At 33.0% G+C, this 144179-nt stretch overlaps 14 protein-coding genes and 1 pseudogene across 17 annotated transcripts; 8 read left to right on the top strand and 7 right to left on the bottom strand.

Moving 5' to 3' along the window:
- The first annotated feature begins 1185 nt into the window (after positions 1–1185).
- On the top strand, positions 1186–2518 carry LOC11424333 (eukaryotic initiation factor 4A-6-like; annotated as a pseudogene).
- Positions 2519–8806: 6288 nt separating this feature from the next.
- LOC11425528 (eukaryotic initiation factor 4A-6) lies at positions 8807–9618 on the top strand. The gene is made up of 2 exons (XM_003627116.2): positions 8807–8831; positions 9025–9618. The coding sequence occupies exons 1-2, from the start codon at positions 8807–8809 to the stop codon at positions 9528–9530; spliced, it is 531 nt and encodes a 176-aa protein (XP_003627164.1). The 3' UTR covers positions 9531–9618.
- Positions 9619–11381: 1763 nt separating this feature from the next.
- On the bottom strand, positions 11382–13532 carry LOC11429450 (putative FBD-associated F-box protein At5g53635). The gene is made up of 2 exons (XM_024772828.1): positions 12285–13532; positions 11382–11576 (listed from the first exon to the last, which is right to left on the bottom strand). The coding sequence occupies exons 1-2, from the start codon at positions 13530–13532 to the stop codon at positions 11382–11384; spliced, it is 1443 nt and encodes a 480-aa protein (XP_024628596.1).
- Positions 13533–16255: 2723 nt separating this feature from the next.
- On the top strand, positions 16256–16786 carry LOC11429449 (eukaryotic initiation factor 4A-6; the record flags this gene model as incomplete). Its single annotated transcript, XM_024772827.2, has 1 exon — positions 16256–16786. A coding segment is annotated over one exon (531 nt), but the record flags the coding sequence as incomplete, so codon positions are not given.
- Positions 16787–20293: 3507 nt separating this feature from the next.
- On the top strand, positions 20294–20608 carry LOC11429448 (uncharacterized). The gene has a single exon (XM_003627113.3). The coding sequence runs from the start codon at positions 20294–20296 to the stop codon at positions 20606–20608; it is 315 nt and encodes a 104-aa protein (XP_003627161.1).
- A 3539-nt stretch (positions 20609–24147) lies between these two features.
- LOC11430421 (casein kinase 1-like protein 2) lies at positions 24148–29455 on the bottom strand. The gene is made up of 14 exons (XM_003627111.4): positions 29224–29455; positions 29101–29141; positions 28364–28433; positions 28105–28253; positions 27928–28023; positions 27761–27828; positions 26813–26874; positions 26662–26725; positions 26496–26580; positions 26272–26398; positions 26056–26138; positions 25897–25960; positions 25563–25708; positions 24148–24933 (listed from the first exon to the last, which is right to left on the bottom strand). The coding sequence occupies exons 1-14, from the start codon at positions 29297–29299 to the stop codon at positions 24640–24642; spliced, it is 1425 nt and encodes a 474-aa protein (XP_003627159.1). The 5' UTR covers positions 29300–29455; the 3' UTR covers positions 24148–24639.
- Positions 29456–31818: 2363 nt separating this feature from the next.
- On the bottom strand, positions 31819–38603 carry LOC11419906 (probable phospholipid-transporting ATPase 4). 3 transcript variants are annotated; one of them, XM_039828764.1, is made up of 11 exons: positions 38448–38603; positions 35814–37768; positions 35561–35671; positions 35000–35276; positions 34797–34885; positions 34581–34665; positions 34277–34507; positions 33878–34003; positions 33206–33304; positions 32829–33020; positions 31819–32746 (listed from the first exon to the last, which is right to left on the bottom strand). In XM_039828764.1, exons 2-11 carry the CDS (start codon positions 37634–37636, stop codon positions 32078–32080), a joined length of 3702 nt encoding a protein of 1233 aa, XP_039684698.1. In that variant the 5' UTR covers positions 37637–37768; positions 38448–38603; the 3' UTR covers positions 31819–32077. The 3 variants fall into 3 exon arrangements, with proteins under 3 accessions (XP_039684698.1, XP_003627157.3, XP_039684699.1); XM_003627109.4 differs by having other exon boundaries at positions 34277–34486; XM_039828765.1 differs by lacking the exon at positions 38448–38603 and adding an exon at positions 37860–38006.
- Positions 38604–44601: 5998 nt separating this feature from the next.
- Positions 44602–52818, top strand: LOC11424331 (disease resistance-like protein DSC1). Its single transcript, XM_003627108.4, has 7 exons — positions 44602–44739; positions 45554–46277; positions 46856–47897; positions 48002–48310; positions 48385–49855; positions 50255–50403; positions 51655–52818. The coding sequence occupies exons 2-7, from the start codon at positions 45814–45816 to the stop codon at positions 52639–52641; spliced, it is 4422 nt and encodes a 1473-aa protein (XP_003627156.1). The 5' UTR covers positions 44602–44739; positions 45554–45813; the 3' UTR covers positions 52642–52818.
- Positions 52819–53761: 943 nt separating this feature from the next.
- Positions 53762–57718, top strand: LOC11434506 (disease resistance protein RUN1). Its single transcript, XM_024771729.1, has 5 exons — positions 53762–54736; positions 55085–56165; positions 56247–56549; positions 56731–57476; positions 57633–57718. Exons 1-3 carry the CDS (start codon positions 54264–54266, stop codon positions 56442–56444), a joined length of 1752 nt encoding a protein of 583 aa, XP_024627497.1. The 5' UTR covers positions 53762–54263; the 3' UTR covers positions 56445–56549; positions 56731–57476; positions 57633–57718.
- Positions 57719–62439: 4721 nt separating this feature from the next.
- Positions 62440–69927, top strand: LOC11425527 (disease resistance-like protein DSC1). The gene is made up of 7 exons (XM_003627106.4): positions 62440–63510; positions 63875–64955; positions 65038–65340; positions 65527–67090; positions 67503–67717; positions 68754–68840; positions 68939–69927. Exons 1-7 carry the CDS (start codon positions 63038–63040, stop codon positions 69848–69850), a joined length of 4635 nt encoding a protein of 1544 aa, XP_003627154.1. The 5' UTR covers positions 62440–63037; the 3' UTR covers positions 69851–69927.
- Positions 69928–73609: 3682 nt separating this feature from the next.
- LOC11421243 (polyubiquitin) lies at positions 73610–76078 on the bottom strand. 2 transcript variants are annotated; one of them, XM_024772395.2, is made up of 3 exons: positions 75929–76078; positions 74165–75429; positions 73610–73936 (listed from the first exon to the last, which is right to left on the bottom strand). In XM_024772395.2, exons 2-3 carry the CDS (start codon positions 75427–75429, stop codon positions 73828–73830), a joined length of 1374 nt encoding a protein of 457 aa, XP_024628163.1. In that variant the 5' UTR covers positions 75929–76078; the 3' UTR covers positions 73610–73827. The 2 variants fall into 2 exon arrangements, with proteins under 2 accessions (XP_024628163.1, XP_003627151.1); XM_003627103.4 differs by having other exon boundaries at positions 73615–75429.
- A 20717-nt stretch (positions 76079–96795) lies between these two features.
- On the top strand, positions 96796–107940 carry LOC11418911 (disease resistance-like protein DSC1). The gene is made up of 7 exons (XM_003627101.4): positions 96796–97666; positions 101828–102908; positions 102990–103292; positions 103512–105075; positions 105509–105732; positions 106705–106791; positions 106890–107940. Exons 1-7 carry the CDS (start codon positions 97194–97196, stop codon positions 107799–107801), a joined length of 4644 nt encoding a protein of 1547 aa, XP_003627149.2. The 5' UTR covers positions 96796–97193; the 3' UTR covers positions 107802–107940.
- A 2724-nt stretch (positions 107941–110664) lies between these two features.
- Positions 110665–114423, bottom strand: LOC11419905 (nucleolar GTP-binding protein 1). The gene is made up of 3 exons (XM_003627099.4): positions 114267–114423; positions 111948–113991; positions 110665–110955 (listed from the first exon to the last, which is right to left on the bottom strand). Exon 2 carries the CDS (start codon positions 113972–113974, stop codon positions 111953–111955), a length of 2022 nt encoding a protein of 673 aa, XP_003627147.3. The 5' UTR covers positions 113975–113991; positions 114267–114423; the 3' UTR covers positions 110665–110955; positions 111948–111952.
- Positions 114424–116268: 1845 nt separating this feature from the next.
- On the bottom strand, positions 116269–120402 carry LOC11434505 (disease resistance protein RUN1). Its single transcript, XM_003627097.4, has 4 exons — positions 119822–120402; positions 118346–119414; positions 117935–118243; positions 116269–117821 (listed from the first exon to the last, which is right to left on the bottom strand). The coding sequence occupies exons 1-4, from the start codon at positions 120310–120312 to the stop codon at positions 116364–116366; spliced, it is 3327 nt and encodes a 1108-aa protein (XP_003627145.1). The 5' UTR covers positions 120313–120402; the 3' UTR covers positions 116269–116363.
- Positions 120403–125194: 4792 nt separating this feature from the next.
- On the bottom strand, positions 125195–126142 carry LOC11428616 (putative F-box protein At1g70960). The gene has a single exon (XM_024772825.1). It carries the CDS (start codon positions 126140–126142, stop codon positions 125195–125197), a length of 948 nt encoding a protein of 315 aa, XP_024628593.1.
- Positions 126143–144179: the final 18037 nt, after the last annotated feature.

Here is a 144179-nt window from a genome sequence, read left to right as displayed (position 1 = left end):
TTGGTCAAAAACAATGGAGAGAGAAAAAAGAAGAGAGAGAATAAGAAGATAATGTGAGTATGAGAGAGAAAGTTGTACAAAAATGATTGTACAAATATCATTTCTCAACATAATTAACCCTTAATTTAACATAATAATGTAAAATTGGAATCACCAATTTTTTAATTTAATATGACGTGACATCCATGTGTGAACTAAGTTCAATGCTACATCATCTAAAATTGCGTCAAATTAAAGAATTAGAATAATAAATGGATTTAGAAATCAGGGACTAAAATCCTGAAATTAATTAAAAGGGAATCAAAATTATATAATTAAACCAAATAAAAAAGCTCTCCGCCTATTAAAACAGCTAGCTTAAGAAGCACGTCAGAAGCCCTATATATCTTTCTCCCTTCAAGTTTATCTTAATCAAAACCCATCACTCACAAAACCTCTCTAAAATTAATCAGTTACGCATCTTCTACACTCTGAAAACACACTCTTTACTTCAAATCTTTCTTCGCCGCTGTCGTTCATCGCCACTGTCGTCTTTTGTTTGTATAGTTTTATCCATGCCGTCGTCGACTCATTCTCAAGGTATGAATATCCATAACTTCATTAGCTTTATCGGTGGATATTTTCTTTGCATATGCTTTATATTTCTATCCTTGTGCTTTATATTTTTATCGTTAGGTTTTCTTGAAACTTTTTCTTCTATTTTCACACGGTATAGGAGGGTTACTTAATTAGTATGCAGTTTAACTATTACTATATAATACGAGAGGTTACTTACCAACAATTGGATTGATGCAAGTGGTAAAGGATTTGGGCCTCTCAAGCGATGGTGAGGGGTTCTTCGATTCTTGATCTTCCGTATGAAAAAAAGGGTTCGACTCTTGATCTTTCGTATGAAAAAAAAAAAGAGGGTTTATTTGTAATAACTTATATGTTTCAGGATAAAATACTGTATATATCTCCCTTCAATGTTTTTCTATTTGAAATATATATTTGTGTTTCAAAATTATTTACTGTCTTGAAGAGAACAAAATAATTGCACCAATATATGATTGAAAATCCAATATATTTTCTGAACTTTGTATTGTTTTGAATATGAGATTATGTATGTTTAAAACAATGTATGTTACTCTAGCTACAGTTTTCACAAAATCATGTGTGTGATGTTTTTTATTCTGTTGTGAAGAATTTGGGAGGCCCTCTTCAATTCAGAAAATGGTAATTCCTCCTTTCTGCAAAGGCCACGATGTGATTCTACAGGATCCATCTGGAACCGGGATGTCAGCAACATTCTGTATTGGAATTCTGAAGATGCTTGATTATGAATTGGCTCATTGCCAGGCTTTGGTTTTGGCCCCAACCAACGAGCTAGCTTTACAGATTAAGCAGGTTATGCAAGATCTTGGTCAATTCCATGGTGTAAGGATTCATGCTTGTGTCGGCGGGATAAGTGCTCCTGTGGAGGATCTTCAGCGCTTTATGCAAGTTGGTTATAGTGTGTATGACATGGATGGCGAGGGCTTTTTCCGAGAAGGTGTTCACATTATTGGTCGTTATGGATGAGGTTGATGAAATGCTTTCATGTGATTTCGAGGAAAAGGTTTGTTCGATATACTTGATTTCCATTTGTTTTTACTTTACAAATTATATTGTTTATAAACACATCTTATCAGTTTGAACTTTGAAGCATGGATTTCCTTTTTTGCTAATAAAATTTTTAAAAAAAGGAGAGCTTTACTTTCTGAATTTAATGCAATGGTGTCTAGTTCATGTTCTATCTTGCATAACTTTATGAAATTTTGTTTTGTGTTGCAGATCGATAAAATCTTCCAGCTATTGCCCTACAAAATTCAGGTTGGAGTAATCTCTTCTACAATGCCACCTGAAGCCCTTGAGATTACTAGGAAGTTCATGAAAAAGCCTGTGACAATTCAGGCAAAGCGTGATGAGCTGACCACCCTTGAGGGTATCAAGCAGTTTTATGTCAACGTTGACGAGGAAAAGTGGAAACTAGAGACATTATATGACATCTATACGACTAAATTCATCACTCATTGCATTGTTTTTGTGAATACCGAGCGCAAAGTGGACTGGCTCATGGACAAAATGCGAAGCAGATATTATACAGTGTTGACCATTCATGATGACATGGACCAGAACACTAGGGATATCATCGTACGTAATTTCCAGTCTGGTTCTCCTCAGATTCTCATTACCACCGACCCCTTGGTCTACGGTTTAGATGTGCAGGAAGTGTCTCTGGTCATAAACTATGATCTCCCAACTCTACCTGAAAACTATCTCCACCGTATATGCCACAAAGGGCGATTTGGAAGAAAAGGCGTTGCTATAAATTTTGTGACATTAGATGATTTTAGAATGTTGTCTGATATCCAGAAACTCTCCAATGTGATTATAGAGGAGCTGCCATCAAATTTTGCTGATTTGCTCTCATGAGTTGATTTTTGTTCATATGTTAAGTCTACAGGGATTTTTCTTATTGGAAAGTACTCATGAGAAATCTAACAGATCTGATTTGATGTTATTTGGATTGGGATTCTCTCAAATTTGTTTAATTAAGAAGTTATTTAACACTGTTATATTACAAGTGCTATCTTTTGATCTTTTGAATTTTTTTTCTACTTATTTTGTACAATACTATAATCACTTTGATTTCTAACTCTGAGATCATATATCGCACCTATATGAATCTAGACTTGAACCAGTAATTTAAAAAATTTGATTTCATTTTAAGGATTTTATTGATGTACATTGTCACTCAATCGTGACTGATGCATCTTAAAAATATTTGATTTTAATCGTATATACTTTAATAGTCATACAAACGATGGTTTATGATTAATTGACGGTTTACAAAGTTCGACACTGATAGTGCGTCAAAATTATTGTTATGGAAAGAAATTATGACTGGATTAATGAGTTTTAAGAATATGAGTGTTCTGTTTTTAGGAAATCCAAAATTAGGTACTAAAGTTATCTTTTTAACTATAAGTTTAAAAAGATCATACTAGAATCCAATTCCAACTCTACCAAAAAAAAAGAATTCAATTCCAACATGTTTGATGCCTAAAGATATAAAACATAGAATATCTATTCTTTACCTTTTGCTTCAAGTTTCAACACCTCTTTTGCTTCTTGTTTTGCTTTTCCTTTGACCAAGTTTTTTCTCTAAAATTGGTCATGTGAAAACTGCTAAGTGCTAGCTAAACCATTGAAGGATGGCTGAGATGCAACTACTATGTGACAAAGCAGTTGATATTAACTGTCGAATATAAACCAATAGTCGAGATCGGTTAAAGTTAATTTATATTGAACGTGTAATTTAAACCGTCTGATCTTAAATCTTAATGAGATTTAAAATGTGTAAAACTGTGTGGAAAAATTACTGCACCGATTCGGATCCTTTAAGAAAGACACATGCTGAATGAAATTAATTAGGATTGCTTTAGTGAGACTCTGACACTAATATTGATAACTACCAATAACAAATGTTAATATGATCTCTCATAAACTCTCCCTAATTAACTACTAACATTTTTTTATGAAAAATTAAGAGGTAAAGTATTAACTAATGATGTATGTAACCTATTTTTTATTTTTTTGGGTTGCAATTGTAACCTGCTCTGGAATACTTTTTTAATAAACTTGGTTGATACAATAATTCCATTTTGTGTGGTAAGTGATGACCATATAGATTATATATAAGTTTTTTTTATTAAAGAAGATTATATAGAAGTTATTGTTTTATCTTTTTCTTTCCATCTAATTTATGTTGTTTTCACATTGATTTAAAAGTTTCTTTTACATTTGTAAAGATTCGACTCTTCTAAAGTGAGTAACTTATTTTTAAATGTAAATTTTAAGTGTAAAGTAAGTAATATAAATTTGTTACAACAAGAACCATTCATTTTTGAGGTCATTGATTTTAAAGGATCCTAATCCGGGAGAAAAGTCCAAGTCTAGGTGCTTACCTCTTGTTTTATTGGGATCATTTTCATCTTCTAGATTTTATTCCAAACACACAAACATGTGGTGAGCCTTTGGGATACTATTCAATAATAAATTGAGCCATCAAAATCCATTTTTGACACTTCCACGTGTGAATGCCACTCAACCCATAACACCGCATGCAACTTATCTGAGTTGAGCAAAATTGAAAGTTTCTCTACCTATACATACTTACTCCACCAAAACACTTTCAACTGTCTCCTATTCAATCATATACTGCTATATTAATTTATACAATAAAGTTAGTATTCATAATTACAAAACAATATATATCAATACAATACAACAAGAAACAATAAAAACAAAACCATTAACCATTACCCATCATCAACCATATACACTTCTCTTATATCTTTCACCATTCTTTAACTTCTCACCGTAGAACTATCATCATGGAATTCAGATCCAAATCATGCAAGGATCAAAGTTTGCAGAGTGGTGGAAAAGTAGCTCCAACTAGCATGCAAGATCTGAGAAGTTATAGTACAAATTATGCAAGTAATTCATCTGCTTTTGATCAAAACAAGGTAGAAAAAAGGAAAAGCAAATTTGGCAAAGCATCAAAAAGTTGGAGCTTCAATGATCCAGAGTTGCAGAGAAAGAAAAGAGTAGCTGGATATAAAGTATATGATGTTGAAGGAAAAATGAAAGGGTCTTTTAAGAAGAGTTTAAGATGGATCAAGAACACATGCAGCCAATTATGGTGATGATTCATTGGTATATAATAACTTATAGTTTTCTGTTGTAATTTACTTATTTTAATTTGGATTCTAAATCTATCTAAATTAAATTCTCTATACTTAGAAAAAGTTGAATTTCATTTTTGTATGGAACTTAGTTGATACTTTATAGATGCATCCCCTGCCTAGTTCATCAAATTTTAGGAAGGCATTATTTATGCATCAAATATTTGCTAGTTCCTGAATTTCCTAATCATCAATCAAATTTAAAAAGTATTAATATTATTGAAAATATAATTAGATTTATGCTATTTTCCATTATTTTTCTATTTTTAATTATCTTCTGTTAATATATTTTTTTTCATTAACTGTAGTTGAAGATATTGAAGTAAACGGAAAAAAGGGGAGAGATTGTGTTTAATGAAATTATGGAACCTCCTCCCATAACATTCTTTAATGTTGATTGTTGAACCAACTCTTTGGACTTATTTTAAATGCAAAACATCAATAAAAGATGTTTGTGATGAGATGTTTGCCTCATTTCTGCACAAAAATTTAAATGATACACGTACCATCATTTGGTGATAATTTTCTTTCATATTTACATTATATTTTTATTTTCTCTCTCTATTGCTTTGGTTATAACCTATCTTTTAATTTTTTTTTAAGAAATTAAACTAATGTACCGAAATTGAAACCAAAATAATCGAACTTGAGATATGAGATGAACACGTGCCAAAGTCTCAAGGCAATGCCGCCATATCATTCCAAATGTGTTCAAAATTTACATATAGTAATAGTAATATACTTAATTTATGTCCATAAATAAACCTAACATACGTAGGGAAATGCTAAATAATGCCCTTGGGACATTGGTTAAAAGAACAAAAATAAAAATATCTTGTTGGGAAGTGATGAAAAATGCTGAATTCAACTTTTTAAAAGTTGAAAAATTTTCCTCTGCTTTAAAAAATTGCTCTAAGAGCACCGGTTATCATAATCCTATATTTAAAAAGAGAATCATTATTTGGAGATAAAATGCTCTCTGTGCTTTACTGCTACTTGTTCAATTTCTTACGGTAGATTTGATTTTACTGATAATTTTTTTTTTTTACGTTGGATCTATCTGGTTAGTAAAGCAAAAAAGATGGTTTGTGACATTATTATGTGAAAATTTTACCCTACACCCCAACAATTATACCCTCACCCCAACATTTTGCTTGTTTCACATGTTGTTTTGTGGTTTGGATGTTCTTCTTGGAATAGTTAAACTATGGTTGCGATGTCGATTCCAAATTGTTCCTTCTCAAATCGCTCCAAAGCGTAAGTGTCGATGATGATTCCTCTAGCACCGATCATAAATCTCTCCCGGAGACACCATCACGGGACAATGGGAAGTATCTTGCATTTGCCGGCGACCGTGGAGATAGCCGCAACAATATTCCTAAATTTGCATTTCTCGTGCAATTCGGCATTGCATCAAATTCTATATCTGATCCACCGGTATATCCTATAATTTTTCTTCTTGTTAGATTCTCAAATTTTCCTCGATTTGGTTCTGCTTCTTGTTAGAGGAATTGTATCTGATTTTGATTAGGATTTTTGTTTTGTTGCGATGTGATTGAATCATTGACTGTTTTCAATTTTTGTGTTGAGTTAGATAATTAAAGATTCATTCATCGGAATTTAAAGATAAATAAAATTAGAATCTCAAGAAGAAAAAGAAAAGGAACAACAAAATAGAATTTTTTTTAATTCAACAACTTTCGTACTATATATTTAAATATTTAATTAAGAAAAATCCGTTATATTCCATCAAAATAGGAAGTATTCCATTAAAATAGGAACAACTTAAATCTTTAATTATGATATGTTCCAAATAATTTATAGCAAACTACGATACATTAAAAGTCACAAATATCTATACTTATATATTAAAAAATTATATAAAATATCATTTTAATTTACACCACGAAAATTTCACTGAAATATCGTTGATAATCTACACGTGTTATCGTAATAAAAAGAGCGGAAAGACGGATACGGTCATTTCCCTAGTATATATACGGTCAAATATCACTTTCGGTCCTTTTAGTTTTACAAAATTCCCAAGTTATTTCTTTAAGTTTCAATAGTTTCAATTAGGTCCTTTTAATTTGACAGACTTCCCAAGTTAGTACTTTAAGTTTCAAATAGGTCATTTTAATTGAAAAACTATTTCATCTTTACCCATGATGTCAATCTCGGTTTAACTGATGCTGATGTTATCGTTAAGTTGTTGACTTAGATCAAAACGCTGTCTTTTAAATGTTTCAGGGTGTCAAAATGCTACGTTTAATGGTCACAAACGATCATTTGGTTTGCTAGATAGGCAACTATTTACAACAACAAATGCCTTTCTAGCACTATTAAATGACATTTATAATGCTAGAATGATCATTTGTGACCATTAAACGTAACATTTTGATACCCTAGAGCTTTTAAAATGCAACGTTTTGATCCAAGTCAACAACTTAATAGCTACATCAGCATCAATTAATTATTAACTGACAGCAGAGGTAAAGGTGAAATAGTTTATCAACTAAAATAGTCTATTTGAAACTTTTGAAATTTAAAGGATTAACTTTCGGAATTCTGTCAAACTAAAATGATCTATTTAATTTGAAACTTAAAGAACTAACTTGAGAATTTTGTCAATTATATCCTTACATATAAAGGGAATATCTGGTTTTCGGGTGGTTTTTTTACTTTCAATTATATTCTTACATAAATTTTCTTTCAATATTTCAATATTGTTGTTGGTGTCATTAAAAAAGATAAAAATTGTCCTTGTGAGTTTAGCTCAGTTGGTATGGACGATGCATAATATATGTAAGGTCCGGGATTCAAACCCCGGCCACCACAAAAAAAAAAAAAAAAAAGAATTTATTTTATATTTGTTATATTGTTGATGTTATTGAAAAAGATAAGTATTATATTTTTTATTAAGAAAAAGATAAGTATTGTTTGTTACAATATGAAGGTGCAACATATCTATATCTATAATTTTAATCAAAATCAAAATTTTATAAAAATTATTGTTCGTAATTTATATTAGTGCAATAAAAATAGTGGATAGACGGACACAAAATACCCGTTTGAACGCTTGTACTATATACAAATGGTTTATAATATCTTTTTCATTATTCTTACCGGCGAAAAGACGGACACTCACGTGCCCATCTTTCCGTTTCTTTTATTGCGCCAACGCTATACATTATCAACGATATTTTATAAAATTTTGTGCGTAAATTTCAAGCGATATTTTATATAAATTTTTTGACATAGATAAACAATTTTTTTTTATCTTTTTTAATAATACCAACAGTATAATATTATTATATGAAAATTTGTTTAAGGGTATATTTGAAATAACAAAAAAGCCAGCCGAAATATTTCGTAAACCCCCTATTTTCTTTATATATATATATATATATATATATATATATATATATATATATATATATATATATATATATATATTCTTTATATATATATATATATATATATATATGTGTGTGTGACTTTCAAATGTAACAAACTCAACAAAATATATTTATATTTTTTAATGATAACAATAATATAACAAATGTAACAAAATTTGTTTTTATCTTTTTTAATAATACAACACAATATATTATATAAAAATTTATTTAAGGGTATATTTGAAATAAAAAAAAGCAGCTGAAATATTCCCGAAACCCCTATATATTAAACTATCTTAACTACAATTTTATCTTTGGTACTATATATTTAAATATTTAATCAAGAAAAATCGGTTATATTCCATCAAAATAGGAAGTATTCCATTAAAATAGGAACAACTTAAATCTTTAATTATGATATGTTCCAAATAATTTATAACAAACTACGATATAGTTGAATATTTAAATTAGAATTAATCTTTTTTAGAATAAATCTTTTTGAATAAAAATATCGCTGCACCAAAAGCCCATTTATTCCAATATTAGAAACCCTTAGCATTCTCATTTTCATTCATCGCTCTCTCCCTCCCTCGAAATTCTTACGATCGTACTTTGTTTGTTTAGCTTTAAATTTTAATGTCGTTGTCGACTCGTTCTCAAGGTATGCATATCCGATATCCATAACTTTATTAGCTTTATCGGTTGATATTTTACTTGCATACTTTCTATTTTTATCGTTATGCTTTCTTGTAACTTTTTCTTATCTGTTTTCACACGGTATGTGACGATACTTTTTTGAAGGATGTAACTCTTATACCATAATGTATGATGTTTTTTTTATTCTGTTTCTGAAGGTTTTGGGAGGCCCTCTTCAATCAAGCAGTTTTATGTGGATGTTGACAAGGAAGAGTGGAAGCTAGAGACACTATGCGACATCTTTGAGCTGACCCTTAAAGCTTATAAATCCATCACTCATTGTATCGTCTTTGTGAATACTATCGACAAAGTGGACTGGCTCACGGACAAGATGCGAAGCAGAGATCATTATGTCATTCATGGTGACAGGGACCAGAACACTATGGATACCATTGAACGTGAGTTTCTTTTCGAGTCTGGCTCTCCTCAAGTTCTCATTACCACCGACCCCCTCGTTTGTGGTACAGATTTGCATAAAGCGTCTCTGGTCGTAAACTATGATCTCCCAACTGTGCCTGAAAACTATCTTAACCATATAGGCCGGAGTGGGAAATTTGCTATAAACTTCATGATAGAGGATGAGGCTAATATGCTCATAGATATTCAGAAATTCTACAACATGGTTATAGAGGAGCTGCCATGTAATTTTGAAGATTTACTCTGATGAGTTAGTTTTTGTTCTTATGTAAAGTTATTGGGACAAGTACTATCTTTTGATATTTTGGAATAAAAATATATTCCTTTCCATTTTATATTTTACTCATTAGGGTGGTCCTTGTGTGCTAACTGCAAGGTTACCTTGTTCATTCCTATTATTACGTTCAGTTGATAGTAGTACCATGACGATCAATCTTTATTCTAGTTGAATCATTCTCTTGTTTACTCAATGCTATCTTCTTTTTAGGAATTCTTTCATACTCAAAGAACGGATCCTAACACATTTTAAGCATAAAAGAGACGTGTTTAACATAAAAGGAAAACATCGATGACAAGTTTTTTACCTTCTGTCAAACAGTACAGTCACAATATAATATGTTGTTTCACTGCAGGAAGCACAATTTGAAGTTGAAGGAACGTTGGATCATAGAATATGTTGTTTCACTGCAGTAAAGCAAAGGCCACTTTCATTTGCCAACTTCAACCAAAGATCAACATTCTTTGACATGAAACGACTGAGCTCAGCATTATACACAATAAGCCTAAATACTTTGATAGCCAATCCATTATCATAGAATTTCAACAACCTTCTCTTCACATAACCAGAAGTCCAGAATATATATTTTCGTTGTTAATAAATAAAACTAAAATAAAATTTAGGATTGGAAACAACCTCAGGAAGACACATATATCCTCAATGTTGATGAGAGCTCTCTAATGAATCCCGAGGTGTTTAAATTTGGTGGTCTTATTCGAGATACTATGAAAGGCTTTATTCAAACATCCTGCATGACCTTAGCATGTGTTGGAAAGAAGGTTTGAGTAAAATAATCTGTTACATTGATTCGAAGCATACACTTCCGTAGTTTCAAAGTGTTGATGTAACTGTATTGCCAAAGATTGGAGTCTTCAACTGCATCATATGTTGAGTGAAAGGAACATGTGTGCTGATTTTATTTTTTCTGCCAAACTTGGTGCTAGATCCAGGAACGAGTTAAATGTTATAGCTGATCCCCCAAACGAGCTTTGTCTGCTTCTCATGAGAGACGGGATTTTCTACCAGCATAGCCTGCTTTGTTTTCCTCTTTTCTCATGTAACCATTTTTTTTAAGAAATAAAAATAGAATAGAAATATATATTTTGTTTCCATTTCAAACTTAGTGTTCATTTCAATTGGTTATTTTGTTTTATACCATTTAGTTATGATCTTTATATTGTGTCGCAGCTTAGTTGCAATCTGTTGGATTTGAGATTCGAAAAATACCTTAGATTTTTTTTACCACCAAATAGATTCGTAGCTTAGGGTTGAGTTCATGTGAAAAGTTTATAGCAGATTCACTTAGAAAGGAAATGAATTGAGCTGTAGCCATAGAACTGAAATCAGCACAATATAGGAAGAGCAAACTCATCGGTTAAAGATACAAATCAATGAAGGAAGAAACTAAAAATATTTCAGTAGACAGCTTGAAAACATTGCAAGGTAGCAATGCCCATTGATACAAAGATCATGCAGCTTTTGTAGAAAAAATCAACTTGAAGGGATCACTGCATGGAGAAGTTGGAAATGAGTTATATCCAAAAATGTTATGGTGAAATGGAAATCAGCAGAAGGTCCTTGCTTGGAAGATGCGAAATGCGAATCACAATAACTAGTTATCAATCATTGGAAGATAATAAATAACTACAAATAAGTAAAGCCAATAATAAAGAACAAACTATAAGAGCTACTAACTCTACGATACCGCTCAGAATTTTCCATAGTGTTATATCATAACAAATGTGTCATCATGCATTTAAGAGGTAATATCAAACTTCAAAGTAAAAACATGTCTATGAGTTTATGACAGCGTCAGCAACATTAAAATTCTAACATAAAGCTAATTTTTCCTCCATTTGGCAACAATTCTAGCATGGTCTTGAAATCAATATTCTTATCATTCTTCAATGAGCTTATGACTTTCACATTCTTCAAGCCATGCCACCAACACTTAGTATCACTAGAACTGCAAAAGCAGTCATCCCCTTTTCTTTCCATTAGCTTCTCGTATAAAAACTGCATATTTAGATGATTAACAAATAGAGTTAGAAGCTCCACAAAACAATCATATTTTATATTTTATATATTGATAAAAAGTAAAATCTTTTAAGCATAAATGCATGTCTGACATAAAAGGAATTGGATCTAACCCAAATTGAGGATAACATTGTATTATAAACATCTTATTAGATTACCAAATTTCAGTAGGCACAATATTTGACAGATTTGTCTCAGTAATTATTGTTACAGAAGTTTGGCCTTTAAGTAGCAGGGTACTTTTAGTGAAGAGTTGATATGCTGTGATTAGATATTTCTCTAGTGAGAAAGGAGAGTGCTCCTTTGGGGTGGCCTTGTAGAGTTACCTTGTCCATTCCTATAATTACATTCAGTTGATAGTACCATGACAATATTCAAAGAATTCTTCTACATAATTCAGATATAGGAGATAATTACATACCTCAGTGAATGCTTTACTGCAAAAATAAGGATGCGGGTTCAAAGATATAAATGCAGGGCAGCAACTTGAAAGTAAGATATTTACAATAGATGAAAAAAAAGTTTCATTTTTTGGAACAGAGCGAAGGTGCAAGTGTTTGATGCTTGGTGGAGGGGATGACACTTGAAATACCATCGGGTGTAGTATATCCTACATAATCCAAACACAAATACAATGAGTAGTTATGAAGATTGAACTAACGATTTAAGTAGCTAATTAATACTCACCACAAATGGTTTACGGATGTATACGGATAGAGATGACAAAACATTTTGAGGTTTGATGTTTTGCACAAATTCCCTCAAGTTACAAAGATGATGATGATCAATGGGAATATCCATATCAACCTTTAGTTGACTAGAACTTGTTAGGAAAGATATAATAGGCTCTGAATCACCATCACTGCAATATACACACGATAATAGATTTGGAGCATCAATATTAACCTCCTTCAAGTTAGAACAATCAGATAACTCCAACACCTTAAGTTGAACACTTGAAATATTAATCCTCTCGGCCATTGTACAATCATCCAATTTCAAACTCTCAAGGAAACGAAATTTTCTAAACAGTTCAAGAAACCATTTGTCGGTGATAATACCACTGTCCAGACACAAGTCTAAATATTTCAAATTTTGGCATCTATCAAAATCAATCTTAAATGGTGCGTCAAAATAACCAGGACAATAACGTAATTTCTCGAGAGACGGGGAATCAATATAAACCTCTTGTATTCCTTGAACATCAACCGTCTTCAACTTAAGTAGACCATCCATACTCAAAGACTTGATGACCCCAGAGGTGTGAGATTCAAGTAGATGATTTGTTGCGCCATTAGGGCTCAACATTGAACAATCCCTCAAAGTTATATGTTCAATTAAAGGACAACAAGAAATGAGATGTTCAATTGCATGTTCGTCTCTGGAAAGGACATGCTTCAATGACAATATTCTTAATGAGAAAAATTTAATTGAACGATTCATGAATGCTGTATCAACTCTTATTCCCCCCATTACACCCTCTGGTAGGACATAGTATTCATGGTTGGGACCATTAGGCAAACAAAGTTGTAGTACTTCAACACCACTTTCACTTGCCAACTTCAACCAAAGATCAAGCTCAACATTGTAACCTCGAAGCTCAACATTGTTCACAACAAGCTTAAATTTGTTGATAGCCAATCCATTATCATAGAACCTCAACAAAGTTATCTTCACATAATCAATGAAATTTTCTATCTTCCTCACAAAATCATCCATTAATTCGGGAAACAACATCCTCCCTATATCAGATGGGGGAAACAACCCTGTGATTTTAGCATCAGAAAAAGACAATATAGGAAAAGTATGCCATGTCTCTAACCAAGATTTGGACAAAACACTTGTCCTAGCAGCATCTTTTTCTGGTAATCTCGACAGGATACTATGAAGAATGACTTTCGGTAGATTCGACAATCGATCTTCATCGTGCTCCATATTTTTTGTTCTGCAAGCAGCAATAAAATAAGAGAAATAATGCGAATGGATATGGTTAGGGTTTAGGGTTTAACGATTTGGCTTAAGTTACTAATTAAGATTTAGAGAGAGAAAGAGTTACCTAAGAGAGGTTAACGTTTTAGTGGTTGAGCAAGGATCGTCGTCGGTTGGAGTCTTCAGAGACAACAATTTGATTTTTTATTTTTTTTTAGTGTGGATGATTTATTTTTATAAATAATAAAAATAATAAAAATATTTCTTTTGGTATATGTCTTTTCGTTGTTAATAAAGAAAAGGTTCCTTAGTCCACAAGTCCTAGCTCAACGGGCAAAAATGCCAAAATTATTAGGCCAAACATCATGATCGGAGTTCGAACCCCAATACCTCCACTTGAGTGTATGAGTTTATAATGTTTGTTGTCATTTCGTTTATCTACAAAAAAAAAAAAAAGTTCCTTAAAAAAAAAAAAGGTTTAATTGCAGTTTTGACTTCCCACCCTAAACGGCATCCTTTAAATATCACAAACTTGTGATTTTAATATAAAAGGTTGAATTTATCAAAAAAATATATATAAAAGGTTGAGTGTTGTTTATGGTAGGTAACCTTATTAGATCTCCTGCTATAGGAGACCTTTTTTTTTTTTTTTGAAAGCTTCATGACCTGCTTTTTTGCAGGTTTGGTACATCAGTTACCTATTGTAGAAGGTAAAAATGGTATAAATAATTCTTGTAATAATTTCATTTACATTTTAATGGTATGAATATTAGAGGGTCATTATAGGAAAACAACAACAACAAGCTTAACATAATTTAACATACTCAAACTTATCATCACTTAAAGAGCACAAAAATTGATATTAAAATTCACTAAAAGTCATAATTCACCAATAATCACCTATACCTATAATTGAAAATATGACGGTTTTAGCTTATTGTGAGAAAGTCTAACCACTCTTACCTCAAGCTTCAAATATCCTAGCTATGGATTCAGTTTAGCTCCTCTAACTTAAGTTTGTGATCTTTTTTCTCTTTCTACCTCTTAATGTTTGTGAAATGAATAATAAATGGCTTTAACATAATTTCTTATAAGAGTTATCTACTTCTCATAAGACAATCAAAATCTTTTTTTTCTCTTTTACTTTTAAATTTTTTTCTTAATATGTGAGAAATGAAGAAAAGTTCACTTATAATGAGACGGAGGAAGTAAAAAAAAAGAAGGTAAAACTGATCATTATATTGGCATAACACTTATTCCACCGAATTCACCATTCATTCTTTTAGAAACTGAATGTTAAAGCTAAGACCAAATCGAAAGTTCATCTACACCGTCAGTGTTTAGAAATGCCATTCAGGAATTCACAATCGTTGCAACCAAACTCATTACTCACTATGACGAAGTTAACATCAATATTAAAGGTACACAACTCACTTTTTTGATGAAATCATGATTATATGTTATGATTTTATCAAAGTGTTACCGACATAAATTAATCCTAGGAATAACTTACCCGTGAATAAAGTAGTGGAAAGTTTATTCCTGGGTATTTTGAAAAAAAAGTGTTTGGTTAGTATTCTAAATGCCTGGAAATTTTTTCAAAAAAAGTTCGCAAAAATTGCTAATTAATTTATGAATCCCTGAAACAAACGCCCCCTATATATATAATTTTAATCAAAATTAAAATTTTAAATAAAAACACCATTTATATAATTTAAAATTTTTAGCGTAATAAAAAAGTAGAAAAATAGTTACGTTAGTGTCCATCTTTCCGCTCGTATACATAAAGTGAATACCATATTTTGGGGTGGTTTTTTTTTTTACTTTCAATTATATCCTTAAATAAATTTGCCTATAATATTGCAATATTGTTGTTGGTGTCATTAAAAAATATAAAAATTTAAGTATTATGTTTTATTAAGAAAAAGATAGATATTGTTTGTTACAATATGAAAGTGCAACATATCTATATCTATATTTTTAATCTAAATCAAAATTTTATAAAAATTATTGTTCATAGTTTATACATATTAGCGCAATAAAAATAGTGGATAGACGAACACGGAGAACCCATATGAATGCTTGTACTATATATAAAGGGTTTATTATTATTTTACCCTTCATTTAAACTATTCTAACTACAATTTTATCTTTTGTATTATATATTATTTTATTTTTTTTGAGGAAATCTTTTGTATTACATATTTAAATATTTAATAAAGAAAAATCAGTTATATTCCATCTTAAAGTATTCCACTAAAATAGGAACAACTTCAATCTTTTAATTATGATAAGTTCATAATAATTTATAACAAACTACGATTTATTTGTAGATGGAATATATATAGATAAAAGTCCAATATTAGAAACCCTTATACCATTCTCATTCTTATTCATCGCTCTCACACAGAATAACGCTCACAACCACAGTCTTTTGTTTGTTTAGTTTTATCCATGTTGTCGTCGACTCATTCTCAAGGTATGCATATTTTATTTGAATGCTTTAAGTTTTTATCGTTATGCTTTCTTGTAACTTTTTCTTCGGTTTTCACACGGTATGTGACGATACTTAGTTAGTATGTTGCAAGTTTAACTCTTATACCATATATATTTGTGTTTCAAAATTATTTACTGATTTGAAGAGACATAATCATGTGTGTTATGTTTTTTTAAAAAACAATATATGCTACTCTTGCTACACAGTTTTCACAAAATCATATGTATGATGTTTTTTTTATTCTGTTTCCGAAGGTTTTGGGAGGCCCTCTTCAATCAAGCAGTTTTATGTGGATGTTGACAAGGAAGAGTGGAAGCTAGAGACACTATGTGACATATTTGAGCTGACCCTTAAAGCTAAATCCATCACTCATTGTATCGTCTTTGTGAATACCATGGACAAAGTGGACTGGCTCATGGACGAGTTGCGAAGCAGAGATCATAAAGTGTTTGTCATCCTCAAGTTTTTTTCCCAGGACATTAGGGATATAGTTACGCGCGAGTTTTTTTCCCAGTCTAGCTCTCCTCAAGTTCTCATTACCACCGACCCCCAGCTTTGTGGTGCAGATGTGCATAAAGCGTCTCTGATCGTAAACTATGATCTCCCAACTGTGCCTGAAAACTATCTTCACCGTATAGGCCGGAGTGAGAAATTTGCTATAAACTTCATGACAGAGGATGAGACTAGTATGATCATAGATATTCAGAAATTCTACAATATGGTTATAGAGGAGCTGCCATGCAATTTTGAAGATTTGCTCTGATGAGTTAAATTTTGTTCTTCTGTAAAGTTATTGGGGATTTTACTTTTGGACAAGTAATATCTTTGATATTTTGTAAAAACATATATTCTTCATTTATATATTACTCATTACAAATCTAACATATCTGATTTGATGTTACTTGAATTTTATCAAATTTGTTTGATTAGGAAGTTATTTAACACTGTTATGTTTACAAGTTCTATCTTTTGAAAAAAATATTCCTTATCTCCTTCCTATTTCTTTTGTTCAATACTATAATCATATACGTCACTGATATGAGTCTAGACCCAAATCCACAACTGGGAATAATGTGGGACTAATTGTACTTTATAGTATGGATTCATAACGCGTTTTAAGAAAACTATAAGTGCTATGTTCTTGGGAAATTCAAAATTAGATATATGCAAATTAGAATTAACTTTTTCACTATGATCAGTTTAAAAATATACTGATACAAAATTCAATTCAAGCATGTTTGATGTATAAAGATATAAAACACATGTAATATCTGTGTGCCATATACTTGTTTACTTTTTGCTTCAAATTTCAACTTTATGTGAGGTAGTGCTATTTTTCTCTTTTTGAACATGTTTTCCCTAAAATTGATCATGTGAAAACTGCCAAGTCCTAGCTAAACCATTGAAAGATGGATGAGATGCAACTAATATGTGACGCACTAATTAATACAGACTATCCGATATAAATAAATAGTTGAGATCGGTTAAAATCAGTTCAGTTTAACCGTTCGAATCACGGTTCGGATCGGTTTTAGTTTTGAAAAAGTTCTAATATTCAATTTGGATTGGTTTTTTACATTTTTTCAACAACAAATAATAACAATTGGGTTTGAAATAGTTGATTTAAATTTTTTAAAAGTTAGTTATGGATTCGGAACCATGGAACCGATGTTAAAAGTTAGCTAATTCATATTGGGAAGTTAGTTAGTTACTTTGTTAGTTAGAGAAGATGGTTGTAAAGTTGTTATATGAGTTAACTTGTATCTCAAGTAATTAACATGCATCTCAAGTAATGTAGTCTATAAATAGTCTAGTTCTTATACGTGTTTGTATGTATTAACACAAGTTTATTTTCTTCTAAACTTTGTTCTATTCGTCTCTTTAAAAAAAAAAAAAAATAGTAATAATAAGTAATAACTTGGTTTTTTGTGGTATTTCAGTGGTATTTTTAATTCAAATTTGCTAGCAACACAATTTGTAGTAAAATAATGGTAGCAAAATCTATATTTTCTTGTAGTGCGAATCATTATTACAGTTTCCTTAGGTTTTTTCGTTCAGACCATTTTTTGAAGAATTTCCATGTTGTGTGGTAAGTGGTGACTATATAAATTATATATAAGTTTTTTTTTTAGGGAAAATTATATATAAGACTACGGCCATGAAGTAGCCGACATCATAAGGTAAGGCTTTATTATTTAAGTTGTTGACCTCATTGCGAATGTTGAGGTTGAGAACAACGGTATCATAGTTGAGAATGTCAATGCAAGATAGTGTCGTGTTTTTATTGATTATTCATATTCATTCCTATGTTTCTTAATGTACAGCAATGCTTCTTGCACCACAAACTGTGTTGCTCCCTTTGTGAAGATCCTGGATGAAGAATTCGCTAAGCAAAAGTTCTAATACTCATCATATTGATAGCTAGTATTGTAACAACAACATTTGATTCCTAGCTTAAAGCCACTTAATTATCGTTGGTCTATATTTCCATGAATTGTTAAGGAAACCATGACAACCATACATTCCTACACAAGAGACCACGTATATTATCAAACATCGTATATTTGTTGGAATTGAAAACTTGTTTTACTTATGTGTGGTCCATTATTTATTTTTAAGCTTTGTTGTTGACTTGGATTATGATAATCTCATTTGGTGAATATGAACTATGGGGAAAACACATACCGTCGGGGGTTAATGCTAAGGGTGAACGCTTCGTGGCTTGCAATGAGTGTATCTTTCAACTTAATTTGTAGAAACTCTTATTGAGTGAGTGTTGTTCTTGTTGAACAAGAGTTTAACAAGATCATTGTTGTTCTGTTCAGCTCAACAGAGGTGTTTGATTTGATCATGTTTTTCCTTTTCAACTGGTTTGATCACTATTTGGGTAGCTTGTATGTTATGTTGTGTGGTTATTGTGATTCTAGCGTTTTTTTTTTGTGCTTAGGGTCTGGTAGGATTGGTTTTACTTTCATGGAATATAACAATGTGGGATCTTTCCTCTGTTCAAAAAGTAGCAACACTTAAATCAATATGATTTTGTTGCTTGCTTCATCTTTAGTAAAGGTAAATTCTGCTCCATCTTTATATCTCAATTTTTTAGTGATTGTTGGATTTGGTTCAATCATTTATACCTCAAATTTACTTTTATTTTGTTTTTGTTCCCATATTCCTTCTAAATACTTGCAGCTAGAAGACTTTTGTTGTTTCGAGAGAAGCTATGAAAGATGGTGTACTCATTTCTTTTTTTTGAAATTTTTGGTAGAAAAAGTGATTATTACTGGGTTTAGTTAGGATATCTTATTTCATTGTAATGTCATCCAAAAAAAATTATCTAAATGTTGATTGATCAAAATGTAGTATTTTGATTTGCTTGGATTGAGTACAAAAATACCAATAGATAATCCACTTTTTTCTAATCTACTTCAATTAGTAACATTTTTTTTGTAGATTCACAATTTTTTAGGCAAGACAATTTTGCGACACTTTTTTATAACTTCTCAAAATTTAAAATGTAACATTTTTTTAGTGTTACTGGTGATTCAAAAAGTGTTACAATAATGTAACATTTTGCGACACTTTTTTGAATGTTACATATAATATTATAAAGTGTAACTAAAACTCTTTAGTAACACGCGCTTTACCTAACAATTTTACAAATGTTACTAAATTTAATCAGTAACGTTTTGCAGATCCATTGAATTAATTTTTTTCGTGGCTAGGATTTGAACAGACCTTGCATATATTATGCTTTGTCCCTACCAAGTGAGCTAAGCTCGCGAGGACATTGAATTTAAGATACTTGTACTGATACTTACTAGATGACATTTGTTAAAACAAATGATATTTCCACATAATTTTGGAATAATTTTCTATTTCATATTTTTATTGTGTTTAACTAAAAGAGTGATGTATAAATTCCTGCTTGGTATAAAAACAACATTACTCAATTTCAGCCATCAGTATCCATTTTTGACACCTCATGCAACTTATCTTAGTTGAGCAAAATTGAAAGTTTCTCTACCAATACTTACTCCATTATACAAAAACGACAAAATCTAACATTAACATCACCACTTTCAACTGTCTCCTATTCAATCAAATACTATTTATTATTTATACTAAAAAATTAGTAAATATAATTAAAAAACATACCGATAAAATACAACAAGAAAAAATAAAAGCAAAACCATTAACCATCAACCATATATCCTTCACCATTCTTTAATTTCTAACTTTAGAACACATCCTTAGTTTGAGAATTATTATCATGGAATTCAGATCCAAATCATGCAAGGATCAAAGTTTGCAGAGTGGTGGAAAAGTAGCTCCAACTAGCATGCAAGATCTGAGAAGTTATAGTACAAATTATGCAAGTAATTCATCTGCTTTTGATCAAAACAAGGTAGAAAAAAGGAAAAGCAAATTTGGCAAAGCATCAAAAAGTTGGAGCTTCAATGATCCAGAGTTGCAGAGAAAGAAAAGAGTAGCTGGATATAAAGTATATGATGTTGAAGGAAAAATGAAAGGGTCTTTTAAGAAGAGTTTAAGATGGATCAAGAACACATGCAGCCAATTATGGTGATGATTCATTGGTATATAATAACTTATAGTTTTCTGTTGTAATTTACTTATTTTAATTTGGATTCTAAATCTATCTAAATTAAATTCTCTATACTTAGAAAAAGTTGAATTTCATTTTTGTATATGGAACTTAGTTGATACTTTATAGATGCATCCCCTGCCTAGTTCATCAAATTTTAGGAAGGCATTGTTTATGCATAAATATTTGCTAGTTCCTGAATTTCCCAATCGTCGATTCAAACATAAAAGTCAATATTGCAGGATTTGTCCGTTAACTTAATTTTAAGTAAAACTTTGGCCCTTTATCATTTTTTTTTTGCTCAATTTAGTCATTTAAGTTATAAAATGACAATATATTATGCACCACGTGCACAATCCAATGAATTTACGTATGGACACGAAGCTGAATTGAAAAGAAAAAAAAAAAAAAAGAGAGGTGTGTAAGCTAACGAGCCACATGCCTAATTTTCGTATTAGGAACATGATAACGAATTCAAGTATCAACAGTTTAATGATTTTTCTCATGAAATGTTGATGTTATAAGGTAGCTTATTTAAACTACTTCAACCTTTTTTATTTTCTTTGCTAGTTCCTCCAATGAGAAGAAGAAATATTAAGGAACGGTTTATCAATCTATAAAACTCGCTTAAATACTTCCATTTGGTGATGCTTTAAAGGTGATATTTTCCCTTAAAATAAAAAGTGATAGTCAATATTTTTCAGAGTATGTTCTGCTCTGCTGCTATATTTTATTCAATTTATTCGGTAGATATTTTTTGGGTCAAGTAGCCTAGCAGTTAGATTCAGACACTATAAATATGGAGAGCTGAAAAATCCAAGGTTCGAATACTGACCTTGTGTATCAGTCTGCAACGGAGCTATCAATTGAGTTACACTTACAAGACTATGTAAATTTGTTTTTCGTACTAGTAGTAATAATAATAATAATATTAATTTCTTATGACAATATTATAATAAAAATTACATTAAAATAAACATTATCAAAAATGACATTATTATAAAGGAAATGCTAACGAGTGTCTCCATAACACTCTTTAAAATTCTCTAAAGGTAAACTTTTATAAAAGTTTGTGTGCTTAATGTTTTGAAAATTGTAGTATTTAACTTTTTTAAATAATACTTTTATTAATTTAAAATGATCAAAGAATGTCTAGGAGACACAGCAAGACCCTTGCTATAATATAAACATAAAGTTCAGGCTAAAAAAAAATTGGCACTGATGAATCAATTGTTTAAGCCCAAATTTTTTGAATCATTGAGTTAACCAATTAGATTAGTTGTTTTATGTCATACTCTTGTTTCAAAAATTGTTTACTCGATGCATCATGTACAAACGGATTCTTTTTACGTATTTTCCATGTGCATTCTTTTTCGCTTCTGCAATTTAGATTAGGAAAAGCATTAAATTTACCTTGCCATTTATAATGAGACAAACTAGCGGTGCAATTAACACTCGTAATGTATATTGTATATTCACCATAATAAAATGTAAAAGATGCTTTTGGATTTGGTTTTACTTCTTGCATAGCATATGAATATGTGGTGGTGCATGTATAACTAAGGATTGTAATCTTAGTTATACATGTTCACATTATTATGTATGACTCTTAAATAGATAAAAATGGAAGTCGTTATAATAGGTTGAAAAAGAAAACTTCTAAAATGGACTTTAATTTTATCAAACGTTGAACAACTTTAAGGAACTGAAGTTTCATAACATGCAAGTTTGAAAACTTAACCATGAGTTTGACAAAAATCGCACGAAAGAAGATATATTCAATGGAAATCTTTTTATACTCAATAAAATTCTAAATGGAATATGGCTATGTAAGATTAGTTCAATTGGTATAGACGTTGCATCATAAATGCATATTAGAGGTGAATTTCTATCTACTAACTTAGGTTCATCGAAGAAGGGTGATTTATGATCAAATTTGTCATAAAATCACCTCTACAAGTTATTTTTCTTTCTTTTTTGGTTAAATTATACTATATGTCCTTTAAGTTTGAGGTTTGTAACAAATTGGTTCTTTAAGTTATTTTTGTCACACATAAGTTCTTTAAGTTTGAGATTTGTAACAGATTGGTACTTTAAGTTATTGTGGTCACACATAAGTCCTTTAAGTTTTAAACGTTTTCAATTTAGTCCTTCTGTCACATCATCATTTTGGTTAATAGAAGTACTAAATTGAAAACATTTACAACTTAAAAAGACTTATGTGTGACAAAAATTACTTAAATGACCAATCAGTTACAAACCTCAAACTTAAAGGACTTATCTGTTACAAAAATAACTTAAAGGACCAATTTGTTTCAAACCTCAAACTTAAAGGACCCTTAATGTAATTTAACCTTCTTTTTTTTAAGTTAATAAGTGATTTTCACGTATTATCATTCTTATTTTGTTTGTTTATGTGACTTCGTCGTCTTTGTACGACTTTGTTTGTTTTAATTTCTCATCTTTATGCGATGTTTATTTCATTCAGGTTGAAAGATTAGTCTTGAGCAAGTGCAGATTCAATCAATGATTTTGGCGTCTTCAACGTTGCAGATCCGAAAACATGAGTATTTTGTATACTTGAATATAGTCATATTTGTAGATATATGTACTCTGTCACTTTATGCTATTAACATAGATGATATAATTTGTTCGCAGATTCATCCTTTTTATTTTTAGTAACTTCGAATTTGTATTGTGTTGATTATTCTACTATTAATTTAAATGAATGAATGAATAACGTTCATTTTTGTAAAAAAAAAAAAAAATTACTAAAAATTTATACAGTAAATTAAATAGTTATTGTAAGTTGTATGTTGACTCATAAATAAATTAAGAAATCAAATTCAAATGAAGAAGGGAATACTTGTAAACTTAAAACAAAACAATGTAATCTCTCTGATATATCTAGATTTTTTACTAAAAAAAAAATACATTGGATGCAAGCATTAGATCTAGATATTTTATTTTTATTTTTTATTTTATTTAATTTTTGTTAAAAGAAAATTGGATTTTGATGGTTCTTTCTTTTCTAAATAGGGGCTTGCTCTGGTTTTGGCAAGCTAGTTTCCAAACCTAACAAAATCCTGTTTGGAAACCACTCCATACATTTCATTGGAAACCACTTCAAACATTTCAAAATAAGTGTCTTTTTAGTACCAAAAAAAAAAACTCAAATCATTCTATTTTATTAATGTAATAATTATTATTTTTCGCTGATAAAATGTAATAGTTACTTTGTTCAGGCTTATAATTCTTTTGACATTGTTTAAAACATTTGTCAAGCTTAAACATTCACATAGCCAATATTTTTCATTTTCTTAAAGGTGGCTCTTAAACACAAATGCATACAATTAATGGTACAAACTTACACCAGATGTTTTGTCTTTCCTTGTGGTATTTCTTTTAGTGCTGCCATTTCAACAAATCACAAATACAACAGGGAATATTTAGTCATGATTTATTGACAGTAGCTATTTTGTAGTGATAATAATTAATCCCCGTTGCTCACTCCATTCCAGTCTCACATGAAAGCTTGATCATTGGAGTGTGTTCGTAAAATACCAAAATTACAGTAGAGAAATGCGGTGGACTAGCGCTACATATTGAGCTTTTAAAGCTCACAATACACAATACAGCTCACATTCGCATATTGCTACTATAAATTATGCTTTATAGTCTATAATCCCCCTGTATAGTTCACAATGATATGCTTTATATCATCCCTGAGGCTAAAAATATCAAAGAAAACAAATGATAGTAAAGGTTACGAAAAATATTCATCGGTATAACAAACTGTATGAACAGAAGCCTTTTACGAGGCTAGTTTTGTTAGGAAACCACCAAAACATATTTTCTTTATTGTATACTTATAGGTATAGTTCCCAATTTGCTTGCAGCTTTTTCTCAGCAAAATGCACAGACAACACTCCACTCCACTCCGCACTTTGTGAAAATGAGTATAAACCTTTCAGAATTTACAAGGAAGAAAGGTGAACTGAGAGTAGCAGCTGCTAATACTGTGCCCTCTCATCGTTTAAATGCAGACTCTCAATACCTCTAAGCGTTGAATCCAAATTATTTATGTTTGATGTGTTTCTTCCAGATGATACTCGGTTGTGCTCCGATGCCATGATATGTGAACTTCTCTGAGCACCAGAGCTTTTACGGACTGCTCCTAGACTTGAATCCAGCGTGAGAGGACGAGAGGAGGGCTCCGTCTCACTGCCAACAGCTGCATCACGGCTGCTTAACATAGCACCTCGCCTTGCAGATCCGCTTGACCGAAAGAAATTTGAACTTGATAACTGCTTAAATTATGCAGAAAAACAAAACAAACATTGATGAGTAATATGAAAACTAATTGCCATATAAACAGATAACCTTGTATAAACTTAACCAGCAGGGTATATTATATATGATAACTATAATACACACGGCATTTCTAATTATTTTCTTTGCCAATATTAACTTGCACAGTACGACAATATCCACACCATTTAACTCAATAGTATGGGTCCGTGGAAGTGAAGCCCGGAGAATGGGTATGTAAGATGTTAGCAATATGCAGAGTTTTGAGAAATATTTACAATTACAATACCTGCTTATCTTATGCCTCAGCTGTGTGTATAAACACAAGTGCTAAAGCCAATATTTTAAAACCAAGTCATGAACAAAAGAAACGGAATGCACCAAGACAAAACTTTAATTTTTTCCTTGGATAAAAGGTAAACAGTCTTCATATACTTTCTTTTTGTAAAGCAATCCAATATTTCAAATAAATATTCATTTCTTGAATCATATATGATTTTGGACAGGAATTATTGTCACTTTAAAAATTCTAGAAATTAATGCACAAAGCAACCATCATCTTTGACTTCTGCAAGAAATATAATGATTTCACATGCAAAAAACAGCCCATACATAAAACACGCACCATAGCATCTTTAGATCCGGTTAAGTCATTTGTAAGTGGGGCTTTTTCTCTAGATAAGATTCCATCATTAGCAATAGGTCCAGAGGTTCTCCTTCGAGTGGGATCAGACGAAGACCACCCAATATTCCTACCATCTTTTCCACCACCTACAAAGAGGCACCACATTAAAAAATGCACTGGTAACAAATGAAAATCATTCAAGGATGAGTCAGATGACAAAATACGTGAAGGATGTCACAGAATAACTAACAAGTTATTAAATGATATGAAACTGCACTATAACAATCTGTCTTTAAACATCTCAATCAAAGAGAAGTTAAAACAACAAGGATACCTGACTGTCCATCAGCATTTGCAGAAGCTAGCGGCAGACCAGAACTCGGTCCAGCAGCAAGACCCTGTAATTGTCATATTATCACTTCCACTAAAAATTAAATAACTTAATCTCAACAATCAACCAGCTAACGTAATGAGACAGCACACCATCACTTACAATACCACGGGAAGGAGGAGTGGCGATTTGAGACTGCTGATATTTCAAGATAGTCCAATCGAAGACGTAATCAAACTGGAATCCTGGAGCAACAAGGCAAGAACAAAGAAAAAATGACATTAAAACACATCCCATCTAGAACCTAAACTATGGTTTTCAAGGACTATAGTGCATCATTCCAAAAATAAAATATAAATAGGAAAACAAGGCCCAAACCTTCACGGATGAATAGGTCACGCAAAAGTCTTTTCAGATAAGCATAATCTGGCTTATCATCAAACCTCAGTGACCGGCAATAATGGAAGTATGAAGCAAATTCTGAGGGATAGCCACGACAGAGAGACTAGCAAAGAAGCAACCCACAATCAACAATGATTTTAAAAGACATAATGGACATACATTATATGAAATAAGTTACTGTTTTATCACTCCAATCATACCTCAATAGATGTAGAAACTTTCTTCTCACTGATTCTCTCATACTTCTGCTTTTTAGTACCTGCTTTTAATCCCTGCCAAGGTAGACTGCAGAAATACCAAATAAGAAAGAGTATCCAATTAAAAGATATGTCAAATGCCAAATAATAAAGGTGATAGACTAATTACCTTCCTCTTAAAAAATACATAAGAACATATCCAAGCGACTCTAAATCATCCCTACGGCTTTGCTCTATTAAAGCAAAAAACTCACATTTTCAGGTAAAAATCAATGGCTATTAAGAAAGGGAACTGATCAAATGAGATTATGAGAACATACCAATTCCAAGATGAGTATTCATACTGGCATATCTAGCAGTTCCCGTCAGATTCTTATTCTCTCTGCAAGGGATTACAAGTAAGACAAACTCACAGAAAACACAATAGAGTATATTTCCTTGACCACTTACAGCAACATAAGTTATGTGCTAACTTGATCTTTAAATAAATAATCGTAAAGACTAGGTAAAGTGATATTACAGACCCCAGAGAGAGGGAGAGAGTCGGGATCCAATGAAACCAAGTTTAATTGGCATAAATTCACCTTTTAATAACTTTTTATTCACGAGTTTTATTGATCTAGTCATTGAGTTAAAAATTCTCATAAAGTAAACATTTTAACATTTAAAATGTAAGTAAACATTTATTATTTGATTGCATACCTATTATATGGATGTCCAAATCAACTAAAAAATTGTGAAATTAACTAATTCAATGCTTGAATCCTTTAATATTGTTTTGGTAATCACATATCATTTTTTTAGTTTATGTTTGTAAGTATGGCATCAATGGATCTTAGTTCAAACAAGGCTAACAAAACTATCATCAAGGACAAATAACTTAACGAGCTGGTGTAACAAGTCATGCAAGGATTATAGAAACATAAACAACTCAAAGTGAAGAAAATAGAATCAATGCCAGGAATGTAAAACCAGGAAAGTTCCCTGCGCAAAGCTCAAAATTAGTTTTGCAACTTTCAATGATATTAATTTTTCTACTTTTTCTATTACGAGAAAACTCTCCTCCTACTAAATAGTAGTAATCAGCTATCCACATAAATAATTCATGATAGCATAACATCCAGATTCCAGATATAGGATTTTCCATGATAATAGATTTTACAAAATAAGAAAGCATGATAGGGAATATATCGATGGTGAATAGTTTGAAGTTGAACTGTGCAACCATGCTGAATAAAATCAGAAAACTATTGATGCCACAAAAGTACCTGTAGGGAATATGCTGATGTGCACTGTCTCTGAATTTCTTAGCAAGACCAAAGTCAATGATGTACACCTACATAAGAGGCAAATATGAAATTGATACATAACAAGCGTTGGAGATGATCATAAATTTTAAGAAAGCAGCTGAAAAACACAAGAATTAAACAAGTACTTGATTTGCACGCCTCCCTAAACCCATGAGGAAATTGTCTGGCTTTATGTCCCGATGTAAAAATGACTTGGTATGAACAAATTCAACTCGATTTATCTGAAAAAAGATGCAGTTTGAGACATTATAAGAAAACTGGTAAATGTCAATTACAAGCTTATGCAATACAGGAAAACCCACCATTTGATCAGCAAGCATAAGAACAGTTTTGAGAGACAATTTCCTATTACAGAAATTGAATAAATCCTCAAGACTAGGGCCAAGTAAATCCATCACAAGGATGTTGTACTCTCCTTCGACACCGGACCATTTCACATTCGGTATTCCAGCTTCCAAAGAAAAGAAACCAACAAAAAATGTTTAAGCCAAGTGAGTAATATGAAGTCTATAGTAAGCAAAGAGTTCCAAAATACACAAATTCACTAAGTTGGGAGCTTACTTCCTCCTTGCAGTATTTTATACAGCTTTGCTTCATACAACAATTGAGGGTGCTTGGTTTTGACATTTTCCTGAATCAAACAAAACAAAAATAAATTAGTAAACTACTCAACTACACAAGTGTCATTCAATAATTTCAATTTTGCAGCAAAGAGATGCACAAAACTTTGCAAATTGCTCACTACTTACAACTAAATTGCTCGATAATTATAATATCAATTCGTAAATTCAAAAGACTCAATTGCTCAATATTTCCAAATACGAGTTCGTAAATTTTAATTACTTGATACTCATAATTTCAAATACCAAACCAGTAATCTACATCACCTAATCGATCATTACTTTATTTTAATCCATTAATCATTAACTTAACTGATTAACCAAGTCTGATTATGGTGATTACCTGACTAACCTAATCAATCATCTAATTCCCTAATTCCCTGCCTCTGTCATTGATACTTCAGTTACAAGGCGAAAATAAACCAACAAGTTCAGTATCGAAAACTAAAACACAAACGAAATTCAATATCCCATATTGCCTATACAACTCTTTTTTTCAAATTCATTATTTTAATTCAACATCACTAAAAACATGCAAATTCAACTAATTTCTATAACCCCTTCTCATCAAACTTCAATAACAACAAAAGTATTCGGATTTCACAATCACCAATAATTCAAAAGAAAAAGAAAAAAGAACTCTTTGTTCAATTTCTTTTTCAAAATTCAGGTACTTACAAGCTTAATCGCAACTTCTTCATTTGTTTGAATATTGGTACCTGCAACAAAAACACAAATTAAAAACCCTAAAATTCACAACAAAAAATCACAAAAATGCAACAAATTGGAATGAAAACGAACCTAAATAGATCTCTCCAAAAGATCCGCTACCAATTTTTCTCCCAAGACGGAACTTATTCCCAATTCGAGGTTCCATTAAACCCTATTGAAAATCAGAATTGAAAAAGAAGAGCTACGAGTTGAAGTGCGTCATCGTAGAAGAAGAAAAGGGTATATCTGGGAAATGATGAAAAAGGAAAGGACAAAATAGGAATTAAGAAAAAAGAAAATGAGAGAGAGAAATTATTGTGAGTGATGAATCGTTCGTTGTCACGCGCTCACGCTTTCTTCATCAACCTTACCTAACGCTTGTTTTTTGGATTTTGATTATTATTAATTAATTAATTAAGGACAAAGTTCATTAAATCTTATCTCATAAAGACTTGTCACTCATTAGAGTCATGCCTGCTTTAGTCCAAGTAGTCGACATTGTATTCACACCAAAACTTAAATATGAAGTGCGTCTTTGTTTGTGCGGTGTGAGAATTAATTTTGATAGAACTGATTATGTAGAGTCGATTTTAGTTAAATGTAATTTAAAAATGCTTTGTATTTAGATATATTTATATAAAAATGAGTTTAATCATAGATATGTGTGTTAAAGTCATTTCTAAAATCAAAAGCTACAAATCATAGTTTTGAGTAAAGCATGTGTATTATTCATGATATCATTCTTTAAGGTTCCACTTTTCTTTCCATCAACAACTGAAGGGTAACATCCGACAAATTTATTAACGGATCATTTATTTGACTCCATCGAGATTTTAATTGACTAGGCTCCTGATACGGGTATAAGATAACATATTAAATATGTATTTATATGTAATATAAATTATAATTATGTGTATAATATGTCAATATTTTTTTTTGAGCAAATGTCAATATTATTATATTATAGTGTTAATTATTAATTATATTTATAGGTAGTTATTGGTAGTAGTTTTATGAAGTTATTAGTTGTTATAGGAAGTTAGTTATTTATTGGTGTGTTATATTAAGATTGTAATGTGTAAATAAATAATGAAGTAAATTAATAAACAAAAGTTCTAGTCTTCCTCCCTTTCTTAGGAGAGATGTCCCTTCTCGAATTGGGATAATATTGTTACTGTTAATTTTTATATTCTATTAGCTTCTTCTCTTGCAATTGGCCATGATATTGGTTATAATTAGCAGGGATCCTTAACCAAAATTTGTCTGCTTTTTTATCATTTTCCACAATAGGATCTTTTTTATCATTTTCCACAATATTCATGATATCATTCACTAAGAAGTATATCCTCATCTCATGTGAATAGCTCGCGAGGCATTTTGGGAGCAGAACATCTTTTTTCTCCAAGCGTAATATTTTCAAGACCAACTTGAGTTGAAAATTGTGAAACCATGACATTCTGACATAGGCTCAATTGGTGTTTCAGGTTCATAATGAGTAAACTCTCCACTTTGTGTATCAATTTTAGGTCGATAAAATATGTTGGGGGTTAGTTGGTGACAACATGAAAATGGTTGGATTTGTCGCCAATGACAAAAATTGTTGGTAATTATATTGATTGGGATCTATTGGAGATATAAACATTGAATAATGAAGACCAAAAAGATGAAATTATGAAGTTAAAATTATGAGGGTAAATTTGAGTGTAAAATTAAGAGTATATAATATGAAATTGTGAATTTTGTAAATGATCACAATTTATAGATAAAAGAATTTCAATAATAAAAAAAAATGATAAAATAAATTAACTTATGTTTCACACTGGTGGTATGGCAGAATTGCTTGGTCAAATTAATAACACCGGTAACAGGTCATATAAAAAAACAGTAACAAGGATAACATAACTCTTTGAATTTGGTTGCTTCAGAAGGCAACGGGTATTACTACAGTTGACGGACCCCAATAACAAAGCATACAAAGTTGCTCAAATTTTGTAACTCCATGCTGGTGGACTGCAAGAAAAAATGACCGTTGAAGTTGCTCTTAATAATTACAAACTATTTGAAGGAGTGGGGTCAAGTGCCTCCATTTAACATAGTGTGGATCCATGGCCTGAGGTGAGTGTAATTTTACCAAAATACATTATGAACTCCTTAATTCAGTTAGCCCAACAAAGTCTGATTTTAGAAGTTTGCATGAAGCAAAGTCTCTAACACCTTTTTATTCTACAATATAAAAGTCATATGATTTATGGTAATTATATGCTCAGAAGTACTTTTGATACTTTCCACCAATATAAATTGCATTTTATTCCATCATACGTGCATTTGAGAAACGTCTCCCAAAACAAAAATCACAATGAAGCAACCTGGTTTTTATTTTAGGGAACATTGAAGCAAACTGATATTGATCAAACTTAATTTTGTAAAATGAATTTTAATCGGACATAACTTGCAAACTTCAATCCAAATCACAAACTATGGTGCATGGACACCAGACACAACAATGACAAGTCAACACCCTTAATAATTTGAAAAAATGACATAATTCAATGTATATGTGTTGGTGTCATGTTGGTATCCAACACCAACACATATACGACACCGAGGCACGCCTAATCCAAGAAGTCTTTGTGCTTCAAATACCACAAATCCACAATCCACGTTTATTTTCTAAAAAAAAAAAAATTAATAAAAAGTAGCTGTTTCATTTCTTCAATGTCACTTGGACCATAACCCTTTTTGGCATGAGAAACACACACTGACACTCTTCTATATAAATATAAATATGTTACATACAATAGCTTACATTTTTTTTGTGGTGAAGGAGACATAAATTCACCCCGTTTTCATTATAACACAATATAAGCATCAAAGAATTTAAAAGGGGCAAAATTGTGAACAAAAATTAACCCGCATAGCCTAAAAAAATACTCAAAAATGTCAATTATGTACGTACTGGGGACAAAATATTCAAGAAAGATTGTTTTTTATGCAGCTTTCCCTTCAATTGTCTGATCTTTGCTTCCACTCTTGCAGTGAACCCAATCTTGGTTTCTTGTCTTGCTTTAGAACTCTCCCTCACCCACATGGATTGATCCTCAATATCTTTCTTGTAGTGCTTGATTTCTTGGATAATGTGGTGATCCATTGGACTAAAACATCTTTGAAATGATATGTGGACAAGATAAGGAAGAATGCATGCAACTGTAGCTAATAATGTTGTTGCCCAATAAATAGGCGCAGGTCCGAGAGCCTCAATCAGTAAATGGTAGGCACTGTGAGAAAGGTTGGGAGAAAGTGCGCCATACATCATGAGAAAGAGGTACCAAGTAACTATGCTACCCCATATAAACAGATGTTGAATCCATGTAAAATGGCTCATTGTCAGTGAAATTTGACAGTTGACTGCCCAGATTATGCAAGTGAACATTGTGGTTCCAAGAGAAGCCAAGTCAGATGTCTGACCATCAACACGGAATGCTTGCTCATAGAATATGAGGACGGTGCCGAAGAAGATGACGACAGAGGAATATAGACCATTGGCCATCCATCCTAATATTCTATACCAATCAAAGAACAGATTTTTGGGTCCTTGTTGGTAAAGTGCTGGAAACTGCAAAACACGACAACTTATTAATAGGTTGGATTTTTCACACTGGGACGTAATATGTTGATGACATTGCAAGAGAACAAACCTGTAAACAAACTTCCGATGAAACATCTTGTTCAAATACACCAAGTGAAATGACGGGTAATGATGTCAAACAAACGTTGAACAATATCATGTACCAGTCGTCATAAACCGATTGGCCGGAGAAGCCTGTATAGGCCTCAAAGTAAAAGATGGTGAGGCCAAATGCTATATTCTTGTAAAAGAAATAACAAATCTGCAAGGTAGAAGATACCAGTTAAGAAGAGGAATGAAGGAATCAATTCATAATAAAACAGATACAACATGCTAGAAATATTAAGTGCTTCTCTATCCATGCAAAGGATACACAACACACAAGGCATTGAATGCAAGGCATCCAGTTTGTGAGAATGACGATCAAGACAATTATTAATCAATTACCATCTGTGCAATTCTCTTATAACACCAGTGTCCATGGACCACCAGAAGCCGCTCCAAAAATCGAAATTGGGCAATCGAGAAGTCGCTAGCCATCACTGCCTGAAAGGAAATTACATGCTTGAGACCACAGCTTAAAAGGACAACTAAGGAATACATCACAATTACGTAACGTCAGAAAATTTGCACATCATTTTCCACACTACAATAAAATTTAGCAATTCAATCTGACCAAAATTCAGATATAACTAGTTTCAGGCAATAATAACAAAAAGAATTAAGAAAATACCAAAATGCTAACTTTCTAAATAAGTTTCATTTTGTTAAGCAAGTTCGATTTTTTCCCTCGTTTTATAGAATAAATTAGTCAGCATATTATTGATAATGCAAAGAGGAAGTTCATTTTCCTCTTGCATCAGTTCAGAAGCTCTAATCACAAGACAACTATGAGAAAATCTAGTGCACGGTCCAGCTTGAAAGCAAGTCCAAACATGAAAAAAGATACATGACAGGTTTTCTTTCTCTAATCACGGTGTTATTTTTTAAAATAAGAAGACTATATAAGACTAAAATTTTATTCCAACTTGCAAAATTAAAGGCTAGAATTAACTTGTCATAAGCAGTGATATTTGTGAGACAGTTTTTCTTAAAGAGACAGTCATGTATGCCACTGACCTGCATACCTTCAACCCCGCTGATTCCAACACCAATATCTGCTTCTTGTATCATGCCAACATCATTTGCACCATCACCTATTGCAAGAGTGGTCTTCCCAGTTCCTTGTTTTACCAACCTTACGACCTGGCGCCAGAAGATTAAGAAATCAGGACATTGTAAAATGCATATATAACTTTATATATCAGAGTTGACATAGAGATAGAGTTGGATAAATGCAATCTACGTAAGTGTGGCAATGAGTGGCATACAAGCTGATTTTTAATGGACCTAAGTTTTCCTATTTTACTAAGGTGGATCCACGTGAGCAATCATGCATACATATAACTCCAATAATTAACTACTCATACAGTATGAGTCCACAAAATCACAACAGAAAACGGAAAAAAAATCTCCCACCAGTGCCTTTTGCTTGGGAGACACACGACAGCAGATGACAGATGCACAATCAACTGCTAGTCCCAAAAATTGGAGCTTTACATCATCTTCTAAAGCATATGTCAGAGTTTTCCCATCAATAATTAATGCAAATGCTGCATGAGGATCCTTCTCCAGCTTTATCATTTGTGTAGCATTGGTAATTTGATTTAATATGTTGTCCTTAATGGCCTGCGGAGTTAAGCAAAAGAACTAGGCCCAACATCAGATAAAACACAAGCCCGTAAAGTAAACTCTGATACGCTTTCTCAATGAAAAAGAGTACCTGTTTGGTATCATTGGATACTGAGTCTGAATTTGTAGTTATACAGATCTGCTTCATGCCCTGTCGAAGCAAACTACAGGAAAAGCTGCACCACAGAAAATACAATTTCATTTCAGCATACTTTGTTACGGAAGCACTTTTCTGTAAGTTCAACCTTATATGTTTAGAACATAAATAAAATAGTATACGAGGCTAGATAGTTTGTGGTTGACAGACCCAATGTTGATTGCAGTTTCCATCTTATCCCCCGTCAATACCCAAATCTTGAGACCAGCTTGAGCAAGTTTATCAATGCACTGGGGAACCTGAGGAGAATAAAGCGTTGAATTTGGTTGAAGATTTGAAGTAGGAAAAACAACAACGACGGCAATACGTGTGTGTGTGTGTGTGTGTTGATTAGAAAGAATAACAAATCCTACCCCTTTCTGCAGTTTGTCTTCTATAGCAGTAGCCCCAACAAGAATCAACTCTTTTTCCATAATATCTGAGACCCGCTCAAGCATTGCCTCTCTGTCAGCCCCAACGGCTGCTTTGGCTTTCTGAAACTCATTGTTCCAATCCGAGTACTCTTTTTCTTCAAGCCTTCTATAGGACAGAGCTAGTGTCCTTAAACCTGTTTCTCCATAATCATTTAAATGCTTGGTAGTAGCCTCCAAATACGCTTTTCCGTTCTTGGACAAACGATCAAATATGATACTGAAAAACCGAGCAAGAAAAGAATGGATGTCAAATTCTAAGAGAGATATTGAAAGCCTCTTTATGAGAGTAATACATGTGTGTTTTTGCAAGCTTCTTCTATGGAAGCAGGGGATTGTTGTGATTGTGTTGTAAATTTGCTGAACGTTGTGAAGCTCAAGTTTAATTTCAATTTCATTTATTCTAATGTATTATTTGAGAAGGTCCTATTGATGATCGACATTATACGCTCAGCAGTAAAAAATGAGTACCATAGGCAAGAACAATAGAATTTGTAAGCTAACCTGTCAGCCCCTTTGCACAGAAGAAAAATTTGGCCCTCCTCATCACGGACAATCACTGACATACGCTTTCTTTTACTTGTGAAATCTAGTAGATTCAAGAGTTTGTACTCCCTGAATGATTCACGCAAAAGTATATATAAAGAAATATAAATAGACATGAATAGAGACAAAACATATCTTGTAATGCCTGGGGTTGGGAGTGCAAACAAATCAAAAGAAATAGATGAGCATAAGAGTTTTCCTAAACTCATACCTTTCAACCACTTGCCCTGAAGCAGATATTCTTTCACGTGTGAAAATACTTGACTGGGTCCTCCTACAAAACTCAAAGCCAAATTCTCTTGCAGCTACGAGAAAAGACCCTTCATCTGGAGACTCGGCTTCATATGTAAAACCACCTGTCTCCTCATTCAGCTCAGGAATGGCAGTATGGCAAACTGCTAGTATTCGGAAAAATAATAAAATGTCATCGACATTGGGCTCTTGCAACCAATTACAATTCATGAGACGGTCGTCTTCAAAACCAAACCCCTTTATGGCATGCTTTTGATCCTCATCACCTTTGGAAGTAACAACAGTCTCTAGTTCAATTTCATCAACTTTATCAATGTTTTCCCATGAAACCTGAGCTTTCCTATGACGTAGGGGGAAATTGGAGAGATCTGAATCCCCGTCCTCGAGATCAGAAGCTATCTGCTTTGCAGCAGCAAGTTCAACTTCACTTGAAGACGCACCATATTGAGTACCCGCAATAGAGCACTTCAAAAAGTCCATCTGATTGCATGTTAAAGTTCCAGTTTTATCAGAGAGGATTGTATCCACCTGACCCAACTCTTCATTCAAATTTGAAGTCCGTGCGTCAGCTGGAGTTCCGGTTTCTTCATCATACATTAGAATGTCTTGGTTAATGAAGGTTGCCTGTAAAACCTTCACAACCTCGATGGAAACATAAAGTGAGATGGGTATCAAATATCCATAGAGAATGAGAGCAGTAATCAAATGACTCATCCCAGCCATTCCAAGTGTCTTGGGATCATACTGGCGGTCGATTACGTCAGGGCGTATGTACCACCAATTTGGGGTTCCGTACTTGGTCATGACAATAAATGCTATGGTACTAATGACAGATATAAATATAAGGACAGTGAAGAGAGTGTATATGATATAATCCATCTTCTTTTCTATTGTGCTCCTTTTTGAAGGGGATCTTGTGGAATTCTGCATGACTTTGCTGTCGTGACCAGTGAAAATGACCACTCCATAGATGTATTCGGTGTTCCTGAGCTTAGAATCTCGGAGGAGAATTTGACCAGGATCAAGAGGATAAACCTGGCGCTCATACTCAAAATTTCCAACAAAAGTGTAAAGACTGGGGTTCGGGTCTTCACATCTTATTGTTCCAGTGAAATCCTTAAAAGCTAAATCACTATCTAGGGCCAAGGTAGACTCCAAAGATCTTTTAACCTTCAAGTTGGTCTCACCATCTAAATTCATCGTCTCCACATAGCATATCCCATCATCATAACTTGATGATAGGAGAAGCAAATCAGCTGGAAAAAACTTGTCCTTTTCTACTTTTACTACATCCCCAACCATAATATTCTGCCACGATCTATGACCAAAAACACCATCACCTTTATGGTGATTAACTTTTCGACGATTAACTTTAACATCCTGAACGAACCTGCGGGAATCTTCCAATGCTTCCTTCGCCATACTAAGCCCGACAACAAATGCTAAAGGAGCAATCATACTCAATGCACTAAAAGGTGACATTGGAGTATACGAGAGACACGCAGCCAAAAGAAAGTATATATTAGCAACCCTACGAAACTGTTCAAAAATTGCCTTGGGCAAAAATGTAAGAACGTTGTATTTGGTTGTGGAAATATCATTCTTGCAATAAAAGAAAGGTCTCTTCTCATGGATCTGAGGCTGGTTGCAGTGCACGGTTCGCGAGTACCCCGGACCTTGAAGTGGATGAGGCCCTTCCTCAGTAGTAGCAGAGGCTCGAAGACAACCAAATGTGTAAAAATTGCTCCTTCGGAGCCTCGCCCTGATCCTTCCCTTTGCCATTTAGCCGCAATTCAGCTCAAAGTAGAATTCTATTCAACCAACACATACCCACCAAGAACAAAACCCAAAAAACAGCTAGTGGAAGGGAGCACCATCAAACTGCCCCTTGTCCCCGATTTGTTCTTCTAAAACCTAACAACACATGCAAATTAACAAAATGATCAGTTTCATCCTATGAAGCACTAAGACATACATGGCAACCAAATATGACCACGTCACTAACATGGGTGGTAATTGACGAAAATGACATAATTGAATGTAATCGCATGTGTCAGTGTTGGACATATGTCATACACTGGACATGCCTTTGACCGGAAGTGTCAGCGCTAGGTTTCATCACATAAACACCGCCATAATATTTGATGCATAATACTAAATCTGCACAATATACCAACTTTTCATATAATTTAAACCCAGTAAATTCAATTCATCCTTGGATACTGAATAAAAAAAAGGAGGGGTACCCACCCTTATTCAAACCAACATTCAAATTTCAAATTCCTAAAACACCCTAACATCATAAAATTCCAAAAACAGAATTAAAAAATAACCTTAAACATAAAACAATAAAAATCATAATCATAATCAAACTCAAATCTATAAGCTAAATAGATAATGCAAATTCACAATGCATCAAACACAATAATTTGTTAAAATTCAAAACAGCTCAAATAATTAAGAAACATATTTCCCTTGATTTTTTTTTAAAATCCCTTAAAAAAAATTAACCAGCTAAAATTATGAAGAAAAAAAAATAACAATGCAATGCACCAAATTGAAAACAAAACAGAAAGAAGAAAGGAAAACGAACCAAACGGGAGGGACAATGTTGAAGTTGAGGAATGAATGTAGCAATGTTGAGAGAGAAGAGTGTAACGTTGCAGATCAAGGAAGAAGAAAACAAAATGCAGAGAGAGAGAGAGAGAAAGAGAGAGAAAATTAGTTAAATTAATTAATGTTGAAAACGAAAATTGAAAGAAACTTTTTTCCTTTTTTTGTTGTTTTGTCTTTTGTTCTTTGAATTTTCGAAACATCGCAGTTATTTTCGGTATTATTTAGTGTTAGCTTTTTTTTTTGTCATTTGTTTAAGTTTTGTAATAAATGACCTGGCAAAGTGAGAATATGGAGCCCACGTTGTCCTACGTGGCGCTCTCTCTCAAGTCTGAGACAGGTAGGCAGCTTTGATAGTGTTTGTTAAATTCATATATTTTACACAAAATTATCAAAAGTGTAACTAAGTTAAATTTGACATAAGGTATTCTATCTAACTAAATTTGTGGTCTTAAGAGACTCGATGTATTAATCTCTATATATACATGATTAAAAAAAAACTATATATACACTTCTACCATGATATAAAAAAAAACATGTTTTTGAACTAAGTGGCAATCACGTCCAACAATAAAACAAGGTGACAACTTGTGTACCCATCTCGCTATGGTGGGTATTTGTACCCATGACCTTTTAAGTCGGTTAAAATGTTAACTGACGTCATAAGATTTTTTTATTTTTATTTTTATTTTTTTAATTTATTTATTTATTTATTTAGGAACGAGGTTTGCTCTGATACCAGAGTTTTAGCAGAGTGCGGAAGACTTTTTCTATAGACAAATTTAAATTCTTTTGTTTAGTTTTGAGTTGTAGAGATAACTTGAGCTTTGTAATTTATTTATCTCTTTTTGTTCTGAGATTTCAAAATCTCTTTTGGGTGGTGTTACTCTAAGGCTCAAATTCCTGATCAATGGTTTTTATGTTTCTTCGAATAGATATTTCTCAGCTTCTATCAAGGAAAAGCTATTTCTTGCTAAATTTCTATATATACGTGACTTTAGGGTAACTAAAGGTTTAAATAATTCATCAATATGAATTGTATTTTTTCCTATAAATTCTATGGTGTAAATTCTATGCTATGGTGTGAATTACTCAAAGCATAATTAATTTTATAACAGATTGTAAAAGGATGATTACCCTTTTTTATAAAATTCGAGTTTACCAACTTATAATGAAAAACTATAGATTTATCTAGATGTTTATCTTTTAGGGATATCTTATTTGTAAATTTATATCAAATTTTATTTTTCCATATTTTAAATTACATTTTACTTGTGCAATTTTTGCTTGTCTTTTGTCTAAAATCGTAGAGTCTTCTAGCGCTATTTCTAGAGGTGAATCAATACCTTTCATAAAGGTACTTTTGATTAAAATTTGAATAGTTGATATATGAATATAACCAATTTTGCTTTTTTCTTTTTCAGAAAATGTTTCAATTCTTTTTTCAATTTGAGTTTTATGTATGGTAGATATGACTATATTTCCTTGAGTGTTTTCAATTGAAATTGCTTCTTCTCCTATCATTATTCCAAATTTCAAAATATTTTTTCTTGAGAAAAATTCTTTGAATTTATTAAACTTTCTTTTGAAATTTTCTTCAGCTGTTAAAGATAAATCTGCTTCTTCTATCTTATTATCTATTATGTCATCAACATAATAACTAGACGTTCCTTCAAAGTATGAAACCTCAGTCATATTCTATAATGTTTATTATGTAAATACTATGATACTGAAAAGTAAATTTTGAATTTAATAAAGATATATTCATACCTGATTTGATCTTCTTTGAGATTTTGTTGATATTTTTGGTTTCGTTGTAGCTAGATATAATCTTCGAATGATTATATTTTGTAAGGGTGAGACTAACTTTCTCTAATTCTACGTTGTATAATTCTGAAATTGAATTTTGCATGTTGTAGGTTGTAGTTATGAGAATTTGAGAATTAGGTTTTGAAGTTGTAATTGGTTGTTAATAGAGTAGAAAATCCGTTGAATTTGGTAGAAGTGATGTTCAGATCATGAGTTATTTTTAGTGCAATGTTTTATATGGTTTTGAGTGCCTTAACATGTATAGAAATGGTTAGAAAAGTTTTTGGATCAAATTTGGGCATAAGGAAGTTAAAATTGGAAAAACAGGGTATTATTATATCTAACTACAACGAAACCAAAAATATCAACAAAATCTCAAAGAAAATCAAATCAGGTATGAATATATCTTTATTAAATTCAAAATTTACTTTTCAGTATCATAGTATTGACATAATAAACAACATAGAATATGATCGAGGTTTCATACTTTGAAGGAACATCTAGTTATTATGCTGATGACATAATAGATAATAAGATAGAAGAATCAGATTTATCTTTAACTGCTGAAGAAAATTTCAAAAGAAAGTTTAATAAATTCAAAGAATTTTTCTCAAGAAAAAGTATTTTGAAATTTGGAATAATGATAGAAGAAGAAGAAATTTCAATTGAAAATACTCAAGGAAATATATTCATATCTACCATACAAAAAACTCAAATTGAAAAAAGAATTGAAACATTTTCTGAAAAACAAAAAAGAAAAAGTGGTTATATTCATATATCAATTATTCAAATTTTAATCAAAAGTATCTTTATGAAATGTATTGATTCACCTCTAGAAATAGCCCTAGAAGACTCTAGGATTTTAGACAAAAGACAAGCAACAATTGCACACGTAAAGTGTAATTTAAAATATGGAAAAATAAAATTTGATATAAATTTACAAATGGGATTATCCCAAAAAGATAAAGATCTAGATAGATCTATAGTTTTTCATTATAAGTTGGAAAACTCGAATTTTATGAAAAAGGGTAATCATCCTTTTACAATATGTTATAGAATTAATTATTCTTTGAGTAATTCACACCATAGCATAGAATTTATAGGAAAAAATACAATTCATATTGATGAATTATTTACACCTTTAGTTACCCTAAAGTCACCTATATTTAGAAATTTAGCAAGAAATAGTTTTTCCTTGATAGAAGCTGAGAAATATATATTTGAAGAAACAGAAAAACCATCGATCATGGATTAAAGCCTTAGAGTAACACCACCCAAAAGAGATTTTGAAATCTCAGAACAAAAAGAGATAAATAAATTACAAAGCTCAAGTTGTCTCTACAACTCGAAAAACTAAACAAAAGATTTTAAATTTTTCTATAGAAAAAGTCTTCTGCATTCTGCTAAAACTCTGGTATCAAAGAAAATCTCGTTTCTAAAAAAAAATTAAAAAAAAAAAAATCTTATGACGTCAGTTAACATTTTAACCGACTTAAAATGTCATGGGTACAAATACCCACCATAGTGAGATGGGTAACAAAGAATTTCCCATTTTACAAATATATCCTTTAAATCATGTAGTATTTTGATAATCATACTTCATACATGTAAATATATCCTTTATATATGATTGGAACATCATTGGATGTAATGGTATGGCCTAAAAGGTTCGACCCAATCATCTCATAAACTATTTAGCAGGGAAGTCCGCATCAAGATCATTAGAATGACCCGGTACGATTTCTACTTCGACGTCATCGCATGAAACTACCTCATCTCCATGTACGGATTCTAGAAAGCATTGATGTGCTTTATGTTTTTAGCACCAACGAACTATGAATTAAGCACCCAACTATGCATAACATCAAGAAACAGAGGTGTTCGCGGTACGGCTTGGTTCGGTTTTGAGCATAAAAGTAATCCAAACTGCGAGATAAAAAAACATGCGGTTTAGTTTGGTTAAGTTGATTTTTAAAAAGTCATCCAAAATCAAACCAAACCAAAGCAATGCGGTTTGGATTGGTTCGGTATGTGCGCTTTATCGCAAGATAAAAAAATATTACATTAACTCTAATATTGCCAACTTGTTTCAAAATAAACATAGGACATTTCGTTTTGTTGTTTATATGATAAAATATTAGGTAAAACTTATATCAAAAATAGGTAAAATTAAGAAGAAACATAAGCATGCAACAATGGAAAAATCGAATCAAAAGAGATTATTCTTGGGTTATGTAATTGGGCTAGTACATGTTTCAGTAATATTCATTATTCTTGCGGTTTGGTTTGGTTTGGTTTGGTTGCTAAGATGCAAACCAAAAACCGAACGAAACCGCACGATTCAGTGCAAAAGTCATCCGAATTCATCCGAACCAAATGCAGTTTTTTGCGGTTTCGATTTGGATTGATTTGATTTGAGGTTTTTCTATTAGGTTGGTTCGGTTTTGAACACCCCTATCAAAAAACACGTTCATAATAGATATGCACCGTCACATATCTCAAATTCAGTTTCTATAACAAACTGAACATATTCAATACAAATTCAAGAGTAAAGATAACAAAACTAAGACCACATCACCACAAAGCAACACTTGAAATAAAGGGTCTTCCCTCATATATGATCATCACTCATTTTAGTTTTATAAATTTGTGAATATACAAACATGTCTTTTAACTAATTGTCTTGAAGGCAAGTGCGGGTAACTAGTTAGAAGAAAGATTGTTAATAATCATCAACCATAATGATTATTAGTAATATTAGAGTGAATGAAAAGATTTTTGTAAGATTGTGTTTTTCTTTGAGTTTTTGTATGATTGTCTTGTGGTCATCACTAGGGTGAGGACTACTTTTCTATTTTGATATACCGTATTTCAGGTCCTTGTAATGCTTTGTTGGTGAAATAGATGAGTTTTTGACCTCTGTCGCTCTCTCTAATCAAGGCTCATTGATTGCTTTTGCCGAAATTGATAGATATATGAACATTATCTCTCCCTTTTTGGATCATTAGAGAATTGGTATTTGAGATAGGGCATGTTTAAGTCGGGCTAGAGTCGCTTCAAATTCGCATTCTTCAGACCATTCAGATGCAGATTCCTTCCTCAACAACCTGTAGAAAGGAGGGGCATATTAGACGTCTTCCAACATTTAGATTGATTTCTTTGGAGTAGGTATCTCAATGAAAGCTCTGCATTTATCCGAATTTGCTTCAATCCCTCTTTCGATTAAGTAAAATCCGAGGAACTTATTCGTGTGGATTCCAAACATTACATTTTTTTTTCCTGGTTGAGACACATATTATATTTTTTGATTTGTTAGAAATTTCCTTGAGATGGATGGTATGATCTACATTTTCTTTAGGTTTACAATAATGTATCCATTTAGATTTTAGGCATATTCTCAGTTTCGTATTTAAAGACTTTCTTCATCATTTTTTTTGCCCCTCTATTTTTGAATCTAAAACGCATTACGTTGTATAATCAATGCACATGTACCATTCATTATTTGATTTCTTAACGAGTACGACATTTAACAATAAAGTAGTGTACTTTAGGTGTCTTTTATCTTACTTTATTTGAAAAATACTAAACAACCTAAATTTTAAATTTTAATCTCCTTTTTCTCCATTCAAAAGTCAATATGTTGTCTCCTTCACATGGCTTTATTTTACTTAAAGGGTGGTTGCAGTAAAAAACAATATTTTTGCATTAAAAATTAGGCTTAATTGCACTTTTCTTCCCTATAGTTTGCCAATTGTGCGATTTTGCATCCCATAGTTTTAAACGAGCGATTTTGCCCCCTATAGTTTTCCCCCTTTCTGATTTTATGATCCCCATGACATTTAGTGCTGAAATGTCTGTTTTTTTATCAATTAATGTGTGCCACATGTGTAATTCCATTTTTTTAAAAATAAAAAAAAAATGGTATTTTTCAGATTTTGAGAGAAGGAGGCACGTGATATTTCTTCTTAAAATCTGAAAAATCATGTGCTCCTTCTCTCAAAATCTGAAAAATACTATTTTTTATTTTTTTTAAAATGGAATTACACACGTGGCACACATTAATTGATAAAAAAACCAGCACTAAATGTCATGGGGACCATAAAATCAGAAATGGGGAAAACTATAGGGGGCAAAATCGCTCGTTTAAAACTATAGGGTGCAAAATCGCACAATTGGAAGACCATATGGGAGAAAAGTGCAATTAAGCCTAAAAATTAATTCAATTTTTTATTATAAAGTTTTCATTGACTTTGATTAATGTTATGATAAATTTTAAGCGACGACCCTAAGTCTTCGCGTCGAAATTGAAGTATAATAATGCATTAATATAGAGGGTATTTTTGTAAATCTTTTTCACATAAAAACACCGCAAACGCTTTCGTTTCCCTCGCTCTGCATTCGCGCCATTGTCGTTTCTCTTGCTCAGCTCTGCAATCATCATTCTCATGGAAGCTCACAGAGAGGTTAATCTCTCTCTCTCTCTCTCTCTCTCTCTAATTGCATGAAATTCGTTGCTTCTCTTCTCTTGCTCTGCTACTTGTTGATTTTCTCGCACTAGTTGCTCGGGTTCTTAATTGGTATGCTTGCTTCATTGATACAAGTTAGGAATCAATTATTGCTACACTTTTCTTATATATTCAGGAATTAAATACAAAAAATAGAGAATGTTTTTTTGTGTGTTAAGCATCCGATTCGTAGAGTTTGACCAAAAGATAAGTCAACAGGTTCTCCTGAAAAATTTGTAGCACATTAAACATCTAAAATGAACAGTATTTGAAAATATTGAAGTGTAATTTTTAAGAAGCATGATGGGAAGTTGCAAATTAATTAATTGTATGTATTAAAGAATTAAATTACTTTATTATCCTTTAATTTAAACTAGTTTGAAAAGAAATACTCCATCCGGTCACTATTATAAGCAAAACTTTACTTTTTAGATACATTAAATAATTAATGTATTTAATCTATGATAAAGACTAGATACATTAACTATTTAATGTATCTAAAAAGTGGAGTTTTGCTTATAATAATGACCGGAGGGAGTACTTGAGTTTTTAGTTAAAGTGTTAGTTGTTAACTTACACCTTATTAAAGTTTGGAAGTGGAAGAGTATTTTTGAGGATATTCTCAATTCTTGTTGTGGAATTTTGTTGATATTTGTATTTGTTACATGTACTAGTTTTGGTGTGTTTTTGTAATTTTGTTTTTGGGGTGTTTGTAGTTGACTATGTTTTTATTTTTCTATATTTTAATACATTATTATACTTAAATTTGTAGAAATCAATTTGTGCATGACACAGAATGATTCAATGGTGACTTATTGATCCAATGGTAGATATCGATTTGTGCAAGATGCAAAACATGTCTCACTTGTACACCATAGAATGGACTTATTATAAAAAGTTGAGTTGTTATTAAAGAATTAAGGGTAATGGAGGAAGATGAAGGAACACATAATAGTCACATTTTCAACCCAAACAACTTTCAATAGAGAAAAGCAGCGTCTAAGCAAGGGTATATAGCTATATAGCATATATATGTCATATTCTAGCAAGAAGCACGATGTGTTTCTTAGCTTTAGAGGCGAGGACACTCGCTACGGTATCACTAGCCATCTTCACGCTGCTCTGATTCATAAATCAATCAAAACATACGTGGATAGCCTGCTTGAAAGAGGAGAAGATATTTGGCCAACTCTTGCCAAAGCAATTGAGGAATCACATGTTTCCATCGTTGTTTTCTCTGAAAATTTTGCTACCTCAACATGGTGTTTGGAAGAACTGGTCAAAGTACTGGAATGCAGAAAAGTCAAAGGTCAAGTTGTTATACCTGTTTTCTATAAAACAGATCCATCTGACATAAGAAATCAGACTGGCAGTTATGAGAATGCATTCGCAAAACATGAGCGAGATCTTGGGACCAATGATCTTAAAGTGCTTAACTGGAAAGTTGCCTTGGCTGAAGCAGCCACTATATCTGGATGGCACACTCAAACCCACAAGTAAGCAGTGTTTTATGATTTTGTTTCAGATATTTATGAATCAAGGTTTTAACAACGGTCAAGGTCGTGGTAGCGTTATGTATTTTGTGATTTCGGCTGTTAAGGATGCTGCATTACATATTGCGGTCGTTGTGGTGTGAGTTAATCACAACAATGCACAAATCTTATCAAAAGTATTTGTGCTATCCTATAATGTTTAATGACTCAATTTCTTATTGTTTCTTCGTAAGTTCATAATTGTCATTCCTTTCATAATTGTTTCTTCTAAAAACATTAAAACCTAGATTTATTAGTGGTTAATTTGGTTTTTAGAAGAAACAAATTCATCAATAAGTTATGAAAAGAATTTAAATTACGAAATAGGGTAGAAACAATGGGAAATTAAGTTTTTCCGCGGCGTGACGACATTTTGTTGGGGCTGTTTCCATGATTTTTGTTCACTTTGGTAAAACAGGAAAAAACCGTAAGGAGCACTGCAGAAATCAACCGTTTGTTAGAATCTTGTTTATGATGATTAGTTTAATTATTTTTTTCTTTCTTTCTGTGGTTTATTCTTTTATTTATTTATGTTATGCTAGGGAAGAATCTATCCTCATCGACAAAATTGTGAATGATGTATTGCAAAAGCTACAACTGAGGTACCCTAATGAACTAGAAGGTGTAGTGAGAAACGAAAAAAACTGTGAACAGGTTGAATCATTGGTGGAACGTTTTCCAAGACTTGGAATTTGGGGTATGGGTGGAATGGGAAAAACAATCATTGCTAAAGTCTTGTTTGCCAAGCTGTTTGCCCAATATGATCATGTCTGCTTTGCTAATGCAAAAGAATATTCACTTAGTAAGCTTTTCTCTGAGCTACTAAAGGAAGAAATTTCCCCATCTAATGTAGGATCTGCATTTCATATGAGGAGGCTGAGAAGTAGAAAAGTTTTGATTGTACTTGATAATATGGACAGCTTAGATCAGTTTGAATATTTGTGCAGAGATTACGGCGAGCTAAATAAAGATAGTAGACTCATTATAACAACGAGAGACAGACAGTTGCTGAGTGGAAGAGTTGATTGGATATATGAGGTCAAGCAGTGGGAATATCCAAAATCTCTAGAGCTTTTTTGCCTAGAAGCCTTTGAGCCAAGTAATCCCCGAGAGAAGTATGAGCATCTTTTGCAAAGGGCAATCACTTATGCAGGGGGCGTTCCGCTTGCCCTTAAACTTTTGGCTTTACATCTTCGTACAAGAGATATTGCATTTTGGGAAAGTTCTTTTAAGAAACTCGATGATCATCGTGATGACAAATTGCACAAAGTTTTAAAAGTGAGTTACGATGAACTAGATGCACTAGAGAAGAAGATATTTCTAGACATTGCATTCTTCTTCATAGGAGAAAAGAAAGAGTCTGTCACAAAGATACTAGATGCTTGTGGTTTCGAACCAAATAGCGGAATAGTAGTCCTCAAAGACAAGGCTTTGATAACTATCTCAAATAACCAAACAATACAAATGCATGACTTACTGCAAAAAATGGGTTCGGACATAATATGTAATGATTGTGGCGAGGACCCGGCAGCACATACCCGACTGAGTGGGAGTAAAGCTCGTGCAGTTATTGAAGAAAACAAGGTAAGGGAATGAAAAACATACACTTTTCAACATAGCTAAATTTCTAATACAAATTAGTTAATGTAGCTAATTGATTGGATACATTTACTTTCTTCTCTTGTCAGGGGAGTAGCTCAATTGAAGGCATAACATTGGATTTGTCACAAAATAATGATTTGCCTTTAAGTGCCGACACATTCACCAAGATGAAAGCCTTAAGAATTCTTAAATTCCATGCACCCTCTAACCTGCAGAGATGTACTAACACATACCTCAACCTTCCCAAATTTCTTGAGCCATTTTCAAATAAACTGAGGTATTTTGAGTGGAATGGATACCCTTTTGAATCTCTTCCACAACATTTTTATGCCAAGTTTCTTGTTGAGATCCGTATGCCGCACAGCAATGTTAAACAACTGTGGCAGGGGACGAAGGTAATACATACACGTGTAATCACATGTTTTGTTTTTAGAGTTTGCATCTTAATACGTTGTTTTGAAATTCACAGGAACTGGGTAAATTAGAGGGAATTGACCTTAGTGAATGCAAGCAATTTGAAAAGCTTCCGAATTTTTCTAAGGCGTCAAGTCTGAAATGGGTTAATCTTTCTGGTTGTGAGAGTCTGGTTGATCTTCATCCATCTGTTTTATGCGCAGATACACTTGTTACTTTGATACTGGATAGGTGTACAAAGGTTAGGAGGGTTAGAGGTGAAAAACATTTAAATTTTTTGGAGAAGATCAGTGTGGATGGGTGCAAAAGTCTGGAGGAATTTGCAGTGTCCTCGGATTTAATTGAAAACTTGGATTTAAGCAGTACAGGAATCAAAACACTGGACCTATCAATTGGACGTCTTCAAAAACTCAAACAACTTAATCTAGAGAGTTTAAGACTCAACCGTATTCCGAAGGAGTTATCTAGTGTGAGATCTATTAGGGAATTGAAGATTTCTGGCAGTAGACTAATAGTTGAGAAAAAACAGCTACATGAGTTGTTTGATGGCTTACAATCCCTACAAATACTACATATGAAGGATTTTATAAACCAGTTTGAACTCCCCAACAACGTCCACGTTGCATCAAAGTTAATGGAATTAAACCTTGATGGAAGCAACATGAAAATGTTGCCTCAAAGCATTAAGAAACTTGAAGAACTGGAAATTTTGTCTTTGGTGAATTGCAGGAAGCTTGAGTGCATACCAGAGCTTCCACCTCTAATCACACTGTTAAATGCAGTTAACTGCACATCGCTGGTTTCAGTGTCAAATCTAAAAAAATTAGCAACAAAGATGATCGGAAAAACCAAACATATTTCATTCAGCAACAGCTTGAATTTGGACGGACATTCACTTGGACTTATAATGGAAAGTCTCAATTTAACAATGATGAGTGCTGTGTTTCATAATGTGTCTGTAAGAAGACTCCGTGTGGCCGTCCGCAGCTACAACTATAACAGTGTTGATGCTTGTCAACTAGGAACAAGTATCCCGAGGCTATTCCAATGTCTAACAGCTTCTGACTCTTCCATTACCATTACATTGCTTCCTGATCGTTCCAACTTGCTGGGATTCATATACTCAGTGGTTCTTTCTCCAGCAGGTGGAAATGGAATGAAGGGTGGAGGAGCTAGGATAAAGTGTCAATGCAACTTGGGAGAAGAAGGTATAAAAGCTACCTGGCTAAATACTGATGTCACAGAACTGAACTCGGATCATGTTTATGTGTGGTATGATCCATTCCATTGTGACAGTATTCTCAAATTTTATCAACCCGAGATTTGTTTCGAGTTCTATGTTACAAACGATACTGGCCGGGAAGTTGATGGTTCAGTTGGTATTAAAGAGTGTGGGGTACGACTAGTAAGTGTTCAAGAATTGGAGAGTGTTTTGCCGGAATTGGATTCACAAAAGAAAGAAGAGTTGAAGAAGGCGGTGGAATTAGAATCAGGACGTAGGATAACCTTGAAGCCAATTGTTCAAGGTTTGCAACTTCATTTTTGACAATACATTCTCTTCTTAATTACTCTCTTTCCCTAGTCTCATCATATATGCTATGCTATTCTTATTCATAGTTTCCTACTACTTCATTAAATTGAAATTGAGTCCTTTTTTTATCTCATTATCATTAACTAATCACTAGCTAGGTAGTTCTTATTATTTTGTAAATTGAACACCGGGTCTTTTGGCCAAATTTTCACTTTCATTGTTTTTAATCACAGAATTAGACTCAGAGCTGGTTGAACCAGTGATAAATTATAAGTAGGAGAAATCAACTGATTCTAATCCCAACACTTCACCTTCTCTTTTGCTTTTTTTTTTTTTTTTTTTTTACGGAATTTATGTTTTCACCTACTTATAATTTTCGTTGCTTATGTCACAGAACAAAGATCAGCAATGGTTAAACTAGAATCAGTTGAACTTGAAAGTCACTTCTTTAATGTGGAAAAGAGCATCAGATCTTCTAACAACGAAACCAATACCAATGCTGGAACCAGTCATGAGGAGAATATTACAAATTCCGCAAAAGTCGTAAGTCTCTACTTTTATTTGGACAAACTTTGTCATTTTTATAGGAAAAAGTGTCAAAATATGCAAAAATATAACATCACATTTTGTAATTATATCATATCATTTTCAGCTGTCATTTTTGTCAATATAATTATTAGATTGTGCGGGTCAAAAGGAGACGAATCAATGGAATCAGAATGCAAAGTAAAAGTAAATAATAATCAATAAACTTGGTAAAGGAATCATGAGGATTTGGACGGAGGGTTTTGGTGAGGAGGGCAAGCTTTTCATTTTTAAAATACGGACCTATAAAATATTTTTAAAAGAAATTAATGCGATTGAAGTACTATATGATCATTTATCATGTTTTTAATTTTTAAAAATATCAAATTAATTTCAAAATATATAGACTTAGCCCTCCAAAACCCTGAAAAACCTCCTCCCAAACAGACCCTAAGACTCAGACTAGGAATTTAAGGCATCTACGATAATGAGAGTAAATTATTCTTTATAAATGCTCCATCAATTGTTATCCACCTTCCTCTTTTGAGTTCATAAGATTGCTGTAATAATGAAATAGTTTTGTAATACTGCATCATTCAATATTACCCTATGTCTAGGTCTAAGATTTCCTAGGTGTATTTTAATGATATCTCCATATTAGTCCTCATTTTTTCCATTATTCACCCAATTCCTAAGACACTGCAGGCATTAAGAATGAAATTATTTCATAATAACCAACAATATACAAGGCATTTCTCAAAAAGAAAGTTGAAGAGTTACCTCCTATCATTAGACAAAGGTTTTTTCTAAGTTTCCTTTAAGAATTGTGGGTAATTTACCAAACATCGCATGAAAATTAGCCACAGTCGTAAATTTGCAAGTGGAGTAAAAATTAGCTTGTGGGTACTGTTTGCAAATTCTTCAAAGACGGCCTTACTTTACACAAATAAAAAAGGAATCTGGTCTCCTATCTCTTATGAACATTATAACAAAACTAGAACACAAATATAGACAAGCTATCATGATGAATCCTAACAAATAAAAGTACATGTTACTATTCTTGATAGAAATCATAGATGAGAGTAAAGTAAAGATAAGTATATAGAAAATGAGAACAACTAACTAGTCTAACTAATTAGTCCAACTAACCAGTATGACTGTATGACTAACATTGTATCTAATAAAACATAATACAGTTATAATTTAATTCCTATAGTACACCCACTCCTCTTGCCTTGAGCCCTTGACTAATGCTTTTTCATTGTGCAGTTCGAAAGCAAAGGAAATGAAGGAAGACCAACTGAATCTGAAGCTGGATTGTATCTGCCGGTAATGTCAGCGTTTGAAGGCAACACTTCTGATAACAAGTCAAGTGAAAACAACTATGATGGGAAAGACAATTTTGATGAGACCAAGCAATCAGAAGGAAAACCAAATATACAAGGACAGGTTATTGTTCCCGACACCACTGATCCAATAAGTAAAGAAAATTCACCAATGGATCTAAGAAACTTTGAAGATGAATCAGATGAGGACCCTTTTGCTGAACTTGAGAGCATCCTGCTGGGAAGTCCAGAGTCTCCGCCAAAAGTAACCTGTTCCACAAGTGATGATGTTGCTGTAAAAGAAGCTTTGCACAACCTTGAATGCCTATTTGAAAATTCACTAGAGTCCATTCTCTATGACGTAGAGCTACAACAACAATTACACACGTCATTGGAATGCATAAAACTAGCAACCAATGAAAAAGTTTCTCCAAACGTTGTGAAGCTTGTCCAGAAAATGACATCCTTTATTCAGAACCTTTCCAAAAACTTTGTCATGACTAAAAATGTGGTTGAGGATCACATTAATGCTTTGCGAAAAAGAGAAAAGCTTGTGCAGCTAATGAGAGATGGTAAGAAACAGAAGAAATCAATGATGAAAGAAAAGAGTCAGTTTGAGGATGAAGCCAAGCGTCTCGTGGAAGAGGGTGAAAAGGTGGAGGAAAAAATTAGAATACTTGTTGAGCAAAAGAACAGTATTGAGTTGGAAAAAATCAAGTTAAAGGAAAGCATGGAAAGACACGAAGATGAAAAGAAGAAATTGGAAGATGAGGCTAAAAATAAGATTACTGAAAGCAAAGAGCTAATGTCGAGTATTAAGAAGTCTAAAACTTCGTATGATGCTGCCCTGTCAAAGCAGCAGAAGATGAAAGATAAATGGGAAGGTTTCAGAGTAGATTTTGCAGACAACTATGGAAGTAGCAGTAGCTGAGAAGTATTGATGTTGGATTCAAATGTGTGTGGTGAGTCCCACTCCCACAACGGCTATGAATGAACTAAATGTTATTGGCTAGACTAAATGGATACCTCTTGTGTCAACAAAATCAAACAAGCCTTCACAATTTATGGATTATTATTTACTATAATGGATACCTCTTCTATCATATAATTTTTTGGCTCAATTAGACTTTTGCTCCCCTTATTTTCCTAATCGTGTGCGACTTTGGCCTATTTATTTATTTTTAAACAATTTTAGTCCCCATTTCCAATTTCGTAGTACATCACACGGTTTTTTCTTCAATTTGAGCATCCATGACGTGTTTGGATATCAAAAAAATTTAGAAATTAAAAAGATAAAAAAACTGGGTGAGCATGTGACCTGATGACTTCCCCTTCAATTATTATCGTTACATGTTCTTTTATTGTGTCCTATTGACCACATCTCTTAGATTTGACTGTACCTAAAATCCTCTTCAATCTTGTAGGATTTGTTGGTTCTTTCAGAACAGTGTTTACTCCTCTTAGTAATAGAAGGTCTATCGAGTATCGGGAACCAAATTTTCATTGTCAAATTTCTCTTTCTTCTCGTCCTAAAACTCAAATTTTTATTTGTACTTGATATATACATATTTGAGTTGCATCAATATTCACAAGTAATTGTCCTTTTTTTTTTTTTTTTCCTCTATTGGCATGACCCTGAAAGTGGGAATTAAACCGATATAGTTGCAGTATTATAAACAAAAATCAACGTTTTAGATTCATTCAATAAATGATGTATTTAGTCTATATTATTGACCAAATACATCATTTATTCGATGAACCTAAAAAGTTGATTTTTGTTTTAGAAAGGTTTTGGTGGGGGACCAACACATATATTTTTCCCCTTCTCTACCGGTTTTTATCTTCCTTCTCTTTGTCTAGGAAAGGGAACTACTATTAAAGAATAGTAGTAGCAGAACAACTACCATGCATCTTTTACCAATAGTCTTGAGTCTTGACAAGTTGGGAGTGGAGGGGTTCTTGGGGTGTGTTAACCTATAATAATTTAATTTATTGTAGTTTAAACAAAGGAGAGTGATATTATTTTACTACTATTCTTTAAATTGGGTGGTGGATAATGCTCCATATCTTTAATATATCTATGATGGACGCAGTCCACACTACAGCAGAAGCATTGACTTAAGAGTGGAAAAGGGGTAATCTTGAAAAGCAAGAAAACAAAACCAGTTTCTTTTGTTGATTTTTCTTTGCACATGTACGAAAATTTAATAAATCTGTAGTACCCACATGTTTGTGTTTCTCGTCTCTCGTTACCCGAGTGGTCCCTGCTTTATTTTATGGTCAACAATCTTGAACTCTTTTTTTAGTGTTAACTAGTATGCCGGAAAGCAATGTAGAGATTAATACTTCGTGTTAGGTAGGATCACAATAGGCGACAAAACCCTCTCTCAAGAGGTTTGACACAGTTGCATATAAAGTCTTTTATCATCTGTATAAACCCCTTCACTATGGTATCTTCCCTTCCCTTTGTTTAGAGCAAAGAGAGAACATAAAAAAAAAAAAAAAAAAACAAAAAGTGGTTAAAGTAGTGATAGCTAATTGAGTATCTGAGATATGCGTATCTCTCACAAAAAGTACGATGTATTCATTAGCTTTAGGGGAGAGGATACACGTACAAACTTCACTGCCCAGCTTCATCAAGCTCTTAGCGATAGAAGTATCGAATCATACATTGATTACAATCTTGTTAAAGGTGATGAGGTTGGACCTGCTCTTACCAAAGCAATTGATGACTCACATATGTCTCTTGTAGTTTTCTCAAAAGACTATGCAACTTCAAAGTGGTGCTTGGATGAACTCGTCCACATACTTCAATGCAGAAAACTTAATGGACATGTAGTTATACCTGTGTTCTATAACATAGATCCATCACATGTACGTCATCAGAAGGAGAGTTACCAGATGGCATTTGCAAGATTTGAGAGAGAACTTGCCCACAGTAAATCTCATGTAGACAAAGTGTCTGAGTGGAAAGCTGCTCTCAATTTGGCTGCCAATATATCTGGATGGGACTCTCGCAAATATCGGTAAGTATTCCATTTAATTCCTCTAAACTCATATTAATTCTTATGTTTACATATACTCCTAAGTAACTTTTGAAACTGTACATAGTTATATTGTATGCTGACTTTGTGATGAACAAATGATATATGATGATTCTGGATGTTGATGATATAATAGATATAGATAAACAGTTGTCTTGCTACATGTCAAGGGCTAGTCTCCTTGTTCAGGTCCAGTCGAATCATAATCAGTTCACCAACACAATGATCTGGTAGATGGGTTGATCCTGTTATAGAATTTTAGGAACTTACCAAATTTGAAATTTTCTTGTAAGTTTAATTTGTTTATTCTTTCTTTCTTTATTTTTCTAGAGATGATACTCAAGTCATTGGCAATATTGTGGAAGATGTTTTGCAGAAGTTGGCCCTCATGTACCCTAATGAACTGAAAGATATTGTTAAAGTTGATGAGAACAGTGAACATATTGAATTATTATTGAAAACAATACCAAGAATTGGAATTTGGGGCATGAGTGGAATAGGAAAGACAACCATAGCAAAACAGATGTTTTCCAAGAACTTTGCCCATTATGACAATGTATGCTTCTTGGAAAAGATAAGCGAAGACTCGGAAAAGTTTGGACCAATATATGTTTGTAATCAGCTTCTTCGTGAGCTACTGAAGCGAGAAATTACAGCGTCTGATGTTCACGGACTTCACACATTCATCACGAGGAGGCTCTTTCGCAAAAAAGTTTTCATTGTTCTTGATGATGTTAATAATACGACACAGTTAGATGATTTGTGTCGCGTACTTGGTGACCTTGGACCTAACAGTAGACTCATTATAACAACGCGAGACAGGCATACACTTGGTGGAAAAGTTGATGAGATATATGAGGTCAAAACATGGAAGCTTAGAGACTCTCTAAAGCTTTTTAGCTTAAGAGCCTTCAAGCAAGACCATCCTTTAAAAGGTTACGAGCGTGTCTCTGAAAGGGCAGTTGAATGTGCAGGAGGTGTTCCATTAGCTTTAGAAGTTTTGGGTTCACATTTTCATTCCAGAAAACAAGAATTCTGGGAATCCGAGTTAAATTTGTATGAGAACAAAGGAGAAGCCTTCCCCGATATTCAAAAAGTGCTAAGAACAAGTTATAATGGATTATCATGGCGACAGAAGGAAATGTTTCTAGACATTGCATTCTTTTTCAAAGGTGAAAACAAAGATATCGTCACAAGGATACTAGATGCCTTTGGTTTCAATGCAACTAGTGGGATAGAAATCCTCGAAGATAAAACTCTTATAACCATCTCAAACAACGACAGAATACAAATGCACGACTTACTACAAAAGATGGCCTTTGATATAGTAAGAGAAGAATATAATGACCGAGGAAAGCGTAGCCGACTGAGGGATGCTAAAGACATTTGCGATGTACTTGGAAATAACAAGGTATGGAGTGTTAACATTTTCTAAGTAAAAAATTACTGTTGATTTGTTGTGGCAATGTAGTGATTTCTTTCAATTTATCAGGGGAGTGATGCAATTGAAGGAATAATATTTGATTTGTCTCAAAAAGTAGATATACATGTTCAAGCTGACGCATTCAAATTGATGCATAAATTAAGATTCCTTAAATTCCACATCCCCAAGGGTAAGAAGAAATTGGGCACTGTGCATCTTCCTGAAAATATTATGCCATTTTTTGACAAATTGAAATACCTTGAGTGAAATGGGTATCCCCTGAAGTCTCTTCCAGAGCCTTTTCATGCTGAGCAGCTGATTCAGATTTGTTTGCCGCACAGCAACATTGAACATCTTTGGTACGGGATGCAGGTGCGTGTTTGTGTACTTAAACTAATTCATTTGAATTATGGGATTCTTTCTTCGTTTTTTATGCAAATGAAAATTAGAAAAATGGTTTAATAATGTGAGTCCCATGCAGTTGTGTTTTTTTCCCTTGCATGGTGTGAAAATGAATTCTTAACCTTTGATGTGTCCTTTTGAATTGGTACAGGAACTTGTGAATCTAGAGGCAATCGACCTAAGTGAATGCAAACAGTTACGCCACCTCCCTGATTTGTCTGGGGCGTTGAAACTCAAACAGTTACGCCTTTCCGGTTGTGAAGAATTATGTGAACTTCGACCTTCTGCTTTTTCTAAGGACACACTTCATACTTTGCTACTGGATAGGTGCATAAAACTGGAAAGTCTTATGGGTGAGAAGCATTTAACATCTCTAAAATACTTCAGTGTCAAAGGCTGCAAGAATCTGAAGGAATTTTCATTGTCTTCAGATTCAATAAAAGGGTTGGATTTAAGCAAAACCGGAATAGAAATATTGCACCCATCAATCGGTGACATGAACAACCTTAGGTTGTTGAATCTAGAAGATTTAAATCTAACAAATCTACCGATTGAATTGTCTCACTTGAGATCACTTACTGAACTCCGGGTTTCTACGTGCAGTGTAGTAACTAAATCAATGTTAGAAACCCTTTTTGATGGTCTGGGATCATTAACATTACTACACTTGAAAGTCAGAAAGTCAGATTGTTTTAGGCACTGGGAATTTAGACAAGGACTTGGAATTAGAGTTGTACCAAGAAATTCAATTTGAGAGATCAGTTGAAGGCTGTGATGAGGGAGAATGCATTGACATTGAATCAAATGAAATAGGTGATGACAAGGAAGGCACTGGCATACAGAACCAAGAATTGGACTTGAATGAAAACTGTCACCGTTCATATGACTGTTTAATTGGTATGAAACTTTTTAAATTCTTTCACAGATGTTGTATGTTATATTTCTTTTGTTGTTTTTTTTACAATTCAAAACTTCAATATTACATCTATTTGTTTTTCTTCAATTAGATATTCATTTTTTTTTCTATCAAACTCAGCATTTCTTTTTTTCTAGTCTCTAAAGATACTCAGGTACATGAAAATCCTCAAGAGAAAGAAAATTTGGATGATGATGATGATGATAATTCAAAACAAATGGTGAAATCTAAGATTCTTTATGAGAATTGTACAATGTCTGGAGAGGAAACCGAAACTTCTTCACACAAACAAGAACAATTTGAGAAGGGGGATTCTTCTGAAGGATGCTCTGATGTAGAATCGTCTTTCAATAAAGCAATTAAGGTAAATACTTGGACCTTCGAGCTCTATATCCCTGCTAATGATATCACAATCATCCTCTTACTCTTTTCAAATAGTGTCTTAATAACGATGCTAAGAAACGGAAAATGAAAGCTTATTAAATATCCCAAGTTACCAAGCCTACTGAAGAATCTATAGTAAATATACAATTTACAGCTCTGATGTCATCTGTATTTCCTTAGTAAAATATAGTTTTTCACCCCTTCAAATCAAGCAATTTTTGTTTTTGATGATTGCTGCTTTGTTTTAGTTTTTGTAACTATTTTTTTATGTATGAGTTAGTCTTTACATTATCCATATTTGAAAAAAATGTCTTTTTCAAAATAATGGGATCATCTATTTGCGACTTTGTCAAAGGAACAATAAGATAATAATAGTTCTCCAAATCAATGAAAACTAAGTGTAAGTCTTTTTTATCTGTCCGATATCGCTCCATCACACGTCGAAGTAAAACATAAATTAAAACCAACAATTACATTTTTTTTTTAAATTATACCTCTTCTTTCCATTATTCCCCCAATTCTTAAGACACGGCATGAATTAAGAATGAAATGTTGATTTCATAGTAACCTATGCAGGCATTTATCAAAGAGAAATTTGAAGAATCTAGTCTGTTATCTCTCGTGAGCCTTAAATTAAAATTGGAATGCAGATACATACAAGCAATCATGACTTGTGAACAATCCTAACAAATAAAAGTACATAATATGGTTATTGAATTTCTAGAAGATACTTGCTCTTGTCTTGATAAATGCTTTTTCATTGTGCAGTTCAAAAGCACTGGAAATGAAGGAAGACCAATTGAATCTGAAGCTGCATTGCATTTATCTCCAGTGTCAACTGTTGAAAAAAGTTCTGATAACAAGTCAAGTGTAAACAACTACGATAGGCCAGACAATTGTGATGAGACCAAGAATCCAGAAGAAAAACCAAACATACAAGGAGAACAAATCATTGTTCCTGAAACCAATGATCTGATAAGTGAACCAGAGCAAGAAAAAGAAAATGCACCAATAACAGATCTTAGCAAACATGAAGATGGATCAGATGATGACCCTTTTGCTGAACTTGATAGCATCCTGTTGGGAAGTCCAGAGTCCTCGCCAAAAGCAACCTGTTCCACAAGCGATGTTGCTGTAAGAGAAGCCTTGCATAACCTTGAAAGCCTATTAAAAAATTCACTTGAGTCCATTCTCAGTGATGTCGAGCTACAGCAGCAATTACATATGTCTTTTGAATACATAAAACAAGCATCTCATGAAAACGTTTCTCCTAATGTTGTGACGCTTGTCCAGAAAATGACATCCTCTGTTGAGAACCTTTTCGAAGACTTTGTCATGACTAAAAATGTGGTTGATGATCACATTAATGCTATACAACAAAAAGAAAAGCTTATGCAGCGAGTGACAGATGCTAAGAAACAGAAGGAATCAAAACAGAAAGAAAAGAGTCAGTTTGAGGATGAAGCTAAGCGTGTCGAGGAAGAGGTTGAAAAGACGGATGAAAAAATTAGAATACTTGTCGAGCAAAAGAAAATTCTTGAGTTGGAAAAAACAAAGTTGAAGGAGAGCATGGAAAAATGTGAAGGTGAAAAGAAGAAAGTGGAAGATGAGGCTAAGAATATGATTACCGAAGGCAAAGAGCTGATGGCGAGTATTAAGAAGTCTAAATCTTCATATACTGCTGCCCTGTCAAAGCAGCAGAAGTTGAAAGACAAATGGGAAGGTTTCAGAGTAGAGTTTGCAGACAACCTTGGAAGTAGCAGTAGCTGAGAAGTACTGATGTTGGGTTCAATTGTGTGTGGCTTAAATTTTGAAGTTATGTATTTATTTGGTTGTTTCAAATTTCCCTGATTATTGAATTGAATTTAAAGACTGGGTGGAATTCATGAAGCTAAAAATGACTTTGATGGTTGAACTGAATGAGTGGGAGTATTCCCATCTTATTAAGTTTTTTTTTAGAATGAGAATTCTATAAATCTTCTTTTAAGATCATAGTTCTAAGTAACTTTAAATAGATCAAGTATGCGGAATTTCATAAAATTTTAAAAAAACACTGATAGATGAATCCATTTTTATGTATAATAATGCACTTTTTTGCGGTGATACCTTATCTTTGCCGTCATGTAGTTCTTAGTTTGCATAAATGAAAGAAGACAAACAACAAAATGACAAATAACCTTTACCAACCTACTTTTTATTTTATTTTGGAAACAGTTTTTATTTTATTTTAGAAACAGTCCAAAATATAATATTATAGATAAAAAAAACTCTCCTTACTTTGAGACACAAGTATGAGGAATCCCTGTGTTACACTAGTCAAATTTCTTGGGTAGTCATCCATTGTTGTTCACCATTTCTACACCTTCTCGATTCTCAAATAAAACACCTTGTTCGCCCTTTAATTAAACATAACACCAATGTAGTCAATAAATTAAAGAATTTTTGCATGTAACCAAAAATAATTTTTAAATAGTTTTTTTAGTTAAACCCTTAATAATCCAGTTACACCCCCAAATCATCTAGATATCTTTTTTTTTTTTTTTTGAGGAATCATCTAAACATTTGTATCATTAAATTTTCAAAATCAAAACCCCTTTAGTTGGTTTGGTGGTGTTGGCTTGATAACTTCAAGTTGTTGGGTTAATTTATATATTTTTTTTTTTTAAAAAAAAACTTTAAAATCAACCCTTTTCACGTACTCTTTCTGTCCTTGTTCTCACCTCCTTTCCTCCATATTGCTTCATTGTTGTAATCTATGCAAATTGATCAAAAATGGCCAAAATCAAATTAACTAGTATTAAAGGTCACTTGCATCTTTATCTTATCCTCTTTCTGATGAGTCTAAGACTTAGAGATATGTTATTTGAACAACTATTTGTATGACAATTTATTGGACAACAATAAATTTATAAAGAAAGATATGCATTGAGATGAAAACCAAAACAATAAAGAGAAAGTAAAAACATAATATAAATACTAGAGAGAAAGTTGTCACAAAATGATTGTCAAAAAACCAAAAACTCAAAATCCATCCAAAACGTAGAAATTCAATTACATATACAATGAATTATTAATGTAACAACTTGTGATTCAATCAACCTATAATCTTTTATCAAGTTTGATCACCTATCTATGATTGTGAAAGATAGGTGAGATTAAAAAAGATTTTGAAAAAACTTATATGAATAACGATATTTTTTTTTTTAGGGCATGAATAACGATAGTTTTAAAGTTATTTGGGTGTAACCGGATGGATTTAAGTTATTACTAGAAAAAAAATCTTAATTAAATATACTTTATTGTATTATATTAAAATTCAAAATTCTTATTTCAAAAAATAATTGTTTTTATTCTAGTACATATATTTTACTCACTACTTCAAGAACACTTGGATAATTTCGTAAAAAAAAAAAAAAAAAAATACTTGGATAATATAACAATGTTTTATTTTATCTTAATCATATGTAATCTAACCTCGTGAATGTAGTAACTATTGAGGGGCTTTGCCACCTATTGTGATCCTATTCAACAACTTGAGTAATTAATCTCTATCTAGTTGTGTTTGCAAAGGATACTCAATACAAAAAATTCGTTTGAATGTATTTTTAATTTTCTTATTTTAAAAATCATTGTCGCAATGCATATTTCAACTTTTTTTTTTTGTTTTAGTCCCCACCCCATTTTATGGTCAATTTTGATGACATGACAATGTCTAAGTGGACAGAATTGATATCTTTGTGATGACATTTTCTTATATTAATTTATTTTATTCATAAATTACTACTATATATAATAAAGAAACTCTTACTTAGTCACAAGACCAACACCTCACATTTAGGCACACACCTATAATGTTAAATTTTTTTAAAAGAAATTGATTAAAGTGACTATTTTATTTATCTTTGAATTTTTTTGATATATGTGTGTGTGCCTACACAAGACTTTCTCATACATAATATTTGAATCATTAAAATAATATATTAAATTATAGGTATGATGAAAAATATAAAAACAAATGTTATAAAAATATTTAAATTTTGATCATAATATTTTTATTACTGAATTTGAAATGGAGCGAATAGTTGTTTAACGAATTATTGAACTAGTCACTAATTGTTCTTTCTCTGAGGAGTGGTACTCAATAATGCAGAATTTCTCATTTTTCAAATCGCGACTTTGAAATGTGAAAATCATATATATCCTTTATGTTAGCGTCACTGCTTTCTATAAATGGAGCCATACCTCTCACTACCATCGCCTTTGTTATTCCTCACATTTTTGCTTCGAATGCCAATGTTATGGAGCAGAAGGAGCAAGAGGTAATTTCAGTTTCATTCTTTTTATTAAATACGTTTTTAGACTCTAAATAAATTTTAATTTCGTTTTTAATCCTTAAAAATAAGTGGCATATAAAAATGTTGCGGAGCAGAAGGAGATTGTTTTTTACTGCATTTGGGTTAATTTGTTTAACTCATATGATAAAAAGTCAAAATGGTAGTTGGCTACAAGGCATATTTTTCTTCAAATTGGGTGGTTTATAATGCTCCGTATCTTTAATGTCTACGATGACGCAGTCAACGCCACAGCAGAAGCGTTGACTAAAGAGTGAAACCAACCAGTTTCTTTTGTTGATCTTTCTTTGCACATGTACAAAGATTGCTTAAAAATAAACACCGAAAGAAAAGGGTCCCTGCTTTATTTTACTCTTCTTTTTTGTGTGAAGAGAATATACTCTTTGCATGACTGCGACGATTAATTCTTCGAGCTTGATAAGACTATAATAGACGGCAAATTTATGAAACTGAATTTGAATCCATGATATGTGGTTAAGCTAGAAGAGACTCGTATTAGTCCATGTTCTCTTGGATAACACGAGTTTGGTGAAGTAAGTATCTCATCCAATCATGTTATATCATTTTTTTAAAATTTCTTCTAAAGCAAATTTAAATTTGGAGTTATTTTACCCAACACAACTCCTTCCTTATATCAAGGAATTTTCCTTATTTTATTTATCTCAAGTAAAGTTTCTTGTCCGTGATAGATCTAAGCATTCTGTTTTTGTCTTTGGTCTGTTATCATCTGCATAAACCCCTCTACTCTCTTATTTACCTTTTCATGGTTTGAACCAAAGAGAACCTAAAGAAAGAAAGTGTTGAATATGCGTATCTCTCACAAAAAGTATGATTTATTCATTAGCTTTAGGGGAGAGGATACACGTACAAACTTCACTGCCCAGCTTCATCGAGCTCTTACCGATAGTAGTATCGAATCATACATCGATTATAGTCTCGTTAAGGGTGATGAAGTTGGACCTGCTCTTGCTAAAGCAATCCAAGATTCACATATGTCTCTTGTAGTTTTCTCAGAAAACTATGCAACCTCAAAGTGGTGCTTGGATGAACTCCTCCATATACTACAATGCAGAAAACATCATGGTCAGGTAGTAATACCTGTGTTCTATAACATAGATCCTTCACATGTTCGTCATCAGAAAGAAAGTTACGAGATGGCATTTGCAAGATATGATAGAGATCTCGCCCACAGTAAATCTCAACTAGACAAGGTGTCCGAGTGGAAAGCTGCTCTCAAATTGGCTGCCAATATATCTGGATGGGACTCTCGCAAATATCGGTACGTATTGAATTTATTCCTCTAAACTCATTAATTCTCATGTTATATCATGATAAACACTTATGCATAAGCTTACATGTAATTTATTTTTATAGAAAAAGATTAAAGAAAGCTAAATTGGTTTTGTGTATGCTATGTTTTTATAAACTGTTGAAGCTTGTGAAAATAGTTGCCTAGGTGCATATGGGGGGCTAGTCTCCTTGTCCATATCCAACTGAGTCATGATCAGTTCACCAACACAAATGATCATGTCAACAAGTTGATTATGTTCTTATAGCATTTTAGAAACTTACCAAATTGAAATTTTCTTTTAAGTTTAATTTGTTTATTCTTTAGTTATTTATTTATTGATTTATTTTCATAGGGATGATTCTCAAGTCATCGATAAAATTGTGGAAGATGTTTTGCAAAAGTTGTCCCTCATGTATCCTAATGAACTCAAAGACCTTGTTACAGTTGATGAGAACAGTGAAGATATTGAATTATTACTGAAAACAATACCAAGAATTGGAATTTGGGGCATGAGTGGAATAGGAAAGACAACCATAGCAAAACAGATGTTTGCCAAGAACTTTGCCCATTATGACAATGTATGCTTCTTGGAAAAGGTAAGCGAAGACTCAGAAAAGTTGGGACCAATATATGTTCGTAATCAGCTTCTTCGTGAGCTACTGAAGCGAGAAATTACAGCGTCTGATGTTCATGGACTTCACACGTTCATCAAGAGGAGGCTCTTTCGCAAAAAAGTTTTCATTGTACTTGATGATGTTGATAATGCTTCACAGTTAGATGATTTGTGCCGAGTACTTGGTGACCTTGGACCTAACAGTAGACTCATTATCACTACGCGAGACAGGCATACGCTAAGTGGAAAAGTTGATGAAATATATGAGGTCAAAACATGGAGGCTTAAAGACTCTCTAAAGCTTTTTAGCCTAAGAGCCTTCAAGCAAGACCATCCTTTAAAGGGTTACGAATGTTTCTCGGAAAGAGCAGTTGAATGTGCAGGAGGTGTTCCATTAGCTTTAGAAGTTTTGGGTTCACATTTTCATTCCAGAAAACCAGAATTCTGGGAATCTGAGTTGAATTTGTATGAGAATAAAGGAGAATCCTTGCCCGATATTCAAAAAGTGCTAAAAGCAAGTTATAATGGATTATCATGGCGACAGAAGGAAATGTTTCTAGACATTGCATTCTTTTTCAAAGGTGAAAACAAAGATATCGTCACAAGGATACTTGATGCCTTTGGTTTCAATGCAACTAGTGGGATAGAAATCCTCGAAGATAAAACTCTTATAACCATTTCAAACAACAGTAGAATACAAATGCACGACTTACTACAAAAGTTGGCCTTTGATATAGTTCGAGAAGAATATAATGACCGAGGAAAGCGTAGCCGACTGAGGGATGCAAAAGACATTTGTGATGTACTTGGAAATAACAAGGTATGGAGTGTTAAACTTTTTCTATATAAAAATTTACTGTTGATTTGTTGTGGTAATAATGTAGTGACTTTCAATTTGTCAGGGGAATGATGCAATTGAAGGTATAATATTTGATTTGTCTCAAAAACTAGATATAAATGTTCAAGCTGACACATTCAAATTGATGACTAAATTAAGATTTCTTAAATTCCACATCCCCAAGGGTAAGAAGAAATTAGGCACTGTGCATCTTCCTGAAAATATTATGCCATTTTTTGACAAATTGACATACCTTGAGTGGAATGGGTATCCCTTGAAGTCTCTTCCAGAGCCTTTTCATGCTGAGCAGCTGATTCAGATTTCTTTGCCGCACAGCAACATTGAACATCTTTGGTACGGGATGCAGGTGCGTGTGTGCTAAAACTAATTCATTTGAATTATGGGATTCTTTCTTTGTTTCTTATGCAAATGAAAATTGGAAAAATGATTAAATAATGTGTGTCACATTGCAGTTGTGTTTTCTTGACAAACCAATTTAAATAAAATATGAGAATATTAATAACCTTTGACGTGTTCTTTTGAATTGGTACAGGAACTTGTGAATCTAGAGGCAATCGACCTAAGTGAATGCAAACAGTTACGTCACCTCCCTGATTTGTCTGGGGCGTTGAAACTCAAACAGTTGCGCCTTTCTGGTTGTGAAGAATTATGTGAAGTTCGACCTTCTGCTTTTTCTAAGGACACACTTGATACTTTGCTACTGGATAGGTGCACAAAACTGGAAAGTCTTATGGGTGAGAAGCATTTAACATCTCTAAAATACTTCAGTGTCAAAGGCTGCAAGAGCCTGAAGGAATTTTCGTTGTCCTCAGATTCAATAAATAGGTTGGATTTAAGCAAAACCGGAATCAAAATATTGCACCCATCAATCGGTGACATGAACAACCTTATTTGGTTGAATCTAGAAGACTTAAATCTAACAAATCTACCGATTGAATTGTCTCACTTGAGATCACTTACTGAACTTCGGGTTTCTAAGTGCAATGTTGTTACTAAATCAAAGTTAGAAGCCCTTTTTGAGGGTCTGACATTATTGAGATTACTACACTTGAAAGATTGTTGTAATTTGATTGAACTCCCTGCAAACATTAGTTCCTTAGAATCATTGCATGAATTAAGACTGGATGGAAGCAGTGTGGAGGAGTTGCCTGCTAGCATCAAGTACCTCTCAGAGCTAGAAATTCAGTCTTTAGACAATTGCAGTAAGCTTCGTTGTCTTCCAGAACTTCCTTTAAGCATCAAAGAGTTTCAGGCCGACAACTGCACTTCCTTAATAACAGTATCCACTTTGAAGACCTTCTCAATAAACATGATTGGCCAAAAAAAATACATTTCGTTTAAGAATAGCATTATGCTGGAATTGGATGGACCCTCGCTTGACCGCATTACAGAAGATGCCATGTTGACAATGAAAAGTGCCGCCTTTCACAATGTATTAGTCAGAAAGTACAGATTCCAAACCCACAGCTTCAATTATAACAGAGCCGAGGTTTGTCTGCCAGGACGCAGAGTTCCAAGAGAGATCAAACACCAATCAACCACATCTTCCTCCATAACTATCAACATTTCCAACTCACTGGGCTTTATTTTTGCAGTTGTGGTTTCTCCATCTAAGAAAACACAACAGCATGGGTACTTCGTTGGAATGCGATGTCAATGCTATACGGAAGATGGAAAGAGGGAGGTGGGATATAAGTCTAAGTGGGATCATAAACCGATTACAAGTTTGAACATGGATCATGTTTTTGTATGGTATGATCCATACCATTATGACAGCATACTCAGCAGTATTGAAAGAAAGATTTCTTTTAAATTCTGCATTACAACTTATACAAGCAGCGGGAAAGAACTTGATGGCCTTCTAAGTATCAAAGAGTGTGGAGTTTGTCCAATTTACTACTCTGAAAGTCGGAGGGTTTTAGGCACAGGGAATTTAGACAAGAAATTAGAATTAGAGTTGTATGAGGAAATTCAATTTGAATCAAGATCAGGTGAAGGCTATGATGAGGGAGATGATGAGAAGGAAGGTACTGGCATACAGAACCAACAATCGGACTTGAATGAAAATTTTCACAGTTCATATGAATGTTTAATTGGTATGAAACTTTTTGCTCTCTTTCACAAATGTTATATGATATCTTTCTAATGTTGTTAGTCAATCCTGCCGTACAATATATTTTGAATAGCATTTAAAATATAGTCCATAGTTCTTCCCTTTCCAAGTCAATTTGAGAGAAACCAGATGAAACTGACAATATTTTATAAACAATCATATATCTAAACATTATATAGACTGCTTTATTTCATTTTCCTTCATCGTCAAATTTTAAAATCGTCTCAGAGAGTAGAGTTACCTTTAAATCTATTATTATGCACATAACCACACCCTTATTAATTGCAATTGCGTGCTTTCTTTTTCACTGAATTGCAATTGCCTAACTTGTAACTTTTAAATCTTTAAGATAGTCGATTTTTTCTTTGTCAGCCTCACCATTTCTTTTTCTTTAGCCTGTAATGATACTCAGGTACATGAAAATCCTCAACAGAAAGAAACTTTGGATGATGACGATAATTCCAAAGAAATTATGAAATTTAAGATTGTTCATGAGAGTTCTGCGAAGTCTGGAGATGAAACTGAAACTTCTTCCAACAAACATGAACAATTCGAGAAGGAGAAGGATTCTACTGGAGGAGATTCTGATGTAGAGTCGTCTTTTGATAAGGTAATATTTGCACCTTTGACCTCTTCATTCCATCTAAATATATCGCACTCATCCTCTTACTCTTTTCAAATAGTGTTTTAGCAATGTTTCTAAGCAACGGAAAATGAAAGCTCAGCATAAAACCCATTCTATAGAGCCTAATGAAGAAAGTACAGTGGCACGTGTGTGCGCGCACACACACAAACACTCACACACTACACCCACATACACATATATGTTCTTTTCGCACACCATCCCCTCAAATAAAGAAATTTTGTTTTCGATCATCATTTTTTTTATAACCTTGATCATTGTTGTTTTGTTTTAATCTTTGTAGTGCATTTTTACGTTGAGTTCATCTTTATGAGAGGAACAACTTACTTTGAAAGGGTGTAAAAAAAATAATCTGTGAGAGGAGCAATTAGAACAATATTATAGCACATCCTAAAATTAATACTGTTCATATATTACAAGTATTGAAACCAACATGAACAAATATTACATATACTAAATTCAAAACCAACTGTTTGGACTCAATTTGTTAATGAGTGTTATGTTAATGTCAAGTCAATAAGAAGTATTCCAGTTTTATTACCTAAGTTCGCTCCATGGTTGGAACTTGGAACAATATTTCATCATACTTTACTTATTAACAAAATTGATGAACAACATAAAAACCCAAACAATTAATATCAATATAATTGAGAGAATAAAATGGATTGCAAGAGACTTTGAAAGTTATTCTCATTAATTCAAATTGAACGGAGGTTACAAAATCAGTTACAAGGAGATAGTGGACACACCAAATATGCTGAGTAACCTATTTGGCCACAATGGGCCTTTATCCAGATGGTACATACCTCGTTGCCAAATTCCAAATTATTAGAATAGTTTTCCTCTGTGAATTAGAGGTATAAGACCAAAACCAAAATTTCTTCTGGGTTAGGGGGGAAAACAATTTTTTATAGCTAAGAGCAAAAACAGATTTATTTTTGCATGTGAATTTATTTTTTTATTTCATTTTAACTTGTCATTCACTTTTCTCACCTTTCAACAGAGACAAAAGTTTTCCAGTGATGATGATTTACACTCTTCTATTTCTCCGACAAGATTAAATTCAACAGACAGGTCGAAGACAGATGAGGTTTTTCTTTATTCCTTAGTGACATGAAACAACTTTCATTCTTAATGCAAACTACTTTATTCCTTAATAATACTTATGGTTGATTGTTTCATTACCAGGAAACTAAGAATCTTCAACAATCACCGCCACCATTAGTGAAGAATCTACAGATTCCATCTTATTCTTATACTAACAAACTAAATCCAAACGCTTCAATGGCTGCTGAGAGTTCTTCAAGTAAACCTTCAAAGGATTCAGAATATTCTCCTATCGACTATTCTGAATATAAGAAAATCCTTGAAGAAGACCCTTTGGCAATCATGGAAAAACTCTTATCTGGTGAACTTGGTCATTCTTCACAGGCTTCTCAATCTACGCCACAAGCTGAAGCTACTGAAACTCAGAGTGAGTCAATCAAGATGCTGCTGGATGAATTAAGGGATTTGGTATTTTCAAGAAACTTATTGAAACATTTACCCAATGATGTGACTCTTGGAGAAGAGGTGAAAGCTTTATTAGTTAAACTCAATTATAGAGCTAATGAGCTTTCTGAGAAACAAAGTTCTGGTATTACTGATTTCGCCAGAATCTTCACAGAAGCCACAGTGAATATTGATGAAGGAAAACTGGGCAATGTTACTCTTCAACATCTTAATGTGGATCATAAAGATTCAATGTCCAAGCTTCAAGCATCCAAATACAAGATTATGAAGTTTGACGAGTCTATCAGTGCCGCTGAGGATAAGATCAAGGCCAGGGATGTTGAAATTGAAGATATCAAAGCACAGATTCGTTTGCTCGAGGAGAAAGCACGTAAGGTTCAACAAGAGAAGTCACAGTTAGAGGATGCTTGCTCAAAATGTAAGGAGAAGAGAACTGAAATTGTGGAAGAAGCTAAAAATGTAGCCTCTACGACCATACAAACCCGTGAGAAGATTGATAATCTAAAAAAGAAGAAGCGGGAGTTGGATTCGAATTATGAGACGCTTGAAGGAAATTATGCCATAATGAGACTGTCACCTCCATTTTAGAATTTACCTTATTATTATGCTTGTTATATTTCCTATATTTTTGAACAATTTATAAACCATCAATTTAGTTCACTGTATATCACTCTCGTACTTAATCCTTAAATTATATAATAATAATAATGATAAAATAAATCATCAAAAAGTTTCTCCTTTTCTTGCAAATTTCGTCCAGAAAATGATATCCGACATTAATAAGCACAACGACAATACATATATCTTCATCGGAAATTTGAATGCTAATCTTATATCTATTCATCCTTACATCTACATCTTTACTAACGTATGAGCTGTTAGTGTAAGAACACTTACACACACTGAGAAAATGAGAAAGAAAGAAGAAATGATTGAAAGAGGATATGATCAATTGTGTATATAACTTATCATTGAATCTCAGTAGTAAAACCAATTACATATACAATGGTATTTTTAGACTTGCAACACAAGTAAAATAGTTACACAGCTAACTATATTAACTACCATCATGGTTGAATTACTCACACCATTCTCTCTTAATTCAACCTTGTATTCATCAAATTGAATTTCTCCTAGTTCATCTCTAAGTAACAAAAACCCATCAACATTCACTCCATTAGTCAAGGCATCTGCAATTGGAGACTCAGTTGGACAATGCATGTAACAATGTGTTTGCTTCTGCCATGTAACAATGGGTTCTTCGCTAGATTTATTGCTGACTTGTTATCAATTAGCAGTTTGATTGATCACTTCAACCATTAGCTCCTTAAGCACAATATTCTAGATGGAAGCAATGTGAAGATTTTGCCTACAAACATCAAGTATCTCTCAAACCTAGCAACTCTATCCTTAAACAATTGTAAAATGTTTCTTTCTTTGCCAGAGCTTCCTGAACACATCAAAGAATTTTGCGCTTAAAACTGCACCTCATTGGTTGAAGTATCAACTTTGAAGACTACGTCAAAACATAAGAATGGAGATGAGAAATATATTTCATTCAATAATGGAAAAATGTTGGAATCAAATGACCTGTCACTCAATTGCATCACGGAAGACACAATTCTAGTTATGAAGAGTGTTGCATTGTATAATGTACTAGTACATAAACGTTGTTCAGAAACTCATAGCTACAATTATGATAGTGTTGTGGTGTATTTACCAGGAAGCAGAATTCCAAGCAAGCTCAAATACAAAACATCAGATTCCAAACTAACTATTGGATTTTCGGACATATATTACTCGTTGGGATTCATTTTTGCAGTGGTTGTTTCTCCATCCAATGGAATGAAGAATGAGCGTGGCAGCGGTGCTAAAATTCAATGCAAATGTTATAGGGAAGATGGCAGTCAGGTGGGAGTTTCTTCCGAGTGGCATAGTGAACCTGTAACAAATTTGGATATGTTTTTGTATGGTATGACCCATACTGTTTCGGTATCATACAATACATCAATGAAGGAAATGTTTCTTTTGAATTCAATGTTACAACTGATAGTGAGGAATATGATTGTTTTCTCAGTGTGAAAGAGTGTGGAATATGCCCAATATATACCTCAGAATTTGAGTCTTTTAGGCATGTTGCATTTAGACAAGGATGTAGAATCATGTATGTGTAGGAATATTCAGTGTGTTGAAATATGTCATGAGAGAAAAGACAATGACATTAAATCACATGAAGGATAAGAAGAGAAGGAAAACACTTGCATATGTACTCTGACACATTGGATTGTTCTTGTGACTGCATATTCAATATGAAACTTTTATGATTATCATATATTCTTCTTTTGTGATGACAAGTAGCAGATCAAAGCCTCAAACTCACTAAGGGCCATGTTTCATATACTTGTATTTAACACATTACTACACATTTGTTTTCAGTTATAAATACCTTATTATATTTCTTTTGGGTCTTCCCACAAGAAGGATTTGTCATTATTAATAGAGGAGAAGGATGAACTATCATATGATGATCTTACAAATATGAGTGAATGATAGAAAGTGTAAGCTAAAGTTTTGAATACATTAACATATACTTGTATGATAAAAAAAAAATTATTTTTTTTTGCAAAAAGAAAGTAGCTAGCAAAGTGCTAGACTACCAAAATATATTAAGAAGGAGACAAAAAAGGAGGGGGACCAAACCAAACCTCCCTACATATTAACAAATCTGAAGTTAGGCATTCCTAACTTGTTCTTAACAACAAACTCCCTAATACAAGAAGGTGGAGAAAGCCACACAGTTAATACATTAGAGGAGAGACCAATAGTGGCAAGCATGTCTGCACATAGGTTACCTTCTCTATACACATGGGATGCCATGAAGTTCATTGAAGATAAGAGAGCAATGCAATTTTCCCAGCGGTTTCTTAACTGCCAAGGTACAAGATTTTTGTTGCTGAAGGCTTGGACAACCAGGACAGAATCTGATTCCAACCAAAGATATTTCCAATTATATTGACCCGCAAGCTCTACAGCTCTCATGGCACCCAATATTTCAGCAGCAAAAGTGTTCCCTGTGCCCAGATTTTCAGTGTTCTAGGACAGCAACACGTCTTCTTTCATTAGATTTAGTTGAGAACCTTGTACCTCAACTTGGAATACATTTAACACTTTGGAATTTCTGGTAAATCATTCCAGCTACTTTCTTTTCCCCTCCATGTATTTTTTCTTTTCTGCTTACACCAATTATTCCATTTTCAAGTTGAATGAAATATAGGAATTACTTAGTACAACCTGACACATGCATAAGAAAGAAAAGGCAAGCAAAGAATTCTTGTCGTGCTAAAATTTGTTTTGACTAAACCAGAATTTAAATGGAGTTCTTCTATTAAGGACTCTGGTTGATAATCCTACTCAACATGAAATGTGGTAGAGTTTGCATCTCTTGACCCAGTTTTTTTGACAACTCATAAACAGCTTCTTTCTCACTCACACCACTTCTATCAGGTATAGTCCTTTTTGCCTGTGGAATATAACAGAGAAAAAAAGCAAGCAATTAATTCATGTCATGACAAATCTGGTTTGTAAGAGCACTTCAATGGAGGTATCTAAATGAAATTAGTAGAATAATGAACTGTTGCTTGTATGTTGTAGTATTTTAATCTCCTGCCCCGGTTTTCCTTGTATATCATCTAATTAAAAGTTGAGTGCAAATAAAAGTATTGTCAAATTAAAAGTTGAGTGTAAATAAAAGAAAAATATTGAAAGATTGAATATCGTAAGCGACGTGATGTGACATTGTGAGAGTCACTTAATAGTGGTTATGAAACCAAGTTTGATTTTTTTTGCAATTTGCAGTAGGAGATGCTCTAATGGTACAAAAAAACATCTGGTCTGTAACCAAACAGAACTTTAAATGGACTTTTTTTTTCATAAACTGTAGTTGATGATCAGCAAAAAATGTAGTAGTTTATAAATCTCCTGCACTCATTTTTTTAGCAATTCTTTTAATAAACCCCATCATTTGGATGATCGTCTTTTCTTTATTTTTTTGTCTGTAAAACTCTTATGTTGTAGTTGAGTTATAAGGTTGTGGTAAGGTGTGAGTATGGTTTGTCACAGAACATGCCCTTTCTACATTCTTTTTTTTTCTTTTTCTGAGGGGATCATTTCTATATTCTTAATGGAACCATTTTAATTCTCCACATATGGCTTATATTTTTCAGAATTTTACTGTTCTGTAACAAGAGAGAGAAAAAATTCAAAATAACACATGATATAACACAACTTCTACTTCCTCCAACTTCAAGCGTAGCAGTAATGAATCGAAAATACAATAATATTTTGAACTTCAGATTAAAAACAAAAGAGTACTTAATCTCTGAATGACAGCAATTAGTTCATATTCATTAAGTTTAACAAAGAGAAAGAGAACAGATACGAGTACCACAACAAACTAAAGATAAGGGCCATTATCAAGACCCATGCAACAAGTTCTGAAATTGGAAAACCATAAACCTGCTTAGGATTCAACACACAATAAAAGACAACTACACAAACCTAAATACTTAAAATCCACCACGAAGACGCAAAACAAGGTGAAGAGTAGACTCCTTCTGAATGTTGTAGTCAGCAAGGGTCCTTCCATCCTCCAATTGCTTCCCAGCAAAGATCAACCTCTGCTGATCTGGTGGGATTCCTTCCTTGTCCTGGATTTTTGCCTTCACATTATCAATTGTGTCTGAACTTTCTACCTCTAAGGTGATGGTCTTACCGGTCAACGTCTTTACAAAGATCTGCATACCTCCCCTCAGACGAAGGACAAGGTGAAGGGTGGACTCTTTCTGAATGTTGTAATCAGCCAAAGTCCGGCCATCTTCAAGCTGCTTCCCAGCAAAGATCAACCTCTGCTGATCTGGTGGGATTCCTTCCTTGTCCTGGATTTTTGCCTTCACATTATCAATTGTGTCTGAACTTTCTACCTCTAAGGTGATGGTCTTACCGGTCAACGTCTTCACAAAGATCTGCATGCCTCCCCTCAGACGAAGGACAAGGTGAAGGGTGGACTCTTTCTGAATGTTGTAATCAGCCAAAGTCCGGCCATCTTCAAGCTGCTTCCCAGCAAAGATCAACCTCTGCTGATCAGGTGGAATTCCCTCCTTATCCTGTATTTTTGCCTTAACATTATCGATGGTGTCTGAGCTTTCCACCTCCAATGTAATGGTCTTTCCTGTCAAAGTCTTCACAAAGATCTGCATGCCTCCCCTCAAACGAAGGACAAGATGAAGAGTGGATTCTTTCTGGATGTTATAATCTGCCAAGGTTCTGCCATCTTCAAGCTGCTTTCCAGCAAAAATCAACCTTTGCTGGTCTGGGGGAATGCCTTCCTTGTCCTGAATCTTAGCCTTTACATTGTCAATTGTGTCTGAGCTCTCCACCTCCAAAGTAATCGTTTTTCCAGTTAGGGTCTTAACAAAAATCTGCATACCACCACGAAGTCGCAAGACAAGATGAAGAGTCGACTCTTTCTGGATGTTATAATCAGCTAGAGTTCGACCATCTTCAAGTTGCTTTCCAGCAAAAATCAACCTTTGCTGGTCTGGGGGGATACCCTCCTTGTCTTGTATCTTGGCCTTCACATTGTCAATTGTGTCCGAGCTCTCTACCTCCAAAGTAATAGTCTTTCCTGTAAGGGTCTTAACAAAAATCTGCATACCACCGCGAAGTCGCAACACAAGATGGAGAGTTGACTCCTTCTGGATGTTGTAATCAGCCAAGGTTCTGCCATCTTCAAGCTGTTTTCCAGCAAAGATGAGCCTCTGCTGGTCTGGTGGGATACCCTCTTTGTCTTGTATCTTGGCCTTAACATTGTCAATGGTATCAGAGCTCTCCACCTCAAGGGTAATCGTCTTTCCAGTGAGAGTCTTCACAAATATTTGCATACCACCACGGAGACGGAGCACCAAATGGAGAGTGGATTCCTTTTGGATGTTATAATCAGCAAGGGTACGCCCATCCTCCAGCTGCTTGCCAGCAAAAATCAGTCGCTGCTGGTCTGGTGGGATTCCTTCCTTGTCTTGAATTTTTGCCTTAACATTGTCTATGGTATCTGAACTCTCAACTTCGAGAGTGATGGTCTTGCCAGTGAGGGTCTTAACGAAGATTTGCATCTGTATAATCCAAAACAAAGAAAAACAAATGAATCAATCACCAATTTTTCATTGTGTGTACAACAAGGTTAAAAGAATATGGGTTATGAAAACTGGAAGCAGCAGATCAGCAATTATAATCAATTCAATTTACAACAGACATCAAAAAAACTTGCTCATCAAATTCTCCCTGACAATCAATAAATCGGGTAAAAAATATCCATGTACTAATCTAATTAAAGGACGTATTTTTTGAATCATACAATACAAAAATCCAAATCTAAAAATTTATATGAACCCCTAATCACAATCTAAAGACTGTCTTTGAAAAACAAAGGATTAAATCATACAATAAACAGTAAAATCAAGTAAACGGTTCAATTCAGAAGGATTTCAATCAGATGAAAGAAAAGAACAAAACCCTAATTGAATTTAAATTTGACGGATCAAAAGAAAAGATCGATTAAACGATAGTAGCTAATAATAATAAAATAATCGAAGAATAGAAAGTAGATTATACCTTGAAACGGAATTGGGTGCTAGGTTTGAATGAATCTCTTTTCCAAAGGAACCGGTTTTGTAGCGATGGGGAAGAAAAGAATGAAGAAGTTTAGTTTACCTGATTTGCTTTTATAGCAAAAATCGATTGGCTGTTATATTACGCCAACGGCAGCTCTTCCAATTAAAACGTGACACGTGGACAAACTGTGACTTGTTACCTAACCCTTTGTGATACGACAACGTTTGGTATAAGAGAGTCCACGTCTATTATATGCTGTCTTGCACCGCCTCGAGACAATTCTTCTAACTAAGATCGATTGTGATACAGGTGCGGGTACAATACAATACGGGTACGTGAATTAGCGGTTTTTAAAAAAAAATTAAGATACGATACGGTAATGACTTATGATACGTTAACAATGATTTATAATAAAACTTATATTTGAAGAAAAATTAACACTGATTACTCTTTATTATTGTATTATTATAAAAGATACAATTTTTAAAAAATAGTACATGTGATTATTAAAATAAATTTTTTAAAAATTTTCTTATAAATCATATTACATTTTCATATGATGTGATATTGAGAGAAACATCATTAAAAGAACTTAACATTAATTTTATTTAATGTTGTCTAACTGAATCACCTCTCTCGCTACGTTCTTCCACAAGAAATATAATTTTAAGTGTTTCATCGAGAATCAATTATACTGATGCATATCTAAAATTGAATCATATACATTTATAATGAATTTTTACAACATTGTCTCACTTTTTTACTCTTCATGTTTTTCTAGGATACGTATCTATAAAGTATCTTAGAAATATCCTTGTGTATATGTAGAGTATCACATAAGTATCCGATAAAATATTTATTAAAAATTAAAATAATTAATATGATACTTCGTGCGTACGTATCCGATATGAGTACGTCTCTGTATTGAAGTATACAGGTTTCATAGCTGATACATCTCTTTCACGGTTTTGTCTAATGTACCCAAATCATAAGTAAAATAGTATTGCGTCATAAACTAGTGTGTGTTTTTTATTTTCACGTGTCCGTCTTTTCGTTTTTTTAGTGCGCTGACGTTTAAAAATTATTAACAGTGTTTTTTGTATGAAATTTTGATTTGGGTTAAAACTAAAAATATAAAGGTTGTTGTTTTTAAGTCATAACAAATCAAAATAATCACGATTATTTATTTCAATGACACCAATAATATAACAAAAAATATATAATCTATTTTTTTTAGTTGAAACCAACAATGATCTTTATTATAGAAAAAGTTGTTGAAGGGTATAATTGGAATAATAAAAAAGTAAGTATAAATATACGTATCTAGTTTGTTACACTTTAAATGATAAAGAAAAAAAAACAGACATATATTCATATCGTGTTTGTTACATTTTTTTAATATTTAATGTTATTCGTATCTATTTGTTACATGTGTTACTTGTATTCAAAATTGATGATATTTTTAAAAAGAAAATGTTAACACAAAAGAGCTGAAAGGGATTGTTTTCTTTATACATATAATATTTAATCAATAAATTTTATTATATCTCATTTGAGGTAAGGATGACCGTGAGTATCCTTTGCTTTGGATAAAATATTATATGCTCAAATAATCTAAAACCTATTAATATACTGATGTCCAAACTTTTAAAAACTTACGAATTGGGGATTTGACATGTTCGAGATTATGCAATCCAAATTAGTCGAATACAAAAATTTTATGTGGTCCTCAATACATCGGTAATTTTCGTGGTCCACAATGTGCTGATAATTTTTGTTGTTCACGACACACTAAAACTTATATAAATTGATGTATTTGATTCATTTTTACTTCACATCTTAGAAACATGATCACTCATCCAATAGAAATGAACACTAACCTAATTTATTACGACATAGGAAAATCAAATCTATTTAGAGTATGTGTTGATGTTACATTGTGTGACTTGAAGGATCAAATTAATGACCATCTCAACAACGATGACATAAGGAGGATGAACAATGTTGAATATCGTCGTATGTTAATCAACTCATATGGGAGAGTTTTCTTTACTTGTTTGAAACTCTAGAACAACAACGACCACGACGTGAGAACTATGTTCTCTATATATAGTTCAAAATGACTAATTGATTTAGACATTTTCTTACTGAGATTTATTTATGTTATTTGAAAAAGTTTGATTCGATCCAGAACATACGAAAAAAAATCAGGAAAAAAAATCAAAATATGCGTCGATGAACTTAAAATAAAATTAGTTTGACTCATCCATGATATTGCTCGTGTTTAATTATATAGTTGTAATTAAACTCATTTGAGTTGATCTGATGGTATTGACCTGAGACCTGAGAGTGTGCTCATCCTCGATATATCTCGAAATTCGTTCTTCCGGTGCCAATTTAAGCTGGCTAACTTAACTTTAAAAAAAATTATATAGTTGTAATTATTATTATTGTTGTATTTAAAAAGTAAAACTAAAATTTTTAGCGTTTCCATCAAATTGGTCCTTGTACACGTGGTTTTCTTATTGACACGTGTACAAGATAACACGACATGCAAGACGATAAGGGGTGGTTGTATTTATTTGAAAATAGATATCTGACCCTTACAGCAAGCAGCCATCAGCACAAGGGGTGTTTGTATAATGTGAAATCAACATTCATTAAAGTCCTCTCCTTAGAAAAATAAAAAAGTTAGTAAAGTCATAGTAAACATCGAAAGGCCATCAACAACAACAAACGCGTCACATTATTTAATTAATCAGCAAAACAAATCTATTGGACAATTTTATTTTTTTTAACTTTAGTGTTACTATAAATTTTATGCAAAGACCAAGTTTAGTCTTTGATCGCATTCACACTGTCACCAAATCACATATTAAATTTTTGTGCATTGTTTTATCTCAAATTTGTGATATTAATAATGGAACAAGTTCATAGTCTGCTTTCACCACCATAAATTCCAAGCCTTTGAAGGGAGAAAAGGTTGTATATCCTTAATTTGCACTAATGAAATAGTTAATATTACGAAATGTCTTCTTCCTCTTCAGAAGAAATGTTTTCTCCCTCTTATCATCACACGTATGAATTAATCAAAATTATTACTTAGGATCCATGATAAAATGTTTATTCGTATTTAATTATTTTTACAGAAATTATTTTTATATACTAATTAAAATAAATGATTTTTCTGTCAAAAAAAAAGTTAAAATAAATGATTTAATAATTTTTTTTGAGAGGGAAATAAACGAGTTAATGTTTTATGTTTAGCAAAAAATAAAAGATAGATAAGTTAGTTTGTGGACCAGGTCTTACTATTTTTATTAAATTTGAATAAAATATTATTTTTGCTCTAGACTTTTTATTATTACAAAATTCATTTTTTACTAAAATATTAAAAGTCTATCTTTGGTCCATTTTTAAGAGGAACCATAAGTAAAAAATACACGAGTTCACTTAAAAATAGGAACCATAAGTTGCGATTGAAAATTTTATAGAGCTTAAAAATTTAAGGAAAATTTTAGAGGGATTAAAACAAAAAGTTGATATATTTATGGAGTCCAAAAATTTATTTAATCCTTAAAATAATATTGAGAGTAAGTCTTATAATAAAAAAAAATAAATTGTTGGTTGCTTAATTTTTTTTATCATTGGAATAAAATATGTAAAAGTTTTATTTTTTACTAGATTTGTACTGGTTGCTTAATGAATGTTTATAGATAATATGACATTGTAAGGGGCATATATATTTTAATGATTAAACTTCCCTAAAAAATATTTTAATGTTTAAAGTGGAGGGAGTCCTTGTTTTATCCGAATCGAATATATGCTCTAAGATGCATCTTTCATGTTTTTCTTTTTGTTGTTTTTTTGTATGTTTTTTTTGTCAAATAACCTAGTGGTTAGAGGTCATACATATTGGTCATCTCAATGTAGGCTAGTTGTTTTATCTACCATTATTCATTGCTTCAACACTATTTGGTTTTGCAGAAATCAACATAGATTTAAGGGTTAATAGTATTTTTCACCCCTGTAATATATATCATCTCCGGTTTTCGCCCCTATAAAATTTTCGGTTTGATTTGCATCCTTGTAAAATATATTTTTTTCCAGAAAACACCCATAATAGGCCATTTTCAGAAAAAAATTTCAAGAAATTTTGGTTTTTGAATGGCCTATTAAGGGTGTTTTCCGGAAAATAAAAATTTTATGAGAGCGCAAATCAAACCGAAAATGACATATATTACAAGGGTGAAAAACACTATTAACCATAGATTTAATGATAAAGTCATTAATGTCAGATCAACCATTAACTTGGTTACTTCAGGTGCTCCCCTTTCTGGCAATATTTCTCTTCTTGCAGTTAACAGTTCTATCTCAGATTTTTCTATCCTCAAATCTTTTACTGTTAGAATTAATCCTCCAAAGCCTAGAATCACAAAGGAGGTTTTATGGCTGCCCCCTGTTTTGAATTGTGTCAAATGTAACACTGATGGTGCATTAGTTGGTAATCCGTATCCTGCAGCTTATGGATGTATCTATAGAAATGCTAATGCTGATTTTTTGGGTGCGTTCTCTATAAACCTTGGTGTTACCTCTACTTTAAGTTCTGAGCTGATTAGAGCAATGGTGGCTATTGAAATAGCCCATCAAAAAAACTGGCATAACTTTTGGCTTGAAACTGACTCTATGCTAGTTTTTTTGGCCTTCAAATCTGCAAAGATTGTTCCTTGGCATCTGAGGAACAGGTGGGACAACTGTATGCACCTTTTGCAGTTCTTTAACTTTAACTTTTCACACATTTATAGAGAAGGAAATTACTGTGCTGATCAGCTAGCTAACATTGGTCTGTCTATACAATCTTATAGTTGGTTTCATAGTTTGCCCCATCAAATTAGTGATCATTTTGATAGGAATAGTCTTGATATTCCTAATTTTAGGCTTCATTAACTCTCCTGAGGGTTAGGTTTTATGTCCCCCTCTATCTTTTTGTAATCATTCCTTTTCTTTTTATATATATTTACGGGGGTTGCTTTGCAACTTCCTTTGTTTATAAAAACAAAAAAAAAAGAGCTCATACATTTTAGAATAGTCATATTTGAACAATAATTTTTGACAACTATCATGACAACTTCCTTTACCTCTCTTTCTATTGGTCAAAAACAATGAAAAGAGAAAAAGGAAGAGAGAGAATAAAAACATAATGTGAGTATGAAAGAGAGAGTTGTCAAAAGGTTGTCATAAAATGGTTGTACAAATATCATTTCTCTACATTTTATATTCTAACAAAATCCAGAATCATCAAAACCAACACATTTCCAACCACCTCCCTATCTCTCCCACACAATATCAGTTATCTTCTATCATAATTTTCTCCATCAATTTCGATTCATCATTGAAACTGTAACGCCCCGAATTTTGGTCCAAGACATTACGCCTAAATTATTCTTATTTTTAGAAAATCACTACTATTTTTTTTTGTGCTTAATCATCATTAATAGATTCTGTTGGAACAAAATGTGTTTCACAATGAACCTTATTAAGTTTTGATGATAACAAGGTATTAAAAATTGTCAATTGGTTATTACTAATAATTGTTCAAGTGTACAGGACCAAAGGCTACTCAAGTTATTTCAATAGGTCTTGGAAGAACAATGGAAAGAAAAAGAAATTCTGAGCATCTGAAGAAAACTGCTCCTGAAGCTGAAGTGCTCCTGAAGAGATGACGTCATCAGAAGCAGAAGGTCATCAGAAGCAAAAGTTTTCATCAGAAGCAATATCTTCACCAGAAGCTACGTTTGATCCTTTAATCAAACTGAAGATTCAAAGTAGCTGATTCTCAATTCAGTCTTATCAAAGAAGAACGAAGAATTGAAATGGAGGTATCAACGGATATATGGATAGCACTGAGCACTTGTCTCTCATTAATAGAGTTGACAAAGTACAAGTGTACAACCACTACCTCCACTACTCTGTTTTCTGTCTACGCTACAAAACAAAACAACAACCATGCCTGCAGAATTTGTACACTCAAGATGGGAATGAATTTGAAGTTTATTCTTCAAAGGACTACACCCAAATCAGGCAAAGGATCACTGGTGGATAATCAAAGGATTTCAAACGACTCTTTAGACGTGCTGATTATCTCAACGTCTCTTTCACGCCTCTATATAAAGGAGTGAAGACTTGAAGATTGAAGATAGAGAAATACATAAGTTCAAAAGCGCCAAAACTCTGTCAATTTGATTCTACAAAGCACACTGAATTTCTGCACTGATTTGATACATCTTAGAAATTCAAAGTCTAGAGTCTTTTCTGCATTGTATTGTGAACACCACTGATTGTATATCAAGTGTTCAATTCAAACTCAATTCTCTGTATTTTTGTTTGATTAGAAGTCTCTTGCCTGCGTGCTTGAGCATTAGAAGTCTCTTGCTTAGTGCTTGAGCATTGGAAGACTCTTGCGTGTGTGCTTGAGCATTTTTGTGAAGTCTCATACTTAGAAAGTATTGAGCAGTTGTAATCTTGTGATTATAGTGAAATCTCCTTGGAAGTGCAAGGGGGACTGGACTACTTCCGTGTTGTGGAAGGAACCAGGATAACTGCTTGTGTCTGTGTCTTTCTTTTCTCTGCTCTGTTCTTTTCCGCTGCAATCTAACTCTGATCATTTCATCAGAAGCAATCAAACTGCTTCTGAAGTTTTTATCAGAAGAAGTAATATTGAGAAAAAGAAAACACAATTCAACCCCCCCTTCTTGTGTTTTTCACCTTCAATTGGTATCAGAGCCTGCTCTGTTATCACAGCACTTAACCGTGTTACAGTTCAAGATCTATTAGAAAAACATGTCTGGAGATGAGGAATCAGTTACTACAAAATACACAAGTGTCAAGCATGACTATGATACTGCTGACAAGAAAACAGACTCTGGAAAAGCTCCAAAGTTTAATGGAGATCCGGAAGAGTTTTTATGGTGGAAAACTAATATGTACAGCTTTATCATGGGATTGGATGAAGAGCTATGGGATATACTGGAAGATGGAGTTGATGATCTGGATTTGGATGAAGAAGGAGCTGCTATATACAGAAGAATACATACTCCTGCTCAGAAGAAGCTTTATAAGAAACACCACAAGATAAGAGGAATCATTGTGGCTTCTATACCTCGCACCGAATACATGAAAATGAGTGACAAATCTACTGCGAAGGCTATGTTTGCTTCTCTATGTGCAAACTTTGAAGGCAGCAAGAAAGTAAAAGAGGCTAAAGCTTTGATGCTAGTTCATCAGTATGAACTTTTCAGAATGAAGGATGATGAGAGTATAGAAGAAATGTACTCAAGATTTCAAACTTTAGTTTCTGGATTGCAAATACTAAAGAAAAGCTATGTTGCTTCTGATCATGTTAGTAAGATTTTGAGAAGATGAAAATGAGGTATATTCCAAAATCCCTAGACAAGAACTTGTTGATTCTCTAAAAGAACTTTTATCACTGTTTGAACACAGAACCAATGAGTTGACAGATTTAAAAGAAAAATATGTTGATTTGATGAAACAACAAAAGTCAACTCTATTGGAACTGAAAGCTTCTGAAGAAGAACTCAAAGGGTTTAACCTCATATCAACAACATATGAAGATAGACTCAAGAGTCTTTGTCAGAAGCTACAAGAAAAATGTGATAAAGGTTCAGGCAATAAACATGAGATTGCCTTGGATGATTTTATTATGGCTGGAATAGACAGAAGCAAAGTTGCTTCTATGATCTACAGCACATACAAGAACAAAGGCAAAGGGATTGGATATTCTGAGGAGAAATCCAAAGAATACAGTCTCAAGAGCTACTGTGATTGTATCAAGGATGGATTGAAATCCACCTTTGTGCCTGAAGGTACAAATGCTGTAACTGCTGATCAGTCAAAACCTGAAGCTTCTGGTTCACAGGCTAAGATCACATCAAAGCCAGAAAACCTTAAGATCAAGGTAATGACAAAATCTGATCCTAAGAGTCAAAAGATTACAATTCTGAAAAGATCAGAAACTGTTCATCAGAATCTGATTAAACCAGAATCTAAAATCCCAAAACAAAAGGATCAGAAGAACAAAGCAGCTACTGCTTCTGAGAAAACAATACCAAAAGGTGTCAAACCTAAAGTATTGAATGATCAGAAGCCACTCAGCATTCACCCTAAGGTACAAGGGAGGAAAAGTAAAACCTCCAAAACTAACCCAAAAGGACCCATGAAGATATGGGTACCTAAATCTGAATTGTTCAAAAATGCAGGTGTGCTTAAGGGCAAGAGAGAAACAAAGGTCATGGTACCTAGACAGCGGATGTTCAAGGCACATGACTGGAGAGAAAGCTTTGTTCCTTACCCTTACAATGAAAGATGGAGGAGAAGTGAAGTTTGGTGGCAACCAAACTGGAAAGATCATTGGTACAGGTACTATTGGTAATTCCTCCATCTCAATTAATAATGTGTGGCTAGTAGATGGTCTGAAGCATAACCTATTGAGCATTAGTCAATTTTGTGACAATGGGTATGATGTAACGTTCAGTAAGACCAACTGCACACTAGTCAACAAGGATGACAAATCCATTACATTCAAGGGAAAGAGAGTTGAGAATGTCTATAAAATAAATTTCTCTGATCTGGCTGATCAGAAGGTAGTTTGCCTTCTGTCAATGAATGATAAAAAATGGGTATGGCATAAAAGGTTGGGACATGCTAATTGGAGATTAATTTCTAAAATTAGCAAGTTACAACTGGTCAAAGGATTGCCTAACATTGATTATCATTCAGATGCACTTTGTGGTGCATGTCAGAAAGGGAAAATTGTGAAAAGTTCTTTCAAATCTAAAGACATTGTATCAACTTCCAGACCCTTAGAATTACTCCATATTGATCTTTTTGGTCCAGTTAACACTGCATCTTTATATGGAAGTAAATATGGATTAGTCATTGTTGATGATTACAACAGATGGACTTGGGTAAAATTCATTAAAAGTAAAGACTATGCATGTGAAGTGTTTAGCAGCTTCTGCACTCAAATAGAATCTGAAAAAGAATTGAAAATTTTGAAAGTCAGAAGTGATCATGGTGGAGAATTTGAAAATGAGCCATTTGAACTTTTTTGTGAAAAACATGGGATTCTCCATGAGTTTTCGTCTCCTAGAACTCCACAACAAAATGGGGTTGTAGAAAGAAAGAACAGAACCTTACAAGAAATGGCCAGAACCATGATCCATGAAAACAACTTAGCTAAACATTTTTGGGCAGAAGCAGTCAATACTTCATGTTATATTCAAAATAGGATCTATATCAGACCTATGTTGGAGAAAACGGCATATGAACTCTTTAAAGGAAGAAGATCCAATATCTCTTACTTTCATCAGTTTGGATGTACTTGTTACATCTTAAACACTAAAGACTATCTGAAGAAATTTGATGCCAAGGCTCAAAGAGGAATCTTTTTAGGTTACTCTGAAAGGTCAAAGGCATACAGAGTGTATAATTCAGAAACACAATGTGTTGAAGAATCTATGCATGTAAAATTTGATGATAGAGAGCCTGGAAGTAAAACTTCAGAGCAAAGTGAAAGTAATGCAGGTACAACTGATTCTGAAGATGCATCAGAATCTGATCAACCTTCTGATTCTGAAAAGTATACAGAAGTTGAATCTAGTCCAGAAGCTGAAATCACTCCAGAAGCTGAGTCTAATTCAGAAGCAGAACCTAGCCCAAAAGTACAGAATGAAAGTGCTTCTGAGGACTTTCAAGATAACACTCAGCAGGTTATTCAACCTAAATTCAAGCACAAATCTTCACATCCTGAGGAGCTAATCATTGGAAGCAAAGATAGTCCTAGAAGAACAAGATCACATTTTAGACAAGAAGAGTCATTAATAGGACTGCTTTCAATAATTGAGCCTAAAACTGTTGAAGAAGCTCTCTCAGATGATGGATGGATATTAGCTATGCAAGAAGAGCTAAATCAATTCCAAAGAAATGATGTGTGGGATCTGGTACCCAAACCTTTTCAGAAGAACATTATTGGAACAAAATGGGTATTCAGAAACAAGCTGAATGAACAAGGAGAAGTAACCAGAAACAAAGCCAGACTTGTTGCTCAAGGCTACAGTCAACAAGAAGGCATTGATTACACTGAAACATTTGCTCCAGTTGCAAGATTGGAAGCAATCAGGTTACTTCTATCCTACGCAATTAATCATGGCATAATATTATATCAAATGGATGTCAAAAGTGCCTTTCTTAATGGTGTCATTGAAGAAGAAGTGTATGTTAAACAACCTCCTGGGTTTGAGGATCTTAAGCATCCTGACCATGTTTATAAACTTAAGAAATCACTATATGGCTTGAAACAAGCTCCCAGAGCTTGGTATGATAGACTAAGTAATTTCTTAATTAAAAATGATTTTGAAAGAGGACAAGTTGACACAACACTCTTCAGAAGGACTCTTAAGAAAGATATTTTGATTGTGCAAATATATGTTGATGATATAATATTTGGTTCTACTAATGCATCTCTTTGCAAAGAATTTTCTAAGTTAATGCAGGATGAATTTGAAATGAGTATGATGGGAGAATTGAAATTCTTTCTTGGAATTCAAATCAACCAAAGTAAAGAAGGAGTATATGTTCATCAAACAAAATATACAAAGGAGCTTTTGAAGAAGTTCAAGCTAGAAGATTGTAAAGTGATGAACATTCCAATGCATCCAACCTGCACCTTAAGCAAAGAAGATACTGGAACAGTAGTAGACCAGAAGCTATACAGAGGTATGATTGGTTCTCTGTTATACCTCACTGCATCTAGACCTGATATTTTATTCAGTGTATGCTTGTGTGCAAGATTTCAATCAGATCCTAGAGAATCTCATTTAACTGCAGTTAAGAGAATCTTCAGGTATCTGAAAGGAACAACTAATCTTGGACTCCTGTATAGGAAATCCCTAGATTATAAGTTGATTGGATTCTGTGATGCTGATTATGCTGGTGATAGGATTGAAAGAAAATCAACCAGTGGAAATTGTCAATTCCTAGGAGAGAATCTGATATCCTGGGCAAGCAAAAGACAAGCAACTATTGCTATGTCTACAGCAGAAGCAGAATACATTTCAGCTGCAAGTTGTTGCACACAACTACTTTGGATGAAACATCAGTTGGAAGACTATCAGATTAATGCTAACAGTATTCCCATTTACTGTGATAATACTGTTGCTATTTGTTTGTCAAAGAATCCAATTCTACATTCAAGAGCCAAGCATATTGAAATCAAACACCATTTTATCAGAGACTATGTTCAAAAAGGGATTTTAGATATACAATTCATTGATACTGAACATCAATGGGCTGATATATTTACAAAACCTTTATCTGTTGAAAGATTTGATTTTATTAAGAAAAATTTGAACATGCATTTTGTGTCTGATTGAAAAATTGCTTGCCTCTGAGTAAGAAGTTTGGTTCTGAAGTTTATTCAGAAGCATTTTGGTTCATCAGAAGCTCTTAACTGAGGTTCTGAGGAAAATGTGCTTCTGAAGATGACGTCAGCACTAAAACTTCAGAAGTGTTATTCTTTGCTTCTGAATAGCTTGGTTAGTGGGAACGTTGGTAGTTACTTTATGTAACAGCTGTCCCATTACCCAAAAGATAGTTTTCTGAAGAGTCTCTGACGTGGTCTATTTGTATTGGAGTATAACAAAAAGGGCAATGATGTTTTATTCGCTTTTTAACATACTTACACGCGCCTCCAATTTGTCATTAATGCTGTGTTTGTTTGTCCCTTCTGAATTGCAAACGTTTTATTAAAAACACTAAGTCAATTCACACACTACTCACTTCACAACAAACACTTTCTATTTTCTTCTCAACCCTCTGCGAAAGTAAGCGCATTCACTCATCCTCTCAAAACACCTTAGAACCCTAAAACTACTTCAAATCAATGGCATCTTCAAGTTCTGCTGGTGGTTCTTCATCAAATATGGATATAGATACTCCAGCATATGAGATCAAAGGAATAACTATGTCTATTGAGGAATGGGAGTTAATCATTCAAGCGGAAAATCCAGTGGATTTCGCTTCTCTAACTCACCATGGGTGTGACTTGGTAAGATTCTACAAGAAGCAGAAGATGATGGGTTACTTCAGTCTTCTCAATGGTCCAACTTATGAAGTTCTGGTCAGACAATTCTGGGTAAGGGCTTCAGTCTTTGACATTGAAGCTGCTAGACAGGAAGAAGCTCAACTGATTCTGATTGATCCTACTCTAAAGGGAAAAACCAGAGAAGAAATGGGTCTACTCTCCTTCACCGGCACAGAGATTAGATCAAATGTCATGGGTATTCCTGTAACCATAAATGAGCAGATTATTGCTCAAGCCATGGGAAGGGATACTTCTGGCAAATACTTTGGAGAAGAAATTCCTAATCCAAGAACCAGCTCTTGGAAGGAAATTGTCAATGAGACCATCTATGGGTCTAAGGTTGCTCAACCTTACAGCACTTTGAGCATTGAGAAGAAAATGCTGCTGAAGATACAAAATGAACACATCTTTCCCAAAGGTGGAGGAAGTGATCAACCCTCTCTTGGTCACAAAGTCTTTCTGCATCACACCATCACTCAGGAAACAACGATGAATGTTCCAAAGTACATGTTCAAATACATGATCAAGGAACTAAAGAAGAGTCAAATGGAAAACAGAAAGTTTGTTCCTTATGGAAGACTACTCTCTGTAATCTTTCAAGAAGGAGGACTTCTAAGTGCCTTGAAGGATGTGGGCATCTATGATAACCAGAAGCTGGGAGCAGTAACTGGGAAGATAATCAATGCATCAACTCTTGTAAAGATGAAACTCATTCCAGCAAATGCTCACAAGAAACTAGATTCTGATATGCGTGAATCAGATGCAATATCTGATCTAGTCACTCATCACATCCCCATCTGTAAGAAGGATCCCCTGGATGTGCAGAGAGCCTACATCTTGGACTTCTACAAAACCTACAACAAGAAGATCAGCTTGAAAGATGTCCCTGAGGAAATGTATGGTGGTGATCTGCCTGTGGCCAAAGGCAGAAAATCTAAGAAGAAGCAGATCACCAAGGAAGAATACCTTGCTGAAGATGCTACTGAGGAGGGTGCTCAGAAGCATAAGAAAGCCAAGAAGGAAAAATCTGCTATGTCCACCATTCTTGAGGAAGTGGAGGATTTGGATGATGTCCCTCTTATCTCAAAAAGGACAAGGAATGCTCAAGAAACAGCAGAACAGCCTGCTTCTGAACAAACAGGCTCTGAGCAAGCTGCTTCTGAAGAGCCTCTAAGTCCCAAGAAGAAAAGAGAAGCTGCTCTTAAGACCATCAAAAGGAAGAGATCTTCAAGGAATCTGAAGACAGCTGAAGGACGAATGGCAGAAATGTTGGAAGAACTGGAAGAAAACTGGGATGAAGACTCAAGCCCCAAGAAGGCAAAGAGGACTATAACTTCAGAGCCTATAGTCATGCCCAGTTTTGAAATGACTGAAGAATTAAAGCAGTATGCTAAGGAGTACTCTGCATCCAAGATAGCAGAGAAGAAAAAGGTTGAAGGAAGTGTTTGAGAAAGAAAGGGATGAGCGTCTCAAGGCTGCAGGGTATGTGCCTACTCCTGACATTGCTGCTTTAGCGTCTGAGTTAGAGCAAGAAACTGTTCAGTATGGAGCAACTCTGCTTTCTCAAGCCTTGAAGAATAAGCAAGCTTCAGGAGCAACTTCATCAGAACCTGTTTCAAAAGCTCCAGAAGCAGTTCATCCAGAAGCTCAATCTTCAGGTAATTCATCCAAACCTGACATCTATACTCAGATTCCATCTCTACCCTCTTCACCCTCTTCACCATCCACAGAATCAGATGACCAACCCCTTAGCCAACACATAGACAAACTTCTAAAAACCAAACCTACCAAACTAACAGAATATGGAACACTTAACTATGAGAGCACTCAAATAGAATTTTCCAAAAATAGGATTAAACTGTGTGAGAAATTCAATTTGCCTACTACTCATCCACTATATCCAGATATTCCAGAACCTGTTAGTGTACAACAACCTGAACCCAACCAAGAACCTAACCAAACTCCACAAAGAGCCTCTAAAGTAGTTTCAGAAGCAACTACTTCAGAAATCCCCCAACAACAAGAATCCTCAACCATTCACAATTTAGAAAAACACTTAGGTGGTGAAATGCAACCTACACCTACAAAGGCCTCTAAGACAGTCCCTGGAAAGACTGTGTTAGAAAACCAACAAACTGTTCCTGAGCAAACTGTTCCTGAACAAACTGTTCCTGAACAAGATGCTTCTGAACAAGTTGCTCCTGACCTTCAAACAACTTCTGACCAAACAACAGAACCAGAACAACAACCAGAACCACCAATAATAGATTTAGCCTCTGACTAACCTTCCACATCTCATACAACTCAATCTGAACCTTCAACCATCCCTGACTATATCCTTGAATCTGAGTATATAGATGAACAGTTAATCAAGCTTAGTGATGAGATTCAGACACTGATTCTTCGCAGAACAGTTCCTGTACCTCCTATTCACTATCTTGATCAATGGATGGATCTGAAAAAGAGTTTTGATGACCTACTGGATAAGCTTAGTTCAAAGTGTGTCTCATCTCACTCTGCCATGCTGCAAAAGATGTTGGATGATATGCATGAAGCAGCTAGAGTGAAAGAGCTGAATTACGTGCCTCTGCTGGACATCACTCCTTTCTATCGAGAAGAAGAGTACATCTCAAGGGCAACAAGAATTCATGCTGGGTACAAAAGAAGATTGAGGGAAAAGGATGAGCTACTCAAAAAGAAGAATGAGCAAATCAAGTATCTATTGGAACAGATGTACAAGCAAACCCAACCTTAGTTGCACATTTTTTTTTGCTTGTTTTAATTTTTGTTCTAAGTACTTTAGTTGCACTGCATTTGTATCTCAACTTTTCTATATATATATATATTATCATTGTTTCTGGATCTTGTGCTTTTTCACCTTCAATATGTTTTACAAGCTTTAACTCTGATGATATTTACTGTTTTTAATGCTGCTTGCTCTAAAATACTATTTTTAAAGGTTATATGTTTATTCTTTTGTTTTGTTTTGCTCTGATACTCTTTCTTTTGTTTCTATTCTTTTTGTTGATGACAAAAGGGGGAGTAAATGTATAGTATTTTTAAGGCACTGAGCCCCACTACAACCACTTCTAAATTTCTTTTAAATACTTCTGATTTAATTTTTATGAGTATTTTATTGAAATTTAATTAATAAGAATAGAACTTAGGGGGAGCTTACAAACCTCACCTTAAGGATCTATTAGACTCAGGGGGAGCTTACAAACCTCTATCCCAGTGGTCAACAACAATTGAACATTTTAAATACTATTGTTTGTCATCATCAAAAAGGGGGAGATTGTTGGAACAAAATGTGTTTCACAATGAACCTTATTAAGTTTTGATGATAACAAGGTATTAAAAATTGTCAATTGGTTATTACTAATAATTGTTCAAGTGTACAGGACCAAAGGCTACTCAAGTTATTTCAATAGGTCTTGGAAGAACAATGGAAAGAAAAAGAAATTCTGAGCATTTGAAGAAAACTGCTCCTGAAGCTGAAGTGCTCCTGAAGAGATGACGTCATCAGAAGCAGAAGGTCATCAGAAGCAAAAGTTTTCATCAGAAGCAATATCTTCACCAGAAGCTACGTTTGATCCTTTAATCAAACTGAAGATTCAAAGTAGCTGATTCTCAATTCAGTCTTATCAAAGAAAGAACGAAGAATTGAAATGGAGGTATCAACGGATATATGGATAGCACTGAGCACTTGTCTCTCATTAATAGAGTTGACAAAGTACAAGTGTACAACCACTACCTCCACTACTCTGTTTTCTGTCTACGCTACAAGACAAAACAACAGCCATGCCTGCAGAATTTGTACACTCAAGATGGGAATGAATTTGAAGCTTATTCTTCAAAGGACTACACCCAAATCAGGCAAAGGATCACTGGTGGATAATCAAAGGATTTCAAACGACTCTTTAGACGTGCTGATTATCTCAACGTCTCTTTCACGCCTCTATATAAAGGAGTGAAGACTTGAAGATTGAAGATAGAGAAATACATAAGTTCAAAAGCGCCAAAACTCTGACAATTTGATTCTACAAAGCACACTGAATTTCTGCACTGATTTGATACATCTTAGAAATTCAAAGTCTAGAGTCTTTTCTGCATTGTATTGTGAACATCACTGATTGTATATCAAGTGTTCAATTCAAACTCAATTCTCTGTATTTTTGTTTGATTAGAAGTCTCTTGCCTGCGTGCTTGAGCATTAGAAGTCTCTTGCTTAGTGCTTGAGCATTGGAAGACTCTTGCGTGTGTGCTTGAGCATTTTTGTGAAGTCTCATACTTAGAAAGTATTGAGCAGTTGTAATCTTGTGATTATAGTGAAATCTCCTTGGAAGTGCAAGGGGGACTGGACTACTTCCGTGTTGTGGAAGGAACCAGGATAACTGCTTGTGTCTGTGTCTTTCTTTTCTCTGCTCTGTTCTTTTCCGCTGCAATCTGACTCTGATCATTTCATCAGAAGCAACCAAACTGCTTCTGAAGTTTTTATCAGAAGAAGTAATATTGAGAAAAAGAAAACACAATTCAACCCCCCCCCCCCCCCCCCCTTCTTGTGTTTTTCACCTTCAGATTCTTAATAAAAACCTATACAAAAATTCTCAACATAAGTTTCCTTCAAAATTACAATTCAGATCAAAAACCTAATTTGTCCTCCGTACGCACTTCAAGCAAAAACTTCAAAGCATAGACCATCTCTTCTTTGGTATCTAAAATGTTAGTGTAAGGGTCAATTTCCTTATCCAAATTGGTTCATACTCAAAACACCAGAAACAATGTCATAAAATAGATAATATCAAAACTTACCAATCAAAAAGAATTAAGAAAAATACATTCAAATCACATGCTTTAAATAGATAATTTCCTTATTAAGGCGTTCCAGAGTAAAATACAAAAGTTACAGTAACAATAATTCAAACATAAAAGAAAAGGAAAAAACAAGTTAATTAACCAATACCCGAACACTTAAAGAGGACTATGCCACCAACTATGATAACTAAAAGCAATGTCGTAAATCTTGCCTTCAATCTCCAAAAAGAAAGCTGCCTAATATTATTCAGAAGTTGAAGAGCCGTGCTTTTTTTGTGATTAAAAATCTTGTTGTTCTTTTTCTTTCAAATTACCCAAGTATAAGAAAACCATTCTAAAAGCATAAATGAACACCACAATTTAGCAACACCTGCTAAATTACCAAACTGAACGAATTGATCTGATGTAGCAACGAGATCAACTTAAGAGAAGCCAAGCCAATTACGCACAAAATGCCATAGCAAACCAAAAAACGACATTCCAAAAGAAGGGTATAACCACTAAGCATATAATAAATGATGACAACCTAAAATTAATTTTTTTAATCTTTCTCCCTTGTCTCTTTTCAAAAGTAAAATATTGTGTTGTCTCCTTCGGAGATTAAAGAAATGATGGTTGTTATGCGAAAAAAGTAAACATAAGGGTGGTTGTAGTTAAAATACAATATTTTTCTTAAAAAAAGGTGATTTTTCTTATTAATTATAAATTTTCATTAACTTTGTTATTATGATAAATTTTAAGAGACGACTCTAAGTCTTTGCGTCCAAATTGAAGTATAATAATAATGTACCAATATATTTTAATGCAAATTGTTTTAGCTCAAGCATGTGATAGATTTAAGATGTGAGCTTATGATATATGATGGCCTTGAAGCGGTATATATATATATATATATACAGAGGCTGCTAATTTAAACCTATCTAAAAATGTTAAGGTGTAAATTAACAAGCTACGTTCATTTGCTTTTTACTAAAAGTTCAATTTAATTCATCTAAATATGTTATATGCAAAGGGTAAATTTCATTAATGTTTTTCGATTGCTAAGGAAACAAATGTTTGCGCTATCTTTCATGTTTTTTTTAGTACAAGGTGTGACAAATTTTTAAGAAAACAATATTTGAAATGATGGAAGTGGGTGTAAATTTGGAATTAGAATCCTCTCTATTTGTTCCATTTGAAAAGATAAATACATACAAAAAGTAAAAAATAATTAATGATAGTGGGATCCACTTAATGATAGGATTCACCGCTTATTTTTTTCTGTCTATCTCTTTCTAAATTGCATCTTCCATTTATTTTTATAAATGGAGATGATCTTTACCCGTAAATTTGTGAGATAGGTGTAAACAATTAGATAAAACTTACAAAAATGAGTAAAAATATTCAAGTGGGTGTAAGTTGCTAACTTACACCTTAATGATCTTAGGTGGATGCAGCTTGCTAATTTACACTTAGTGTTTTTAAATGGGTGTAAGTTAACAGCCCTATATATTACTACATTTGATTTCTTAACCAGTGTCCGAGGCAATGGTTAACATTACCCCATATATATATATATATATATATATATATATATATATATATATATATATATACACACACACACACACACACACATACATACATGTTCTGTTTTCACTAAATAAACAAAAAATTCATATTCTGTTCGATCCATTTTGCACTTGAGATAGCTAATTGATTACTTAGACCATCCACAATGGTGGGTGCTTCACCTATTTAACACCATATTAATAAGCATCTCCATTGTGAAGTATAATATATGGGTGTCTATGGAGAAGGATGGCTTGGAAGCACCCTCTCTCTTTCTTCATTTTTCGCGGGTCCTATTTAATAAATCTTAATAAAATAAATAAATTTTGTTGAAATTTAATGATATAGAATTATTTGTGGGACCTATTTAATAATTTCTTTTAAGGTGCTGGGTTGTAGAAAATTGATGCTTATTAAATATTACCGTAAAATAAGTGATGTGGACATATGAGACCCACTTAAGCATCTAATTCGGGGTGCTCTATTGCAAATGGTTTAGAACTAAATTAGGCTCCGTTTGTTTAAGATTTTTTTCAAAAAAAATAAAAAATTTTCCTTAAAAAAAATAACTTTTTTCATTTTTAAGTGTTTGATTAGGATTTTTAGAAAAATTATTTTATCAAAAAAATCTATTTTGATCATAAAATGAAAAGCTTTTAGGATTAGCTTTTTTCAAAATTTATTTTTTTTCAACTACAAGGAGGTAACACATGTACAAGTCAAAACGATCATTTTTTAGAAGAAATTTTTTTTTTTTTATGGATAGTAGACAAACAAAAATAACTTCAGATTTTTTTTTTAAAATCTCTAAAAACAATCTATAGATTCTTTTAATATAAAATCTATTTTTTTTTTTAAAAAAATTGAAACAAACGCATCCTTAAATATCTAACTCAACAAGAAAGAAATACAATGTATTCATTAACTTTAGGGGTGAAGGCACAAGGAAAAATTTCACGGGCAAGCTTCATGAAGCTCTTAAAAAGGAAAAAGAAATCAATTTTCACCAGTGTTCCAACAATTCCAGATCCATTAAATCAATTAATTTGACTGATAAGAGGAAACAAGAAATTATAAAATGAATGGAGATGAATAGATAATTGATTTTTTGTTTGAAAGGGAATAGATAATTGATTTAGGATGTATAGTTGCTATATTTATTTATACACTTAATATTTTTTAGCAGACCCTTCAATTTTTTAACACAAATGAGATTTAACATTATATCTTTATTCAAAACTTTAATCGCTAAATTTATGAGTCATCTAATTTATATATAAGTACACTCGAAACATAACTCTACCATAATGAAGAACCTCACGCGTAAAAATAACTACATAAGTGAGATTATACACCATATTCTCACTTATATTTTACTCAACCTCAATTTTTACATCCATGGCGAGACTTTAACATTTACATGTTACAACACCTCCATCCTCAACTTGCAAGATCATTGATATAAAGTCAAAAGATGCATGGGGCTACAAGGCATATACAATCAATGACCCTTACAAAACTTCTACATCTAGTTCTACTATTTTCTTCTCCCTCTTCTTCAAATTGGGTGGTGGATAATATATATATGATATGATGATGCAGTCAACACCACAACAGAAGCGTTGACTAACGAGTGAAACTAACCAGCTTCTTTTGTTGATCTTTCTTTTCACATGTACACGATTTAAAAAAACTTGTGGGACCCACATGTTTGTCTATCTTTGACAATTAAAAAAAGCTAAAATATGGTTTTAGTCCCTGCAAATATGCATCGTTTTGGTTTTAGTCCCTGTAAAATAAAAATTTTGTTTTTGGTCCCTGCAAATTTTTTTGTTTTTGAAAATAGTCCCTGACCCCACTTTTGTGATGATTTGCATACGTGGCACATTATAACTGAACCAATTTTGTAGTTTTTGGTCCCTGCAAAATTTTTTGTTTTTGAAAATAGTCCCTCCAGGAACTATTTTCAAAAACAAAAAATTTTGCAGGGACCAAAAACAATTTTTTTTTTACAAGGACTAAAACCAAAACGAGGCATATTTGCAAGGACTAAAACCATATTTTAGCTTTAAAAAAATATCTTAGATTCTGCTGAATCAAAGAGCTTAAGGGGCAATTATGAAGAATCTTTATTTTACAAAAATCAAATTCAATTTTTTTTATGGAGACAAATCAAAAGTGCTCTATATTACATATATTTCATAGGAGTAAAAGACTATTAACTCAAAAAACATCGAAAGAAAAGGGTCTGTGCTTTATTTTACTCTTTATTTTGGTGTAAAGAGATTATTTTCCATGTATACATGCAGCGATGAATTCTTCTAAGTCAAATAGGACTATCATAGACATTAAAATTCTCCCTTAAGAGATTTAAGACCACCTTTCTTTCAAAAAAATAAAATAAAATGATATGTGGTTAGGTCGGAAGAGACTCTTATCATCTCTTCCATGTTCTCTTGGGTAATACTCTTTTAATAAGTTTGGTGAAGCAGGTATCTCATCTAATCATGTTGTATCATTTTCTAAAATATCTTGTAAAGCAAATTTAAATTTGGAGTTATTTTGCTTATTGGTACCCAACACAACTCTTTATATCAAAACTCTGATAGATCTAAGCATCTGTTACCATCTGCATAAACCCCTCCACTCTCTTATAATCTATCTTTTCGTGGTTTAATTTGAACCAAAGAGAACCTAAAAGAAAGTGTGGTCAAAACTAGTTGATTATTATCCTGAGATATGCGTATCTCTCACAAAAAGTATGATGTATTCATTAGTTTTAGGGGAGAGGATACACGTACAAACTTCACTGCCCAGCTTCATCGAGCTCTTACCGATAGAAGTATCGAATCATACATTGATTATAGTCTTGTTAAAGGAGATGAGGTTGGACCTGCTCTTGCCGAAGCAATCAAAGACTCGCATATGTCTATTGTAGTTTTCTCAAAAGACTATGCAACTTCAAAGTGGTGTTTGGATGAACTCCTGCAAATACTCCATTGCAGAGAACTTTTTGGGCAGGTTGTTATACCTGTGTTCTATAACATAGATCCATCACATGTTCGTCATCAGAAAGAGAGTTACGAGATGGCATTTGCAAGATATGAGAGAGATCTCGTCAACAGCATATCTTATGTTGATAGAGTGTCCGAGTGGAGAGCTGCTCTCAAGATGGCTGCCAATATATCTGGATGGGACTCTCGCAAATATCGGTATGTATTTAATTTAATAATACTCCTCTAAACTCATAGTCATAGTCATGAGTTAATTTCTTTTTTTTTGTTTTTTTGGAAGGGTTTTAATTCTTATTCTTATGTTATACATACTCGCGATGAATATGATTTGTAAGACGAATTTCCAAATCACATTATTGAAAGTGAACAAAATTCTATAGAAAATAATACCAAATCTTGCAATAATTTGTTTGACAATGATATGATGTCTTCGAATATCTTGTTGAACACATTGAAAATATTATAATTGATGTGGTATAAGCCCATATTTAATTGATGATCAATGGTGGAAACTCAACGCACACTTGAGTAGCATCAAGTCTTAGGTTTAATGATGAAAATACACTATTTATGTGGTTGAAATACTTGATGATAGATACATCCCAAGGGGCGCAGGGGTAAAAATACTTTGACCATAAAAAGAAAAATAGTAGGATATTTTCCTTTTAATGAACATATAACATATATTTGTTGAGATGCATATTTACAGGGCAGTGGCGGAGCCAATTTTTTTTTTTTTTAAGGTGGGCCACCAAAATGAACTATGATATATAAAATAAAATTTATGTTGTAGTGTGTGTTAAATATAAAGTTGAAAATAAAAAATTTAAAAACATATATTAAAAATTTAAATAATTATCTACGCATTCCAAATACTTGAAAACATATAAAATAGGTAACCCAAAAAAAAAAACATAAAAAATAGAATCAAAACTAATACTTACACTAACTTCTCTTCCAAGTTTCAATATAAATATTCATGCTATATTTAGAATTAATGTCTCAAAATTAACGTATTATACACTTCTCAAATAAATGAAATATCAACCATTTGATGAGATCCAAAAACATATTTGTTCTTAAAGTAAGGCCCCGTTTGGATTGACTTATTTTGAGCTTATATGGGCTTATCTACTCCCATATGCCTTTTTAACAGTGTTTGGGTAAATAAATAAAAATAGCTTATCATAGTTTCATAAGCTGCTTATGCCATATTTTAATAAGCATAAATTTTCAGCTTACCCTCCAGCTTAACAAGGAGCTTATGAATTTATGTAACCTCCTTCGATTCTCTCTGGATCCACTTTTTCAAAACATATATTTTAATTTTTTTGCTTTTGTTTTTAGAAACAAAAATATATTTTAATTATAATGTTAGTTATCTTTGGCGTGCATGAGCAACAAAATTGCTATATACTTATCTTACCAAAGTAACACACATAACTAAGATATTTTTTTTTTGAAGGAAGATTTTTTTTATTTTTTTGTTACGTAACAAAATGAAACTGAATAAATAAAACAAACTTAACTTGTCTTTTTTTGGTAACAAACTTTACACTATTATCTTTGATTTTTGCGGTTCGATTTTTTGATTTTTTTGTTAAATTAAAAATATTTAAAATTTCGATAATTGCTTATGTAATGTAGATCCAAACACTTCAATTTATGTAAGTACTTTTTAGTGTACATATCCAAACATAAATAGCTTATTAAGTATAAGAGCTTATGACGTAAGCTCTAATGTTATAAGCCCTAATGCCATAAGCATCTATATAAGCTGTTTATCCAAACAGGGCCTAAGTATATTTGTAATTACACATATATAAAACAAATAAAAATAATTGGGGGTGGGCCGTGGCCCACCTCAACCCAAGTGGTGCTCCGCCACCGCTCAAGGGCATGATAGAGCTGTCAAAACGGGCTACGGGGCCCTTTTCGGGCCGGCCCGAACGGGCTGCGGGCTTTTTAGGGTCGGGCTGAAAAGCCCGATTTAAATACGGGATGAAATAATAGAGCCCGAGCCCGGCCCTATACAGGCTCCCGGGCTAACGGGCCAGCCCGCAAATACTTTTTTTTTTTTTTAATCATTGAAGGACTTGTAGAAGCTAATTAATAATAAGAAAAAACAAAAAAATAAGTAAAACCGCATAAATCAATAATAAGCAAACACACAGGTGGATGATTACGTATGGATGGATGAAGAATACATAACTCAGTTATAGGAAGACAATGGCTGTGTGTTTAGAAAGTTAAAGTGTACCAACTACTAACTGATTATTGGCTTCCAAATTAATATTTATAGCAATCATTCCAAAAAGGAGTACCAACGAGAAGAGAAATGCTAAGTCCCTGTAACATTTAATGAATTGGCAGTAGCTAACATTTGGCAAATTAATCAAATGAAAATAAAAAATTAAACAAAAAAAATGAGAAGAAAGATTAGATAACACGACGCCAAAACAAAGAAAATATCCAAAAATCATAAGTGAATTTCATGTTTTATGGTTAAAAAGTATACATTCCCTAAGTTTATGCGGGCTGCCCTTAGCCCAAACGGGCTAGTCCGAAAGGGTTACGGGTTTTTACGGGCCGGGCTAAAAAGCCCTGGAAGAATCCGGGCTGCAATTATTCGGCCTAAATCCTACGTTTTATTTGGACTTTTCGGTCCGGCCCGTATGGCCCGATCCATTTTGACAGCTCTAGGTATGACTATTATTATCTTACTTGACCATCACTCCCTCCAGTAATTATTATAATCAAAAAGTTATTTTTATATTCATTTAATAATTCATGAATTTCGAACATCATATACCAAAAACATTAATTATTCAATAGATTTAAGAAGTAGTTTTTTTTCTTCTTATAATATTAATCTGATATAGTTTTTTTATTTATTTATTAGGATATTATTATGTACCTTTTTATTACAAGCAACTCACATTTAATATCCACATACATGCTACTATCTATATTTTTATAAGACTCTTTTGAGAATTTCTTTTATCCTTTTTTATAAGACCTATTAGGTATTTTTAAGTACTGTTCTTATAAGACTCTTTTGAGAATTTCTTTTATCCTTTTTTATAAGACCTATTAAGTATTTTTAAGTACTGTAGTCATTTTTTTTACCAACATACCCCAATTTATTTTGTATATTTTTTTTCGATCAACAATAAATATTATGTTGAAAACATAAATTAGCTATCTTTCTTAATTATTCGTCGTTTTATATAACGTCTTCTATTATTGTTTTTAACAATACCTGTTGAAAGAACAAGTCTTGCATAAACACAACCATAAATAAAATTTATTTGAGCAACAAACATCGATGATAAAGTTTAAAATATAAATAATATTAAATGATATGACTAAATTATTTATCTTTTTAATTTTATTCCTAAATTCTATTGATTTAGGGCTGTGTGTAATGGATCAAATTATAATAAAGACAATTGTTGCTATTGCACTGAATATGAACGATGAATCCAACTCCCAGTGTATAAACAAAGGAGGAATATCTACCAATTTACTAGTAAAAGACAAATAGAAGAAGAACTATATTGTTAAAAAAAATAGAAGAACTATATGAAAAGCATAAGAGTGAAAGAATCAGAGAGCTAGAGATAGAAGAAATTACATATCATATATTTCCTGTCTTATTTCCTTGACTTTCTCCTATTTACACAAGGGAAATGCTAACTTGTGCCTTTATGCCACATGTTAGCGTACCCTTTATATAAATCCATTCCTTCATATTTCTTGATTTGCACATATTAGGAAATTTAAAATAGTAATTTTACATTAGAACTTGTACAATTTATAATAAATACATAAGTTTTTAGTTGCTTTAACATCAGCAATGTTACACATGTTAGACAAACTCTTTCTTGTTCTCGTGGAGTTGAGTTTAGCTCAGTTGGTAGGAACAAACAATGTATAATATATGCAAGGTCCGGCATTCAAACCACTGCCACCACAAAACCCTTTCCTATATTACCCCTTCCACTTGACTCATTACACACTGTGCCCAACCAGGTTGATATTTTAACGGATGTTTCAATTACTTACTTATTATGGCAAACTATGCTCCTTAAATCTGTGCTAAGGTTTTTGACGTTGATCGTTGCTAAGGCTTTTGAAGTTGATTATCTGAATATTGTTGGTGGAATTTTAACAAATTGTAGATATTTTGGTGATGGTATTCTCACATAAACATATCTTATTGACCTTGTAGGCTCTTACTCCAGATTCATTTATAACTTCTAATTTTTATTTTTTTGAGATTATATATTGTAATTACTTACAAAACTGAAATTTTTCTTTAAGTTTAATTTGTTTATTCATTATTTATTTATTTAGGGACGATTCTCAAGTCATCGACAATATTGTGGAAGATGTTTTGCAGAAATTGTCCCTCATGTATCCTAATGAACTGAGAGACCTTGTTAAAGTTGATAAGAACATTGAACATATTGAATTATTACTGAAAACAATACCAAGAGTTGGAATTTGGGGCATGAGTGGAATAGGAAAGACAACCATAGCAAAACAGATGTTTGCCAAGAACTTTCCCTATTATGATAATGTATGCTTCTTGGAAAAGATAAATGAAGAATCAGAAAAGTTCGGACAAATATATGTTCGTAATAAGCTTCTTAGTGAGCTACTGAAGCAGAAAATTACAGCATCTGATGTTCATGGACTTCACACATTCATCAAAACGAGGCTCTTTCGCAAAAAAGTTTTCATTGTACTTGATGATGTTGATAATGCTACACAGTTAGATGATTTGTGTCGAGTACTTGGTGACCTAGGACCTGACAGCAGAATCATTATCACAACACGAGACAGGCATACGCTTAGTGGAAAAGTTGATGAGATATATGAGGTCAAAACATGGAAGCTTAAAGACTCTCTAAATCTTTTTAGCTTAAGAGCCTTCAAGAAAGCCCACCCTTTAAAGGGTTACGAGCGACTCTCTGAAAGGGCAGTTAAATGCGCAGGAGGCGTTCCATTAGCTTTACAAGTTTTGGGTTCACATTTTCATTCCAGAGAACCAGAATTCTGGGAATCCGAGTTGAATGATTATGTGAAAAAGGGGGGAGCCTTTCACGAAATTCAAAAAGTGCTAAGAGCAAGTTATAATGGATTATCATGGCGAGAGAAGGAAATGTTTCTAGACATTGCATTCTTTTTCAAAGGTGAAAACAAAGATATTGTCACAAGGATACTAGATGCCTATGGTTACAATGCAACTAGTGGGATAAAAATCCTTGAAGACAAAGCTCTTATAACCATTTCAAACAATGACAGAATACAAATGCATGACCTACTACAAAAGATGGCCTTGGATATAGTTCGAGAAGAATATAATGACCGAGGAAAGTGTAGCCGACTGAGGGATGCTACAGACATTTGTGATGTACTTGGAAATAACAAGGTATCGACTGTTAACATTTTCTAAATAAAATATTACTGTTGATTTGTCGTGGTAAAGTAGTGACTTCTTTAAATTTATCAGGGGAGTGATGCAATTGAAGGAATAATATTTGATTTGTCTCAAAAAGTAGATATACATGTTCAAGCTGACACATTCAAATTGATGACAAAATTAAGATTTCTTAAATTCCACATCCCCAATGGTAAGAAGAAATTGGGCACTGTGCATCTTCCTGAAAATATTATGCCATTTTTTGACAAATTGAAATACCTTGAGTGGAATGGGTATCCCCTGAAGTCTCTTCCAGAGCCTTTTCATGCTGAGCAGCTGATTCAGATTTGCTTGCCGCACAGTAACATTGAACATCTTTGGCACGGGATGCAGGTGCGTGTGTGTACTTAAACCAATTCATCTGAATTATGGGATTCTTTCTTTGTTTTTTATGCAAATGAACATTAGTAAATGATTAAATAATGTGAGTCACATGCAGCTGTGTTTTCTTCTCTTGCATGGTGTGAAAATGAATGGATGCTTGGCAGACTAGTTTAAATAAAAATATGCGAATATTAATAACCTTTGACGTGTCCTTTTGAATTGGTACAGGAAGTTGTGAATTTAGAGGTAATCGACCTAAGTGAATGCAAGAAGTTCCGCAGCCTCCCTGATTTGTCTGGGGCGTTGAAACTCAAACAGTTGCGCCTTTCCGGTTGTGAAGAATTATGTGAACTTCAACCTTCTGCTTTTTCTAAGGACACACTTGATACTTTGCTACTGGATAGGTGCATAAAACTGGAAAGTCTTATGGGTGAGAAGCATTTAACATCTCTAAAATACTTCAGTGTCAAAGGCTGCAAGAGTCTGAAGGAATTTTCGTTGTCCTCAGATTCAATAAATAGGTTGGATTTAAGTAAAACTGGAATCAAAATATTGCACCCATCACTCGGTGACATGAACAACCTTATTTGGTTGAATCTAGAAGACTTAAATCTAACAAATCTACCGATTGAATTGTCTCACTTGAGATCACTTACTGAACTTCGGGTTTCTAAGTGCAATGTTGTTACTAAATCAAAGTTAGAAGCCCTTTTTGACGGTCTGACATTATTGAGATTACTACACTTGAAAGACTGTTGTAATTTGATTGAACTCCCTGCAAACATTAGTTCCTTAGAATCATTGCATGAATTAAGACTGGATGGAAGCAGTGTGGAGGAGTTGCCTGCTAGCATCAAGTACCTCTCAGAGCTAGAAATTCAGTCTTTAGACAATTGCAGTAAGCTTCGTTGTCTTCCAGAACTTCCTTTAAGCATCAAAGAGTTTCAGGCCGACAACTGCACTTCCTTAATAACAGTATCCACTTTGAAGACCTTTTCAATAAACATGATTGGCCAAAAAAAATACATTTCGTTTAAGAATAGCATTATGCTGGAATTGGATGGACCCTCGCTTGACTGCATTACGGAAGATGCCGTGTTAACAATGAAAAGTGCTGCCTTTCACAATGTATTAGTCAGAAAGTACAGATTCCAAACCCACAGCTTCAATTATAACAGAGCCGAGGTTTGTCTGCCAGGACGCAGAGTTCCAAGAGAGTTCAAACACCGATCAACCACATCTTCCTCCATAACTGTCAACATTTCCAAATCATTGGGCTGTATTTTTGCAGTTGTTGTTTCTCCATCGAAAAGAACACAACAGCATGGATACTTTGTTGGAATGCGATGTCAATGCTATACGGAAGATGGAAGCAGGGAGGTGGGATATAAGTCTAAGTGGGATCATAAACCGATTACAAATTTGAACATGGATCATATTTTTGTATGGTATGATCCATACCATTATGACAGCATACTCAGCAGTATTGGAAGAAAGATTTCTTTCAAATTCTGCATTAAAACTTATACAAGCAGCGGGAGAGAACTTGATGGCCTCTTAAGTATCAAAGAGTGTGGAGTTTGTCCAATTTACTACTCTGAAAGTCGGAGGGTTTTAGGTACAGGGAATTTAGACAAGGAATTAGAATTAGAGTTGTATGAGGAAATTCAATTTGAATCAAGATCAGGTGAAGGCTATGACGACGGAGATGACGAGAAGGAATGTACTGACATACAGAACCAACAATTGGACTTAAATGAAAATTGTCACAGTTCATATGAATGTTTAATTGGTACGAAACTTTTTGCTCTCTTTTGCACATGTTATATGATATCTTACTTTTCTTGTTAATATTTTAATATAGTCCATCTCATTTTATTCAATTCAATACTAATTCCAATATTTCTTCCCCTTCAAATTCAATTTGAGTGAAACCAGATGAAGATACAACATTTTATAAAAATTTATATATTAAAACATTATATAGATTGGTTTATTTCATTTGTCTTCATCGTCAAGTTTTACAATCATCTCAGAGAGTAGAGTTACCTTTACAACTATTATTATGCACATAACCACTTTTATTAATTACAGTTGCATGCTTTCTTTTTTGATGAATCGCAATTGCCTGTTTGAAACTTGAAATAAACATTGATATGAAAACTTTTAAATCTTTAAGATAGTCGATTTTTTCTTTGCCAACCTCACCATTTCTTTTTCTTTAGTCTCCAATGATACTCAGTCACATGAAAATCCTCAAGAGAAAGAAAAATTGGACGATGATGATAATTCCAAAGAAATGATGAAACTTAAGATTGTTCATGAGAGTTCTACGAAGTCTGGAGAGGAAACTGAAACTTCATCCTTTAAACAAGAACAATTTGAGAAGGTGGAGGATTATACTGGAGGAGGTTCTGATGTAGAATCGTCTCGCAGTAAAGAAATTAAGGTAATACTTACGTGTTTGACCTCTTAATATCACAATCACATCATCTTACTCTTTTCAAATATTGTCTTATTACTATAACCTTGATCATTGTTGTTTTGTTTTAATCTTTGTTGTTTTGTTTATGTTGGAGTTAACCTTTATGTGAGGAACAATTCTGAAAGGGTGTGAAAAAATGTCTTCTTGAGAGGAATAATTAGAACAATATGGATAGCGCTTTATCTAAGTTTAGTCCTAAAATTAATATAGTTCATACATTACAAGAATTAAAACCAACATGAACAAATTTTACATATACTAATATCAAAACATTAAAACCAACTTTTGGGACTCAATTGGTTAAGGAGCGTTCTGCTAATGTCGAATCGATAGAAGTATTCGGGTTCTATTGGAAGTACCTGAGTTCGATCCATGGTTGGAACTTGGTTTCATCATACTTATTAAAAAAATTCATGAACAACATAATAAAACAAATAATATGAACAGAATTGAGAGAATAAAATGGAATGCAAGAGACTCTGAAATTTATTCTCATTAGTTCAAATTAAAAGGAGGTTACAAAGGCTTAATTATAGTATTCACTTGCAACAAGTATTGTATGGGGAAAATCAGTTACAAGGAGATAGTAGATACACCAAGTATGTTGAGTAACCTATTTGGCCCATCACAAATGGTCTTTATCTGGATGGTACTTGCCTCGTTGCTGAATTTCAAATTATTAAGGTCTTTTCCCTATACAAATTAGAGGTTTAAGACCAAAGTATAAAATCAAAACATATAAATATCAATGTTGAATTTGGGTCTAACTCATCCTTACAAAACCGGTCTGTAAGGTGCGGCCTATCTTCTGGTTTAGGGACTAAAACAAGTTTTTATAGATAATGGCAAAAACAGATATATTTTTGTATGTGAAAAAATATTTATATATTTTTTGTATCCTTTTAACTTGTCATTTACTTTTCTTACCTTTAACAGAGAGATGAGTCGTCTGGTGATGATGAATTGCACCCTTCTATTTCTCCAACAAGATTAAATTCAGCAAACAAGTCGAAGACAGATGAGGTTTTTCTTTATTCCTTAATGACATGAAAAATCCTTCATTCTTAATGCAAACTACTTTATTCCTTAATGATACTTATGGTTGATTGTATCATTACCAGGAAACTAAGCATCTTCAACAATCACCACCACCATTAGTGAAGAATCTACAAATTCCATCATATTCTTATACTAACAAACTAAATCCAAACACCTCAATGGCTGCTGAGAGTTCTTCAAGTAAACCTTCTTCTTCAAAGGATTCAGAATATTCTCCTATTGATTATTCTGAATACAAGAGAATCCTTGAAGAAGACCCTTTGGCAATCATGGACAAACTCTTATCTGGTGAACTTGGTCATTCTTCACAGACTCCTCAATCTACAGAACAAGCAGAAGCTACTGAAACTGAGAGTATCAAAACGCTGCTTGATGAATTGAGGGAGTTGGCATTTTCAAGAAACTTATTGAAACATTTACCCAATGATGTGACTCTAGGAGAAGAGGTGAAAGCTTTATTAGTTAAACTCAATTATAGAGCTAATGAGCTTTCTGAGAAACAAAGTTCCGGTATTACTGATTTCACTAGAATCTTCACAGAAGCTACAGTGAATATTGATGAAGGAAAACTGAGCAATGTTACTCTTCAACAACTTAATGTGGATCATAAAGATTCAATATCCAAGCTTCAAGCATCGAAAGACAAGATAATGAAGTTTGACGAGTCCATCAGTGCCGCTGAGGATAAGATCAAGGCCAGGGATGTTGAAATTGAAGATATCAAAGCACAGATTCGTTTGCTCGAGGAGAAAGCACGTAAGGTTTTACAGGAGAAGTCACAGTTAGAGGATGCTTGCTCAAAATGTAAGGAGAAGAGATCTGAAATTTTGGAAGAAGCTAAAAATGTAGCCTCTATGACCATACAAACCCGCGAGAAGATTGATAATGTAAACAAGAAGAAGCGGAAGTTGGATTCAAATTATGATACGCTTGAAGGAAATCATGCCATAATGAGACTGGCACCTCCATTTTAGAATTTACCTTATTATTATGCTTGTTATGTTTCCTATATTTTTGAACAATTTATAAACCATCAATTTAGTTCACTGTATATCACTCTCTCGTACTTGGTCCTTAAATTATATAAAAATAATAATAAAAAATCCTCAAAAAGTTTCTCCTTTTCTTGCGAATTTCATCCAGAAAATGACATCCTATATTGAGAACCTTTTCGAAGACTTTGTCGTGACTAGAAAAGTGGTTGAGGATCACATGAATGCTTTACGGCAAAGAGAAAAGCTTATGCAGCGAGTGAGAGATGCTAATAAACAGAAGGAATCAAAACAGAAAGAAAAGGTGGATGAAAAAAATTTGGAGTTCTTGTTGAGCAAAAGAAAAGTACAAAGTTGGAAAAAAAACAAAACGAAGTTGAGAACATGGAAGATATTGCTAAGAATATGGTAATTGAAAGAAAAGAGCCGATGTCGAGTATTAAGAATTCTAAGTCTTCATATGCTGCTTTTTAGCAGACAACAATGGAAGTATAGAGTATCCTATTGTGCACTGTGGTTTTTTCACAACTTGTATGAAATGAAATTGAGGACTGCTATTCATAGCGAGAGGATTCTTCATGAAGTGCTCGCAAAATCCTTGTCAACCAATCAAAATCTGGTTCTGTACACAAATCACGGAAGTTGTGGGTGGAAGTAAAATTGGATGGGCCCAGCTACAATAATAATTGTGCTCTCGTGATCTGTTCGGGACAATATATTCTCTAGAAGTAGCATTTCTCAATCAAATTGATCTCCAATCATGCAATTCGACCTTCATACTCTATAGCATCAGGTCTTGATATGCCAATGTCCCAATGGAAATTGTATAACAATTAACAGGTGTATGAAACCATAATTTATTTGTCAAATCTTGAATCTTTTTTCTTGTTTGGTGTGAGTTTATTCAAACCACAATTTATTATTTGTCAAATCTTGTCCTTCATTAACGTTTTTTCTTCATGTGTTAATGACATTACTTTGGCCAATTATGACTTCCTTGAGAGGATTCATTGAACACTTGGTTTCAACTTTGGACAAAATTATGTTTGTGTTCGGATTTTGACATAAGCTAGAACTACCTAAGCTAGAATAGGTATAAGCTCATTAAAATGAGCATGTAGAGGACAACGTAGTCTCATACATTATATAATTTAGTTTTGTTTCCTAAGACACGATTTCAGCATATTTGATAACCTCAGTAGTTTGTGATTATACGGAAGAGTGAGTGAGTATACTAATTGATTTGCATCACCTAAACTCATATTCTGTTCACTTTGAAAAAGTGGGTTCAACTTCAGTTTTTTTTTGTTTGTTACAAAGCTAATCAAAATCGGGGCTGCTGGGAATCGAACTAGGTGTAATGAAAACAGAAACAAGAACGAGCAACAAATGTAAATTATCTAACATGAAAAAAAGGCTTAATTATACAAATGGTCCCTTAAATAATTATGAAATTTCGATTTTGTCTTCTTATTAATTTTCGCCCCATTTTGGTCCTTTAAGTTACATCCGTCTCTATCATTTAAATCCATTATGTTAACTTTTGTTAAAAAATGTTAACATTCATCTTCCTCCTACATCAACTTCATCCTCAAACCCAAAAAATTTCATCACAAAACTAAAAAAAAAAAAAAAAAAAGTAAAAAAAAACCCAATATATTATCTTCATCATCATCCAAAATTAACTCAAATATAAACCCAAAACTTAAACTCATAAATCTTCAAACAACAAATAACACAAAATTGAATTAACAGTAGAAACCTTCAAAAGATATGAAGGCGATGATGAACACAATGAGTTAGCACAATTCATCTTTGTTTCAATAGTTCCCTCATTCGTAATATCAACAACCAATCAAAGTTAGCTCGATGCATAAGATTTTTTTCTCTTCAATTCTAAACTCAAATCCAAATTCAGAAGGATACCAATAGCTTCACAACCAACAACAACATGTGAAGTAAAAGGACCTAACAGAGAACAAACCAAACCAACCCCACCATTTTTCAACACTGTTTTCCAGCACAAACATGAGCAACAACAATTTTTCTAAGATTTTTAAGAGCTTTGACTCTACTTTGACCCTTTACCTTCTTGAGTGTCTCCAATGATTCCAAAACTTAGATCCCAATCCAAGTGTGTGTAGTGGTGGCTGGATGGCGTGGTGGTTGCGACAGAGGCAATGATAGTGGTGGTGAGATGAAAGGAGTGGAGGAGGGAGGAGACGAAGTGTTAGTTGGATCTGAGACTGCGTGGTGGTGGCGAGATGAGACAACGTGGTGGTGACGAAGTGTTGGAACGGAGGACAGAAGATCGTCATCACCGTTGTGAAAGAGAGAGAATACGGCGATGGTGAACTGAGCACGGTGGTGGTGATTGTGACAGAATACGACGGCGATGACGATGAAAGAGAGTGGATGCGATGGTGTTGTGTTGGTGAGTGTAAGAGAAAGGAGCTGCAGTGAGAAGTTGGGATTGTTGTGGTGAGAAGAGAGACGAGGGAGAAGATAAGTGAGGGTTGTGGGAAAGAGTGTTGCTGTTTTTTCTGAGTTTTTTCATGAAATGTATTAATTTTTCTGGGTTTAGTTATGATGATGATGAATTTTCTGGGTTTGAGGATGAAGTTGATGCAGGAGGAAGATGAATGTTAACATTTTTTAACAAAAGTTAACATAATGGATTTAAATGATGGACAGAGATAAATTAAAGGACCAAAATGGAACGAAAATTAATAAGAGGACCAAATCAAAATTTCATAATTATTAAGGGACCATTTGTGTAATTAAGCCAAAAAAAAAAACCATCCTCCAATTCATCCATTTGGGTTCCAATAACAGGTCATCACAGTTGAAACAAAACAACAAAACTTTGAATAACCAACAACCACAGTTGCAAAATGTGAAACAAATACTCAAATATTTTAGCGTACATAAACAACTCAAGATTCAAACAGAAGCTCCGATAATTCATAAAGTGCATCCAAAATTGAACTAAAGAAACATTAATAAATAACAATATAAAAGGTATAAGTGTATAACAAAAACTTCTCTGCAGCAAGCACCATGCATTTAACTCCAGAAGAACATAAATAATACGATAGAACAAAATTCTTGACACCCACAAAACCATCATCATTGCCTGCAAAGAAAATAATTATTTTAGTGACACTGGTGGATTGTTACATAAAAGAATTGTCTAAGAACACAACATATTATCTAATTTTAGACGAAACTCAAGACTTAGATTGGAATTTAGAGAAGGGAGGGCTTCTGGGAGGAGGGAGAGAAATCAACATCCTTTTTTGAAAGACAGAGAGAATTGGGGCTCGGCAAGTATATAAAATTATGGAACCTTAAACCATGAACAGAAACAAAATCAGATATTCATTCAGTGGTTTACAAAAACAGGATTGAAATAAATGATATCATCAAGACCAAGGCTTGCATAGTGCTGCAGGGGAACAAACAAAGTTAAGACTTACAACACGCATGATTCAAGAAAAATCGAAACTCAGTCAGATATTGGAGTGCAGTTAGAAAACTCATGACTAGAAGGGCATATGCAGAAATTGAACTTGATGCAACAAGATTTGTCAATCACCCCACTTAATAAAATGAAAAACAACTTGCTTGGATATAACAGCCGCGCATTTCCTTCAATCCATTTTAACAGTGAGAGATGGAAAAAGAAATCATTATAAAGTTTTTGATGAAATCGTGTAAATTTTTAACATAAAGAAACTACAGAACATAAAATTCTTTTCCACAGCCGCCCTGATATATTCAAGGTTGAGATGTCAAATGTAATTATGAGGGAAGTACTACAGAACATAAAACGAAAAAATAGTGTATTTCTAAAAGTTCGTGAAATGGAGAAAATTTTCAACATAACTAAAGAAAAAAAATTAAAACGCAAAAATTGATTTACAATAGGGTGACCAATTATTCTTTGCCACAACTACCATATAATATTCATGGCTGAGACAGAAAAATATAATAAATCAGGAAGGTACCACAAAACATAACGAAAATGTGTGTATTTCTAAAGTTCAAGGAAACTAATGAAAATTTTGGAGTGTCCTGACTTGCTACATGATAAATAATCAAAGTTGCATACACAAAGTTTATTACCTATTTTAGCGCCTGTCTGTCTTTCCTTTGGAGCGCTTTCCAGAATACAAGTGCTTTGGTTTAAGGTTAACGATGACTCTATCAGCTTCTCCACGCTTGGCATTCTTGTTTCTCTTCTTGGAAGATCCCTTCGCAAGTTTAATTGCTTTGATCTTTTGAGCAGAATCCCTAAGGCCTTCTCCAGGAACAACTTCATGTGGTGGTCGAGAGACCGACCTGGAACGAGACAGTGATCTACTGAGACGCTGTTTCTTGCTAGGTGTGTCGTCATCAATATCCATCCCATCATTTCTTCCTTCTGGTGATCTCTCCCTCTTCCGTCCTTTCCTAGATGCAGATCTGCTACGCATTCTGTTAATAGCCATAGAAGGATCAAGCCCAAGAGAAGACAGCTGCCTTCCCATTCTCTCTGTTGTGAACTGCCTGTCCTTGTCGAATTTCCTTGAAACGGTTGGTCGGCTCTCAGCAGTGCTCTTTTTAATCCGATGTTGTTGGATTAGAATACTTTTCTTCCTCCTAATCTCAGCTAAAGCCTCTTGCTGTTCCGGTGTCAATTCAGTTCCATCTATCTCAAAATCATCATCATCAGCTTCTGCCTGCCTTAACCCTTCCTCTCTTTCCAACTCTTCCACCCTATGTAGAATGTCAGGGTCAATGAAATCATACACATTGTGACCATCCAAAATTTCTGGCAGATTATCTTCTTTCCATTCATCATCAGCCAGAATATAATGCTTTCTCAAATTCATGGAGTATACACCAGCACCTCCATTTTCTTCCTCCAGATCCTTCTCAGTTTTTCTCTTTTCCTCAGCAGCTGCTTGCTTAGCTTTAGCTTCCAAAACTGCCTGGGGAATACACAGAGGCCTTTCCTTCTGGTCACGTGGTTTCGGAACTGCAACATGAAACCTGTTCAGACAGTCGTTGATTTTCTTAGACTTCATCTTAATCTCAACCCTCTGGTTCAGCAATCTCTCACAGGCAGCATTTTTCACCGCAATCACACCTTCTTCAGTCAACGCACTCATGGTCAGCAAGACATCAGCATCCGTCCCCTCACCTCCATGACCAATGGAAGTCTTCAACGCTTCAGCTTTCATCTCATTGACCAACTTCATATCCTCCTCAGATAACCCATCCAACGGCTGCAAATCAGTCTTGTTGCACACAACAATCAAAGGCTTGTTCAAGAACAAAGACTTAATACTCTGAAACAATGCGGCCTGCTGAGCAATAGTATACCCACAAGACCCTGATATATCCAAGAAGAACAATATTGCCGCTCTCAAATGCGCAAGAGCAGTAATACTGCACATCTCAATAATATTCCGATCCTCAAACGGCCTATCCAAAATCCCAGGCGTATCAATCACTTGATATCTCAAATACTTATAATCCGTATGACCCACAAACAGCGACTTAGTAGTAAACGCATACGGCTGAACTTCAACATCAGCCCTAGTAATCTTGTTGATAAAAGAACTCTTCCCCACATTGGGATACCCACAAATCAAAATAGTCCTGGTATTTGGATCAATTGAAGGAAGCCTAGCCATATGCTGCCTAACCTGTTCCAAATACGCCAAACTCGGCCCAATCCTCTTAAGCACAGTACACATCCTCCCAAGAGCAGCAACCTTCAAGCACTTACACCGATACAACGAATCACCGTACTTAAGCAACTTAACATAATCTTTAGCAATCTTACCAATAAGATTCCTAGCAGTATTAATCTGACCAAGTGCAAGCTTGTAATGATCCTTGTTATAGAGCACATGAAGCAGATCACCATAAAAAGGATGAATGTCCCCAAGACGAGGAAACTCATCGATTATGGTTGAAAGCTTTTCATGAAAATTAGTCTGGGTGTACTTGACTTTTCGCATGTAGAATTGTCGGAGACGTGAAATTGCATAACCTTTGTGCACAACGGTTGGTGTTTGACGTTGGGTACGTGAGAGAATGATGTCAACGAAATCTTTTCCATTTGGTACGACAGTAATCTTCTTGAAATTGTATTGCACCATTTTTGTTTTGTATCAACCTATCAAAAAAGATAATTTCAAGTTAGAAATGAAAAAAACAAACAAACATTATCCTACTACATGGGGTTGGCTACATGGATCAAACAACACCACCATAATCCCGTAGAAATAAACATCCTACCCAAGAAATAACCAATCCCGTAGCACACAAACATAACTATAACATCAAATTTAAAAAAATCTAATCTACAAGCGCTGTTAAGAATCTGGGTTGTTGTATTAGCGATTGCGCCTCTAAGGAAGAAAATTGGAAATAATGAAAGAAAAGGAAAACCTGGACTTTCGAACTCGGTGATACTCCGACGGCAGGTGTAAAGGGGCAGCTGCAGAGGCTGCACTAGTTTTAGGGTTTTAGAACGAGCAAGGTTTACGTAGCAAGGAATGAAGGAAGAAAGACTCCTGGGTTGAAAATTCAACCCGGTACGGCCCAGTTACACTAATTCTGTTAGCTTGCTATTTGCACCTCTCTCTTAGGATGTGGCAAAATTCAATCTGAGATTCAATTCATTCACGACTGAAAATAATCAATACACATTCTAATTGTCAAGGTATTAAAATATCTAACATATAATTATATTTTGAAATTTTATCATATCGACTTTCTTTTATCGATACATAAATATTTGTTTCCGCGAATATAATCATTTAAAATCTACAATGAATGCGATGCAAATGTTTAACGATGTTTTGCATATAAAGAAACAAAATATTTAATAAAAACACTTGATATTTTAAAAATAGTCACCAGTTTTCAAAAGTTCATCATATCGACTTTCGTATATCAGTATATAAAAATTTGTTTTCGCATGAATAAGCATATAAAATCTGCATTGACGCAATGCAAATATTTAACGGTGTTTTGTAAATAAAAAAACAAAATATTTAATAAAAACACTACACTGATGTTGATGTTTTGAAAATAGTCATGAGTTTTTAAATTTTTATCACATCAACTTTCTTGTATCGTTACATGAAAATTTGTTTCCACATATGTAAACACATAAAATCCACTAAAAGTGTGGTGTAGACGTTTAACAGTGTTTTACATATAAAATACAAGTATAATTAATAGAAACAATATATTAATGTTGATACTACTTCTTCAAAAAAAAAAAATATATTAATGTTGTTACTGATTACTACTTTCCTTTGTTCCACACATCATAGTTTTATTTGTTGAAAATTGACTCAAGAATTGGATATTGAAGCACTGAGAAATTGTAGCACGTTTGCAGGGCAATGTGGCACGATTGGATGGTTCAGATTTTGGGTTTGTCGCTAGAAAAATTGTGGCACGATCCAATAGGAACGTGACACGATGGAAGAGGAACGTGGCACGATCCAGGAAGAACGTGGCACGATGTGGACGGATAAGGTATAGTACTGTACTATCACCTGCTCCATCGTGGCACGATTGACACGAAACGTGGCACGATGCTGCGTATTTCTGAACACTATTTAAGACTTCTTTCTTCATCTTTTGTGTGTGGCTTTGAGGGAGAAATCTATGAATACAAAAGAGATAACTTGAGGGTTGAGTGTCTTTGTAGTGAGGTTCTCTTGAGGGTTGGGAAACATTGTAAACATTTTGGGTAGTGAGATTTCACCATTGGAAGGATCAAAAAGCTTTCTTTTGTGTTTTCTCTTAGGATTCATTATTGAGAGTGTGGGTGACACAAAATGGGTAGAAATTAGGTCTTGTTCTTTTGTAAGCTTATAAGCTAATTTCTTGTAACTCTTTTGTAACACTTTCATCATAGTGGATTGGAGAGCTGCTCTCTTCCCCAAATTAGGTCATATTGGACCGAACTGAGTCAACAATATTTGATGTGTTTGTTCATCTCTTTCATTGCTTATCTTTAGTGCTTTGATTATGCTTGTGGTGTTGCTCTACACTTAAATTTATATCTGTTTTTTGTTGTTGTTGCTTGGAGACACTTAATCTATTGATTACCACTTCCTTTTGCTCCACACATCTTTGTTATTCATTGGTGTGATTTTGTACGAATTCACAACATTATTGATGTGGTTTTGAGTCCGAATTCACAACAATAATGAAGTTCGATCAGTCCATCATTGCCGGTGAGGATAAGATTAAGGCCATGGATGTTGAAATTGAAGATATTAAAGCACAAATTCTTTTGCTCGAGGAAAGAGTACGTAAGGTTCAACAAGAGAAGTCGCAGTTAGAAGATGGCTGCTCCAAATGTAAAGAGAAGAAAAGTGGAATTGTGTCAAGGTAACCACAAAAGAAGAATATATGAGAATCATAAAAGTTTCATATTGAATATGAAGTCATTAGAACAATCCAATGTGTCAAAGTACATATGCAAGTGATTCAATGTCATTGTCTTTTATCTCATGACATATTTCAACACTGAATATTCCTACGCATACATGATTCTACATCCTTGTCTAAATGCAACATGTCTAAAAGACTCAAAAATTCTGAGGTATATATTGGGCATATTCCACACCCTTTCACACTGAGAAAACAATCTTGTTCCTCACTATCATTTGTAACATTGAATTCAAAAGAAACATTTCCTTCACTGATGTATTGTATGATCCCAATACGGTATGGATCATACCATACAAAAACATGATCCATATCCAAATTTGTTATAACTTCATTATGCCACTCGGAAGAAACTCCCACCTGACTGCCATCTTCCCTATAACATTTGCATTGAATTTTAGCACCGCTGCCACGCTCATTCTTCATTCCACTGGATGGAGAAACAACCACTGCGAAAATGAATCCCAACGAGTAATATATGTCCGAAAATCCAATAGTTAGTTTGGAATCTGATGTTTTGTATTTGAGCTGGCTTGGAATTCTACTTCCTGGTAAACATACCACAACACTATCATAATTGTAGCTATGAATTTCGGAACAACGTTTATCTACTAGTACATTGTACAATGCAACACTCTTTATTACTAGTATTGTGTCTTCCGTGATGCGGTTGAGTGAAAGTTCATTTGATTCCAACATTTTTCCATTCTTGAATGAAATATATTTCTCATCTCCGTTCCTATGTTTTGACATAGTCTTCAAAGTTGATACTTCGACCAATGAGGTGCAATTTTCAGCACGAAGTTCTTTGATGTGTTCAGGAAGCTGTGGCAAAGAAACAAGCATTTTACAATTGTTTAAGGATAAAATTGTTAGGTTTGAAAGATACTTGATGTTTGTAGGTAACATCTTCACATTGCTTCCATCTAGTCTTAATTCATACAAAAATGATAATGAATCGATGTTCGTGGGAAGCTCAAACAAGTTGCAACAATCTTTCAAGACCAATGTTTTTAATAATGATTCCAAACCATTATGACACTCAAATATCTCTTCCAACTTTGATTTTGTTACCACACTGCAATTGGAAATCCAAAGCTGAGTTAATGATCTCAAGTGAGACAATTCTTTTGGCACATTTTGCAGCCTTAAACCTTGTAGATTAAGCCATGAAAAATTGCTCATACGACCAATTGATGGGTGCAATGTTTTGACCATTGTGTTGCTTAAATCCAATCCTTCAATTGAATCAGAGGACAAAGAAAATTCAATGAGACTTGAGCAGCCATTAACATCAATATTCTTTAGAGATGTTAAATGCTTCTCGCATACAAGATTTTCCAATTTCTTGCACCTATCTAGTAGCAAAGTAACAAGTGTGTCGTTATGAAAAGTTGATGGATGAACTTCAGATAAACTTTCACAACCAGATAGAAACAACCATTTAAGTCGTGTTGCCTTAGATAAATCAGGGAGCTCCACCAATTGTTTGCATTCAGTTAAGTCAATTCCCTCTAAATTCACAAGCTCCTATAACAATTAAAAAAGGAATTTCCTCAAATTGCATTTAAAGTATTAAATATGTTTTAAATTCTATAAGGAATGCAAACTTCATAAACAGTGAACACACTGCACAACCGTACCTGAATCCCATACCATAGATGTTCTACATGGCTATGCGGCAAGCGAATCTCAACAAGAAGCTCGGCACAAAAAGGTTGTGGAAGAGACTTAGAAGGGTATCCATACCACTCAAGATATCTCAATTTATCACAAAATGGCATTATGCCTTGATCAGGATGATACAAGTTAGTCAATCTCTTCTTACCCAATGGGACATGTAGTCTAAGAAATCTTAGTTTAGTGATCAAGTTGAATGTGTCATCTTGGATGTGCAAGTCTACTTTTTGAGTAAGATCAAATGTTATACCTTCAATTTTATTATGAGTCCCCTAGCAAACATTCCAAATAAAAAGGTAAGAAGATGGTAACGAATATTAGCTATATAACTTTTAACTAGAAACATATATTGACAAGATTTTAGAATTTCATACCTTGTTATTTTTGAGTAAACCACAAACTTCTTCAATGTCCCTCAATCGGCTACATTTCCGTGGGTCTCTTCTTCTTTGATCTTTTTTGTATTGAACTATATCAAAAGCCAGTTTTTGGTGCAAGTCATGCATTTGTATTTTGTTGTCATTTGAAATGGTGATAAGAGCTTTATCTTTAAGGATATGTATTCCACTAGTAGCATCAAAGCCACAAGCATCTAGTATACTTGTAACAAAATCTTTATTTTCATCTTTGAAAAAGAATGCAATGTCTAGAAACATTTCTTTCTCTGGCGCTTTTAATCCATTATAGCTCACTCTCAACATATCTTGTATTTCGCACAACGATTCTCCTTTGCTATCCAAATAGTTCAATTCAAATTCCCAAAATTCGAGATTTCTAGAATGTAAATGCGAACCCAAAACTTTTAAAGCTAAGGGAACACCTCGTGCACACGCAACTGCCCTTTCAGAGAGACGCTCATAACCCACTTTAGGATGCTTTTGCTTGAAGGCTGCCAAGCAAAAAAGTTCTAGAGATTCTTTGAACTTCCATTTTTCGACCTCATATATCTCATCAACTCTTCCATTAAGAGTATCCCTATTTTTTGTTGTGATAATGATTCTACTATTTGGTGCAAGATCATTGAGTTCTCCACACAAATAATCTAATTGCATACCATTATCAACATCATCAAGTACAATGAAAACTCTTTTACCACTAATTCCATGAAAATCAGATGTAATAATTTTTTGCTTTAGTAGATCATTGAGAAGCTTATCACGTAGATAGGGAAGTCCAAATTCTTTTAACCCTTGGCTTATGCTTTCTAAGAAGCATGAACTGTCAAAATGCATGAAGTGCTTCGAAAACATTTGTCTTGCTATGGTTGTTTTTCCTAATCCATCCATACCCCAAATTCCAATTCTTGGAACCTTTTTAAGATAATTCTCAACTTCTTCACCTTTTTCATCAATTTGAATGAGATCTCTTAGTTCATTAGGATACAACCGGGATAGTGTTTGTAAAACGTCTTTCACAATACATTGAATGAATTGAGAATCATCACTAGACAAAAAAATATAAGTAAAAAATATGAATACAAATATGAAATAAATAATAAATTAGACTTAACCATCAATGCTTCAATTTGCTAGATACTCACCCCATAATGTGAATAAACGGAGTTTGATCCCCAGATTCCCCATTTATTCACCTTATAGGATGAATATCTAACCACTATACTACTTGACCAAATATATATATAATTTTGACTAAAGTTTCAATTTAGTTCTTAAACTATAAGATTCTCTCCTATTTGATCCATTATTAACGATTTAGATATAATGTAGATCTTGATATTTAAAAGCAGAAACGCTAAACTTAATTTGATACCAATGTTGTGATTGCGTGAATTTATAAATTGTACTGACTGCAGAAAATCAAAATCCGAGAAAGAGCATATAGTAATTTACCTATAGTGGCGAGAGTCCCGTGCGGATATAGCAGCAACCTCCACAAGAGCAGCTTTCCACTTGGACACTTTTCCGGGATTCGTGAGATCATCACATTGATTGTTCATGAGCTCTCTCTCATATCTTGCAAATGCTTTCTCATAACTTCCTTTCCCAAGACCTACAATATTTGATGGATCGGTTTCATAGTAAAAAGGTAAAACTACTTGTCCATGATGTTTTCTACATTCTAGTATATGAAGGAGTTCCTCCAAACACCACTTTGAGGTTACAAAGTTTTTTGAGAAAACAATGACAGATATTTGTGACTCATGGATTGCTTGGATAAGCATTGGTCCAACCTCATCTCCCACTTTAACATATAAATCAATATATGTTTCAATATTTTCCTTTTTAAGAGCTTCATGAAGCTTTCCTGTGAAATTTTTCCTTGTGTCTTCACCCCTAAAGCTAATGAATACATCATATTTTTTTCTGGTAGAGGTTAACATACTGATTTAGATATAGGTAATCAATTAGCTATCCTAAGTGTAAAAAGGATCGATTAGAACATGAACCTATTTAGGTGAAAACAGAACTTGAACTTGTTATATATATAATATGCATTATCATAACCTCACATCTTAGATTATCACTCACATACTTGAGATAAAACAATTTGCATTAAAATATATTAATTAATACATTATTATACTTCAATTTGGAGGCAAAGACTTAGAGTCGCTTAAAATGTATCATAACATTAAAGTTAATGAAAAATTATAAATAAAAAAACTAAAATAATCTATTGTAGGTAAGACATTGTTTGTTACTACAACCACCCCTTAATATCATTTCTTTAGACTGTGTATTATTATTCAATGTAAGATAGTCATGTGAAGGAGACAACACAATATTTTTCTTTTAATAAGAGACAAGAGAGAGAGAGATTAAAAAAAATTAATCTTAGGCTGTCATCACTTATTATTATGCTGACTGATTGTTTCGTTTTATTTGTAAGGAATAGGCTACAATAATGTGATGCTTGTCCATTTTCCCTTTAGGGTTGGTTAGAGCATATATTCGATTTGGATAAAATAAGGAATTTACTCCTTAGTCCCTCCACTTCCATTATTAAAATATATGCCCCCTCTCAATGTCATATTATCTATAATTAGTAAAACAAAATCATATTATCTATATACATCCGTTAAGCAACTTGTACTTTTTTTACAACTTGTACATATCCAGTAAAAAAAACTAGTACGTATTTTATTGGCCAAATACCTCTCTGGGTCCTTTAAGTTTCACGTTTGTTTCAGATATGTCCTTTAAGTTTCTAAGGTTTTAGATAGGTCATATAAGTTTCGAGTTTGTTTCAGATAGGTCCTTTCTGTCAACCTCCGTTAAACCAAAGTTGTTATGTCCGTTAAGCCAAAGTTGATATGTCCGTTAAGTGGGTGAGGTGGTTCTGTATGACACTTGGCATCAATTTTTTCCCCAACCAGATCAACTTTGGCTTAATGGACATATCAACTTTGGCTTGACGGAGGTTGATAGAAATGACCTATCTGAAACAAACTCAAAACTTAAAGGATCTCTCCGAAACCTAACAAACTCAAAGGATCTATCCGAAACAAACTCGAAACTTAAAGAACCTATCTGAAACCTTAGAAACTTAAAGGATCTATCTAAAACAAACATGAAACTTAAAGGACCCGGGGAGGTATTTGGCCTATTTTATTCCAATGATTAAAAATATTATGCAATCAACAATTCAAACATTTTATTTCCACTAAAAAATAATTCAAACTTTTTTTAATAATATATTTTCTTGCAAAAAAATACACCTAATTAATTAACTCTTTTGTTTTTTTTTTCCTTTTTGTTTGATAGATAATTGACTACTTTTGATTTTATTGTTTAAATAAAAGATTTAATTAAAGGACAAAATTAAAATATTAATTAGTACACAAAATAGAAAGAAAGAAAATTGAAGTGAAATAGACAACTGTAATACGCTACTTATCCCAAGAAGGGAAATCGGTCAACACTTAGGCCAATAGATGTTTCTGGTGTACAATTGGGTAGGAGGGAAACATTCATGTGCGGATTTTGTCAGAGGTTTTCCCACTTGTGGGATTGGGGGGACCGAGAATTTACTATGGAGTTAAACATGAGAAAGTGTGTATTCTCACAATCAACATGTTTTTATAGCATGTGTTTGACACTTTTGGTTTTCTAGTACCAAAGGTCGTTGATCTCCTACAAAGAGTTCAAAAGGTCATGCGTATCGATGAGCAATGATGTATCCCCCAGGTCTATGAATGTTGATTTCAGAACCATTGGTTTAGCCAATTGAAAAATGATTAGTGACAGCGGCTTGCTTCCATTCATGCATGGGTAAATATCAATAAAATTAATAGATTTATATATATATCAAATTATTCAACGTGCTTATAACGATCTAGCATCATCGAAAATTGAAGATTTGCAAGGATCACTAGAGGCTCATGAGCTGAGACTTGTTGCAAGCAAGCTCAAACATTCAAGAAAGGTGGTGGAAATAATAGATTCAAATGGAAGAAAGGCAAGGGAAAGTACAAGAAAGGTAACTGGTTGAATTAAGAGAATACTAAATATGATGAGAAACGTGAATCCTCTAATAAAAGATGAGGAGGGGCATCAAATCATAACGTTCAAAGGGAATTTTCTTAAATTAGGGATAGTATGCAACAGCTAATCCTGCAACCCTTCAAATACACCAGTTGAAGTGAATTTCAAGCTTGAGAAACGAATTGAAGAAGAAAAAGTGGATTCAACATTGTTCAAACAAATTGTTGGTTCACTTAGGCTAGATATATATTTTGCAATGGGATTAATAAGTAGGTTTATGGATGATCTTAGAAGATCTCGAATGAATGTAGCAAAATAAGAGAAGACAGATGCATTGCTAGATCGTTATAAGCACGTTGAATAATTAATGGAAGTATGCAACATTGAGGTATGGAATTATATTTCCAAAAGTTGCAGAATAGACGGATGCATTGCTAATTTGTTTTTTCTGATGCTGACTGATGAGGAGACAGTAAATAGAAGGAGTACTCAGTACTGCTGGATATTTCTAATTTAAGTTTCTTGGAGCACTAATCTCTTGGTGTTAAAAGAATCAACATATGGTGGCATTATCATCATGCGAGACTGAGTACATAGCAGGATCATATGCTGCCTGTCAAGCAATTTGGTTTGGATTTGTGCTTAAGGAGCTAATGGTTGAAGTGAAGAAATCAATCAAACTTCTAATTGATAACAAGTCAGCAATAAATCTAGCGAAGAACCCATTGTTACATGGCAGAAGCAAACACATAGGGGTATATTTTATTTCCTAAGAGAGAAGGTGAACAATGGAAGGCTTAAAGTGATGCATTGTCCAACTGAGTCTCAAATTGCAGATGCCTTGACTAATGGAGCGAAAGTTGACGGATTTTTGTTACTTAGAGATGAACTAGGTGTAATTCAATTTGATGAATAAGAGGTTGAATTAAGGGAGAATGTTGTGACTAATTCAACCATGATTAGTTAGGAAAATACCAAACTTGCTGTTAGTTAGTAGTTAGTTGTGTAACTATTTTACTTGTGTTACAAGTCTAAAAATACCATTGTATATGTAATTGATTTTACTACTGATTCAATGATAAGTCGTATACACAATTGATCATATCCTCTTTCAATCGGTCCTTCTTTCTTTCTCATTAGTCAGTGTATGTAAGTGTCCTTACACTAACAGCTCATACATTAGCAAAAATGTAGATGTAAGGATGAATAGATATAAGATTAGCATTCAAATATGTGATGAAGATATCTGTTTGGATTTAGTTTGTTAGTTTGTTAGTATAAGGATAAGATGGAATCCGCAGTTTCTTCACAAATGGTGGTGGTGATTGTTGAAGATTCTTAGTTTCCAGGTAATGAAACAATCAACCATAAGTGTCATTAAGGAGTAAAGAAACACCTCATCTGTCTTCGAATTGTCTGCTGAATTTAATCTTGTTGGAGAAATAGAAGAGTGTAATTCATAATCAACGGAAGACTCGTCTCTCTGTTGAAAGGAAAGAAAAGTAAATGACAAAGTTAAAAAGAAACAAAAAAATAAATTTAAATATTTTTTCACATGCAAAGATGTATCTGTTTTTGGTTTTGGTCTTACACCTCTAATTCACAGAGTAAAAATACCCTAATAATTCGGCAACGTGGTAAGTACCATCCAAATAGGTTACTCAACATACTTGGTGTGTCCACTCAGAACTCTAAGAAGGCTTAAAAGTTTTTAGCTTTAACACGAGGCATCAAAAACACAGGAAAAAGGCAAAAACAGGTGAAATTCTGTATTTAATATTAACAGAGTCCAAGTGATAGATACTAGGATAATCCCTTCCATGGTATTCGGGTTATTCTTGCAAATCTTAGAATGTGCTGCCATCGAACTAGTCCTACTTCAGTTCTGTGTAGAATAGTGATATAAAAGCTAGACAGTAGAACGAAAATGATATGAAAGTTCTAAAACAAAACAAAACACAATAAAAGAAGTAAAAGAACCAAAACAAAACAATGTTCAATAAATAATAATCGAGTTAGAACTTGTAATTGCAAACACAGTTATGGCTTCTTCACTATCCAACACAAAAACATTACTTCATACGCATTTGAAATAGTGAATTTCTCAGCAAATTGATCACATTCATTTGATAGAGTGTTTAAAAATTTATAAAAGACTTTGGTATATATAAGTGAATACGCTCGTCTCATTTTTGCATTCAAACAAAATTACTCCTATGTAAATACTATCTATGTAAAACCAAACAAGAACCTAGAAATTATATCATTTGTCCTCCCTGACTCCCACTTCTAAATACCACTTCTAAATACCAATCATAACTATTCTCTCTTTTACATTATCATAATTTAAACATAACCTCCTACTTCCTATAACTTCTAATTTATAAGCTTATATTTTGGTTAATTTATTTATAAAATCATTGCAGGGTAAAAGCAAATGAAAATTAAACTACCAACACATTAAATACTAATTCCTTCAAAAGAAAGAAGGTTTTCCTTATAAACTATAATTTTCAATCCAGCTGACTCTCCTTTAATCTTGATCTCCTCAATCCTTTGGGTACTTAAATCATACCAACCTATCTCCTCGTCATCTTTTATGATGAATACAAAGCTCTTTACGCCTACCCCAAAAGGACGCATTATGCAAGGTGCAGGTCCAACAACAAAGAGTTTAATCCACGATTCTTTAACACCAAGTTCACCCAAAATCCATATGTCATAAAAACATGACACCTCAATATGGGAGATGTAAGCAATAGACCCATGTATCAACACTTAGTACTTTTCCAATGTAGGTAACGCATAAAAACATGGGAATGAGAATCCTAATGCAAAGGAAGACTTGTTGCTTGAGCCATCCAGGGGTAAAGGTGTGGTAGAGAATATCTCATTGATAAAGTCAAATGACACAATATCATCAGATGGGCCTAACATATGGCAAAATTCATTCAAGTTCACCGGATGGCCATCTGGCCAATAATTAAAACTCATCTCAATGGCATTGATTTTCCTCCAAGAGTTACTTTTGAGGCTATATATCTCCCAGAAAGGGTCATTCATCTCCACCACTAGTCTATCCCAAACAGTGTGATACTCATCATAATCCACATCCCACAAATAGCTATCCTTATCAGGTACTTCAACCCAATTACCTTTAAAGTTTGAGGGATAAAATGCAATGCGAATCAACTTATAGTCATATCTAACACGATCATAACCAAATGCCTTAGGACGTGTCTTCAACTCAATGTTGTCATACATTTGAAAGCTAGGTGGAACAACCTTAAATTCTGTGGTAGCAGGATTCCACAACACAATTTTTGTGTTACCGTAATTTCCTTGGTAGAGACAAAGAGTGCCATTAACACTAGCACAACCTAAAATCTCAATTTGAATCCCCTTAATTAATGGAGGTGGAAAATCTAATCTCTCCCCATCCTCCAACTTGTCACCAGCAAATGTGCAGAAGGTGTAGGGAAAGGGAATCATTTGTGTCCTTTCCTTTAGGATGAGAAGCGTATTTTCGTTGTTCTCATCGTGTTTGGATATGAAATTGGTGCGAAACATGCTCATAAAATCAGGGCTTTCGAACAAAAGGGAAAATGATTTTTTAACACATGTGAATCGTTTGAGGGATTTAAGAGGCAATTTGGAAAGAATAGAGAAAGCAAGGTCGTTAGAAATGTAAGCAGTACTCACCAGCTTATGTGTTGCAGCAGCCATGAATTAAAATCTCTCTATGATGATGGATAGAGAGGTTTCTATGCTTGTTGGATTGTGGTTATTAGATAAACTGCAAATCATTTATAACCAGCAAAGATTTCTTTACTTAGTTGATAAGAAGTTAGATAAATTGCAAATCATTTATAAACCAGAAAATATTTGTTTACTTAGTTGATAAGAAATTTTAAAATCTAAATGAATATTATATTTCTTAATATATCATATCTTTTTACTTAATTGAAAAGATATTGTAAAAATATTTGATTTATCTTTATAAATTCATAGTATCTTTTCATTTCTTTTCTTAACTTTTTGGGAAGATTGTGTTTTCTTGATTATTATTATTAATTACAGTTTTACTTTATTTTTTGAAAGATACATTTTACTATATTATTTATCTAAAAGTTAATTAGTAAAGTTTGTACCGAAATTGATACAAAGGATAATCGAACCTCAGACATTCAAAGGATCATATTTTAAGCTTTCAAACCAACACCACCAGAAAAATAATATAATATATTTTTTGTAACCTCCAACTTTTTTGCTTGAAGATAATGATATGATTATTTTATAAATTGTAATTTTTTTTAATAAAGTTATACATATTTATTTAGGAAATTTATGTACCGTTATATTGTTTGCATAAAAACTTATAATATATGGTCTTACCACTAATATTTTATAAAATCTTACTCAATCCGTTTCAGAATGAGTGTCGTTTTAGCAAAAAAAAATTGTTTTAAAATGAATATCACTTTCGGTTTTCAATGCAATAATAACTTTTTCTTTTCAATTATACCCTTCGTTTAATACTATATACACTACTTCCAAGGTTTTTTTTTAATGAAAAACAAACCAATAGTTGATTAAGATAAAAGATAAGTTGGTAAAATAACATCTCCCTTTCTTTTAATTAATGCATTTTTTAATATGTGTGTAAAAACCTTAAACGACACTCATTTTGAAACGGAAGGAAGAAGTATATTATAAAATTGGGTTGGAATATAGACTTAATTAATTGTTTTACAATGATCGTAAATAGAAAATAGTGAAATTGTAATAAAATAATTCAAATGAATGAGAAATTTGGAAGAAAAATCAGAACATTATATCAACTTTATAAAGATAAAGACAGAAAGATACATATATTTGATAAAATTTATTTGGAAAAAGAACGATAAAATAGTAAATCTTTAAGAAAGATATAAAAAAAAAATATTACTACCTTTATTTTTTAGGCTTAATTATACTTTTGGTCCTTGTATTTTGACCAACTCGCGAAATTGGTCCTACCTCTTTTAAATCGAACAAAATCGTCCCTAAACTATATGTTTTTTTGTAGTTTTAGTTCTATCTCCTTATTTTCAACTCAAGAAACGCACAGAAATGACAGTTTTAGTCCAACCACTTATGCCCAACCATGAAATAAACAACGAATAAATCATGTGAGTAAAATGAATCTACTTTGTTCAGCACACAAACCAAAAAAAACCTAATTTCTAAGACATGTTTCAGGTATGTAACATGTCTCGGAAATTAGGTTAAAATTCCGATCAAAACAGAACAAAACATTGTAACCAAACTTACTTCCTCAGTCAAAGACCTCCACTCAGGGGCGTATCCTTTCATTAGGAAGGGGTAGCCTTGGCTACCCCAAAAAAAATATTATTCTTGTATTAGTTGGTATGTATCTATATCCAGCTACCATAAATAATAAACATTGAACTACCCCAAACAAGTTCAGTTGCCAAAAAATAACATAAATAAGAAAGTAAAAAAATTATTACATCATTGATAGATTTATTTGTATTGGTTTGGTACTTCTGATCTCAATAACAATTATAGAGAGAACTTTTTTAACAATAAAAACTATCAAGACAGTAGTCATAATTAAACATAATCTATTCGTGTACATTGGAAAATATATTATTAATCTATTTTATAAATAGTCCTTTATGGATAAAATTGGTTCTTGAAACACATTTTATCCAGCTTTTTTAAATAGCTATCATCAATTTTTATTATTTGTTGCCGCTCTTAGTTAATTTTCATGTATTGGTTAATTTTCAGATTATTTTGATTTTAGTCTCTACAACACTTGCGATTTTTAAGCTAAGTTCCTAAGATTTTGTTTAATTTTAGTCCTTAATTTTTTGTTACAAAGATGAAATCGAAGACTAAAAACTTTTTTTTAAAATTTTTTTTTAAAAAAATCAAGATAAAAATTGAATAAATTTGTTTGTAAGGACCAAACCTAAAATATAATAATTTATAGGACTAAAAATATATTTTATCTTTAAATTTAATATGTTGGTTTTAATTAGTTTTTTTATAGTTTGCCCCTACGTAAATTTTTTACTAGCTTTACCGCTGCCTCCACTTCTCGCCATCTTCCTTACCGACCTAGTTTTTGCAATACAAGTAACATGATCAATAATTAATCCTTAGATAAGTTAATCAAACAATACCAAACACAATTAAACTAAACAATTTTTTCAGTACCCTCTTAACATCTTTTGAATCAAGATTAGCTTCCTTAAAAGTCTTTCTAAACTCATCCCTGCAACAAATCAAACCAATCAACTAAAACCCTCAACCTATAGAACCAAAACATTACAAAACAGCAGAAACAAAACAAACCCTTACATGAAAACAAAGAAATCGGTTGGTGAACGCTTCGCGGCATTAGAATCCTTAACCTTTTCCCTTTTCCCAACTTTAGCCCTTTTCGCAGTTGGGTCTTTTGAATTTGGCTTCTTCCTACAAAATTCCAAAAAATAAATAAACCTAAATAGTAACAAAAACCAGAGTCCAATATTCACAAACTAAAATTGGGGAAAAAATTTCACCTCTCGGGTTTCTTCACTTCAGCAGCTTGCTCAACAGCATGAGAATCTAAACAACCAAATCAAATAAAATCAAAAACAAAAATAAACAAGCACGGTTATTTAGATTTTGATGATAATTACTAATTAGGGTTTATGAGTAATAACGATGATTACCGAGATTCCTTTTGAGTTTGGCCTCAAGGCTACAATTGTGCATGTGTATGTACACTCATCACTGAAAAAATTTACAAACATAAAAAATAAAAATCATAAAATTAGTAAATAAATAAAAAAAAGATCTATTGAAGAATCTGAGAAAGAAAGAGAGCGAACGAAATGGTGTAGAAGAGAAGAACGAACCATTTGGCGAAAGCACTGCCATCTTTGGCACGTTTTTCTAGTTGAATCAAAGCTTCTTGGGTAATGGAATTCTTCAAATTCTCCAAGACTTTTGTCAGAGTTTCTCCATCAACATGATGCGCATCACAAATCTTCTTTGATGCAGGTAACTGAATCATTTCTTCAAAAACATTGTATGCTGCACAAGCCTCCTGCTGCTGTTCAAGGGGGGCCTGCATCTCCGATTATAAACAAAATCAAATTAACAACAAATTCAATAACACTTGCTTTGTTTCGAAAAATAAAAATATACAAGAGCATACCTGTCGAGGATCTTCTATTTCAGCGAAATCTCTAGATTCCCCATCTATTTCGTCAAAATCTACTTCATCATCAAACATACAACCACATCTAGATTCCCCGATCTCCTCCTCGTCTGCAAACCTACGGTTAAAATCGAGTAGTTTCTTTTCTTCTTCAGGATCAGCCTTAATCGGAGTGTTGACCTTGTTTGCTTCAAGGAGCATTTCAAAAGTCCAGAGTTTTGTGTAGTCTAGCTGCACCTTCGCCATCGTCCAGAGAGAGAGAGAGAGAGAGAGTTTCTGCAGAGAAAGAGAGAGAGAGAGGAGAGGGAAATAAATTTAACAAATGAATGGAAGGATAAGGATACCAGTTAAACAAAAGACCTTAAGTACGCTAAATCAAATAAACAAGAAACTTAGAAACACGATAATACATAAACAAACACATGAGTGCATGTGAAATCTGAATCATCGAAAACAAAGAACAACAGTTTTTCTGACGATTATGATTATAAATATCGAAATATAGTAAGAAATCGATAAAATTGAATGAAAAACCTAGAAAGGTAAATGAAACAGAAAATATACATATGAATTGCGAAATCGCGAAAATACGAATATGATTAAGGATTAAGCGATTGAAATTGAAGAATCAATGAATTTAGTGTTACAACTGATAATGGGGAACCTAGTGACATGATCCATACCATTTTGACAGCTTACGCTACTTTCATAGCACTGTTTCTTTTGAATTTAGTGTTACAACTGATAATGGGGAACCTAGTGACTTCTTCAGAGTCAAAGAGTGTGGGATCTATCCAATTTATACATCGGAATTTCCTATTCTTTTAGGCAAATTGAATTTTGAAGATCACGTAAAGTCATATTTGCTTGGTAGAGTTCAGTGGGATTTAGAAAAGCTTGAGTCATTTAAAATACGTGAAGAGAAAGAAAGCACTAGTATATGACCAAGATTTGGAACTGCACAATCGGTATGAAACTTTTATGAATCTCATATATATATTCTTCTTCTTTTTCTATTACTTAGTTTTGTCAAAATTAATATGATATACAATTAGGAGTTTAAATTGCAGAATTTTCAGAATACAATTAGGAGTCTTAAATTGCATACTTTTTTTCATTGTGTGCCTTGAAAGAGAACTCTAATTGTTCTTTTTGTTTGGAATTATTTAATTTCTTCCTTTTGTTCTTTCCCTATTTTTCTCCTTTGCTGGAACTAGTTTAACTATATTTTTTGGACAATATTGCTCTGCAGGTGCTCTTTTTGTTCTGTTTTCTTCTTTTTTTTTCGTTCACAATGCATGTTTTAGAAAGTTGTATTTTTCATTGAATCATTCTAGATAGTAATAACTGATTTCAATGATTATGATATTGCAAATACTAGAATGCTTTTGCTAATTGAAATGTCCATATCATTGTGAGAGTTGAAAGTGAAAGCTAAGTGAGGCACTTCATTGTGTAAGCAGGCAGCCATAGCTAGCAATGCTTCCAGTTGTTGGTAGCGATACTTCTAAGAATGTGAATGGTGAAAGATGAATATGAATCATGGAATGGAAAATCTCCTTGCAGCTAAATCAGTTCAAGGAATAATTCTTGATTGATATCTTTTTCATTGTTTATTATTGGTTTCTGGAGTTTGATGTATAATAGAGACACAATGTAAGAATTTGTGTTTTTTAATGCTTTGTAAAAAATGGTGATAATTCTTTATTCCTTTTAGCTTATGCATATTTTAAATGCATTTTTTTTCTATCCATTTGCCTCATAATTTTACTGAGGATGTTGTTTTTGGTATTAAGTAAAAAAATATATGAGGAGTCACTTTAGTTACTGGTCAAAGCTCTCGTCATCTTAAGCAATTTAGGTTGACATGGGATGGTAAGCCCAAAATGAAATCAGTTGTTCTTGAATTGGAAAACAAGAACAACTTCATTGGTTCAATTCAAAATGAGGAAAAGAAATGAAAGATTCATGTTTTTTTAATTGGCACTAGGCAGTCTTAAGTTTCTTAACGCTATTTGCTAAGGTAGCAAGAGATCTTTTAATTAAGGGTTTTGTAAAACAACTGATTTGAGTTAAAGGTTAAAGAGTTGGAAGTCCAGAGTTCAAATCATAACAAAAGAAAAAACTAACATAACAATTAACATCCTAAGTCCTAACATTTACCTTTTTTAAAAAAAAAAAAGGAATATAAAATCAGTTGAGTCGTTGAGCGAGTTAGTTACAACCTATACTACGCAGACATTTACACTAAATACGTCGATAACCATAGTCACATGTGTTGGATACAAATAATTTTTCGATCAGAAATGTCGGTGCTATCAAGGCTACAACTTAAAACTTAGGTCTTGCGAATGATTAAGATTGATGCAGTGATAATGAGGAGGAAGATGTTTTCAACACGGAGGAGCATGAAGAGAGATTTTCTTGCACATCTTTGATTTCTTGCACAAGCCTCACGAATGGAAGCCATGGATCCACCCATCAACAGTCTTAATGCCACTACTCTCAATAAAGCAATTGTTAAAGATTGCCTATTGAATTCTTGAATTGTTTAAGAGATTTCCATTGCTGACTTGTTTTCCAATTCAAGAACAACTGATTTCATTTTGGGCTTACCATCCCATGTCAACCGTCCTCTCCTTCTGTGGCTTGGCCAATTTTTGTTCCACACTTCCCAATTGGACACCGTTAAATTAAGAATCTTTATTACATTTTTAATGTACAACTTCTTATAGTATCATTTTGGATTCTTATGTGATTTTTTATATTATTATTGTAAAAAAATGACAAAAGTTGTGGTGTTTGCACATAAACATTTAAAATATAATGGATAAAATAAACATATATTTTAGTTTACTACATTGTGATTAAATAAAATTTTATAAAACGACTATTAGTGTCACATTACTTCTCTCTTCCCCAATATAATAAAAAAAATATAACATCAAGATCTTGAAAATAAATTAAAAAGAAGTTTAAAAGTATTAATATATTTTCATAGAGATATGGATATATTTTAAATTAAAATTTCCATTCCTGTGTGTAATCTTATTATTCTTATATTTTTATTAAGATATTAACATATTTTTGTCTAGAATAGTCCATAGGTATTCATTTTATTAGTTAAGTGAAAATAAAAAATGAAAACAACCATATGCGTTTGTTATATCCTTTTAAGGAATATGATTAAATTGATTCATTTTTTTTAGAATTAATTATAGAATGAAACGATTAAACATGATTAAGGGAACATGTGTATATGATTAGGGATGGCAATTGGACCCATGTTCAATGGATACCTGCATAAAATACCCACAATGGGTAGGGTAAAATCCCACTATCATGGGTCTGGGGACGGGTCTGGGTAATACCCACGAATTTAAATAGTTATGGGCACGGGTAAAGGTACTATAGTGCCCAGGCCCGCAACCCCGCATATACATATTTATTTAATATCATAAGTAATTTATTTATTTTTAGTGTATAATTAAATAATTTATTTAGCTATTTAAGCCTAAACTAAAACCTAAACCAAAGAACTGCTTAATACAATAACAACTTTATCCTGCCGGTGTACAATTTTTTGGAGATATTTTAAATGTTTTTAATTTGACTAAATACTACGATCCGTATTATTTTATAAGTTAATTTTAAAAGATTTAGACCATAGTTTTATTTCAATTGTGATATTTTTATTGTCTTTTCATAGTTAAAGTGCGGGTAATGGGTGCGGGTATGAGCACTTAGGTACCCATAGGGTATTGGAAAAGGCACTAAAGTTGTTGCCCACGAAGATACGAACACGGATACAAGTAATTTTAATAAATGCAGGTATGGGGATGGACATTGTAGTACCCTATGCATTAGGTACCCATTGCCATCCCTAATATGATACCCCCTACCTATATTATGCCTTTTTTACAAATAAGTGGTATTATGTTAGCTGGTCGTATTATGTTTTTTTTTTAACGCATATTCAATGTCAAGTTTGATAGTTCTACGAGCATTTTAATTATTTACTTAAATTTATATCATTTGTAATTAAATTTAAGGGTTCTATAAGCATTTTAATTTTTTATTTAAATTTATTTTATTTGTAATTAAATTTTTTACTTAAACTTATGTTATTTTTAAATATATTAGTGTTTGTTTTTTTTGTTGTGGTGGCCGGAGTTTGAACCACGAACCTTGTATATTTTATGCATTGTCCATATCAACTGATATAAACTCACGAGGACATATAGATGTTTGTTTTTTTGAAAGAAATATATAGATGTTATGATGGATGATAAATAAAGAAATAGAAAGAAAATTAAAAGAATAGAAATAGAAATTAGAAATATAAAGGAAATATGACATTAGTCATTGTTTACATAGAGGTGATAAATGACAAAAGTAGTTTTTTTTCAAGGGAAATGACAAAAGTTATATTGAGCTCCCACTTGTATTTATTTTCAAAATTAATGAAAATAAGGATTCATCTTTTTGTTTTGAGGAGTGTTAACTTGTGTCTTTAGGACATATGTTAATAAATCCAAAAAAAAATTATTCCTTTAAATTTTGTGTATTCAATTCATTAAAACATTAAAGATTAAAGTTAATGTAGCATTTCAATACATTATTTCTATATTTGCCTTCTAAACTTGTGTTTTAAGGGCACAAGTTAACATTTCTCTTTTGTTTTAGGGGAATGATTCATCTTTATTACATGGGTCATGTTAACTGGTGCCCCCGAGACACTTGTTAAGGAACTTAAAAAATAAAATTTTAAAATGAAAATAATACTTTTTATGTTTTTGAGGAGTTAACAACACATGTTTCAATGCCATATTACTACATTTGTTTTCTTAACCAGTACTCTAGGGGCACCGGTTAACATTACACTTATTAAACATATAGAATATAGATTAAATAAATGTAGAAACTGATATTTTGTTTATAATAGTTTTTTTTTTTTTGAAAAACTTTTGTTTATAATAGTTATTTGAGGTAGTATGTTTTAAGTCGACTAAAACTATTTTTTTTTAAAAGATAAAAAAAAAGCAGTCGACTATGTAGACTAATTATTTTTTATTTGAAAGAACTATGAAGACTAATTTGAAGAGCAATGTTATATATCAAGAAAGATTTTTTTAAGAAAATTTTAAGAATGACATGGCAGAATAATCACCCTTAGATTTTATCAAGAAATAGTCCTGAAATTAATGTTAACCAATAAAATCTCAGCCTGGCCGGAAATCATGGGGTGGTGGGTGTTATGTATCTTCTTTTTATGAAAGATTAATAAATGAGACTGAAATCTAAAGGTGATTATTGTGTCATGTCATTCTTGAATTTTTCTTATAAAATCATTCTTGATATCTAGCATTTTCCCTAATTTGAAACACCTTCACATGTTAAATCTTGAATATATTTTAAAAAAAAAAACTCATTTTAACGGACTTAAAATGACTTTCCTCAACATCAAAGTAATGCTAGGAGCAGTCTCAGAAAACCGCTTTTCATCACTCGTTCAAGATTTAGGCCACGTCATTGCCATTTCAATACTCCTTGATCCCAACTCTTTTTTTTTTAAAGCTTAAATGACCTGTTTTTACTTTTTACAGGTTTGGTTTATTACTTACCTATTGTAGCAGGTGAAAAAGATATAAATAATTCTGATAATAGTTTCATTTACATTTTAATGGTATGAATATTATACGGTCAGTATAGGAAATTCATATTTTCCTTCTTTGAGTGATAGATCTTGAGAAAGAACAGCAAAAACGCATCTATAAGAGCATCACGATGGAAACCCTCAAATTGAAGATTTTGAGCGGATCCTACTTGTACACATCACTTTTTTATTATTTTATAATAACAATATTTAATAGGAGGTACTCGATCAGTCCAATGGAGATCTTTTAAAAAGTCTAAATGGGTCCTACCACTAACTCTTAATCATTTAAATTCCACCATTAATATATTATTAGCTTAATTGCACTTTTGGACCCCTATCTTTCCAAAAGTTGCGGTTATGGACCCCTAACTAATTTAAATACAAAACAGCCCCCTATGTTTTGATTCTTTCGCAGTTTTGGACCCCCAGTCCATTGTTGACTCGGTCAACGCTGACGTGGCACCTCACTTGAGGTGCCACGTATCAATTTTTATTTTATTTTTTGTCTTGGGGGTCCAAAACTGCCAAAGAATCAAAACATAGGGGGCTGTTTTGTATTTAAATTAGTTAGGGATCCATAACCGCAACTTTTGGAAAGATAGGGGTCCAAAAGTGCAATTAAGCCTATATTATTTTAATAAAAAAATGTGTGTGGACCACTTAAAGATATGATCTTAAGTTAGACCCCATTTCTTAGAAGATCCCCAAAAAATATTTCCACAATGGGAGTACCTATTAGGTACTAGGTCTTAAATGGTGAAGACCTCACCATTGTAGATGCTCTAACCTTTACCACCTTCATCTCTAACCTCTTCCACATCCACCATTGTTATTGCACGGCAAAAACACCATAACTAACACATCATAGGTTTCAATTCAATATAATTTTTTTTAAAGAAAAATAATTTTTTTTTTGTTGTTTTGCAAATCTAAAAGAAATCTCTTCATAATTGACTTTTTTATGGTTTTGGCAAATAATTACAACTATTTTGTATATTAGCCAATTAGAATAAATGTAATCATGTAGTGAACCACGGTGGGTACCAACTGCATGAATCATGTGGCGATACATTCCGGAACTGTTGTTGGATCCGTCAGTGGGTACCAACTGCAATAACTATCAACGTTACAACTGGCGCTTTTCAATGGGAAAGAGACACCTATTCTCAACGGAAAATAAAATTAGAGTTAATAGTATTTTACTCCTGTAATATAGGATGTCAAAATAATTATTTTAGATTCCGTTTTTGTAAAATAAATATTCTTTAAGATGGTCCCTGATCATTATTACTCAGCAGAATATCTTACGAGGCGCTGATGTGGATATTGCTTGGCCACATGTATAACTCATTTAACACATCATATTTAATTTTATAAAAAAAACAAAAAAAATTAATTTAAAAATCTGAAAATTAATTTTTGAAATTTTAAAAAATCAAAAAAATTAATTTTCAAAATAAAAAGTTCAGATTTTTTTCTCAAAATAAAAAAAAAACAGAAAAACATATTTGAAATTAAAAAAAGTTCATATTTCTTTTCAATATAAAAATTATGGAATAAAAAACGTTTTTCAAAATAAAACATTTCAAGAATTTTTTTTTCCATCCATCAAAAAAAAAGAATTTTTTTTTCCAGAATTTTTCTTTAAAAAAAATTATATTTATTTTCCATAATATTTAATTTTTTTTACAAAAATAACATATATTTTTATTTAAAAAAATAGAAACTTATCTTATTTTCCTGAATTTTTATTTTTTTAGAAAAAGTAAACAAATCTTTTTATTTAAAAAAACAATTGAAATTATTTTAATTTCAAATTTATTTTACTAATTTTCGAAATGTATTTTCCAATATTTTTTTATTTTTAAAATTAAGTTTCAGAGTTTTTTATTATATTAGAAAATATAATATGAACTTTTTTCCAAAAATTAATTTTCAGATTTTTTATTTTTTTATTATAAATGACGTTAATATGTTTTTTACACGTGGCATCCAAAAAAATAATGAAACATAAAAAGGAATATCCACGTCAGCGCCACGTAAGAGATTATGTTGAGTCATAGAGGTCAGGGGGCAATCCTGAAGAATCTTTATTTTACAAGTACGGAATCTAAAAAAATATATTTTACAGGGAGCAAAACCAAAAGTGTCCTATATTGCACGGGGTAAAACACTATTAACCCATAAAATTAGAAGTAGTGACTCGTAAAGATGTTTCCCAAACAAAATAGAAAAATGATATTTGTACAACCATTTTTTTACAACTTTTTGACAACTTTCTCTCTCATACTCACATGATGTTATCATCCTCTTTTTTTTTTTTTTTCTCTACATTGTTTTTGACCAATCAAAAGAGAGGAAAATAAAGTTGTCACTAAAGTTGTCTTTAAATGGATGTACAAGTATCATTGCTCAACAAAATATCATAACAATTGAACAATTTACTCTCGGGAAAAGACTAATGATATTTTACAACTGTTTTATACCAACTTTTAAATTGATCTTTTTATCTTTCTCTTTCTCTTTTCATTCGTAAAAAACAATATAGAGATAAAGATGAAGATAAATTTAAAATGTAATGTGAGTATTATTATTTTTCTCTCTTTTCGTTAGTAAAAAACAATATAGAGATAAAAATGAAGATATATTAAAAATATAATGTAAGTGTGAAAGAGAGATTGTCCAAAAGTTACCATAAAATGGTTGCATAAATATCATTTCTCTTGAAAAAATGCTAACTTGTGTGACTCTTGACTTTCATAGTCCCAAATGAGCAGTATGAATCTTTAATTATAGACAGTGTAGATACATTGTAGCAAAAGAAAGGGTATGCAAACATGTACCCTGCGGATACATATTAAAGATTATGCAAATAATAAATGTTTATTGAGAAAATATTTATTGACACAATTTTCAATACATAACATTTATCTTTAGTATACTATTATGTGCCCTAAAGATACATGTTAACATTTTTGTAAAAGAATGATCATGCTAACATGTGTCCTTATGGCACATAATTTCTCTTATTTTTTACTTGGTTACACTTATATAAATTTAGATGTTTCAAATTGTTTGGAAAAGTGAAGGATGATTAATTTATAAGTGAGAATACCCATAAACTCAATACCTTAAGGTTTTAAGTAAAGATGTGGAGTATCTCTTACTTGTGTTGTTGCTATTGGTGAAATGTTGACGATCCTCTAAGCTTCCTCGTGATCTAATATTGGTACTACAGTCGATGTTTCAAGTAAGGGTTTGATTGACTCCTTGTGCTGCTGACTCCTTGTATCAAAATTCAAAGTCTTCATGAAAACGATAGGCTGACAGCGTGTCTCGCACGTTGTGCGGCCAACTACGGTGCATGTAAGTAAGTGTATATGCGGATGAGAAAACTTATGCTTGATGGAGAGAATTTTGTGGCAAGTGTGAGGTGAGAAGTCTCACATTTCTTGGAGAAGTAGAGGATGATTATTGTATATGTGGGATGACTCATAAACTTATGGTTTTGGATAAAAAAATACGGTGTCTCTGTCACTTGTTTGGTTGTTGTTGCCCCAATGAAGACGATCCTCTAAACTCTCTTCATGACCCAACACCAATAAAAAATTATACAACTTCTCTAAAATGAGTGAAAAATGAATAAAATCAAGTTAATATTAACAAGTTATATTCAAGATGTCATATATAATTTAAGGATCTTTATTTAAGGATCTTAATTAACGATCTTTAACATTGAAATAATCCATGAGGAAATCAATCTCTTATTTTTCATATTATTTCCACTAAAGAGTCGTTATATGTATCATTAACAATTTATAACCCTACTAAAATAACAAATATTAGTGAGGGAAATTTAGAGAGGAAAAACATGAAATTTCTCTCTAATTCTCTCATAAAAATTTACGACGAGAAAAGTAAAGAAGGATTTTACTTTTTCTGTCATTAATTTTCCTCTCTAATTTTGCTTTTTCTAGCTAGTAGTGATATATTACTCGTTTAGGATATGATTTAATCCTCCAGCAAAGTTTGGGTTGATCATTTATCAAATGGATATATAGCTGGTGTATCACCCCGTTTTCCCAACTTGATTTTTTTTTTTGCATAAATCGGAGTAAACAATTAAAACAGGATGCTACACTTTCAAATATAAATATAGTAAAATTACTATTTATTTCAATTATCTCATGTCATCAATTTAAATCTCATTGCAGCGGAAAACATTTAAGTTAAACATCGTAGTGGCACAACGGCCTCAACTTAAACAACTTATTAAAATCCAGTCTAGGCAAATCTTCAACATAAAATCAAAACGAATACGTAACACATGGAAAACAAGTAAGATCCCCATTCCGTTACGTATCAGAGCACCTAAGACACACGTGAGAGAATCCACTCACGACTGCAACTATTCTTGGTCACCTACAAGTTACCCATGCAAAGACAACTATTTTCAAGCAGAAGGGGTGAAATTTCACATTCAATAATAATAAGCATATAATACAAAAATATGCATTTAACAACTTAAACTTCATCAATTAATAACATTAACTCTTCTTATAAGATTTCATTAATAACTCAACCAACTTCTAATTATTATTAACTTCATATTCATCGCTTTATATACATCATCACATAACACATAATAATCAAATCATAACCGTCATCATATAACATCATAAACATCATCTTATAATAACATAAACAACACAACATAATCATCATCTTATAACAACATAAACAATACATCATAACAACATCGTATAACATCATAATCAATATCATAAACAACATCATATAATCCTCATCAGCACTTTATTAACAACACGTGGGTAGAAGACGACTCAACAACTTAACAACTCATGGATGACAACTCATCAAAAACTTAACAACTCATGGATGACAACTTAACTCTTCTTAATCATGCATGTGGTACCAATCCAGGGCATCAAGCCCCCAACATATAAGCATAAATAGGCTCACAGGGCATCAAGCCCTCAACTTAAATGAGTATGCAATGGACTCAACATCTTACGACTTAAGAACTCATCTCATATGACTCCAATAATTTGGATCAACATCTTACAACTTAAACAACTTAGACCAACATTAGCATCTTAATGATATTAATACATCACAACAGCAAGGCAACACCATTAAATAATATGGAGCAAGTCAACATCAACAACAATCATCAAATATAACCACTTGGATGGTATAACAACATTATTTCTATATCATACAATATTCACATAATATATGTATCTCAAATTATTCAATAACAACATTCACATAATATATGTATTTCAAATTATCCAACAAAGATATTCACGTCAAACCAATTAGATCCATCACAACATAGGTTAAATACTCTTAAATATCCTAATTGAACTCATAGTACTTCTAGTTTTGAGGTTTGGAATTATTCCATAAGTTTTGGATTAACTTAGAAACTGTTATGCTGAATTTTCATAAGATTTCACTAAGACCTCCTTGGAGTATTTTTATCATATCTCAAGAACCAAAAACCATTTGCACGTCAAACCAAAGCCACTGGAAAGCTAACTCAATTATCTACAACTTTTGTGTTTACACCAAAGGCCAATTCAAAACAGAAACGTGTGAAAAAGACGCAAGAACATAAAATAGGACGTTCTGTCAGAGAGCAACTCGGGAAAAACCCACTTTTCACCCCAAAATTCCAATTTTAACTTCCCTATGCCCAAATTTGATCCAAAAACTTGTCTAACCATTTATATACATGTTAAGACACTCAAAACCATATAAAACATTGCACTAAAAATAACCCATGATCTGAACATCAATACTACACAAATTCAATAGATTTTCTACTCTATTAACAACCAATTATAACTTCAAAACCTGATTCCCAAATTCCCATAACTACAACCTACAACATGCTAAACACAATTTCAGAATTATACAACTTAGAATTAGAGAAAGTTAGTCCCACCTTTACCTTAGATTGATCGATTGAAAGGTTCTCTGGTTCTCCTCTTCTCTTGATTTTCTCCTTTTTTCTTTAAAAGCAGGTTTCACGTAATCTTGTTTTCTAATTCCAACTCTCCCCTTTTATATAAATCTTTAACCTACTTATTTTATCTTATTTCCAAATATGCCCCCAAAGTCTCAATATTCTATTTTAATATATATATATATATATATATATATATAAAATATAAAATATTTCTATAACAAATAACAAATATATCTCTATAACATATATATTTCTACACCAAATAACAAATATATTTCTACACCAGATAACATATATATTTCTACACCAAATAACATATATATTTCTACACCAAATAACATATATATCTACACCAAATAACATATATATTATACTAATAAATACCAACATATAACATAACAAAATATCACTCATCAAAATAAATTTACTAAATTATAAAAAGACGTCTAAATTCAATAAAATAAATAATAAAATAGGGCGTTACAGCCGGCTTAAATATCCTTTATGCTAGTGATCAAGCAAGTGGGTCTCAACTTTGGTCTTCTATAATTTGTGCGAAAAAGTCCTCAAGCACAATTATTCTTTGTGCGAAAAAAGTCCTCTATGGGTCTGATTTGTGGTTACTTAGTCTATAAGTAATGACGATATTTAGGTATTTAGGCCGAGCTCTAGAGGCTTCTAGAAGCTGGTTAAGGCAGCGCCCTAAGGAGGGTGTGCCCCGGGCCTTAGAGCCTTTTTAGAAGGGCGTTGAGGCCTTTAAGAGGGTCTTTAGACCCTTTGTGAGGACTCCTAGGTCCTTAGGAAGATATTGACGGTCCAGATACAATCCGTCAAAATAAGGTTTGTAAAGACGTACTCAAGAAAAGCAAAGGAACTTAAAAATAGATTATAAACATTGATGAGAATGCAACCTCCAAAACTAGTACTCAAGATAAAAAATAAGTATTTTGATATCAACCACCAATAAGTTTAAAGTTTGATCTGCTCACCAAAAGTTTTAAAGTTGTCGTCCTTATGTTTAAATATTCGACCATTCCGTTCTTTCCATATTGCGTCCATATTCTTTGTCAAAAAATATCAATTGATATTCTGAAAGGTCATATATAATTTTTATTTGCTAAAAAAAACTCTTTTTTTTTTGTTTTTTTTTGGCTTTCGCAGCGGTTTTCGACCCACTAAAGGTGAACGACTAATCCGGCTCATGCGTAGTGGCATGCGCACTGGCCAAGCGTTGTTCCTCCTGGGAATCGAACCCGGTATTCCCCGGATACGTCCTTGAAAGGAGCTCCTTGCCACTGAAGCCCAAACAACTTGGTTACTCTTATTTTAGTTTAGTAACAATATCATTACAAAAAATTAAAAATTAAAAATTAAAAGAGATTAATTATATTGTAAATTTGGTTCACACATGACACATGCATTCAATCAAATTATTATATCATAATGTGTCACTTTATTATCTTAATTTCTATCATATCTCTATCTATGTACATGATGAAATATGATTTGATGAATGTGTAAACGAGTTCTATGATGAATATGAATGTAAATTAAATTATTCTTTTTTTAGGTGATAATTAAATTATTCTTCTACCTTCAACCATAATTGTTTTTTTTTTTTTGACAAAAATCATAAATCATTTTTGAAGTTGGAAAATAACGATAATATATTAACCCAACTATTTACTGTTCCCGTGAATTTAGCTCAATTTATAAAGACAATGCATAATATATGTGAGGTCTGAGATTCGAACCCCTAACATCAAAAAAAAAAATACCAACTATTTACACTGAATAATTAAGATTAGTACAAAATTGTTATCAACAATAAAAATAAAAGAATTAACTGAAACTCAAATATTTAGCCATATTTTGATGAAAATAACATTATTAATACTAATATTATGGATATTATTATTATGTAAATATAATAATATGTAAATAAAATTAACGTACATATTATTACATTTTAACACTTGACATTAGCAACTTGAAGGTGGAGTGGTAAAAGTTTCTTTCTTTATATTTTTTTTTTGTCTTAGATGAAGTGGTAAACCACTAAAACTAAACTCACGCGCAATTGTGAGGTTTCGGGTTCGAACTCGGGTCATGACGTCCGGCCTTGCAATTTCGACATTTGCAAGTTGAACTAGGACTTCTAGACAAAACTTTCTTTATTAAATAAATTACACTCACCTCCCCTCAAAGATGCTTGAATTACACTCTCCTCTCCTCTTATGTTAAAATATACAATCCCCTCTTATGGGTCCTCAATAATATTTATTTTTATAATATTTCTAATTTGTTTTGAATAAGAGGGGAGGAAAGTGTATATTTTAACATAAAAGGAGAGGGAAGTGTAATTCAATCATCTTTGAGGAAAGGAAGTGTAATTTACTCTTCTCTATTTTAGTTGCACATAAATGATGGTTCGAATCCTATTCCTAGAATTTCAAATTCCAATCCAAAATTTTCTTAAGAAAATGAGGTGTCCTTTCTTCCAGCTGGCATGGGAAACGTATTAAAACGAAGCTTTGCATTAAAAGAGTACTAAAGGCCATAAAAAGGTATTAAAAGAGTACTAAAGGCCATCATGAATGATCCAATTAACTTGGGGCAGTGCTAAACCGTACTGGATTAAAAAACCGGCTCTCATCGGTTTTCAACGAGTTTCATCGGGTTGTGGCGGTCTAATTACATTACCGATTTGATAAGTGACTCGAATCTGTATATCCATCTAGTTCCCGATCTGAGTCGATTTTTAAAACTATAGTTACTCGTTATATATTAAGAGGAATGTTAGTAACACTCTCTCTAACACTCACATTTTTATAGGATGAAATTAGTATATCCCACCACTTTGTGCATGTTCAATTTTCAAAGTGTA

Source organism: Medicago truncatula, chromosome 8 (assembly GCF_003473485.1).
Source record: "Medicago truncatula cultivar Jemalong A17 chromosome 8, MtrunA17r5.0-ANR, whole genome shotgun sequence".
NCBI lineage: Eukaryota > Viridiplantae > Streptophyta > Magnoliopsida > Fabales > Fabaceae > Medicago > Medicago truncatula.
This window is presented reverse-complemented; position numbering and strand designations above follow the sequence as displayed.

Coding starts and splice junctions, on each gene's coding strand:
- LOC11425528 (XM_003627116.2), top strand. CDS start 8,807: ATGTCGTTGTCGACTCGTTCTCAAG. Junction 8,832..9,024: donor GTTGTCGACTCGTTCTCAAG/GTATGCATATCC, acceptor CTGTTTCTGAAG/GTTTTGGGAGGCCCTCTTCA.
- LOC11429450 (XM_024772828.1), bottom strand. CDS start 13,532: ATGGAGCACGATGAAGATCGATTGTCGAATCTACCGAAAGTCATTCTT. Junction 11,577..12,284: donor ACATCCGTAAACCATTTGTG/GTGAGTATTAAT, acceptor CTAAATATGCAG/TTTTTATACGAGAAGCTAAT.
- LOC11429448 (XM_003627113.3), top strand. CDS start 20,294: ATGGAATTCAGATCCAAATCATGCAAGGATCAAAGTTTGCAGAGTGGT.
- LOC11430421 (XM_003627111.4), bottom strand. CDS start 29,299: ATGGAACCTCGAATTGGGAATAAGTTCCGTCTTGGGAGAAAAATTGGT. Junction 29,142..29,223: donor TTTTGGAGAGATCTATTTAG/GTTCGTTTTCAT, acceptor TTTTTGTTGCAG/GTACCAATATTCAAACAAAT. Junction 25,961..26,055: donor CTCCTCCTTCCCGTGGTATT/GTAAGTGATGGT, acceptor TGACAATTACAG/GGTCTTGCTGCTGGACCGAG.
- LOC11419906 (XM_039828764.1), bottom strand. CDS start 37,636: ATGGCAAAGGGAAGGATCAGGGCGAGGCTCCGAAGGAGCAATTTTTAC. Junction 35,672..35,813: donor TCAGGGCAAGTGGTTGAAAG/GTATGAGTTTAG, acceptor TGAATCATTCAG/GGAGTACAAACTCTTGAATC. Junction 32,747..32,828: donor CATCGGAAGTTTGTTTACAG/GTTTGTTCTCTT, acceptor CGTGTTTTGCAG/TTTCCAGCACTTTACCAACA.
- LOC11424331 (XM_003627108.4), top strand. CDS start 45,814: ATGTCATATTCTAGCAAGAAGCACGATGTGTTTCTTAGCTTTAGAGGC. Junction 46,278..46,855: donor TGGCACACTCAAACCCACAA/GTAAGCAGTGTT, acceptor ATGTTATGCTAG/GGAAGAATCTATCCTCATCG. Junction 50,404..51,654: donor TTACAAATTCCGCAAAAGTC/GTAAGTCTCTAC, acceptor TTCATTGTGCAG/TTCGAAAGCAAAGGAAATGA.
- LOC11434506 (XM_024771729.1), top strand. CDS start 54,264: ATGCGTATCTCTCACAAAAAGTACGATGTATTCATTAGCTTTAGGGGA. Junction 54,737..55,084: donor TGGGACTCTCGCAAATATCG/GTAAGTATTCCA, acceptor TTATTTTTCTAG/AGATGATACTCAAGTCATTG. Junction 56,166..56,246: donor ATGTACTTGGAAATAACAAG/GTATGGAGTGTT, acceptor TCAATTTATCAG/GGGAGTGATGCAATTGAAGG.
- LOC11425527 (XM_003627106.4), top strand. CDS start 63,038: ATGCGTATCTCTCACAAAAAGTATGATTTATTCATTAGCTTTAGGGGA. Junction 64,956..65,037: donor ATGTACTTGGAAATAACAAG/GTATGGAGTGTT, acceptor TCAATTTGTCAG/GGGAATGATGCAATTGAAGG. Junction 68,841..68,938: donor ACAGGTCGAAGACAGATGAG/GTTTTTCTTTAT, acceptor TTTCATTACCAG/GAAACTAAGAATCTTCAACA.
- LOC11421243 (XM_003627103.4), bottom strand. CDS start 75,429: ATGCAAATCTTCGTTAAGACCCTCACTGGCAAGACCATCACTCTCGAA.
- LOC11418911 (XM_003627101.4), top strand. CDS start 97,194: ATGCGTATCTCTCACAAAAAGTATGATGTATTCATTAGTTTTAGGGGA. Junction 103,293..103,511: donor ATCTTTGGCACGGGATGCAG/GTGCGTGTGTGT, acceptor GAATTGGTACAG/GAAGTTGTGAATTTAGAGGT. Junction 105,733..106,704: donor CTCGCAGTAAAGAAATTAAG/GTAATACTTACG, acceptor TACCTTTAACAG/AGAGATGAGTCGTCTGGTGA.
- LOC11419905 (XM_003627099.4), bottom strand. CDS start 113,974: ATGGTGCAATACAATTTCAAGAAGATTACTGTCGTACCAAATGGAAAA.
- LOC11434505 (XM_003627097.4), bottom strand. CDS start 120,312: ATGTTAACCTCTACCAGAAAAAAATATGATGTATTCATTAGCTTTAGG. Junction 118,244..118,345: donor GTTTACTCAAAAATAACAAG/GTATGAAATTCT, acceptor AATGTTTGCTAG/GGGACTCATAATAAAATTGA. Junction 117,822..117,934: donor ATCTATGGTATGGGATTCAG/GTACGGTTGTGC, acceptor TAATTGTTATAG/GAGCTTGTGAATTTAGAGGG.
- LOC11428616 (XM_024772825.1), bottom strand. CDS start 126,142: ATGGCTGCTGCAACACATAAGCTGGTGAGTACTGCTTACATTTCTAAC.